Genomic DNA, 142,278 nt, shown 5'->3' with positions numbered 1-142,278 from the left:
CACCCCTAAGGCCCGGGAAAGAAAGAAACTGGGAACCCACCTCCCTTAATGAATTCACAATAAAAGAAATACTTTAGAGCACTAGAATAAGAGGGAGATGATCCTCTTGTTTCATTTTCTACTTTTGCGTTTCATTTATGTTTCATTAAGTTACTGTTTTATTTTCTACTTCCTTTTACTTTATTGATTCAGCGTTTGGTTTGGGCAGGTGAAAATGGAGAGCCTACTTTGTGCTGCTGCTGCTGCTGCTGCTGCTAAGTCGCTTCAGTTGTGTCCGACTCTGTGCGACCCCATAGACAGCAGCCCAGCAGGCTCCCCTGTCCCTGGGATTCTCCAGGCAAGAACACAGGAGTGGGTTGCCATTTCCTTCTCCAGTGCAGGAAAGTGAAAAGTGAGAGTGAAGTCGCTCAGTCGTGTCCGACTCTTTGCGACCCCATGGACTGCAGCCCACCAGGCTCCTCCGTCCATGGGATTTTCCAGGCAAGAGTACTGGAGTGGGGTGCCATTGCCTTCTCCAGCCTACTTTGTAATAGTATTGAAATGACAGAATTGGTCTTACACTATTATATGAGCCCTATTCTCATGTAAAAATTATAGGAAGAACAGACAAGGGACAAAAACAGACAAGGGACTTTAAAAACTGGATCTGTGAGTCAATTGGAAAAGAAATGAACCAGGAAATTGTGCCCATGTTACTAAGAAAGGGCAGATCTTTTACAATAACCAGGCTTAGTGGACTGAGTAGTGCTTTGAAATTGATCTTGTGTACAGTCTCATCTGGTTAGCTAATTTGGTTAAAGGATAGTCCTAAGGAGCTTGCAACCCAGGTTATTTTTAAGAATAATTTTGTTCATAGTGTCTCATGCTACCTGTTACTGGTGCAGCAGGTAGCTGATCACAGAGTAAACTCAGAAGCTCAATTATATGTCAACTTAGAGGAGGAATTCTAAACGGTGTCCCAAACAAGATTTGTGGAGCATAGATGAACTCCTTACCTATGCAGGCCTCCAACGACCTACCCTCTAGCTCTGTAGACCCTTAAACTCTATAGCAGAGCTCACCAACTTTTCCTGTCAAGAGCCAGATGGTAAATATTTTAGGTCTTACAGGCCATATGGTCTCTGTGGCAGCTATTAAGCTCAGCTATTATTAGTGCACAAGCAGCCTGTAGACAGTGTGTAAACAAATGGATGTGATTTACAAAAACAGACAAGGGACAAGATTTGACCGGCCACTGCTAGGCCTTCTACTATGTAGTCATTCGTTTATTCGGTGAGTATCGGTTGACCACCTGCTCTGTGTTAGGCACTGTTCCCAGTGCAGACAGTACAGCCCTGCCCTCCGGAAATTGGTTTGTGCTGCAGTGTATTCATCAGTATCCTCATGATTATTATTAGTGGCGCAGTATGTTCTGATCTGCCTCCTTTCCCCTCAAGGACTGAAACAGGACTGAGGATTCTGGTTCTAGACCTCATCACCTTGTTTTCCTCACCTATAAAATAAAAGTCTGGGGCTGATTAAACTGTAAGTCTCCTTTCAGTTCCATAACACTGGTGATTGTCTTAAAAAGTAAACAGAATCCTGTGCATATCTGCAGTTGACTTTTGGAGTTGCAGAAATTAATGATTGCAGCTGAACTGATACAACAGTAACTGAGCATATTAATTTTACTGGAACTTTGAAACCAGTTTGTGGTTATCTCTTGCTGTGTCCCTGAAAGTACATTGGAATTACATCAGCATTTTAAAGTTGCATTTATCTTGAAAATGCCTGAACATTGGGGGAAAAAAAACAGATGAAAAGCAGGGTAAACATTTTACACTTAAATAATACTGTGTTAGGGTGAACTTTATAGAGGAGCTAATAGCCAGGCTTCTATTTTTGAGATCACAGTGCTTGTAAAGGTGCCCATATTTGTCCAGGATCATTCAGTGCCCTGGACCTTATTATCACTAGAGATTCTGATTCAATAGGTTTCGAGCACAAGAAGCTCTATTTTTAACAAGCTCTCCAGGTGATTTTGATGAACAGCTGGGTTTAAAGACTGTTACCTTATCTCAAGACCAGTTTTTCCTTTTTTTTTTTTTTTTGATTTTGCCTTCTGATGAGAGGCTAAATATAGTGAAGGCAAAGTGGGTGAGGTGAAAGTGCCCAGATGGTTCCACTACTTTTAAATAAACCAAGCAAAGTAAAAACAACAGACTTCCCTATGGTGCTATGTGGTTTACCGCAGCAGTTTCATATTGCCTTTGGATCTATGACCCCTTAAATAATTATGATTATCAGTGCCCCATTTTAGAGTTGAGAACACTAAGGCACCAAGGAATTAAATGAACTTGTTCAGTGCCCCTCAGCTACTGCATAGTGGAACTTTAACTTCAACTCACATCTTTTAACTCTAAAACCCTGTTTCCTGCTCAAGTTAGGCAGAAACAGTATGTGTGCAAAGTGGGTGTATATGATGGGGGTCAGGTAGTTCCATGGACTTAAAAAAAAATTTTTTTTTTTAAATTTGGTTGTGCACATGGGCTCTTCGATCTTCGTTGCTGCATGTAAACTCTTAGTTGTGTGAACTCTTAGTTGCAGCATGTGAGATCTAGGTCTCTGGCCAGGGATCAAACTCCGGCCTCCTGCACTGGGGAGCGTGGCATCTTAGCCACTGAACTACCAGGAAAGTCCCTCCATGGACTTTTAAAAAGCAGTTCTGTTTTAAAATTCTTCCTAGGGACCTCCCTGGTGGTCCAGTGATTTAGAGTCTGCCTTGCAATGCCGGGGATGTGGGTTCGATCTCTGGTTGGGGCACCAAGATGCCACGTGCTGTGGAGCAGCTAAGCCCACACTTCATAATTGGAAGGTCTGTGAGCCCATGCAACCAAGACTTGACGCAGCCAAATAAGCTTTATTTTTAAAAAAATTTCTTCCTAGATCTACAGACATTAAAAAAAAAACTCAGCAACGTTGACAGTTGTTTATTTGCTACTGAGTATCTGCTTGGCTGTGTTTTCACCCACTCCCACCATGAACCCCACACTAGTCAAGGCTAGGACTTCTGATTTCTAGTGTCCACATTCCCATGTCAGATTTGCATATCAGCTGTTCTTATTGGCTTCAAATGTGTTGTCTGGATTCCCAGTTCCATGTAAAACAGATTTGCCACTTTGCATATGGTAGTTCTCGCACTGCCATTCATCCTTTCTCTGTTGTTTTCATTTATTTCCTCAGGCCTGGCGTGTGGAGATTGGTATCACTTTATTGGCTCTTATCTCTTCTAGTTGATGTAAAGCAAAAAGAGATTGGTTGGGAAAAGTCATGTTTCGCTGCAATTTAATATCCATTTTCACTTAGAAAATAGTAAAAACCAGCTGATGAGCGGCTATAGGGTTTCCTTGCTATCGACATCATCTCTCCTGCTGCTGTCGTGGAATTTAAAAATTGAAAGTGCCTGGCAAGATCTTCCATTTCAGTTCACTTTGATCAGGAAGACCCTTTATAAAGCCCAAGACAGTTCATGTATTCTGTGTGTAAACATGCCAGAGTCCTTTTTTTCCCTCTTCTTCTAGAGTTTGTTCTCGTTTTTTCCCCCTGTGTTCAACTGACATCTGTCATCTTGAAATTTGTACCCTTTGGTTCTGGGGCTCCCTTAAGGAGGGGGTGGTCTTCCCTGGTGGCTCAGTGGTAAAGAATCTGCCAGCAGTGCAGGAGATCTGGGTTCAATCCCTAGGTCAGGGAGATCCCCTGGAGGAGGGCATGGTAACCCACTCTAGTATTCTTGCCTGGGAAATCTCATGGACAGGGAAGCATGGCAGGCTATAGTCCATTGGATCACAGAGAGTTAGACACGACTAAAGCAACTGAGTACGCATGCACGCACTCCCTTAAGGAGCAGCAACAGAGAACAAGCCCACTCCTCTCCCTGTCATCTCTAGATACTTGAAGAGCCCCAGCTGCCCCATTTTAATATAGTTGTTTTTTCCTTTCTTTTCTCAAAGGATCATTATCACTAGCTCTTTTGGCTGTTCCTCTTTGCAATTTGACTTCTAAACTTTCCCAGTCATCTTGCTCATCTCCCACTGGGGGAAATCTTGACTTGGTAGGGTTTCTTTAGCAAGTGACCCAAAACCCTGAATGCCATTCTTTGTTGTGCATTTGATTTTTTTAAAAAATCTTAAAACGCTTTTTATCCTCGACAAATTTTATCGTATTCATTTCAGTTCAGTCGCTCAGTCCTGTCCGACTCTTTGCGACCCCATGAATCGCAGCACATCAGGCCTCCCTGTCCACCTCCACCTCCAGGAGTTTACCCAAACCCATGTCCATTGAGTTGGTGATGCCATCCCACCATCTCATCCTCTATCGTCCCCTTCTCCTGCCCTCAATCTTTCCCAGCATCAAGGTCTTTTCAAATGAGTCAGCTCTTTGCATCAGGTGGCCAAAGTATTGGAGTTTCAGCTTCACCATCAGTCCTTCCAATGAATACCCAGGACTGATCTCCTTTAGAATGGACTGGTTGGATCTCCTTGCAGTCCAAGGGACTCTCAAGAGTCTTCTCCAACACCACACTCTAAATGAAAAACGTTCGTATTTGCTTTATGTTTCAATATCCTAACCAGTCACTGGAGTGCAGAATTTTGTGCAGATTTCATAGCCGTAAGTTGATTTTTAAAAAAATACCAGAACAGAACACAGAGCCAAAGGCAGTCCTGTGATAGAACCTGGAAATCTTCCCCAGGATCCCCTGGGTGCCATTGTTATGCCTGCCAGGGGTCCCTCATCCGTAAAGTTTAAAATATTTGTCAATCACACGGGAGAAATGTGATGTTATTACTTTCAATATGCATTTTCCTGATTACTAGAAGAGTGTTTCTTCATATATTTTTTGTCCATTTGGATTTCCTTTTCTCTCAGTTGCCCTTTGCCCATTTTAAAAACTGTTACATTTTATTTTTCCTGTTTGTAGGAGTTCCTTATACATTCAAACATATTCCTTTGTTACCTGCTGCAGGTGGCTTCCAGTTTCTCTTTTTTTTTTTTTTCCAGATGTGCCTTTGGTGTAAAAAGGTTTTGTTTTTGTTTTTTAATGTGGTCAGATCTGTCAGTCTTTTCTTTTGTGATTTGTGGGGTTTGGGGGTAGTTTTGGGTTTTGTCTTGTTTAAGAAATCCTTATTTAACCTGCAGTCATAACGCACGCCTTGAGTTTACCTTTGTGTGTTATATGGGGTGTCACGGTTAACAAACTGAGCCGTCAGCATCTATTGCAGTCCGTTCCTTCCCCGCTTCCATTAGAAACTTGCCTCACTGCCCACATCAGGCCTTCAGGAAAGTCCTCGTTCTCTTTTCCATCAGCACTGCCGTTCAGTGCTCTCTAGCTGTTCCCATCGTTTCCTGATCCAGACACCAGTTTCTTCAAGTTGCTGTCCTTCATCTGCCTCCATATCTCCATGTGTCTCCATTCTAAAGCGTCTGGACTTACCTTCCTGAGGTAGCGACCTCATCCCTCAGACTCTAGGAGTGATTTCTGGTTGTCTGTCAGGACCTTGGGTCTGCCCAGGAACCTCTGAGGGTCTGCCCTTGCTTCTGGAGCCATGGGTCATGTTTCGAGACCACAGGGAAGCCCTAGAAAAGACTCGAGGCAAGTTCAAGCCAAATTTAGGCTCCTGGCTTGCGTTGGTAAATATGGGGTCACAGTTTGTGGTGCTCACGGTGGAGGATGGTTGCTAACATTTCTTCAAGGCCCTGTGACTCTCTGTGAAGAGACCAGAAGCCTAGGAGGCAGTTTTTGGGTAGGATGAAAACATCCCCAGGGTTTATCACAGAGGACTGCTCGGAAGGGCTCGGAGGGTGACTTTGGCCAAGCCCTGGGAAGCCGTCAGGAATTGCCCTGGGCCTGGTGTCAGGACCGGCCAGAGGGCCCAGGTACAGTGCTGCGTTTCCAAATTGCCTCCTGTTGCCAGGGAAGGAGGGTTACCAAACAGGAGATCCCTGTTTCTCTGGGCCTTCCTCTGATGGCTCCCTCCCACTAATCCGCCTCCTGCCCTTCTCCTCTCTGACCCCAACTCTCAGGCAGGCCAGCCTGCTGGTCACCCACATAACAGGCCTCGCAGGCATTTTTGCACGTTGTTTTCTCCACATTTTCCTTCACCAGATCACATTTTGAACTCCCTTTGCCCACAGAGCTGCCCCCAGCTCAGTCTTCTGTATTCTTTGCGTTTGCATAGCACTGCTGCTCAGATCTTTCTTTTTGTTTACGCTTGTGTGTGTTAGTGTTCTCTTAAATCTTCTTGGGACTTTTCGCGTCTATCTGGCCTGTCGTTCCTAATTATACTGTTTCTCAAGGACAAGAATTCTATCTCTCTTGCCCTTTGACTCTCTCTAGTACAGAGCAGCACTCAGCACATTGGGTCAAAGAACAGAGAGTGGGATTGGCCGGGTCCAGATGGAGGTTTATCACTTGGTGTGTGACCTTGAACAAGTTACATAACCTTTCTGGGCTTTGGTTGTCTTATTTACAAAAAGAGGGTGATAATAGTCCTTTCCTCATAGGGTTTTTGACCTTGCAGAACGTCTCAGATGCAGTGAGCGCTCACTAAATGCCGCTTGTCTGCCTTGTTATTAATATTTAACGTTAAAATATTAGAAACCATGCCAAAACATGTGACCTGAAGTGCCACATACAAATTTCACAGTTCAGCGACACTGTCCATTTAGATCAGTTCTATGCTGGCATTAGAAAAATTGTCTTTCCTGACCGAAGCACTGTTGATTACGCATGTCTCACTCATTTCCTCCCTCTCCCTTTGATAGGCATGTCCATGAAATCCAGTCTCACATGGGACGCCTGGAGACGGCAGACAAGCAGGCTCTGCACTGTGAGTAATTAACTACGGAGACCAGAGTCCTGTCTCTGATGACACGCTGCTAATGGGCTGGGTTTCCTGACTGTGTTTCTGCCTCAGGGGCTGAAGGAGTCAGCGTGGAATGAGTTCTGTTGTGAGGGTGGACAGAAAAACCCTATGGCAGAGTCACTGGTTTCCCTGGCCGTGCCCTCTGGAATCCCACAGGTCTTATCCCCCATTACCCCTCCACTCAACCTGACAGGGCCCGATGGGAATGGGAGTACTTGCCTCCATCTGTCTTAATCTAATTACCCTGTCCGTAGAGGAATGTGGTCCATAAAGATTCAGAGATGTTTAACTGGAACCGGGCGTTTCTTCTTGAGCTGAGAATTCTGCAGCTTTCTAGGAGGATTATTCAGAAACGAAGGGCAATATTAATTAGTTCAGTTCCCACACCATGATTTCTTTGGAGAAGAGTGCTGCTGTTTGTGTTTTAGTTTCTTTTCTGTTATGAGAAAAAGTCCTGAAACTTCCCTGGTGGTCCCTTGGTTAAGACGCCATGTTTCCCACGCAGGGGGGTACTGGTTCGATCCCTGGTCAGGGAACTAAGATCCCACATGCCGACGTGGCGTGGCCAAAAGAGAAAGAAAAAGTGCTTTTTCTGAGTCCATCACACAGACCCCGCTGGCCCCTCCCACCACTGCCGAGGTCGTCTCCTCTCGCTCCTGCGCTGGCGCTGGGCCCCTTCTCCTGCTTTCTCAAGTCTGCTTTCTGCTGCTCCCAAGCACCTCTTCTCTCGGTCCTGTGCCCTGCCTTGTTCTGAGCTGTTTGTTGGCTCTGGGCTCCTCTAAGCAGGCGACACTTCTGTCTCTACCGTCACTTCCTTATTGGACACAAGGCAGTCTGGATGCCTTTTTCTGTGCATAGTTTAGCTTCTGACCGTCGACTTTGGCTTTCCAGCAATCTCATTGATACATGATTAGAAATGGAAAAGAGGTCATTTTGACTGTTTAGTAAAGGGGCTAAGGAACATGACTGTATTTATCATATTACCTCTGTGGATTCTTTCGTGGGCCTTCCCTGTTGGTATTTTGTCTATTCTGGTGACTCTAGAATCGGCCTATTCTTAAGGGAATGCGCCTCTGTTTTTCACCTACTAATCTTTTCCCTGTGTGCTTTTTTTTTTTAACCTCATTATTTTCTGTAGAGGATTCATTTGGCAGTCTTTTTTACTAGTTATTTATAACCCATATCTGAGAATAATCTCTAAGGAAAAGAGGCCTCATTATATCAGAAAATACTGCATTTTGTTGAAAATATTTATTTGGGCAATCGTTGAATGTTTATTTTATTTTAAAGGCAGGAAATTTATTTCTATAGATTTATCTTTAGGTTGTTTTTTTTAAATAACATTGTTATGGCATTAACACCTATATATACGTGTGTATATATATATATATGTATATATATAAAAACATTTAGAAAGTCACTTAGTATAATTTGAATTTTTTTCTGTTCTCATCAGTGCATTTTTATTCTTTTGCAAGATATATTTTTGAGTTTATTGGATATAAAAAAAATGTTTATCATTCTAATTTAAGTTCACTGTCTTTTTTCTAGCAATTATTCTTTTTTTTCTTTTGTGCAGTAGTAGAAAATGAAATCCAAGCAAGCATAGACCAGATATTCAGCCAACTAGAGCGTCTGGAGATTTTGTCCAGCAAGGAGCCCCCCCACAAAAGACAGAATGCCAAACTGTGAGTGCTCTGACCCTGCCAGGCCTTGCTCCCGGAGAGGTCATCAAATATTCTGAAAATCCATTTACACGTTGAACAACTGAGACTATGCAAAGATAAAGTCCCCTAAAGACCACAATTCTATTTGCATGATTCTCCCTCAGAATGAAAAGCCTGTGTTGTACACCACAGGGAATATAGCCAATATTTTATAGTAACTGTAAATAGATTATAACCTTTAAAACTTGTGAATCACCCTATTGTATACCTGTAACTTATGTAATATTGTATATCACCTCTACTTCAGTTAAAGAATAAAAACCCGGTGAGGTTAGCAGCTCAGAAGCCTGGTGTCTCCTCTCCTTGTTGGTATCATTTTGAAATTTTGCCCCCAGCACTGTTTTTCTGACCAGACCCATGGCCACTTGAAACCTAATGCCACCAGGGAGTTTCACTCTGCTTTTTGATTCCCACTTCATTCTTGGGTTGAATTATCTTGCTCTTAATCACTCCAGCCAGTGTATTTGTAATGAAATACTGATCTAATGTTTGATACACCCCCATGAAATTAAAGTGAAACCACTCTCACCACCTCCACCCCAGCCTCTCTTTCCAAAATGTTTATGAAACTTCATTGATGCTCTACTCCACAGATGCCTTGGGCTTCTTCCAGGAGAGCAATATAATCCCTAGAAGGTCAGGAAAAGGTCATCGAACCTGCTTCCTGTCACCTGTTCCCTGTCATGCATCCAGAATCAGAGACCAGCAGATAGTTAAGGAAAGCTGCTGGAATCTCATTTGCTACCATCCTGATTTAACTACAGGCTCCCTTTTCACTTTCAACATCATTGATCAAATCAGATTATTTGGGGCCGGGGGGGTGGATAGCATGGAGGGGTACAGGGGGAAGTAAGGAATTGTCTTCCTTCCTGAAGACAAAGTCCAGCAGCCTCCAGCTGTGCTCCTCTGGGCTCCTGGAATTTAATATTTCTGTCAATTCCAGCCGTGTCGACCAGTTAAAGTACGACGTCCAACACTTGCAGACTGCTCTTCGAAATTTCCAGCACCGGCGGTATGCACGGGAGCAGCAGGAGAGACAGCGAGAGGAGCTTCTGTCTCGCACCTTCACCACAAACGTAAGCCCGGTGCCTGGGCGGGATTGGCAGGGACTGGGCGAATGGTCGGAGCTGGAGCTCAGGACTCTTGACAGGAGCCCTTGGGGGGGTTCTGAAGCAGACCGATGCGATGGGAGGAGAGCAACTGGAAGTGATGGCTGACTGCGTTGCCACGGAGACTAGACCTAAACACTGCTTGCATCTCTTTTTCTGTCACAAAAACCCTCAGAGGAAGTCGTTAAATTGAGGGAACAGGCAGAGGTGAAAATTACCTGGTTTGACTGGTTGATGCAGAGTAGCTGACTTTCCCATGGTGGAAACATTTTCCTGATCAGATCAAGGAGGATAATGAGAACTTAGACGGTTTGTAGTGAGGGCAGCATTTCAAAGCTGCCTTCAGGCAATGTCTCTGTGTGTGTATGTGTGCAAGCGCGTGTGTGCATTTCCAGTGTTGGATGTGTTAAAATGTTTTTGCATGTGTGTGCCTGTGTGCATGCATGCAGTTCCAGTGCTGGATGTGTTAAAATGTTTTTGCCCCTTGCTGGTATGTGTGTGTGGAGAAGGCGATGGCACCCTACTCTAGTACTCTTGCCTGGAAAATCCCAGGGACGGAGGAGCCTGGTGGGCTGCATCCATGGGGTTTCGAAGAGTCAGACACGACTGAGCGACTTCCCTTTCACTTTTCACTTTCATGCATTGGAGAAGGAAATGGCAACCCACTCCAGTGTTCTTGCCTGGAGAATCCCAGGGACGGGGGAGCCTGGTAGGCTGCCGTCTATGGGGTCACACAGAGGCGGACATGACTGAAGCGACTCAGCAGCAGCAGCAGCAGTGTGTGTGTGTGTATGTGTGTGTGTAGTTCCAGTGTTTAATGCGTTAAAATGCTTTTGCCCCTAGTCTGAGCGGCAGTTAGGAGGGGTTTGTTAACAGGTATTTCGTTTTAGAGGGACTACTTGACTTGAGCCCATTTGAAAGTTGCCTATTGGTTTGCATGTTTGATTTCCTAGGATACCCATGTCCCTGTCCTTTGGTCTCAATGGGATCATTTCTCACACGTGGCTATAGAACATTACTGGCTTTTCCTGTGTCCTCCATAATGTATTCCACCAAATAAGATGGGTCTCAGGGGCTTTTTCTTTGGTTGGTTTTTTGTTTTCTTACAGAGGTTCATTTTCTAGAGAGGACTTACGCTTTCTAAGCCCATCCTCAGAATTCAAATCAGTTCCCACTTTGAAGATGTTGAACCTTCTTTGCTGTGTCCACACATGCAGTAAATTTCCCCAGGTGCTTCAGAATATGCCGGCATAGTTTGGTTTCTCTGATGTAAGCAGTCAGGTAGTAATGATTAACAATTCAAAAGGTCAACAAATATGTGTTGGTCAGTAAGCAGAGCCTCTTTTCCAAAGAGTAGGGAGCTATATGACACATTTAAGGTGTTGTGTGGGCTTTTGATAGCTGTGGCATTGGTTATAGGGCTTTTTTAGGCCAGGGATGATGGCTCCAAATTACTTTACATCTTACCAGCCTAGTGTGATGCTGTGCGTACAGTGGGCCCTGAATAAAAATTATCTGGCTGAATGAACTTCTTCCTGGTCTTTTTATGATCATGAGCTATAGTACATTTTTCTGAGAAATAACAGCCTATCAGCTGTACCCAAACACTGGGGTCTTCACCCACCAAGCATCAGCTTGTGCAGGATGCTATTTAAGGTGCTGAAAGTAAAGTGTGTTTAAATTAAAAACCTTGACTCCTACTCCTGAGAAACTCCCGTGTTAGCAGCATGGGGATTGAAAATATATACCTGAAAAAAGATTGTGAACTTGAGCAGTGAAGAAAAGGTGGTTTAACTTCTTCATGATGACAGAAAGTGGTAAAAGTGGTACTGCTTGGCAGAAGGGTTTGTAAGGGTCAGGGAACTGGAAAGAGGACAGGTCAGTGACTGGCCGTGCCATGCGTCTGTGTCCTTCCCGCTTGCAGGGTGAAAGTGGAGCGCTGGCATTGGTTTTGATGTTTCTTCCTACAGGACAGTTACCCAGCATGGGGATTTGTGCCCCTCTGGACGTCTCACTGGCGGGGTCTTAAAGTCATTCCATGTCTCTGGGCTTCTGTTTCTTCATCTAAAACAAGGATAATACCATAACTACAGCATAAGCTTAGAGTGGGGCCTAACCGAGCTTAGAATGAAGAGTTTGCAAAGTGGAAAGCATTGATCAGTATTAGTTCTTTCCGCCCTTCAATTTTACAGACTTTTCTTCCCTGCTCAGGTGGATAGTCCCATTGTGAACACTGTTGGGCCTTTAATAGAAACCAGTCTCTGCTGTCTGTAGTCTGTCTGTCTAATCGGAGGGAGGAATAAGCTACAGATAAAATAGCCAAAGGGCAAAAGCAAACCTCCCACTGCACCAAGGGGAAACCAGGTAAAGGAACAGTCGGAAGAAGGCAGGTTAGTAAGGAGTTAGAGACAACCTTTAGGAGAAGCCTAGGGAGTGTAGTATTTCCAGGACTTCCCTGGGGGTCAAGTGGTTAAGACTTTGCCTTCCAGTGCAGCGGGAGTGAGTTTGATAACCAAAGCATGAAACAAGTAATATTATAACAAATTCAATAAAAGACTTTAAAAATGGTCCACATCAAAAAGTAAAATAAATTTTTTCCTGAGTTGGGGGAATGATGCAGAGGAGGCAGGGATGAACAGACTTGTGTGATGGAACCCATTTGGAGACTGAGAAGTCTGAGAATTGTACTTCCTCTGAGTGAACAGAGGCTGCCCCAGATCTCCGCTTTGCTTTTTAGTCTCCGTCAGGTTCCTTTGATTCTTGAACCATTTCCTCTGGCAGTTCTTCCAGCTTGAGCTTGACCAAGAGGCAGAGTGGTCAGTTGAGGTGGGGACACCAGGAGCTGAGCAGCAGCAACGTTAATCAAGTGCCTGCGTTTCTTTCACAGGACTCTGACACCACCATACCAATGGATGAATCACTGCAGTTTAACTCCTCCCTCCAGAAAATTCACCACGGCATGGATGACCTCATTGGAGGCGGGCACAGTATTCTGGAGGGACTGAGGGCCCAGAGAGTGACCCTGAAGGTGGGGGCCCTTTCGGGGGGACAGGGAGAAGGCCTTGTGTTTTGACTTTAGCCAGCAGTGTGGAACCTGCATTTACCTTTTGGTCACATAGCCCTGAATTGTGATGCTGTGATGGTGAGACAGAGCCTTTGAGTTTGGGATCCTTTTTGCTGGAAGTGGATTATTATGAGTCCAAAAGTAGCCGAATTCCCTTTGCCAGTAGGTATTTACTGTGTTTACAGTGAACCATAATGTGGCATCTCTCAGTATCCAGGTGTTTTTCCATTTCCTGAACTGAACAGAAAGTGACTGCCGCTGTGAGAGGAAGCAGTAATGGGCCAAGAAATTCTGTGATAGAATTCACTCTCAGAAGAAGGAAGACACGGCTTTACTTGGCGTCTCACTCACTCTTGGGTGTTTGCCGTGCAGCCCCTGTGGTGGGCCGAGACCTCTGTTGTGCAGTAGCGGAAGCCCCCCAGGGGAGGGTCTTAGGGCTGCCCGGGTTGATGGGCAGTGGCTTCTGGAGCACAGGCTAGTGACCCCCAGTGACTCTGCTTCGTTCTCTTTAGTAACAGGTATTCCTAGAAACCCTGCCCCATTGGCTGAGACTCAGACCCCTAGGGAGTGGTTTACAGAAACATTACACAGCCTCTGATGTCAGTCATGATGTTTCAGCCTCAGCCCTTTTCCTGTATCAACCCTGGTGGATAATGGGGTGTGAACTGTGCCTGTTATCAGGGTGTGGTCCCTTGTGCACAGAGCCCTCCCAGCCCCTGAGCTGTGAGAAGCAGTCACTCGGAAGTGTGAGCTTTATCTTAGTTTTTGTTGGACCATGTCGAGCCTGTCAGCTCTGCAGGACTTTAGTATGTTTCTGAGCATTGCCTACCACCTTTACCTGGGAGGAGGTCAGGCAGGCCTGGAGTGACACTTATCTTGCTGATGGCCGCAGCGCTTCAGACAGTCTGGAAGCGTGGTCTCTGACAGCTCCACAGGCGCCCCCTTGCAGGACGGCCACCTGCAGTCATCTAAGCTGATGTGTGTGTGTGTTTAGTTGCTCAGTCCTGTCTGACTCTTTGTGACCCCATGAACTGTAGCCCACCAGTTTCCTCTGTCCACAGTTTTTTTTCAGGCAAGAATACCGGAGTGGGTTGTCATTTCCTCATTTCCTCCTCCAGGGGATCTTCCCGACCCAGGGATCGAACCCGCATCTCCTCTGTCTCCTGTATTGCAGGCGGATTCTTTACCCACTGCGCCATCAGGGAACCCCAGTCTAAGCTAATACATGAGGGTTAATCCTCCCTTTCTTCAGAAAGCTGCTGGCTTCCTCCCCATATCTCAGAAAGACAGTCAAACTCTTTTTTAGGATGAAACTCATAGCCTCAACACTCAACGTCGACCTGGTTGGGCTCAGGGCTTATTGTTAAAGCAGATGTCAGCTTCCTACCGAAGTCTGGTGTCACCAAAGAGCCCAAACAACTGCCCTAACACTCCCCAGAGATAAAGCGCTGGGAAGCCTGGCGGGTGGGCAGTCAGGGGTTGGAGTGTGAGGTTTCTGATCTGTTTCCTCGGCGGATCTGCTGTACCGATTCCTTCTACCTGCCCCACTTCTGTCAGGCAAGCTTCTGCCTGGCAAGCTTCTGCCTAAACCATTTGAAAAGAACATAGGAAGCATGAAGGAGCCAGACCTTGATTTGGGGAAATTTGTGGTAGAAAATGAGTAGTGTTTTTGAGATGTATGTTAACTTTCCAGTGATTTTTGAAGTTGATATTTGAATTTCATAGAGTGATGGAATAATCTCTTCTTTCACAGCTAAGCAGAGTCTTGAGTGAGAGTCTAATGCTGATCATCACTGTTGTGGCGAAAACGTGTCTCTGACCTCCTCTGGCAGAGATGAAGTTTGACCTGAGAGACTCTTCTCTCAGTTGCCTGATACTGTGTTCACTTAAGTAGACGCGGGACCTTAGGTTAGATGCCTCCATACAAATACAATGGGTGACGTGTAAGTTGAGGTCCACCCAGCATTCATCTGTTGCTTCATATAAAATTGAATATGCTTAAAAATGAAAATTAGAAAGCAGGGAGAAAGGGCAGCCTGGGTGGTATGGACTGTTGGTTTAGGAATAAAATACCCTTTTGTTTTGGGTGGTGGGCGGTGACATGTATATGTGGGGTTTCAGGTCGTGGTACTGGGGTCTGGCAGCTGTGTTTCTCTGGCTCCGCCTTGCCTGCTTCAGACGCTCTCCTGAACGTGGACATAGGCTCTGCTCAGCAGAGTTCCTGAGTGTCCACAGCACACACAGACTGATAGCAAGCATCTTAGAGCCAGGGGGCAGAGGGAAAGTTTCTTTGATGTTGCCTTTCATTTTTCAATATGAAAAGTGAAAGTGTTAGTTGCTCAGTCGTGTCCGACTCTTCGCAACCCCGTAGACTGTGGTTCACCAGGCTTCTCTGTCCATGGACAAGAATACTAGAGTGGGTTGCCATTTCCTTTTCCAGAGCATCTTCCCGGCCCCAGGATCAAATCCTGGTCTCCCGTATTGCAGGCCAATTCTTACCATCTGAGCCACCAGGGAAGCCCATTTTTTCTTTTTAAATATAAAATATTCTAATTTAGAACTTCCTTGTGGAGGTATGATGTGCATACAGTGAGGTGTACAGATCTTAACTTGTACAGGTCATGGAGTTTTGATAAATGCCTACATACACCTTTGTAACTCTCCCTGCTGTTGAGACATAGACCATTTTTATCACCCCTGAAAAAGTTCTTGTACCCTTTCCAGGTTAGTTTGCTCCTGCCCCCCACCCCACGCCACCCCCCTAGGCAACCACTCTTGTTATATCATCATAAATTAGTTTTGACTGTTACTGAACTTAATGTTGATGTTCGCATTACTCTTGCGTGTGTGCCTCCTTCCTCTCAGGAGTGTTCCAGGCTCTTTCATGCCATTACATGGTGTCGTTGGGTCCTTTTTATTGTGCATCAGTATCCCATCGCGCACAGAACGTACATTGTTAATCCATCCTCTTGTTGATATGCACCTGGATTATTTCCGGTTTGGGGATATTCTCCTGTTCTCTTCTAGAAGCTCATAGTTTTAGCTTGTATGTTTAACTTTATGATGACATTTTTGTGTATAATAGGAAGCAATGATCATTTTTTAACACACGTTCTTATGTATTATACATTTGGACATACACATATAAAGTGAAGTGTTGGTCTCTCACTTCAAGAGTCGGGGTTGCCTGACTCTTTGCAACCCCATGGACGGCAGCCCATCAGGCTCCTCAGTCCATGGGATTTTCCAGGCAAAGATACTGGGGTGGGTTGCCATTTCCTTCTCCTGGGGATCTTCCCCACCCAGGGATTGAACCCGGGTCTTCTGCACTGCAGGCAGATTCTTTACCGACTGAGCTACAAGGGAAGCCCATGTTTATGTATATGTGTGTATATATGCTCTGTGCACAAGATGCCCATTATCCAACCATTTGTTCCAGCACGTTTGTGGAACAGACTTTCCTGTCCCCCTTGTTTTGCTCTGCGACCTTGATTGAAGGAGCCTGATCTATGTCTGGTTGCTGCTGCTTGTATACTTTGGGCGTGACCGAGAGACTGTTGGTCCATCGCAGTTCATGATGACATTCACCAGCCTTGGCACAAGGAGGTGATCACGGTTTTCCGTTCTCCTCTTGTCTGCCCCAGGGGACCCAGAAGAAGATCCTCGACATCGCCAACATGCTCGGCCTGTCCAACACGGTGATGCGGCTCATCGAGAAGAGGGCCTTCCAGGACAAGTACTTCATGATCGGTGGGATGCTGCTCACCTGTGTGGTCATGTTCCTTGTGGTGCAGTACCTGACCTGAGCCGGCCAGGCCCCGCGGCTGAATGCCGGTCCCAGGGCATGAGAGTGTGCGTGAGTGTGTGTGCGCGAAAGAGAGGGGGCCCCGGGGCTGCCCTCTGGAATGTGTGTCCCCATCTTAACTGTGAAGAGCCCTCGGAAATAATTGTGACCTGTGGCCTGGTGGGAGTTTCAGACCTCTGTTTCTTGTGACGTCTTGGAGGGAAAGCTCATGCTGCCAAGACACGCGGTGCTTAGGAAATGAAGTACCAGTTCTCTTGCTCACGCTCACTCGCTCTCACTGGGGGAAGGAAGTGAAGCCAGGGTGAGGGAGGAGGAGGAAAAGGGGAGGAAGAGAGTGGCCTTGGCGGTTCTGTCCTTGTAGCTGATAGGCGCCTGGGAAGCTACTCAAGCTTGCAGACGAGACTCCATGCTCTGTCGTCCTCCACCCTTTCTGACTCCTAGTAGGTGGTCTGGAACAGAAGCAGACAGGAGGGGGAAAGGGGCCTTCTTTCTCTACACTCACTCTAGTAGGTGGATTCATATGCTCTTGCTACTAGCCACTGTGCCCACCCCAACCCCCCACCCCCAGATGATCTGCAGATGGCTGACTGCTAATACTTGTCATCCTTACCCGGAAGCCGCCACCTAGAGGAAGCAGAGGCATGGGCGCTGTTGCTGACAGCAAGTAAGATTTTCCACATCATGGTCGGTGGGTGTTTCTCCTTTATAAAGTAAGGCCACTATTACTCCCTGGTCTGTCTTGAAACTGAAGACCCTAGTCACTGATTTCTTTTCAGCAGTTAATAGAACAGTTGACTTTTAAGACTAGAGCCTGGGCCTTTGCCCCTTAGAAAGTAGCTGTGAACAGAGGTGATTGGTCTATTTCTATCTCATCTCGAGTTTTAGCGTCTCTAATTAATAATAGACTGTTTTCCTTTTCTTGAAATACATTAGCAGCTGCCAGTTAAGCCCCCATTCTGTCCAGCCAGTGAGGGCAGATGCCACCCTAGGGATGCTCCTGGTGTGTATGTCCTTGTAAGACTCTCTTTTAAGGGACCAGCACCTTTTTTCTTCTCTGACCAACCCTGGATTAAGGCTGCACCAATACCCAACGTGTTGCGAAATTTATTGTAAAGCCAGCCTGTTCAAAGAGAGTCATCAGTGAAAATACCATAAAGACCTGGTTAGCATATTTTTTCATCTATCACAGGCCCTCCCACCCATAGGCCCAGTAGGGCAAGACAGAAATATCACTCAGAATTTCCCAGAGGAACTATGAACCTGGTCGGTATTAACCCCACCTTTGAACATCTTGCCCTAGCTACTTCCTGTCTTTGTTGCTTGTCATTTGGACTATCTTCTGTCACCTTTCCCTCCTCTTTTCTCTTTTCTGTGTGTTCTCGTCCACCTCCCTTTTTTACCCTCCACCTGTCTCTGTAGCAGTATTGTCTTTCCAGGTACATCTGTGGCATAGATCCCTTTTGGGGAAAGGTTTCTTAATTGTCACAGATTTTTAAATGAGTTTTCTGGGTACTGTTTTCACACTTTTGGTTGGATCTCCATTGCTCCTGCTCGTCTGGGCTAAACGGGCCCTGAGTTTCCGAGGAAAGGGGGCTCTGATCAGAGTCCCTTCATAAAAGGCTGAGGGCCCTACCAGCATGAAGACTGGCCTGGTGGACAGACGGGTGGGTGCATCTTCCGACCTACCTGTGACACGGGGAGGCCCAGTGTGAAATGTCCCTCACGTCAGCACCCCTGTCATCCCAGGGACCCAGCACAGGCTTCTTACCAGTCCACAAAATGGGTCTTTAAACTGCACAGACTTGGCTGTGAGCCTGGGCACTCGAGGATCCCACCAGACGGTGCACTTTGGAAGATATGCAAGGAGCAGCTGAGCCATTTGGACTTGAACTCAGGGGAGGCAGAAGCTCCCCCCACCCTCTGCCCTCTGGTGGCTGACGTGACATCTGTTTGCAGTGTACACCGGTGTATTTCCACACTTGGCCTTCATAAGTGATTGTTGGCCTCAATGAACCAGAAGTAAGGTCTGCACCTTCAGTGCCATTCTTCCTGCTTTGTAATACAAATGGAGGAGAGAGTTTGTGGGTCTTCACTGCTGGCGGGGTAAGGAACAGCAGCCACCGTATGTCGTAAGGTCCTGGGGCGCTGAGCCCTCGTGTCCTCCCATGCTTGGCTTTCAGTGATGGGAGAAGCACACTTGTGCCTAACTGGGTGCTCTGTCTCCGCAGTCCTGAGTACAGGGAAGGGTCCCAGAGCGGGGAAGGAGCGCCCTCTAGTGGAGACGGGGTGAATTCTTAACATAAGCTCCAGCAGCAGCCTCTGGGATCTTGTAAAGAATTTTGGTGTTCCTGTTGTGGTTTAAGAGAGGTGGGTTGTCCAGAAACTTGGAAATAACTTTCGTTCCACGGATGTTTACTCCAGGTGTGATCATCTTAAGAAAAGCCAAACTCCCAAGACCAAGTAAGTAGGAGAGTCTTGATTTTATAGAAGGCTTCTCTGCTGGGTTTTCTCTTAAGACCTTCACCCTGATGAGTTTAAATGGGTTTGACTTGCAAATTTGGCTTTATGTTCCTTGTTTTTGAAACACATCAACTGAATAAAGTTGCCATTTATTTTATTTAGAAAATGACATTTTGTAAAGGAGTTTGACATTCATCTTTATAACTAATGGCCCCCTTTTTCTCTCAAGCCAGAGGTTCCGAAACACTGTTCCAAGACCAAAGTTAGGGTTGGTTGCCTTAGTGGCAGCGGGGGAACTTTTAAAAAATTACAGATTACTCCGGCCTACCTTGGGCCTTCTGAAGTAGAATATTTTTATATCTCTAAAGTTATTCTGATGTGTGTCTTGGAAGCTTTTCTCCTAAAGACTAGAGCATTTGAAAACCTGCTGAACTAATTCAGCATATGTGAGTGGAAAGCAAACTTATCAGGTCCAAAATAAAGTCTTAATTGGTTTCTGTCTTATTCCAGGAAAGATTTGAGGAGAGTTAGAGAAAATAACTAAGTGAATAAAGAAGTGAAAACTAGGAACAAGTCAGCAGAATGTCAGTGCCAAGAAAAGGACCCTCACGTGCACGTTGTGAAACCCCGCAGGAAGGCTCTGAGGGGTCCCTGACTTGGCCTGGTGGCCCAGGAGGCCCAGCGAGGAGAGAAGCATGGCCTGTTTAGTCTGTTGAGGGGTAGGATGTCGTACTTGCTCAGAGGAGGACCTAGACCTTGACGACTGCTTGCTTCCCTGTGGCCCTTATTGTAAGTTGAACATGGTTGGTTTCTGGGTCACCTGTGTAATCTTCAGAAACCTTATCAGTTAGGTTGAGAGTCCTTCCATTTGTGCAGATCAAGAGGCTGAGCTTCAGTGACTTTCACAAAGCCCCACAAGGAGTCCTGGAGGAACCGGCCCCTCTGACTTCACAGCCCAAGCACATAACCATGGCGCCTGCCTGCCTGCCTCCCATGCTCGGAACATGATGCAGGAAACTGGGGCAGCCTGGGTAAAGAGCTGTAGCACATTTGGTGTACCTTACACGGCAGGTTCTCTGCTCTGAAATATTTTCCTAATTTAGAGGGCAGGGGTGGAGAATTTGAGGAGGACCTCCTGGAAAGAGAAGGCAATGGCAGCCCACTCCAGTACTCTCGTCTGGAAAATCCCATGGACGCCGGAGCCTGGTAGGCTGCCATCCATGGGGTCGCTAAGAGTCGGACGGGACTGAGCAACTTCCCTTGAACTTTCTGGTCTGGAAGTGGTGAATGGGAGCTGTACTCAATCTTTCCACTAGGGGGAGACATAAGCCTTTCCGGCTGGTCTGCCCAGCACTCTACTCTGCCTTAGGCCTGGTGCATTTGCAAGTGGAGGAATCATCTTCAGATTTAGTTTGTTTCCTTATAGAAATTACTGCTGAGCAGCGGCTTGGCGCTTGTTGCTCTCAGGGTATGGCCAGCAGTACCTTCTGAGATCTCAGTTCATATAATTTCTAGGGCTCCCCTCACTTTAAGTCTCACAGCACATGGGTGTGTTACGAACAGACGCGGCAAATGCTCCCCGGTGTGTCAGCCCCTTCCCCTCTCTCTGCGTCTGTTCATGTCATAAAGCATATTGGAGCCGAGGGAAGGGGGGCGGCAGAGGATTCTGTAGTCCTTGGCCCCCTTAGGTGCCATCGGTAGTCCCCCCACCATGGAACCTCCGTTGTGTGCACCTCCCTGCCTCATCCCCACAACCCACTGGCAGTGGGCTCTCAACTTTTGCTCCATGTTGGAATCCTCTCCAGACCTTTTAAAGACACCTGTGTGGGGGTCTTACCCCAATCCATTATGATTTAACTGGCTTGGGTTGTAGCCTGGATATGGGGAATTTGAAGGGTTGCCAGTGCAGGAGACTTGGGTTCAATCCCTGGGTTGGGAAGATCCCCTGGAGGAGGACATGGCAACTGACTCCAGTGTTCTTGCCTGGAAAATCCCATGGACAGAGGAGCCTGGCAGGCTATGTTCCATGGGATCTCAGAGATCTTGTCAATGACTAAACAACAGCAACATACATCAGCCTGTGACTGTCAAAGGCAGTGAGGGAGAGCTGCTGGGAGGGCTGCCTGTTAGGCTCACAGCTCGTGCGTCAGCTCAGGGCCCATCTGAGGAGTGGTTGCTGGTCCGAGGCTCAAGAAGCCTGCAGTGGAGTGAGTCCTGGGTGGACAGTGGCTTGGTGTGGGCTGTGCCTAAGGAAGGTGCTGCCACCCCTCTTCCCCCTTCCAACCCAAGGCCGTGGCCGCATATTCTTTCACCTAAAACAGCTTGGGCAGATCCTCTGGCTCCACTCCTCTCCTGGCACCTGCTGGCAGGGTTTTGTTTTTTTTTTGCACGCAGTTTAAACTTATGAGTTGTTTATTTCTGGAATTTTCCATTTAATGATTTTAGACTGTGGTTGAACAGAGTTAATTGAAACCATGGGAGATGGAACTGTGGATGGGGGGTGGTGGGGACACTACTGTGTCCAGAATTTTCCAAAGTTCTGTGACTCATTCCAGCCAAGCTGGATAGAAGTGCCGATATCCTGGGCACTCCATTGCAATTGGCATCTGAGGTGGGGAGCAGGCCTGTGAGACAGAACCCTTAACCTGTGGGGTCTGACGTTAAGTCTGGAAGTCAGGATTGAACTGAAATGTTGGACACCCAGTTTGTGTCAGAGAATTGGGAAATAGATATTCATTCATTCATGATCCTCAGCACTTTACTCAGGCTTTCAGTTTGGGATTCTGAGTCCTCCATCCCTTTCCAAAGTTAGCCTTTATCATGATCAGCCAAAATCTGTAGTAGTGTTAGATAAACTTAAAAAAAAAATGCCTTTGGCTGCATCAGGTCTTAGTTGCAGCACACGAGATCTTTGATCTTTAACTGTGGCGTGAGGGATCCAATTTCCTGACCAGGAATCAAACCCAGCCCCCTGCACTGGAAGCACAGAGTCTTGGCCACTGGACCACCAGGGAAGTCCCAGATATCAGACTTTTATCTGGTAAAAGCTTGACTTAGTCACTTCTCTGCTCTGCTAAGAGTTTCTCACACCGGGGCCTGTGCAAGGATGGGGCAACGGGTTGGGGAGCTGGGACCTCCATAGGAACAGAGAGTAATCATTGCTGACCCTCAGACCTCTCTCTGTGTGGTTGTGAACTTCTAAAGAGAAAGTCCTGAATGCTCCTTCATGTTGTCTGAGTTCTTGTTGCAGTATGCCTGGGTGGGCACACAGTCAGTGTCTAGGAAACTGTTTCTTCCCCTCCTTCACTGCTGTGGCAGGGAGCGGCCTCTTTCAGGGAGCTCAGCACAGAGGCCCTGGGAGACCCTTGGCAGGCAGCCCTCAGAGCAGAATTCCGGAATGGGAAACCATGGCCATCTTCTTGAACGAGAAAACACATTGAAACAAATTTTCTGAGATCATCTATTTGGAGGCAATAGCCGTTAACTAAAGATGTAGAAGGCCTGGGATATTCACTTGAGGGGAAAAAAAAAAGCTCAACCCTAGTATTGTACCCTTTTAACATCCCACTCCAGTATTCTTGACTGGAGAATCCCATGGACAGAGAAGCCTGATGGTCTACAACCCATGGGGTCGCAAAGAGTCAGACACAACTGAGCGACTAAGCGCACCACACCCATCACTTGCTTATGCTCTCTCTCAGCTTCAGTGTCCTTGTGTGTCGAATGGGGATGGTAATAATTACCTGCTTAGAACTGTGGTGAGGACAAGACGATCAATCACGTGGATCAGTGAGGATGCTCTGGGCTGTAAGCACCAGCAGCTCCAACTCCGAGTAGCTTAACGGACTGCTGGAGCTGCAGTGGGCTGCAGGGGTTATCGATTCAGGGCTCCGATGTCATCCAGGGCAGGCTTGGGACTGCGTAGGTTCCCCAGGAACAGCAGAACTCTGGGGAGAGGCGGGAGTGATGGTTGAAAGGTTAGACTGGAATTGTCACCTGCTGAAGTTCATGGATTCATTCATTCAGTAAACACTCATTGGGCACCCGCTATGTACCCAGTCATGGAGCTGGGCCTTGGAGTACAAATGTGATTCACAAGGTCCCACCTGCATTAGTTTCAAATAATGTGTCACCACAAAACATAGGGGCTTAGAGACTTCCCTGGTGGTCCAGTGGCTAAGAGTCTGTGCTCCCAATAAAGGGAACCCGGGTTTGGTCCCCGGTCAGAGAACTAGATCCCACATCCTGTTCTGAAGATCCTGCATGCCGCAACTAAGACCTGGTGCAGCCAAATAAATACATAAAGATTTAAAAATGAAGAAACAACACTGCTATGCTCAAAATGGATAGCCATCAAGGAACTTTTGTATAGCATGTGGAACTCGACTCCGTGTTACATGCCAGCCTGGATGGGAGAGGGGTTAGGGGGAGAATGGATACATGTATGTGTATGGCTGAGTCCCTTGGCTGCTCATATGAAACTAACACAACGTTGTTAATCGGCTATACTCCAATACAAAATAAAAAGCTTAAAGTTTGAAATAAACAATCATAGGGACTTAACAACGCCCAGTAGTTGTTATCTCACCGTTTCTAAAGACTAGGACGGCATGGTTGGGATGCTCCGTGATGTCTGAGGCTTCAGTTGGGAGGTTCCAGGGCTGGGGTAGGGAATCATCCAACGATTCGCTCTCGGGTCTGATGCTTGGTATCTGCTGAACTCCTTGGCTGAAGCTGTCCACTAGAACACCTTCTTGGGGCCTCTCCATGCAGCCAGGGCTTCCTCACAGCATGATGGCTGGGTTCCAAGAGTGAGCAGCCCAAGGGAAAGAGCCTGGTGGAGCAGTACTTATTTATGGCCAAGCCTCAGAAGTCCCACGCCATCGGTTCCTCCATGCTCCTTGGGCAGTGGCAGGCACAAGCCCCCACTGCCTCTCAGAGGGGGTGGTGTTGGTCACAGTGTTAAGAAGAACAGGTAGGAGGGGTCAAGCCATGCGTGTGGCCTTCTTTGGATAGTACAGTCTGCCATGTTGCTTCGTTGTTGGTTAGTTTCTTAGTCATGGCTGACTCTTGGCAACTCCATGGGCTGTAGCCTTCCAGGCTCCATGGCGGGATTCTCCAGGCAAGAATACTGGAGTGGGTTGCCATTTCCTTCTCCAGGGGATCTTCCCGACCCAGGGATCGAACCTGTGTCTCCTGCTCGGCAGGTGAATTCTTTACCACTGAGCCACCTAACTAACCCCATAGTCTGCCAAACTCCTCTGCAATAACATGCACGTCTAACTCACAACAGTAAAACACATCAACTCTGTTACCGTAGGTACTGGCTAGTGTCTACTCATCTGAGACACAGGAAGGGGCCTTTGAGCTGAATCTCAGCTGAATGACTTCACCAGATACAGCCTGGGCGGAAAGTCTCAGCAGAAGGAGTCATGTGAAAGGGTTATATCCTGAAACAAGCACGAGTATCTCTGTGACTGGGGCTCAGGCTTCGGGTTGAGGGCTTGCTGGGGCCAGACGTGGTGCCAGAGAACAGGCTTATGACTCTGCCCGCCTTCGTACCCTGCCTCTCGGCACACAGTACACACTTAATGAATATTGATTGAAACTGGAATGAACAGTACGTGTCCAAGAGGAAACCATATCCCAGAGCCATAAGACGGGGCCTCTGGAGGAGGCCTGGGCTAAACACAAGCCAGAAGTCACTGTCTTACTGTAGGAACTTGGGGTCTTTTCCCTTAATTGACAGCCTTCCAGTATTTGTCGGTGTTTCTGAGAGAGCCTGCAGGAGCTGGTAGCAGTGCCTGAACCACTTGCCTTTTGTTTTCCTTGCTGCCAGAAAGATTCTTGGGGTCTCTTCCCTGCCCATGAGACCCCCATCACACTCTGCTGCCCCTCATGGATGAAGAGGATGGGATGGGAATGGCAGAGGAGGAGTGGAAGGGCTAGGAGGGAGGAGATGGAGAGGAGGGGAAAGAAAGGAGAAGAAGGGGTAGGGGAGAGAAAATTGAATCCTTCTGTGTATGTTCAGGGCCAGAGCCAAAGTCCCGCACCGCAAATTGGTTTTTCCTTCGCACTCATCCCAGGGAAAGGTCCAATTAAAATAGCACCTATTGGAAATGGAAGCGTAATTGCAACAGGCAGCTTATGAAACCCGTCTCTGGGAGCATGCGGGGGCAACTCAGGGACAAGGTGGCCCCATGCAGCAAAGGCCTGGGGCACGGGGGCCACCGCAGCGTCTTGCCTGCCTCAGAGCCTCTGCAACAGCCTCAGAAGAGCCTGGGCTGGTCTCTGGGGGGAGGACAGCCTGTGCCATGGTGGGTGGTGCTGAGATGAGGGGCTGATGAGATCCAAACTGTCAGGTTCCAAATCCAAGAACAGAGGAAAAGTGGAGCTGAATGGGGTCTTAGGGACCTTCTGGGAGAGAGTGACTTGCCAGGGGGTCACTCAGCCAGCTGGTAATATAACATCTGAAATCAGAGTGGAGGTGCCCTGCTCCCAGGCCAGTGCTCATGCCATTTCACCCCTGCCATGGGCATTCTCGCCTTGCCAGCTTGTCCTAACCCTTGTCTGTGGCGTTTACCCCAGCTAGGTCCCATGACCCGGTGCTCTGCCATGCTCTTGCCATGCACAGCTAACCCAGGGTGGCAGAAGCCGTGCCAGGTCTTCTCTGATTGGGGGTATCTCCCCAGGCCCCTTGGAGAGTGATGTGAACTGGCACACACGTTGCCAGATGGTGATGTCCCTAAGAGGATGCAGACAGAGGTGGACAGAGCCCACAAACACAGCTGAAACGGTGGCTTCCAGAGGTGCCTGCTTGCCACCCACAGTGAAAGCCTGGTGGTGGGTGGCATTCTCCCCTCGGGTTACCCATTAGACGATGTCTCATCCTCCCAGAGTCAGTTTCCATGGAAACAGCAAGTTTCTTACCCATCATTTTCATCCTTAAAGATTTCCACCCCAGCTGTCTGTGCCTGGGCTCCTCGCCCTGCTGCCGCACCAGCCGGCCCCAGATCCCAGGTTTAACAGTGAATTGTCGAGCTGCCAGCAAAGCCTCCTGGGATGTGTCTGGTAACTGGCACAGCCCTTGAATATGACTATATAATCACTTCTCTTATTTTAGATTTTTGATGTGGACCATTTTTTAAGTCTTTATTGAATTTGTTACAATATCGCGTGTGTTTTATGTGTTCGTTTTTTGGCCATCTATGGCCTGTAGAATCTTAGCTCCCTGACGAGGGATTGAACCCACACCTGCTGCCTTGAAAGGCAAAGTCAGCCACTGGACCACCCGGGAAGTCCCATAATCACTTTTTAAGAAAAGATTATTTATTTGTGTTTGGCCGTGCTGGTCGTCTTTGCTGCACAGGCTTTTTCTCAAGCTGTGGTGCGCAGGCTTCTCATTGAGGTGGCTTCTCTTGTTGCAGAGCCTGGGCTCTAGGGCGTGCGGACTTTGATCGTCGTGGCTCCTGGGCTGTGGGGCACAGGCGCGTGGACTTGCTCTGCGGCACGTGGCATCTTCCTGGCCCGGGGGTCAAACTCATGTCGCCTGCGTTGGCAGGCAGATTCTTACCCGCTGAACCACCAGTGGTTCACCAGGGAAATCCACCACAGTCACTTAACTGTGTTAGACACTTGCTCCCGTATCAGAGCCACCTCCCTCCTCTCCCCTGGACCTTAGCACTGGGGGTCTTCCCCATTCCCCTCTGCCCACCCTCCCAGGCCAAGACAATGCTCATTAGGGCTGTGTGAAAGCCAGACACTGACTCAGGAGGAAAGGGAAGCCTTCAGGTTTCTGGGGCCCAGGTACAGGCAGGGAGGAACTCCAGCCTCCACGGCCGCAGGGTGGGCTGTCCGCCCTGCCTTCCCGCCCAGGCAGCTCTGTTCCTGGCCTCTGCGTAGCACTTAGCCTTCTGGGCTTTTAACCTCCCTTCTCCTCTCTAGCTGTCAGCTCCTTCACACCCGAACTCCAAGTTCACTTGCACCAGGATGTCTTTCTAAACCATTTTTCTCAGCATGGCTATATTTGGTTCCTGCAATATAACTTTGCATATATTATGTCAGGGGAAGGAGATTCCTGAAGCTATTTTTTCTTTCTAAAGCTATTTTTTGGTATATTTTCTTTCTATACTGGAGAATTCCTGTCATGGGCATATGTTGTTGATTTGCCCAGCATCCCCTCTTCAGACTACAAGCCACTATCCCCTTCAGCTGGGGGCATATCTCCCCTTCATATGGAAAAGTCTGTTCCACAGGATGCAGCCAGGGCTGCCTTCTCCAGCAGGGGGAAAGCACCTGAAGTAGCCCAGCCAACTGGAGAACTCTATCCATGGGCCCTAGTGGGTTGGTTCAAGAATGACCACATGACCACACAGAGCCAATTGGAATCTTCCTTGGTATTCCTGCAGACAGTGCTGGCTCACAGACCAATGTCCTCTCTCCCCTTGACTCTCACTAACAAAACCCGACTTTTAGTGGAAGCCCAGTAGAAAATACTGTAGTCTCCAGGTTTTCTTGCAGTTAGGGGTAAATCATGTCACCCCGTTCTGGTCAGTAGGAGGTGGGAAGAAATTGCTGGAAGGGACTTCTGGGAAAGACTTTCAGAAGGAACAAACTCAGACTGGCATGGCCCCTTGAGCATTAATTCTAACCGATCACTGGCTCTGTGGGAGCAAGGCATCTTAACCTGGAGCTTGAATTCCAGCCATGTGGAGAGGCTGCCTGAGAACGAAGCCCTCCAAGAGGAAAGCAAAGCTGAGAGGGTTGGGAGAGAGGTTGGGAGAGAGACATGGAGAGAGGGGAGGAAGAGGACAATGTCAGTTAAGCCCCTGGATTGAGCCCTCAAAACTTCCTAATTTCATGAGCCAGGAAATCCCTTTCCTACTTAAGCAGGTTTACATTGGGTTTCTGTCTCACTGAAGGCTCAGAAGGAAATCCTATACAAGACCAAAGCCATGCCTTTGTCTGTCTCTGTTCTTGCCTCCCAAGCTATTAATATTTACATTATAAGATGCTACCTGCAAAGCTAGCACACAATAAACATTAACTCAAGTAGGCCTTGAGTCTCCCACCCCAATTTTTTATCTCATCAAGCTTCAGCGTAGAGCTTGGAAGGACTTGATTTCTGAACCAAACTCATTAAAAGACACACACCCATCTGTCCTCTGTAGATGTCTCAGGCCACGCATGCTTGCCTTCTTCTCTTGGAATCCCTTCTCCTCGTCATCAAACCATTCCTTCAGCACTCACCTCCTCCAGGAAGCCTTCCAGACCAGATCTTAACATCATCATCCTGCCTACCTTTGCGATTCCTTGCTTTTGCTAACATTTTCTTCCAGCTGTTCTTGGTTAGATGTATCATTTGAGCATAGCTCTGTGTGTGTGTGTGTGTGTGATCCCTCCTGCCCCACCCCTTGCCAACTGACTCAGAGCTTTTCAGGACAGGGGCTGTGTCTCTACCATCAGACTAGGAATCTGGGGGCAGGGGTTAGTAGAGGGGCAGAACTCCCCTGCTAGTCTGGGAACCCAGATGCTGCTGCTCACAGCAGACGAGGCACTGCACAATTTAGAATCATCTTTCCATGCCTCATGAACCTCATCAGCAAGGCAAGAAAAATCCAGTCTGAATCATATTATAAATGGAGAGTGGGAGGAAGACAAGTAAGTGACCCTCCTCATTCACAGGAGGATCCACTTTAACCTTCAAGGGAAAACTGAAGAACAGTCCGCAAGATTCGTCCCAGAGCAGAATCTGCTGTTCACCAGCTCCTGCTCTATTCTAACTCAGATCCTGTTCCCTCCTGTGTAGCAACGTAAACAGAAGTCTCCCCACACGAGGCCAGAATTCTGCCTTACAGGCGTTCTTGCTTCCCTTGTTCCTTGACTGTTGGGTAACAATGAAGCCTTCATTGGGAAGCTTGTCAAATCTGCGTAGACACCGAGGGGGCGGCCATATGTTTTCCGTCTCTTGGCTCCTGTTGGACCGCAGCCCTGGAGTAGCCTGTGCAGCTGACAGTGCTGGTGGGACGTGATACCACCCTCCTGCTCTCTTCAACACGCCCTTCTGTCTTGGTACCCCCTGCCCCCATCCCAACACTCAAGCCTTTTTAGCAGCAGCTGTGCAATGAACCGTGGTGGAGAAAGGATGCTAAGGTAGGGTCTTGAAGAAGGTGATGGATTCCCAGTGAGAGCCAGAGAAAGTCACTGGGGGAGGACAGACCCTGAGAAAAGGCAGTGTGTGGGCGGGGAAGGGCAGGGGCGGGAAGAGGCTGCCCTCGGAGAACTGACTTGGAACTACAGAGAGCAGGGAGCCGAGGTGAGGAGGGGTGAGGCAGAGAGGACATAGAGGGCTGGTTAGTTTGGTGGGAGAGGAAGGAATTGAAGGCCCTTCAATGCAAGTCAAGTCTGTACTGAGTGGAAAAAGCGACGAGGAGACGAGGCCACATTTGAATAGGAAAGAGATGTGATAAAAATAGTGCTGGTGATCCAGTCATCTGCACGTGGGAGGCCGGGCGCTGGGGGGAGCGGAGGCGAGGTGCTAAGCCTGGGTGCCGCAGCGGGGTAGGCGTGCGTGGTGAGGATTACGGCAGTGGGTTGGAGCTGGGGTCAAGGTGAGTGATTCCTCGACTTGTAGACAGGCTTCATCTCTTGGACGAAGGTACGAGGAGCTCAGGCTTAATTCCCCAAGGGGATGATGGCTCCAGGAGCCTGGGCCGCTGCTTTGGAGATCAGTTGCTGCCAGAGCTCACCAGATCTGGACCATCCCATTCAACCCTTGGAGAGCAGGTCTCCTTGTCCTCAGCTGCCCAGAATTTTCTTTCCTTTGGCAGCAACTGGCCTTCAAGGGACCTTGAAGAAGGCAGGGATGGGGTACAGGCTACCAAGAAGTTTGGGCCCAGGTAAACCAACTTCCGTGGCAGAGAGAGGTGAAGCACCTTCAGCCTCACCGTTTACCCGCATTCCTATCACATACCAAATAAGGATAAAGATGGGATGCATTTGCCCAATAACTCAAGACAGGGTCTCCATGGCAACAATTACCCAAAAATCCACTCCTGACAGTCGCAACAGCAGGAACTAGCAAAGAAGACTCTGGGGGTGGGAGACAGGCGTGGGGACTCAGAGGATGGCTTCCTTTTATTCTTGAACTGAAGGAAATGCTGACGGCAGAAACCAAGGCGTCTCAGAGCTTGACTCAGCCAAGAACACTTGGAAGGGGGAGCTGGAAGGAGCCTTAAAGATGAGGCCTGGCTGCAGAGCACCCTCAGTGTCCTGCAGGGGATGCGTCAGCTCAGGGGTGAGGGCTGGGCCATCAGTGCATCGTCCCTCCCACCACCCACTTCCGGTGGCCCAGAGTTCTCCCTGCCTCCCGGAGGTTGTGGGATGGGAACAAGGGGTGGACCTAACTTCCTGGGAAGTGAAGGGCTCCAGGGAGTTTGAGCCTGCCTGAAAACTGAGTCCAGTCCATGAAGATTCCACACATGATTGGGATCTAGCTCACTCTACCCCCTCTTCCTTGTTTCCCCAGAAGTGAATGTACAATCTACCTTGAAGAACCAATACAAGACTGAGTGAGTCAAGTGAGATGGGAAATGCTTTACCAAAGTCAAGTCCAGTGCAGAGACAAGAGGTCTCCACGTATCCATGCAGAAGAGCTTAACAAAATCTGACCGAGACTCTCCTCCACAGGCAGAGCATCCTAGGACAAGGGAGTCAGTATCAGGAATGCAAGGGGGGCACCTAAGTGTGGTCAGAGAGCAGCATCAGGAGCTGACGGGAAGATGAGAGCAGAGGGTATCTTAGCAACAGAAGCATCATCTGCTTCCTGCCAGCAGACAGGTGGACAGATGGACTAAGGGCAGGCAGCAAAGTGCGTGACCTCTAATATTTAAATTTTGAAGAAGAGGTTTGGATCAAAAGGAAAAGTATCCTGCTTTCTTTTTGGAAAAAAACCAAATCCACTAGTAGCACCCCACACCCACCCCTACTTCTAAGATTATTTCTCTTTGTCTGGTAGTGCTCAAGAGCCATTGACTCTGATGGCCACTGACTATCAGATCCTATAGGTCAGGCTGCACTGAAAACCCTGGAGAAAGGACAGGTTCCTCATCTTTCTTCTGGGAACAAAGAAAAGAGACAAATTGGCTCTATCTCTAGAGTCAAGAAGGCCGTGCTGCATTTGGACTTGTCTCCCAGCCCCCATGGATAGCAGTTCTGTTACACTGAATTGTGGTAAGAAGGGATTAAGCCAGAGTATTTCCTGAGCCCTCGTTTGGTTCCAGCTTTCTCCTTTGGCATCCCACTTTCCACCTGCAAAATTTTTCTGTTCCCTTTTTATCTTCCTACCTGTGGAAAGTCCTTTCATCCCTGGAGGTCCCCAGAAGCCAATCTTTCCACTCTGGGGTGCGCACGCACACACACGAGCACACACACACACACACACACACACACACACACACCCCACCTTCTGCACACACGTGCGCACATCACACACACACACCCCGCCTTCTGCACACACACACGTGTGCGTGCACACACACACACACACACACACACACACACACCGCCTTCTGGACTGAGCAGGGAAGAGAATGCAAGAGTGAGGCCATCCGAGAAGTGTTGGCTGGGCCCTCAGGCAGGACTTTACAGGGTGGACTTCAGAGTGCTCACCAAGGTCCTGGCTTCAGTAGGGTCAGGACCCTAGGAAGGGTCCCTAGGTCCTAGGCCCTATTTGCCCAGGACACTCAAAAGTGGCCAGTCTCTCAGGACTGACCAAATTCAATGAGGAGCAACCAAAATGCCACTTCTAAACTCAGGATGGAAGGTATGGAGGCTGCCTTTTCAGTCACTGGACTACTACTCATGCTCTGCTGCTGCTGCTAAGTCACTTCAGTCGTGACTGACTCTGTGCAACCCCATAGACAGCAGCCCACCAGGCTCCTCCGTCCCTGGGATTCTCCAGGCAAGAATACTGGAGTGGGTTGCCATTTCCTTCTCCGGTGTATGAAAGTGAAAAGTGAAAGTGAAGTCGCTCAGTCGTGTCCAACTCTTCGCGACCCCGTGGACTGCAGCCCACCAAGCTCCTCCAGCCATGGGATTTTGCAGGCAAGAGCACTGGAGTGGGGTGCCATCGCCTTCTCCGACTCATGCTCTAGTAGCTCCCTTTCTTGGAGTCAGGAGACCAGGGAAACCAAAATAAAGGTCAGGAAGCCACTTGTAGAACAGAGAACCAGAGAGAGAAGGCAATAGGAGGGAAATCAAAAAAAGAGGGGATACATGTATACGTGTAGCGGGTTCACTTTGCTGTACAGCAGAAACTACCTTAACACTGTAAAGCAGCTATTGTTCAGTCACTCAGTTGTGTCCGACTCTTTGTGACCCCATGGACTGCAGCACGCCAGGGTTCCCTGTCCTTCACTATCTCCTGGAGCTTGCTCAGACTCATGTCCATTGAGTCAGTGATGCCATCCAACCATCTTATCCTCTGTTGCTCCCTTCTCCTCCTGCCCTCAATCTTTCCCAGCATCAGGGTCTTTTCCAATGAGTCAGCTCTTCGCATCAGGTGGCCAAAGTATTGGAGCTTCAGCTTCAGCATCATTTCTTCCAATGAATACATAAGGTTGATTTCCTTTAGGATTGACTGGTTTGATCTCCTTGCTGCCCAAGGGATTCTCAAGAGTCTTCTATACTTCAATAAAAATTAACTTTAAGGAAATTCTGTTTTTAAAAATGCAATAGACCTAAGTGATGTAAACCTGGACCAAAGTGAATCACCTTCTTAGTAACCAGAAGGCTCAGCTCCCCCATTCACTCATTGCATCATCCACTCAACAGATATTTGTGGTGTTCCTACTACACAGGCACTAACTAGGTACTGGGGACACAGTAGGGGTGAGAGTGGGCAATGGATGGGAGAGGTGTGGAACTCTGTGAGAGACTCTGTTAATGAAAAGGCAAGGCCTAGGCTGGGAGAAAATATTCACAAATCACGCATCTGCCATGAACTCTCAAAAATTAATAATGAAAACCAACGACCCAACTTTTAAAAATGAGCAAGACACACTTCTCTAAAGAAGATATTCAGATGGTAAACGACCCTATGACAAGATTTTCAACACCATCCTTCCTTAGAAAATACTAATTTAACTCACAGTGAGATATCTCAACCTACATACTAGAAAGAACACACATACAAAGAAACAAAATACAAAAACAAGCAACAAATAAAACGCTGACATTACCAAGTGCTGTGAGAATGAAGAGCAGCCAGAATGCTCACACACTCCTGATGGGAACGCAAAACGTGACAGCCAGTGTGAGAAACAGCTGGGCAGCCTCTTGCAGAGCTGAAAACATGTATGACCCCACAGTCTATAAGACCCAACACTCCTAGGTACTGAGAAGGGAAAAGGAAGCTTCACTCATCCACACATCCAAAACCTGTCCATGATTGTTTATATTGAATTTTTTCATAATCACCAAATACTGATACACCCCAAGTGTACTTCAGCGGAAGACAGATACAAATCAAGATTTGATTGAAACAGTCTTCGATAAGTCCATGGAGTAGAATACTACTCAACAGTAAAAACGAGTGAACTGCTGATGCACAGAGCAATGTGGATGCAGTAAGCTAAGTGTGAGCAGCCAGACTGAAAAGGCCACATAATCATACGATTCCACTGATGTGACATTCTGGAAAAGAAAAACCTTAGGGACAGGGAATAAATCAGTGATTGTCAGGTGTTGAGGGAGGGAGGCAGCATGAGGAGGATGTGTGTTTGGTACAACTGTTCTGTATCTTAGTTGTGTTGGTGATTACACAACTTGAATCATTTGTCAGAACTCATAGTACTATACACCAAAAAACCCATAAATTTCACTGTATGTAGTTTTAAAAATAAAAAGGCATATTTGTGGGGATTCCTTGGCAGTCCAGTGGTCAGGACTCTGTGCTTTCACTGCCAAGGGCACTGATTCAATCCCTGATACAATCCTACAAGCTATATAGTGTGGCCAAAAAAAAGAGACATATTTCTGACTACTTTGGGGAGAATTAAAAAAATAGGGTGGAAATAAAATACTAGAGAAGAAAACTTGGTAGATGGGTGAGGTAATCAAACATTTGAAGTCTTTGTTTTGTCCAGGATGAAGACAGAGATATTGATTAATTTTAGACTCTTTCATCAAAGATGCTATTAAAAATTGAAGGTAACTGCTATAAGAACAGGAATAAAATGCATAACTTCCAACCTAGTAGAAGGCATGAAAGGAAGGAGGGAAAGGAAGCAAATAAAAAGAGTAATGAAAACAGAACACTAAATAAGATGATAGAAATAAATCCAAGTAGATTGGTTATCATAAGAAATGAAACCGGAGAAAACACACCAGTAAAAAGATCATATATGTTTTAATCCACCTGTATTTTATTAACCTAAAATATATTGCCAGAGAAACCTGCAAAGAAAGGATTGAAAAAAAAGATACACAAAGAAAATATTAACCAAAATAAAGTTGATAAAGAAAATGTTAATATCCAACAAAGTGTGAAGACTTTATTTAATACCTGCTGTATGCAGAGCCCTGTCCTAGGCCTATGGGGTGATAAGTGAGAAGCAGAAATGTGATGCATGTCCTAGGGTCTAGTTAGGGCAGTAACCACATGACTCTAGATGATACAGTTAACAAATGCTTGTTCATGACTCTGCAAACCCAGTAAGAGGTGATATGTCTGAGAACGAGATAAGGTAGTGGCATACTTGGAATTTCAATAACAAAAATCATTAATTGATCAATGTAGTAGTTGGTTTCCAAAAACATCCACCAATGAGCCGTGCCTCCCAGATTTGATGCCCTTATATAGTCTCTTCTCCCACAGTGGATCTGGACTGGCCCTGGAACTCAGACTGATAAGTAGGATGTGGCATAAAATATGCCAATTCTGAGCCTAAGGCTTTATGAGGGCTTGAAATCTTCTGCTTCTACATTCTTGGGAAGAAAGCTGCTATGTGTCAATAATAAGTACAGCCACCCTGCTGTAGAGACCATGTGGAGAAACCACATGGAAAAGAAGATGCCATGAGACTATTAGGAAAGAAGAGAAGTCCCATCCCATCTCAGCCATCCCAGCTGACCCCTGACTTCCATCTGTCCCCACCAAGGCACCGACTTGGACACTCTACCCAGATGACCCCTAGATGGCTGCAGCTCCTGCTGATGTCACATGCAGTTGAGGAACTTCCCAGCTGACCCACGGATGCCCAGTCAACCCACAGAACCATGAAAGATAATACAATTATTTTATTTTTAGTATTTATTTATTGAGCTGCATTGAATCTTAGTTGTGGCATGTGGGTTCAGTAGTGTGGGTTCAGGTGCCACATGGTATGTGGGATTTTAGTTCCCTGACCAGGGGTAGAACCCCTGTTCGCCACATTGCAAGATGTATTCCTAACCACTGGACCATCAGGGAAGTCCCAAAACAGGGGTCATTTTAAACCATAAAGTTTTGGGAGTAGCTTTTTATGCTATAAATAATCAAGACAATAACTTTCAATGTGTGCTGACACTGTGCTTGCTAATCATTTTCATAAATGATGTTAGTTAATCCCTTTAACAACACTTAGAGGTTTGTGGCATTAACCCCCATTTTACCAATGAAGAAACAGAAGCTTGGAAAGCGTGTCTTATAGCTAATAAGGAGCAGAAGCAGGGCTTGTATCGAGGGCCCTTCTTGATTATGGACTCCACGCTCCCAACCATCCCTTTATGTTGACAAGTGGGGGCGTTGAAGGGTGAAAAACACAAGGTGTTTCAGACCAAACTGTGGTGTCTGTGTTCCTTAGAGAGTGAGCTCGCTTCGAGCTTTCCTTTCTTTGTCTTTTTCATCCTGTGCTACTGTAGAGTGAAGCAGACTCTGGAAAGATGATCAGATAAGTAGGCAGAGGATATAAGTTGGAGATTTTATTATAGTTTTGACACATAACAAGCACTAATCATCCTCAGTGTTCAGTTGTCACTTGAGAAAATGTAAATGCTACATCTGCTCACTGCCTGTCTTTTCTTCCAGACGAAAGAACATATGTTCATAACAAGGGAGTGTGCTTTGTTCCTCATCCTCAGCCCCACTAGAGAATCCCAAGCCTTGGGACTGATGGGGAAGGGTTGAATCTTTATGGGCCATCCTCTCCCCGGTAGCCCAGGCAAGCTTCTGGGCCCATCAGGTGTTAGGGATCATCTTAGTCCCCATCTTAGCTTCACTGATGAGAAAATAAAGGTCCACAGAGAAGGTGTGACTTCATAAAAAATCCACTGACACCAAATACCAGAATCAGGCTAGGACCCTCTCCAGATTCCTCTTCCAGTGCTCTCTGAACACCAAGATTCTCTGGAGTCTCTCTCCAGCTGCAAGCAGGTCTCCCAACTCCTGATAGAGGCCTCCTGAGTCCACCAGACCCTAGAAGTGCTGAGAATAACCGGGATCTATTGACAACAAGATGTGACCCAGGAGCTCAACGGACAGATGTTCAGCACCACAGACAGCTCCTCTGACCTATAGAGTAATTTACTTGCGAGATCAGTTGCCCGTCAAGGCAGAGTGTCATGGGAGAGAGAGAAACGAGTTGGAATGATCTTAGAGTCCAGCCACTCACTTTGCATGGGAGAAAACCCAGGAACAGATAGAATGACTTGTTCAAGGTCACATGACAGGTCAATAGAAAGGAGCGCCAGCAGCCCACTTCCTCGTACCTCTTCAGGGCCCTCAGATACCTGATTCTCATGACTTACTAATGATACAACCAGAGCTTGAATCCAAGTCTTCAAAATTTAAGACCATTGTCTTTGGGGATGGTAAGAAAAGAAAAAAGGAGAGGCAAAAAGAAACTGAAAGAGCACCCGGCCCTGATGGTAAAGTTTGTGATTTGGCCTCTAAACTTCAAGTCTTTGATGGGAGCTCACTGTTTCCCCAAGGTGATGTGGCCTTTTAGAAACAGTTTCGTTACCATGGCAACCTCATTCCAGGTTTCATTTCCATGGCATTTCATTGGATCACTTTACAGATCACTCTTCTGGGAAAGTACACATGTGACTGCCAATACATACATTGCAGAAAAATTAATGTAAAACCACACTTCTAGAAGCATCTCATATTCTGAGTATGCAGTCAGGAGTATAACAAGGCAGGTTTCAGCGTAGATGGGCCACGGCATCAAGGACCCAGAGCAGTCTTGGGGGCAGATATGCCCTCTGACTGTCATTGCAAACCTCTTCTAAACTTCACAGATCAGTATTTCTTAAGCTCACCATGGCCATAAAAAAAAAAAAAAAAGTCTCCTTTTCTGTATTGTCCCTAGTGTCCTGTGAATGACAAAGCCTCAGACTTGCCTCTGATTGCAAGAAATGCTGGGACAAGGAGAGAAGGGGCTGATTCTTCTGACTGAAACCTCTGCAGTACCCCAAGAGTGTCCTCCTGTTTGCCTTGCCCATGCCGCCCAGTTTGGGGCACCCCTAGAGGTGTTCCCCTCTTTGGTGGCAGACCTTAACTTGCGTGATCTGTGGGTTGTGGGCACCCCTTTCAACATGACCTAACCTGCCACCTATCTCCCAGGAGATCTTTGTGGTTTCTAGTCCATGAGGACACCCCTTCTGTTTCCCAGCAATGCTACGGATTTGCTTTACTATCCTGATGTTTATGATGACATCGAGCTGGCTGGAGTGAGTATCTAGGGCACCGTTAAGACCTAACCCTCTTTCTCTTTCTACTCTTAGTGTCTTGGGTAGCTTTCCTTGCCAACTTAATGTTCAATGATGGTCGTGAGTCATTCATTACTTCCTCCTTATTTTCATCATCAGTAACAATCCTAGTTCTTGACTAAGGAGTCACCATCACATTCTGCAACAAACAAAAGTAAGAAGTGCTCACGAAAATCCTCATATTCCGAACAATGAAACAGAAAAATCAAGGCATGTTTTAATTTCAGAATTTTAATCAAAATCTTGAAATATGCCAGCTCTTCACCTTCCAAATATCTTTCTTTAAAATTTTTTTATTTTGTATTGGGGTATAGCTAATTAACAATGTTGTGGTAACTTCAGATAAACAGTGAAGGGACTCAGCCATACATATATGAGTATCCATTCTCCCCCAAACTCCCCTCCCATCCAGGCAGCCACATAACACTGAGCAGATTACATGTGCCACACAGCAGGTCCTTGTTGGTTTCCATTTTAAATACAGCAGTGGGTACATGTCTATCCCAAACTCCCAAACTATCCTTTAACCTGTCAAATATCTTTTGATCTTGATAGACTTGAATTTACCACCACTTTCCTGGTGGCTCAGTCAGTAAAGAATCCACCTGCCATGCAGGAGACCCAGATTCGATCCCTGGGTCAGGAAGATCCCCTGGAGAAGGAATTGGCAACCCATTTCAGTATTATTGCTTGAGAAATCCCATGGACAGAGGAGTCTGGTGGACTACAATCTGTGGGATCACAAGAATTGGACATGACTTAGCAACTAAACCACCACCACCAGATTTGAATTTGGACTCTGGTTCTATAAATTCTTTTTTAAAAAAGATTTATTTATTTAGATGCGCTGGGTCTTAGTTGTAGCACGCAAACTCTGAGTTGTGTGGCATGTGGGATCTAGCTCCCTGATGAGAGACTGAGCTCAGGGCCTGTGCATTGAAAGCCCAGCGTCTTGGCCACTGGACCAGCAGGAAAGTCCCTGTTTCTATGGATTCTTAACTGTGGTTTCAGAGGAATGACCTAAACAATTTGAGCCTTGTTCTCTTAAGCAGAGATGACAGCAATCTCTGCCTTGCAGGAATGATTAGATCTGGGTTATGAAAAAATCAGAAAGGATTATGAGATCAAATATGAAAAGTGCTCCACACTATTCCTGGCATGTGGAAGATCTTCACTAAATGGCAATATTAGCACCTAAAAGGGGAATCATTACTGTGAAATTTTATTTGCATCTAACGGAAGTGAGCGCTCACCCGCCTTGTGTTTTGTTTATTTGATTATATGTCTTTGATCCATGTGAGCCATGACACTCTTTGAAAGCAGAGGCTGTGTCTTCAGTTCAACCCAGTTTTGTGATGTCCCTAAACAAAATAAAGCATCATGCTTGCTGCCACAGAAAATACATACACAGAGAAGACAGCTGTGACCCTCAAGGGTAGTGTAGTGATGGGGTTGTGTTACACCATGGAGCTGCAGGGGTGAGCAGGTACTGCCTCAGGAAAGCCCCCTCACTTTTCAGCTGCCCACTCAGAGTCCTGGACACTTGCCTGGTTTGGCATGGCCGGAGCTGGGGTTCAGGGTTCTGGACATCCCATGTACTTGGTTAGATCTTGATTGACAAGAGAGGACTGTGAGCTGCATTCAAGGGATGCTACTCAGAGATCCTACTAAATTCCTTTGCATTGAGTTGACCAAAAAAGTTCGTTTGGGTTTTTCATACAATCTTATGGAAAACCCAAATGAAATTTTTGGCCGACGCAATATAAACTACACACACACCCCTTTTCCCCCAACACTGGAATGCTGGCTGTGGCCTTTTTCGTCTGTGTCCACCACTTCTCATGTTTCCCTCTCCCTTCTAAACCTCCCTAACACTCCAGATTGCTCTTGGTCTGCTGCCGAGTGGGTGTCTCGGGAGAGATCAGGCAGGGCAACTCCTGGAAGCCAGCCCAGCCTGGCTCTGTGTGAATGTGATTCAGACAAACAAGTGGGAAGATAAGTGGATGCTGTGATGTAAGCCCTTCCTACTGTCTCCCACTCCAGGGGACCTCTCGTACTAGTGAGGGCGTAACTGACCCCAAATATTCCACCCTGACTCAAAGGAAGGAGGAAAGTGAATGGTCTGACCTCATCCCCGAGACCCTTAGCTTAGTACCCAAGGGCTAGCTGCCCTGAGGAGTGCAGCAAGAATCTGGGGCTTCCAGGGCTGCAGGCCAGGCTAGACTCCAGCTCTGCTACCCACTTGCTCACCCTGGTGCCCGCACAGTACCTGGCCCTGGAGATTCCCAGTAGACACGGGTACAAAGGATGAACTGGGGCAAGGTCCTTAAACAGAACCTTAGTTTCCACTCTTTAAACTGGCGCACGGGAGAGTGTTTGCTCTTACTCACCATGCTACTGTGGACAGCAAACAAGAGCATGCAAAATGGAGCAGTGATGAAACCGTCCTCTGTGGGGTGGGCGCTCAGTGCTCGCTCTGCAGGCTAGACATGTGATACATTGTTTTTATCCTGCTTAGGTGAGTGCTTTGAAAACAACAAATTACATTGTAGATATAAGTTACTGGATTTCTGTCCAGGATCCCTTTTCAGAGAACCAAATATATCTTGCTGGGGAAGCGTTCATACCCTAAATCACGGCAGTCACAGTAATTATCTTTATTTGCTATTTATTCCGTGCTAGGCACAATGTTGGCTACCTAAATTCATCATCTCATGGGAGCTGTGGGCTCTACGGCTTCCATTTTATGTTTATTTATTTATTATTTATTTTTGCCTGTACTGGGTCTTCCTTGCTGCCCGTGGGCTTTCTCTAGTTGCCCTGAGCAGAGGCTACTCTCCAGTTGTGGTGTGCGGGCTTCTCATTGCGGTGGCTTCTCTTGTTGCGAAGCACAGGCTCTAGGGTGTGTGGGCTTCAGTGGTTGGAGCACATGGGCCAAACTACCCTGAGGCATATGGAATCTTTCCAGACCAGGGATGGAACTTGTGTCCCTCTGCATTGGCAGGCAGACTCTTAACCACTGGACCCCCAGGGAAGTCCCTGGCTTCCACTTTACAAATGGAAACTAAGGCACAGAGGAAACTAAGGAAAACTAAGGCACAGAGAGGTCGAGTTACTTCCCCAGAGTCACAGGGCTAGGAAGCAGGGTGACTAGGATTTCAAAGAATAGTCCAGGACTTCTTTTCTGAACCCAGGATCCCCAGAGACCTGGCCCCTCAAACTTGGGCAGACTTTGTTGGAAGCTCTTTCTCTGCCCAGAGATGGGGAGTGGGGGGACAGCATTGGAGAGCTAGACCCCTCCTCGATCCAGCACCCCGTGCCCCAGCCTCAGGATTCTGACCTAGTCCTGCTTTTCCCCCAGAGCAGGATGCTTCCTCTTACGTAACTAAGTGTGCCCGCCCCCGAGGTTTATATAAGACAACTCTGGTAAACACACTGCAGGGCATCGGGGCTTCAGGAGAACTGAGATGGACAGAAAATGAGATCTTACCCTCCACTCCTTCCCAGGACGCCACTCACACTTGCTGTTTTTCTCTTTGGGGCTTGAGCCTGGCTTTGTGTGTCCCTACTTGTGCACAGGGGCATGCCAGTCATGGAGGGGACAAACAGGCATGTTGGTAGGGATGTCTTCGTTGTCCTTTTTCTTCTTTACAGTGAGAAAATCCTGCAAAGCTTCCCCACTAAGGCTTTCCTTTTTCAGCAAATTCAGGAAACTTAACTCTCAAATCCCCTCCTCTTGCCCTAGTCGTAGATCCATTTCATTAGAGGGAAGTTCTCATAGTTGTTTGCTCCAACTTGGTCAGCCAGAAAACTAAGTTTCAGTGTCCCTCCTGAAACTGCCGTTTTCCCATCATTTGGGTTTCCCACGAATGCCTGCAGCTCTCTGAACCACATTCTCCAGGTCATCTCATCACCCTGGGCTCCAGGCACCTGTGCTACAAAAAGCTACATACTCAGGTTGCCCCCATCACTCAAGGCTGCTCTTCCCAGATCAGGCCTGCAAATCACCCCAAGCCATCAACAACAGAACATTCTCCACATTGTGGATCAAATGGAGCCATCCAAATTTGATCCATCCAAAAGTATAGATCAAAACTATTTATAAACTATCCTTTATAAATAGTTTCTGGCCCCTAGCCTCTACTGGATTGGCCTAATTGGATGAACTTGAACTCTCCTAGGTCTGAGATTGGGGTGGTGGGGTGGGGATGGGTGAGAAGGTGACATATCCTGATGCTGATGACTGTGGTTACACAGGAGGGCTCAGGACCAGGAACATACTGGGTCCTTCATAATCAGTGAGCATCTACGGTTTTGTTGAGATACCCTGCCCTCCCCCAACCTCGTACGGAGCTAGTACTGAAGACATGAGGCCTTGTGCCCTGTGTGTGTGTGTGTGTGTGTGTGTGTGTGTGTGCTAAGTTGCTTCAGTCGTGCCCTATACATTTCTTCCCAAAGCCAAGTAAGGCTTCAGTCCCCTTCCATCTCACTCATCTTTACTTCCACACATGGTGAAAGGGAGAAGAGAGAGAGAGAAATCAACTAGAGCCCTCCCCTCAAATCTTCCAAGCACCAGGGTGCCTGAGTCGGGCTGGCACTAGGGTTCAGGGGGATACATGGGCCACAAAGCCCAGCTTTCTCTCCTGTCCCCGCGACCCCAGGCTCAGTTCTTCCCCAGACCAGACACTTGCAGACAGTAGAGCCACTCATTCCCCCTTGGCCGGTGAGTGCCAAGGTTCTAACTGCTTAACGTGGCTTTATGGAAATTCTGCACCTGGAAGAGATGCCAGGGTTCTAGGCAGCAGGGGAAATCTCATAATGGCAGGTTCCAAATTCCCCGAACCCAGCTGCATGGGAGGCCATCTGCTCCCTTTTAAACATCATGGGTGTGGACTTCACCGGCGGTCCAGTGGTTAAGACTCCACCTTCCAGTGCAGGGGGTGTGGGTTCAATCCCTGGCCGGGGGAATTATGGTCCCACCCTATGCCAAGGGCTGCAGCCAAAAAAATTTTTTAATAAATAAATAAACATCCTGGGTCCTTCAAACCACAACACCCTCTCCCAAGTTCACATCCCCCTTCCCCCACACCCCCCCTCCGCACACTGCAAAGGCAAATCTTCAGAATCTGCTCACCTGCCCTCTACAAGGGTGAGTCAAACAAGCCCTGAGCTGGGGCTTTTGGCCCTATCATGAAAATTTTACCTCCATCTAGACCTCTCCCCACACACCAATTACATTTCATTTGTCCACTCTCCTGATGCATTGTTTTTGCTATTTTCTCCCTTTTGAATTCAAGTCGTTGATTTATTTATTTTTTCCATCTCACAGAATAGATTCAAATTTCCCAGTGATTTAATTTACCTCACCAGCTGTCCAGCCGTCCTTGCAGGACCTGCCTGCCCGGGCTGGCAGCAGTAGAAAACGGGCACTTCCCTCCCACTCCCCCGTTCCCGGCTTTGGAGTGGGGTCTCAGGAGACCCCGACCATCCCCCATAGCTGCCCAGTCCGGAGGCCAGGCGTCCTGTGACCTGCTTAACGCGCTCCTAGGTTACACACCGCCCCCGCCGCCAACAAACGCCTCAACATACACACAACACCCCACAGAGGAAGCCCCCGACGGCTGTAGCTTTATTATAAGATCTCTTCTCAAATGCGAAATCAGGCCAACAAGCCCAACAAGCCCAACAAGCTCAGTGACTCAGATTCATCCACAACTGCACTCTCCCCCACCTCGCCATGCTGCTCGGAACTGGCCCCCACCCCACCCCACCTACATACACACAAAATTCCCACGCGAGTGACCTCAGCCCCAAGCTGCTTCCCACAGCCTCTCCCACCACCCTGTCCAGAACTTTAAAAAAAAAACAAAACAACAGTTTAAGAACCCGCATCCTGCCCACCAAGGCTGGACCGCACGCAGTCTGGTGTGGAAGTCCCTTCCCACGCCGCCGCCTGGAGTCCTGCAGTGTCCTGGGGGTGGGCGCCCCGTGGCGCTTTGCGGGTCGGGGGTGGGGGGAGCCCCTCGAGCTGCCCTCCCGAAGGCGGCGGCAGAGCTCGGGAAGGAGGACCTAGGGTCCTGGGCTCTCCTCGGTCTTCCAGTCGCGCTGACGAGGGCGGGCAGAGGCGGCGCTCAGTACAGCCCCAGGATGGCAGCGCCCACGTCCTTGGAAGGCCGGCGCTCCTGCATCAGAAAGTTAATCATGCTTTCGGACTTGATGAGCAGGTTGCAGCCCAGGAAGAAGACGCCGAAGATCACAGTGAGCGAGAGCACGCAGAGCACGGCGATCTGCGCCACGCGCGACACCCACAGGCTGCGCTCGTCCGGTGCCAGCCCCGCGGGGACGCCGTCGCTGGCGGACAGCGGCGCGCCCCCGGGGCAGCAGCCCAGCCACGTGCCCAGCCCGTGGCTGCGGTTCCCCAGCGCAGCCCCGCCGCCGCCGCCGCCCAAGCCACCCGCTGTCTCCAGGCCGCTGTGGTTCAGGAAGGTCGAGTTCATCGCCGCTCGGCGCCCGGGGGGTCTCGGCGCGCAGTCCGGGGCGCACTGGAAGGCTCTCCGGCGTCGGCGCTCTAGGAGAAGCCCGCTCTAGGAGAAGCGCGGGGAGAGGGAGAGGGCTGGGGGCTGCCGGCGCGCCTCACCCCCTCCGGCCGCCGGCCCCGGGGCACCTGGCGGGAAGCGGCGGCCCGGAGAGGCGAGCAACAGGCTTCGCGCGAGCTGGAGCCGCAGAGCCCAGCGCGCCTCTAGGCACCGACTGCGCTCGGCGCCCGCCCAGCCGCCCCTCCCCTAGCAACGGCCCCGCCCCCTCTCCTTCCTGCCTTCCCCCTCAGCTCCCCCAGGCCCGGCCGCATCCAAGGGGAGGTGGGAGATCCCGCAGCGACCACATCTCCGCCTGTGTCCCAGGGTTGGAAGGGGTCGGGAGATCAGGGCAGCCCCGCCCTCAGTCGGCGAAGCTCGACACCCTCAAGGCATCCTTGGTCTGCTCCAGCCGGAAAACATCGCCCCAAGGAGCCCCTTCTGGGATTTGATGCCCTCTGCAGTTAAGTTCTTCCTGAAGTCTGCCGTAAATCTCTTCTCCGCTCTTTACTGAGGTCATGGTAAGCCTTCCCAGATGTCAGAGGAGTTGCAGAGAACACCGCCCCCCATCCCCTCCCCGCGGCGCAGCCTTTCCTTTCCTCTGCGCCGTATCCCCCCTCCCCCCCTCACTGGGCCGGGGCCGTGGGTGGCCGCCAAACCCCACTGCCCCGACTCAGGTCGTCCCAGCCTCGCCTCCACCATGAATATGAGGAGTACTCTCGGCCTCCTTCCCACCTCGTCCCCACCCCTCCCCACGTGGTTTTTCTTAACTTAAAAATAGGTTATTGCGTTTTTTCTGTATTCCTTGTTACAAAGCCACATTACTGTAAACTAGTTAGAAAGTACACATTCGGAAAACGGAAAAAATCTAAAAACTCATAATCCTACTACCCAGGGAGTGTCCATATTACCGCCTTGCTTCAAAATCTTCCTGGCCTTTTTCTATGTGTTTCTAGATATGTATTCAGAATAAGGATGCACTGTTCATACATACTGTTTTGTACATGCTGTTTTGTAATCCTTTGTCATTTAACAGTTTATTCTTTCGTGGTGATACATATTCATCTACAACAGGAGCTTATTAAAACCGAGATTCCTGGGCCCAGCCCAGAGTTTCCCAATCGGTAAATCTGTGCATTTCAAACAAATGCTCTTTCTGCTCTTCCTGGACTGACTTTGAGAATTACTGGTCTGCGATATCATTTTCAGAGAAGGAGTTGTGTTTCAAAGTATAGACTGTTATACTGTTACAATTTATTGAACCAAAGTCTCTATTTTTGGATATTTGATTTGTTTCTGTTCCTTCTTTCCCTTTTTTCTCTCTCTTTCTTTTTTCTTTCTCTTTCATCAGAAACAATATTACCATAAAGAACTTGGTGAGAAATCTTTGTACAGGACCTGTAATTTTTTATTTCTATCATATTTTGAAAAATGGACCTGCAGAATCAGTAAATTACATCTGACTAAATTGCCCTCCAGAAATGTACCAGTTTCCACTCCAGTCTTCCACTGGGAAAAAGAGTGCGTTGCTCCCAGGCCTGGTCATTGTCAATATTTAAAAAATCATTGTGTGAATTCAGGGGATAGGGGATAATTTCTCACCCTTGTATTCTTTGGTTGTTGAATCAAAAGAAAAAATGGAAAGCCTTTAGGACTTGTTGCAACAGTCTAGGCAAAAGATGGCTGGCTGGAGGCTTGGATTCCAGGGACGGCAGGAGAAGGAGAGAAACATGGATGGAAAGAAAGAGCCTGGCAAATTGGAGGGAGGGAATTCAGGCTGTCTCCAGCAGGTGAGCATCTCAAAATTACCCCCTCATTATTAGCAGAACACTAATTTGTGTGTCTGTGTCCTGCGAAGCTAGTGAATTTTTCATTTTAAAGATGAAACTGACACATATGCATAGACACACATACACACACACAGAGGAGAAATTAGAGAAACACCCAGATCACCTCCACAGTCCTAGGAACACAGTCTAGCACAAGGGCACTCAGAGTTTTCTGGGCAGGGGTCTCCCCGCCCTGACTACCCCTCAGGGCCAGGACAGAACAGAATGAGAACGGTATCCGGCCTGGACACTTTCTCTTCTGCTTTTGACCAGTTGGAGAAATACTTTTATGCCCTTTGTCCTTCCTTCTTCTGAGACAAACCTCTGACCTTTGATGTACCCCGAACTTAGCCCATGACTGACTCCATCCAGCTGGTCAGTCAAGCTGCCAGATGCGCAGAAAGGTGGGGGAGGGTAAGTAAAGATGAGGCACGGGGTCCTGCCTACTTCAGGAAGAGGCTGTGAGGAGGCTGACGGCCGGCCTTTTCTGTGTGCCCGACTCTTTGCAATCCCATGGACTGTAGCCTATCAGGCTCCTCTGTCCATGGAATCTTCCAGGTGAGAAATACTGGAGTGGGTTACCATTTCCTCCTCCAGGGGATCTTCCCGACCCAGGGATCGAACCTGTGTCTCTTATGTCTCCTGTATTGGCAGGCAGATTCTTTACCACTTGTGCCATCTATGAAGTCTGCCCTTTCCTTTATTAAGCACCTGTTGTATGCTCAGTGCATCAAATATATTACCTCAGTGAATGAATGTTTTTTATTTTTGGACCACACCATTCAGCATGCATGTGGGATCTTAGTTCCCCAACCAGGGATCAAACCCATACCCCATGTGGCGGAAGTGCAGAGCCTTAACCACTGGACCTCCAGAGAGTCCCTCACTGAATTCTTACAGTGACTGTATCCTTGATGTGAGGAAATAGAGGCTCAGAGTGGTTGACTTCCTTAAGCCCACACAACTAGTTAAGCATCCCAGTCACAGTTTGAGCCTAGATCTATCCTGTTCCAAAGCTACACTTTTCTTTTTTTAATTTTATTGAAATTAGTTGATTTACAATGTTGTGTTAACTTCTTCTGTACAGCAAAGTGACTCAGTTATACATATATATATAATATATTCTTTTTCATATTCATTTACATTATGGTTTGTCACCGAATGTTGAATATAGTTCCCTGTGCTATACAGTAGGACCTTTTTGTTTATCCATCCTCTATATAGTAGTTTGTGTCTGCTAATCCCAAATTCCCATTCCCTCTCTCCTCTAACCCCCCCAAGTCTGGTCTCTACATCTGTGAGTCTGTTTCTGTTTTGTAGATATATTGGTTTGTATCATCTATTTTAGATTCCACGTGTATATTATATCATACAGTATTTTTTTTAACTTTTTATTTTGTATTGGGGTATAGCTGACTAATAATGTGATAGTTTCAGGTGAACAGCGAAGGGACTCAGCCATGCATTTACACGTGTCCTTTCTCCCCTAAACTCCTCTCCCATCCAGGCTGTCACATAACATTGAGAAGGGTTCCATGTGCTAAACAGTAGGTCCTTGTTGGTTATCCATTTTAAATATAGCAGCATGTACGCGTCCATCCCAAACTCCCTACTTTCCTTTCCCCCCATCTTTCTCCCACTCTGCAATCAAGCTCCTTCACAAAGTCTGTGAGTCTGTTTCTTTTTTGTCTGTAAGTTAATTTGTATCATTTCTTTTTAGATTCTACTTATAAGGGATGTCATAGATATATCATAATCTCTAGATCAATCCATGTTGCTGCAAATGGAATTATTTCATTCTTTTTGATGGCTGAGTAATATTCCATTGTGTGTATATACCACATCCAAAGCTACATTCAATTGTAACTGTCCCCCATCATCCCTGAGCAGCTTTCTCTGGACACCTGGTGGGAGAGAAAGACGTCTGTGACCTGGGAGAAGGAAGGGAGAGAGAGAACTTGGTCTTGTGGAAATAAGCAAAGATCACCCAAAGGAGAATGAGCATTCTATTTTTCCAGAGTTTGCTGCAGCGAGGAAGTCAGCCATATTTACTTGAGTTTGACAGACACACAGAGGCAGGCAGAGGAGTGGGAAAGCTTTATAGTGGGGGTGGCGGGGGGTGGTGATGGTAACCTTCATATATGCCCTGATTGGAGACTGCTGCCTTGGAAAAGGTGTAGGTGGGCAGACTAGATGGGGGGCGTCCCGTGTGATTGGTTAGGGGAGCATATTTAACTTTCTCCAATTTGTACTATGTTGAAAGTGGGGGCAAAATTAGAGAAGCTTGTTATTGATCAATGTCTGGCTGTTTGGGGCTGGTTGCTACAAGGGCTGTGATTTGGCTTCCTGGGCTGTTGCTATAGGTAGTGAGTCAGAGCACTGTTTTTATATACAGTCTGGCCACTGTCTGTATATTCAGTGTGTCAGACTCCTCCCCAGAGTTCAGGAGTGGGGACCTACCTAGCCTGGACCCAGCCAGGTACTCCCTCCTTCTGCCCTTTCTGGAGGCACTGGTCCCAGAAAGTCTGGTTGCCGTTTGATTGGCTTTTTTTTTTCTAAAGCCACACCATGTAGCTTGTGGGATGTTAGTGCCCTGTTCAGGGACTGAACCTGTGCCCTTGCAGCGAACGCTCAGAGCTCTAACCACTGGACCACCAGGGAACTCCTTGCATTAACTTTTTTTTTTTAAGCTCTTTAGGGCCCTCAATTCTTTTTATTATTAACTAATTAATTGTTGGCTGTGCTGGGTCTTCACTGCTGCACAGGCTTTGTTCCTCTGCTGCAGTGAGCGGGGCCTGCTCCCTAGCCGTGGGACACGGGCTGCCATTGCGGTGGCTTCTCTTGTTGCAATGCACAGGCTCTGGGCGCCTGGGCTTCAGTAGCTGTGGGGCTCGGGCCTTGCTGCTCCGTGGCATGTGGGATCGATCTCCCCAGATCAGGGATCCTGCTTTGGCAGGCGGATTCTGTACCACTGAGTCACTCACTAGGGCAGTCCTGCGTTAACTCTTAATTCATACAATAACCCTGAAAGGTAAGTACGTTACTTATTTATCTCTGCATCACAAATCACCCTCAAATTTAGCAAATATTTATTATCTTGCAATAGTTTCTGAGGGCCAGGAAACCAGAAGCTGCTTAGCTGAGTGGTTCTGGGTTGGGGTCTCTCATGAGGTTGTAGTCAAGGGGTTGGCTGGGGTCACAGTCACATAAAAGCTCCATGGTGGGGGGTAGAGGATTGACTTCTAACGTGATTCTTCAACACAGCTGTTGTCTCGAAGGCTCAGTTCCGGGCTGTGTAGACCTTCTCGAGGGGCTGCTTGAGTGTCCTCATGACATGCAGTTAGCTTGCCTCAGAGCCACTCTTGAAGAAGGTGCTGGAGGGACTTCCCTTGCGTCCTAGTGGTCAGGACTCCACGCTTCCAATGCACGGGGGTGTGGATTCCATCCCTGGTCCGGGAACTAGGATCCTACATGCCACAAGGTGGAGTCAAAAAGAAAAAAAGAAAAAGCATGTACAGGAAGGTGAGCACCTGGTGGAAGGGAGAGAGACAGAAGAATGAGGCTGCAGGGTAGTAGAAATTGTTATTTAATCTTCACAGCAAGCCTTACCGAGAGAAACCATGAGCCTCTTTGGATAGATGAGAAAATGGAAGCTCAGAAAGGAGAAAATTCTTGCCTGAGGTCACAGAGGTGGTAACTGACACAGCCAGAATTTCAGCCCTTAGCTACCTTATAACCCAGCCCAAGCTTATTACAGTTCCAGCAATTTGTTTGCTCATGGGGGCAGGGAGGGCAGGGGGACGAATGGTGAATATAGGAGTGTGCTGTGATATTGGAGAAAAACTCCCCCCTCATCCAGGCCCCAGGACTCAGGAGCCCAAGAAGGTGCCTGTCTGCGGGCTGTCTCCTGCCCTAGAACCAGGAAGCCAGTGCCTCTGGGCCCAGCTGCCTCCCACACAGCACTATTTTTACCCTCCACCTCAGTGACAAGCCTGCCTCTCCCAGATCTGGAAAGGCCATCTGGGCAGTCTGGCTGCCCCAGGAAGAACCTGCACCCAGAGGCCACTGTTGTCCCCGCAGCTGTTTCTAGATGAACCTTTAGTTCTTAGGCCTGCCTTGGCCATCCAAGATCGGTGAGACACCTCCTCCCCCGATTCAGAGATTAATCAAACCTCCCCAATTAGTATCACTTGCCAGGTGGACCTATCCGAACTAAAATGTTTAAATCCAAAGGTATTTTACATTGTCAACCTTTCCAAAAGGTTACTAAAGTGCGCCCTGCATTTTAATGAAGAGGTCAGAATGATTTTATTTGCATATTCAACTGTACAGATGAACATGTTGTTCAGTTGTTGCTCAGTCGTGTCTGACGCTTTGCAATCCCGTGGACTGCAGCACACCAGGCTTCCCAGTCCTTCACTACCTCCTGGAGTTTGCTCAAACTATGTCCATTGAGTCGGTGATGCCATCCAACCATCTCATCCTCTGTCATCTCCTTCTCCTCCGGTCTTCCATCTTTCCTAGCATCCGGGTCTTTTCTAGTGAGTTAGCTCTTTGCATCTGGTAACCAAAGTATTGGAGCTTCAGCTTCAGCATCAGTCCTTCCAATGAATATTCGGGGTTGATTTCCTTTATACTGACTGGTTTGATCTCCTTGCTGCCCAAGGGACTCTCAAGAGTCTTTTCCAGCACCACAGTTTGAAATCAGTTCTTTGGTGCTCAGCCTTCTTTATGGTCCACCTCTCACATCTATATATGACTACACACGCACGAAATATCAATAGGTGACCCTTGTACCATGGCTTGTTTCAGGGAGGCCCAAGAACCCTTGAAAGGAATTTATTTTCCGAAGTGGTTTCAAACAGCTGCCCTGGGGCTCCTGTTTATGCCAGTCATTCATTTGGCAAACTCTTCCTGGAGCGGGCAAAGGTTGCCTTATGCCCAGGTCCTGTCCAAATGATCTCACGTTTCACATTGGCAGAGGGGAAGTTAATAATGATTTCCTGCATCTGGTACAGAATTTAAATAAACATGGACTGCCCTGTTCAGCCTTTGCCCCTCCAGAGATTTCGAGGTTGGCCCCTACTCTGTTCATGCACACAGAGTGGAGGACAGAGGAGCCTGACTGTTCATGCAAAGGTGGCTTTGCCCAAAGCAATGAGAGAAATGCCTTGGGGGGTGTTCTTGCCATAGCAGAAAGCGGGAAGTATTTTTTTAAGTACTGTACAGTGGAGAACTTGTGAGCAGATGTCACAGGTATCAGGAACTTCACACGTCACTTCCTGCCACCTGTCTGATTTGTGTGTCAGAGAATACCTGGTTTTTGGAGATCTATCTCTGGTTTTAGATCTAGAATCTATTTCTGCCCTTAATTGTCTACATGACCTTTGACAGATCACTTATCCTCTCTGGGCTTTGATTGGCTCATCTGTAAATCAATGGAGCTGAATCTGATCATTTTCAATAAAACCTTATTTATAAAAACAGGAAGTGGTGCCAGATGGGTCATGGTTTGCGTTTCTCCACTCTCTCTTTCCTGGAAGGGGTGGGGTGGATGTGCAGAGAGCATGGGGCCCAAAATCTGTGCCTGGTCTGTACCTCAAGCATTACCCAGGCCTTTCTTGTTGATGTTATTCAGTCACTCAATCATGTCTGACTCTTTGTGACCCCATGGACTGCAGCACACCAGGCTTCCCTGTTCTTCACCAACTTCCGGAACTTGCTCAAATTCATGTCCATTCAGTCAGTGATGCCATCCAACCATCTCATCCTCTGTCGTCCCCTTCTTCTCCTCCTGCTTTCAATCTTTCCCAGCATCAGGACCTTTTCTAATGAGTCAGTTCTTTGCATTAGGTGGCCAAAGTATTGGAGTTTCAACTTCAGCATCAGTCGTTCCAATGAATATTCACAATTGATTTCCTTTAGGACTGATAGTTTTGATAGTTTGATTGATAGTTTTGATAGAATTGATAAAACGCAGGGAGCACTTTATTAACCTTTTTGGAAAGGTTGACAATCTAAAATACCTTTGGATTTAAACATTTTAGTTCGGACAGGTCCACCTGGCAATCGATACTAACAAAAAACTGAACAAACCTTTTTTTTTTTTTCACTCCTGTGTACCACTCAGCACAGTTTGGACTGGTTTGATCTTCTTGCTGTCTAAGGGATTCTCAAGTCTTCTCCAACACCACAGTTCAAAAGTATCACTTCTTTGACACTCAGCCTTCTCTATGGTCCAACTCTCATATCCATCCATGACTGCTGGAAAAACCATAGCTTTGACTAGACGGACCTTTGCTGGCAAAGTAATGTCTCTGCTTTTTAATATGCTGTCTAGGTTGGTCATAGCTTTTCTTCCAAGGAGCAAGTGTCTTTTAATTTCATGGCTGTAGTCACCATCTGCAGTGATTTTGGAGCCCAAGAAAGTAAAGTCTGTCACTGTTTCCATTGTTTCCCCACCTATTTGCCATGAGGTGATGGGACCGGATGGCATCATCTTAGGCCTTTCTTACCCCATTTGTAAGATGAGAAGCAAGGGGAAGATCTGCATTCCCCAAACTGTATTCTGGATCAGCAGTCCCAGCGAGGTGCCCACAGAAGTGACGCTGACCCCAAGAGGTTTCTTCACTACAGGACTTCTCAGAGCCTTTAGAATACTGATGTGCATTGTGACTTTCCTGCAGGTTGTGCTGTGTAACAAGGGGATGCTTTTTTCCTCACCAGCAACTAATATGGGTTGGCCAAATAGTTCATTTGGACTTTTCCATACCATCTTGTGGAAAAACCCGAATAAACTTTTTTTTTTTTTTTTTTGCCACTGTGTACCACTCAGCACAGTTTGGGAAATGCCCTGTAATCTCCCGAAAACCTTTTGTTTCCTTCCCTGAAGAATAGGGGTGATGATGGTTTCTGCCTCCTGGAATTGTTGGGAAGGGTAAGCGAGGTAATGCCTGGAAACAGGCCTGGCACAGGGCCTGGCACAGAGTAAGTGTTCAATAAATGCTGGCAGCGATTATTTATAATAAGGTTCTTCCTTTCCAGCTCTGACATTCTGTGCTTCTAACTGCAGGGTGTAATTAAACCCCAAAGCATCTGGCTTCTCAAGCCTAAAGAACAAGCCTGGAGGAAGGAAAAAAGGAAGAGAAAGATCCTTCTGGGTTGCCCATTTGGCACCAGCTTCAATGCCAGTCATCACAACAGGGGGCATGCAGCAAAATGCCAGCTCCTAATGACAAGGCTCGAGGGAGTCGGTGGCTCCCTGTTTAGCTCAGATGCTGTGGGGAATAGCGCAGACTGTGGAGAGGAGAAGGGGAGGGCCAGGGCTGCTTTGGGGTCAAGTGGAAGAACCCCACGGCATCCCACATGAGTCAGCCACCCCTTCCCACTGTCTGGGCACAGTGATCTTGGCCACTTACAGTTCTGTATGAGGTGCTAAGGGAAACAGTGACAGGAGAACTGAGTCACAAAAGGTACATAGGAAAATTCAGACAGAAGGGGCAGGAAGAGCAATCTGCAGGGGAAGCAGCCTCTGCTGCGGCTCTGAAACCTGAGGGAGCCCAGGGCTGTGGTCGCAGGGACCCGGGGTGAGGCTGCAGCGCTGCGGAGTGTCGAGAGAGAAGGTTGAAGAGTGGGCAAGGAGGGGACTTGCCTCGTGGTCCAGTGGATAAGAATCCACATTTCCAATGTTGGGGGCCTGCGTATGATCTCTAGTCAGAAAATAGATCCTACATGCCACAGCTAAGACCTGGCAAATATTTAAAACACACACACACACACACAATATTAAAAAAATATTTTAAAAAAACAGATAATGAAGTACTAAAGATGTAGTTACAACATTATAAATATAACTAACACTGCTGTGTGTTATATGTGAAAGTTGTTAAGAGGATAAATTCTAACAGTTCTCATCACAAGGAAAGTTGTTTTTTTTTCTTTTGTATCTATGAGATGATGGATGTTCACTAAACTTACTGTGATAATCATCTCATGATGTATGTAAGTCAGATCACTATGCTGTATACCTTAAACTTATGCAGTGCTGTATGTCAATTATATCTCAGTAAGACTAGAAGGAAAAAGAGAATAAGATGATCATTTTATTGATGTTTCCAAAAGCCATAATGAGCATGTGCAATGGGAGAACCTTGGAGAACCTTCTACAAATCATTGAAAGGAATGAGATAGGGAAGGAAGTGATTCATACCACACTAGGAACCAGTGTCTAAAACATTCACCCTGCAAAGCCAATTGAACAACAGGAAGCTGTTTACACCTGTTTGAATGTTAGAAACATGTCTTTTTTTTTGTCTTTTTCTTCAGGGTCATTTGACAGCTGAAATGACATACACAAGCTGCTTTTATTTTAAGATTTTTTTTAATGTGGACCATTTTTAAAATCTTTATTGAATTTGTTACAATATTTATTCTGTTTTATGTTTTGGTTTTTTGACTGCAAGGTATGTGGGATCTCAGCTCCCTGACCAGGGATGGAACCCGCACCTCCAGCGTTGGAAGACAAGTCTTAACCACTGAACTGCCAGGGAAGTCTCCATAAGCTGCTTTGAAATGGTTCAGGCCTTCCACCAGCTATATTTCCCAGAATTGATCACATTGCAATGGTTTTCAAACTGTATTCCTCGTGGAGCACTACGGTTTCATAGAGACATTTGGTTGGTTCTACAAAACCCTGACTTGAATGCCACAGGTGCTGATCAGAAACAAAACCAAAAATAACTGTGATCTACAACCCCGACTTTTTAAAAAGAGAATGTACATTTGAATTTATAAAATATATGTAACTAACAAGATGCCCCTCTTACCTGTTGTTTATATGACTTCTAGTTCAAGTTTTATTTGGAAAGGGTCTTACTTCTTAAAGTAAATGGTATCACCATCCCAAGAAAATAGTCATTTTATGCTAGAAGGTGTAGCTTCAAAGATACTTACTACAGCACTGCTTATAGCAGGATCCAGCAAACTATGGCTCCGAGGCTAAATTGGCCACTGCTTGTTTTTGCAAATAAAGTTTTATTGGAACACAGCCACACTCCTTCTTTTATGCATTGTCTGTAGCTGCCTTTGTGCTACAAAGGCAGGGTCAAACAGACACCTTATAGCCTATAAAGGCTAAAACATTATTCAGCCCTTTACAGAAAACGTTTGCTAACTCCTGGTTGCTAATATTGAAAAAAATGGAACCAAAGTGAAAGTCCAAGGAAGGGAGTTGGTCAAATTACAGCATATCCCTTCAGTAAAGAAAGTGCAAGGCCACCATGGGAAAGTGAGGCTGTGGCAAGGAGCGCTCCAGCTTGACTGCACATTGGAACCCCCTGGGGAGTCTTAAAAGTCCCATGAACCAACCCCATCCAGGGTCAATTAAATCTCCCTGAGAGTGGAACCCAGACATGAATATTTGTTAAGCTTTCCTTGAGGCTTCTAACAAGAGCCACTGTTGGAGAAAAATATTCGATGACATAGAAATAGGCCCACTGTTTGCAGTCGTCCCTCCATTTCCATAGGGAATTGGTTCCAGAGCCTGCTTCAGATACAAAAATCCCCCGATGCTGAAGTCCCATAACCAGCCCTCCATATCCACAGATACGGAACCTGCCTTGTTTTGAAAAAAATCTGCAATAATGAACCCGCGCAATTGAAACCTGTGCTGTTCAAGGTCAACTGTATTGTTAAGTGAAGAGAAGCAAATTATCTAACAGAGTATCCCTCATGACTCCTTTTTGGTAAATTTCTGCCTATACACACACACATGCACACAGACTCACACATGTGAACAATAGGTGTGAAACATAGATGTGCTCATCTCTGTGTAAGATATTTTAATATTTTTATCTGTATTTCCTATATGTTCTAAAGTGAATATTATATCTTGTAATAAGTACCAAAAAAGAGATAAAGTCATCAGCTTAAAAAGTCATATACTTTTCATTTCAAGAGAAAAAGAGAAATGAGCATCTAATCAAGGTATTCACAGGTCATTTGTGTGCACACCACACCCATAGGGGTGACGCAGCCCAGTGGAGAGGCAGGTCCCAGCCTCTTGGTGACAGCTGGGTTCTGTGAGTTAGGCAGTCGCTGCTGCCTCTAAGCCTCAGGGCCCTCAAGATGGGATGTGGGCTTCCCTGGTAGTCCAGTGGTTAAGAATCTGCCTGCCCATGCAGGAGACATGAGTCCCGTCCCTGGTCCTGGAGAATTCCACATGCCACGCCTGGGCACCGGGCACCTTAGTGCCCATGCTCTGCAACAAAAGAAACCACAGCAATGAGAAGCACTGCAAAAAGAGTAGTCCCCACTCACCGAGCCTGGAGAAAGCCCTCACTCAGCAATGAAGACCCAGCGCAGCCATAAACAAATAAATCTTTAAAAAAAAAGATGAATGGGATGAGTTTGTCCACCTCATGAGATGAAAGACATGAATGTGCAACGTCTGGCACAAAGCAGGTGCTCAACAACATTGCATTTTTTTCCATAAGCAGCTCTCAAAGTCAGCCTGCAGCCGGTCAGCTCCTTGCTCATCTTGCTGAAGGAGAGGGGTTAGTTTAGCCCAAGTTCGTCTACAGTTGCTGGTCCCCGGTGCTGTTGCAGTTGTGCTAACCGGGGGCCACCTCTCACTGGCTTTAGCTTGGAATCTCTGCTGCCTGTGGAATTTTCCTGGACTCCCTAGAATGACCCGGGCTTCTTACCAACCTGTTGACCCTCTTATCAACATAGCCTGTCTCCACCATCCCCAGATGGAGTCCCATCTGCATACAGAAAGAAGGGCTTTCCATTTTCCTGGGGCTGCTCACCTTTAATAAAAATGACAATTGTAGCTGCCATATTTGGACCCTACATCTGCCCATGCTTACATCCTCTGTCTCTCAGCCTCAGCTCTGTTGGGCATGGGATGATGCTATCCTCATTTCACAGGTAAGAGAGGTGGAGGGACTCAGTCAAGCTCACACAGCTGATAACTGGCAGGTCTGTCTGGCCCCCAGGTTTCCCCACTGTGCCACACTGCCTTCCAGCAGCTGTTTATGTTCCCTTTTCTATCCCAGTGGATTCTAATGAACAGCCAAGTTAGACAACTGTTTTTACAAAAGCAGTGATTCTCAACATTAACTATGGAATCTTCCAGAGAGATTTTTAAATGCTAATGATAGGGGTGAATACTGAAGGGTGTGGCGGGGGAAGGGTGGAGGTGGGAGGAGGGCAAATGCGGAGTCACTGGAAGGGACCCTTCAGGTTTTCTGTGGTTGTGGTAAGGTTCTACTTCTTGATCTGGATACTGGGTGCTTAGGTGTGTTCGTTGTGTGTGTGTGTGTGAAGACCACTTAGGATTTGTGTACTTTTCTTTGTCCATTTATTCCATAGTAAATTTTTAAAAATTATTTTTTAAGTAAAGAAAAAAAAAAGGCAGTTGTCCTCAACCACATCGCCGCCTCCTGGGAGAAGGCAGTCTGTGACCCTTGGACTCATCTTGAGAATTCCTTTCACAGCATCAAGCAGTTATTGGCCTTTGAGTCTGTGCCTGTCCTTGGCAAAGAGCAGACAATTCTTCCAGGGCTGATGCTGCACTTAGCTGGCAAAGGCCCACTGTTGCTGCAGCGGCAGGTACTCAGGGACAGTGAGGCCCTGTGGCTGGGCTCAACACCTCCTCCCTCCCGGCACCTGAATTCATGTGACCCCATTCCACCCAAGCCCTGGGACCTAGGGCAGCAGACATGGAAACAGCTACAGCCTAGCACCTGGGTCTAAGGGTGAGCCCCCTGCTCACTTCTGCCTTATATCATAATTTGAGTCCCTGAAACATGTTCTCTGATTTTCACTTATAGACAGTCTGATTTTTAGTTGGGCCCATCCGTGAATGTGTGAAACTAAGATTGTATTTCCCATTGTCATTTGGAGCTAGGTCTGGTTCTGGCCAATAGAATGTAAGTGAAGTAGTCTGCATAATTCTAGGAAATGCCCTAAAAAAGGAGACTGTATTTCTCCTTTCTTGTTACCTGGAATATGGCAAGGAAAGGCTGAGTCCTAGCAGCCATTTTGGGCCGAGGAGCAAAGTCATGACTGAAGATAGGAGAACAAGACAGGGGAAACTAGAGCCTCTCTCTTTTTCATCTCCTTTGCACTATGGGGCACCCTGTTGGTAGTAGACTGACTCCCTGGGGGTCTCTTAACATGAGAGAGAAATGAGCTTCTACTCTGTTTGAGCCAGTGATACTTGGCGTTTTCCATTCCTCTCAACCCCAATTTAAGCCTAGCTAACACTCAGTGCTTCTGATTAAACAAATATATATACTTGTTATTGATTTACTTGTCTGTGCCAGGTCTTAGTTGTGGCATGTGGGTTTTAATTCCTCGACCAGGGATCGAACCCCCGCCCCCTGCATTGGGAGTGCAGAGTCTTAGCCAGCGAACCACCAGGTAAATCCCAGGGCTTCTGAGTTTGATCCTTGTCCTGAGTTCTAGCCTTGGTCACCTGCCCACTATGAGGATGAGGGTCCTGCCTTTCTCCCCCTGGGCACTGGAGTTCTGCCCCAGTCCCACCTGAATGGTTGAACCCTGCAACCTGCTGGTGCTCCCTATCCATGCTGCTTGCATGTTGTGTTGGCCAGAGTGGCGTACAGCCTGCTGCTCCAATTGCTTTCCTAGAGTGAGCCCTGCCACTTCCCTCTTCCCTCTCATCCTCTTACCTGTGGCTCCCACCCTGTACCTGACAGGCTGGCTGCTCTCTGGACATCTACAGCAGGACCAATGCTTGCTGTACCTTCCCCAGGGGGCAGACAGCAGCCAGTTCCTGAGATGTATTGAGCATATGCAGCTAATACAAAAGAAAAAGTACAGCTAATAAATAATTTTTTGTTGTTGTTGTTCAGTTTCTCAGTCATGTGAGACTCTTTAGGACCCCATGGATTGATTAATGAATCAATCAATTAACTTGGTACCCCTGCAGCCCCACTTCCTGTACATGGGTCGTTGCTGGCCCCTAGTGGCCACTGGGTAACTTGCACAGAGAGTTGGCCTGAAAATCAGAGTGTGGGAAAAATTTTCCCCCATTTCTGAATTTTCCTGATGCTGGGGGTTTCAACCATGACAGACCCATAACTCCTCCGTCATAAAATACATTTTGTATAATGATAATAGTTTTTAAAGATTTTAAGCACTTTATTGAGGTTGTTGTTCAGTCGCTAAGTCACGTCCGATTCTTTGTGACCCCATGGACTGCAGCATGCCAGGCTTTCCTGTTGTTCACCCTCTCTCAGAGTTTGCTCAGATTCATGTCCGTTGAATCAGTGATGTGCTGTGCTGTGCTTAGTCGCTCAGTCGTGTCCGACTCTTTGTGACCCCATGGACTGTAGCCTGCCAAGTCTTTGATGCTAATAAATGACATATTTGTAGGGTGCAATTTGATAATTTTTGATTTATGTGAATTTCCATGCCCATCATCACAATCGAGATGGTAAGCATCTCCATCACTCCCCCCAAATTTCCTTGTCCCCCTTTCTACCCCGTCCCCAAGCAACTAATGATTGCTTCCTGCTTTCTATAATTTTTAAAAGTTTTTATTTATTTATCTTTTTGACCATGCCACAAGGCATGTGGGATCTTAGTTCCCTGACCAGAGATCAAACCTTTGCTCCCGGCAGTGGAAGTGTGGAGCCCTAAACACTGAACCACCAGGGAATTCCCCCCATGTTTTCTAGAATTAAAAAATATATATAGATTAGTCCACATTTTTGAGAGTTTTCTATAAATGAAATCAGTATATACTTTTTTTGGTCTGGCTTCTTTTACTCAGCATAATTATTTTGACATTTATCCATTCAACGAATTAACCAATAGTTCTCATTTCATTGACGTGTTTATCCATTCAGAGTGATGGTAAATTTAAAAAGCAGCATTATGCCCTAACTATCATATAGAAAAGAAACAGAAGGAAAGTAATAAAATAATAGATAAGTCCCAAGTAGGTGCTCATTCATGAGAACAGTAAAACATACAATGATGTGGTCCCAGGCTTTACCTATACCTGAAATTAGCTGAGCCCAGTTCTTTGCCAGAAACTTTGGCTGGTTTGGCTCCAAAGGCCACTCCATGCAGGAGGGTACATGCTGTGTGGATCACACATGGGCGCTGAGATTGAGCAGAGAAGGTGGACACAGGCAGATTTTAGTTCAGTGGACTCATTTCTCAGAGGACTGATCATTAGGGTGGCATGTTACTTTTTGAATTATGTGATTGGTGTGTTCGGTGTGGACCACTGTGGAATTTTCTCCAGTCTATTAATTACTCAGGGACCTCCCTGGTGGTCCAGTGGCTAAGACGCCACACTCCCAATGTAGGTGGCCCAGGTTCAATCCCTGGTCAGGGAACTAGATTCCACAAGCCGCAACTAAGTTTGCATGCCACAACTAAAAGAACCCACATGCTGAAAAGAAGATCAAAGATCCATCATACCACAACTAAGACCCGGTGCAGCCAAGTAAGTAAAGAAATGTTAATTACTCCAGCTTATGAGCTCACTGAGGTCCCTACTTGATTTTTTTTAAGGCATGTATTTGATTCATCTTGTGTTTTACAGTGCAATCTAGAAGCTTCCTTTGCACTTTCCTGAGCAGAAACGGAAGTCTCCTTCTGTTACCCACGCTCTCAAGGCCAGCCTCCGGCAACGGTACTTCTGTCCCACTGGAGGCCTTCTTGAGTCAGAACATGACTTTATGAGAGAAAATGTTTGGCAATGATTTTGAAGTAACAAAGCTTTAGAACCTTCAGTTATTCTACCTTCTTGGATAATCAACCTACTGAGTTTTGTGGTGACCTGTAGCTTCAGAGTGACCTGTCCTTGCAAGGAATTCACTCCAGAAACTTTGAAGAATTTAGCTTACACCACAGTAGTGCCACAGAGAAGAATCCAAAGTCCAAAGTGGGACACATGATATGCATGTTCTCTCGTTGCTGTTTCTTAACTCTATTTTTAATTTGTCACCCAACATTTCCCCTGAATCTGATTCGATATGAAAGTGTAAAAGTGTTAGTTACTCAGTCGTGTCCGACTCTTTGTGACCCCATGAACTGTAGCTCTCCAGGCTCCTCTGTCCATGGAATTCTCCAGGCAAGAACACTGGAGTGAGTAGCCATTCCCTTCTCCAGGGGATCTTCCCCACCCAGGGACCAAACCTGGGTCTACCTCATTGCAGACAGATTCTTTACCATCTGAGCCACTAGGGAATCCCTCAATTAAATATATTATGCTTTTATTCTTATGCTTTGCTTCCTTCTGTTTTCCTTGGGAAAGTTTTTCTTCTAATTTTTCTAACTTCTTAAGTCAAGAAATTTGTTTTACTTGAATAAAAGCAGTTAAGACTATGAATTTACTTCTAAATAAATTTCAGACACAATATATTAATGTCATTTTCATTTTAGAAAGCTGTTACTCTAGATTTTATTAATAATTTGCCAATGACCCAATAATTATGCAGGGGAGAAAGTGTCTGTGTATCTGTGTATATGTTTCTTTTAAAGTTATAAGAAATTGAGGTTTTTAAATTGTAGCCAGAGTATGGAGCTGATATAATTCCTCCTTTTGGGACAATTTGAGGTAGTAGTTTTAGCCTAGTTTATAATCAGTTTTGTAACTATTCCTGAAGTGTTTGAGAAGGTATACTTTTCTGTGGGGTAAAGTACAGCCTAAAAATAAAATAAAAAACTCAGTCTTGGACTTCCCTGGTGGTCCAGTGGATAAGAATCGGTCTGCCAATGCAGGGTACACAGGTTTGATCCCTAGTCTGGGAAGATTCCACATGCCACAGGGCAGCTGCTGAAGCCCGTGTACCTAAAGCCTGTGCTCCACAAGAGAAGCCACCTCCACGAGAAATCTGCACCCCGCAACCAGAGAGCAGCCCCAACTCGCTGCGACTAGAGAAAGCCCACACACACAGTGAGGACAGCGCAAACAAAAATACACAAATAAATAAATTTTAAAATTCGGTTATGAACGTCTGGTTTGACTGTCTCACTGGTGACTGCCTTTTCATGTCAGGTCTGCAAACTCACCTTTTTCAGCTTTGTTGTCTTTTCCCAGTTTGTCTCTGATCTTTGTCATCCACATCCATCCTTTCCATCCTTTTCGGTTTCATCGTTTTCCACATGCCTTTCTGCTCAGGATTTGGAGGACTTCCAACTGTGTGATGACAGCCTTTTTTAAGATATTTTTATAGGGACCATTTTTAAAGCTTTATTGAATGTTACAATATAGCTCCTGTTTTATGTTTGGGCTCTTGCGAGGCACTATTTTGAAGTTGAGAGAGGCTTTGAGCGGAAAAGTATTTAGGTAAGAGAAAAGACTAATAAATTAACTCTTCAGAGCTTCCCTCCCAGGTAGCCTGAAGGCAATAGATTTGAACACAATGAGATATCGTTTGCTAGTAGTGCTGAGTGTACAGTTTCTTATTTTTGTGTTCCTATTGTTGGTTCTGGAAGTATCCATGAATTAGTACAATATTTACCTCAGCTGTAAAAAGCTGAGGAAATGTTTGTAATATTGCAAAATTCACATTACACATTACTCTTACGTTTTCATATATGTCTAAACTTTAGACATAATATAATACTAATTCTTTACATTGACAACAAGATGGACATTAAATGCTAGACGTATGAATTTTGACATTTTAATTTGAAAAGTTACTTTAGGTTTTAAATTACATTTATAACAAATAAAATTTAAGTTAAATTTTAAAATTCAAAGTTACTTAGTAAAGTGTAGTTAAACTTTCAAAGAGTGAAATAAAATGGATCTCTGTAATTTTGTTATAAAAATTTAATATACAGTCATTCTAATTTGTATTTTGACTTATAAGAAAATAATTTTATTTATTTATTTTTACTGTGCTGGGTCTTTGTTATTGCTCGGCCTTTTCTGTAGTCTCAGCAAGCGGGGGCTACTCTCTGGTTGCGATGCACAGACTCCTCCTTGCGGTGGCTTCTCTTATTGGGGAGCACAGGCTTTAAGGTGTGGGGGGTTCACTAGTTGTGGCACACGGCTCAGTAGTTACAGCTCCCAGGCTGCGGAGCGCAGGCTCAGTAGTCATGGTGCACAGGCTTAGCTGCTCCATAGCATGTGGGATCTTCCCGGACCAGGGATCGAACCTGTGTCTCCTGCATTGGCAGGTGGCTTCTCTACCACAGAGCCACCAGGAAAGCCCTTGACTTTCAAATTACTAGATACTTTTTAATGTTTTAAAGAAACTAACTTTTTGGAAAACAGAAAAAAATTAGTACATTTTCTATATAAATTTATATTTTTGATGAAAATATATTTAAAGTCATATACTTTGAATATAATTATGCTTTTAATTCTTAAATATATTTAAAAGTTGATCATAGTAATATAACTAGTGTTTGTGCTGAAAGGAAGATAAGAAAATAAATTTCATGAAAGATTTTAATCCTTTATGAATTATGTATACACTTATTATTCATCCCAACATTATTAGTCCATTAACAGAGCATCCAGACATGTGGAATAAAAATTAAATTCATTGATCTTTGACATTTTGCTAACTTTCAGTCATATATTAATATAAGCCGTAGCTTCATATGGGCTTCCCAGGCAACGTTAGTGGTAAAGAATTCACCTTCTAATGCATGAGGTGCAAGAGACATGGTTCAAGCCCTGGGTCAGGAAGATCCTCTGGAGTAGGAAATAGCAATCCACTCCAGTATTCTTGCCTGGAAAATTCCATGGACAGAGGAGCCTGGCGGGCTACGGTCCCTGGATCCGCAGACTCAGACCCAACTGAGCACACACACACACACAGCTTTATACACATTTTAAAATTTTATTCTTTTAAAGGAATTTTGTCAGAATATGAGGATAGAAAATATTTTATTTAATAGCTTGTTGCTGCTGCTACTGCTGCTAAGTCGCTTCAGTTGTGTCCGACTCTGTGCGACCCCATAGATGGCAGCCCACCAGGCTCCCCCATCCCTGGGATTCTCCAGGCAAGAACACTGGAGTGGGTTGCCATTTCCTTCTCCAGTGCATGAAAGTGAAAAGTGAAAGTGAAGTCGCTTGATTTATAACTTGAACATGTTTATTTAGACAAGTGATACATGGAGGCCATGTCTTCTTGCCTCAGGCTACTACTTTCAGACTTTATTCATGGGTCCTAGGTTGGATGTGCCAGTTCCTTGAATGGGTAGGAATCCATCCAGGGGTCACGTGTGCTATGGTTGGGGGTGAGTGGGGCTGGAGGGTCCCTATGGTCCCCTTGTGAGTGCTGCCATCATTTCCTCTAAGACTTCATGTTGCAAGGAGACCCTTGCCTGCAGGTCCAATTCCCAGCATACAGTCCTGGAAGCCTTTCCTGTCACCCAGGGCTCTAATTCTGCACAGGTGAGGTTACTTGGATCATCTGAAGTTATCTAGGTCATCCGTTTTGGCCACAAATGGTACTGCATAAAGTGATAGCCAGAGAATGCCCTCCTCCCAGGGTACAATCCCCACCAGAGCTTCAGAATTGATGCTTTCAAGATGTGGTGCTGGAGAAGATTCTTGAGAGTCCCTTGGACTGCAAGGAGATCAAACCAGTCAATCCTAAAGAAAGTCAGTCCCGAATATTCATTGGAAGGACTGATGCTGAAGCTCCAAAACTTTGGCCACCTGATGCAAAGAGCCGACTCATTAGAAAAGACTCTGATGCTGGGAAAGATTGAAGACAGGAGGAGAAGGGGATGATAGAGGATGAGATGGTTGGATGGCATCACTGACTCAAGGGACATGAATTTGAGCAAGCTCCAGGAGATGGTGAAGGACAGGGATGCCTGGCGTGCTGCAGTCCATGGGGTTGAAAAGAGTCGGACACGACTGAGCGACTGAACAACAGAGCTTCTGCTGTCTTTACATCCTAAGACGCAATGCGCTGCTGCCCCGCTAGGGAGACGAGTCCAGAGGCGGAGGGGACAGGGCATCACTGCCCACTTAGAAAACTCCTCCTACTTCCTTTCTGGTAGACTCTGTCACCCTGTCTCAAGGGTGAAGTGAGCATCAGTAACAAAATTTCTCTTGCCTCCTTTTTGCTATGCTTCTGCTGCTAAGTTGCTTCAGTCATGCCTGACTCTTTGCAACCCCATGGACTGTAGCCTGCCAGGCTCCTCTGTCCATGGGATTCTCCAGGCAAGAATACTGGAGTGGATTGTCATGGCCTCCTCCAGGGGATCTTCCCAACCCAAGGATCGAACCTGTGTCTTATGTTTCCTACATTAGCAGGCAAGTGTTTTTTTTTTTTTTTAAGCCACTAGCTCGACCTGGGAAGCCCTTCCTTTTTGCTATAGTTGGTGGAAATGTCTCCTAGACTTCCTTGGTGACAAATGATACTAAGATGTGTGTCCTTCATGGGGAGGTGACAGGTTGTCAGGTCACCATTCCATGGATGGTTAACTCCATCCTACCTGTACTAAGCAGGTCTCTTTTGGTTGTATGGGTGACAGAAACTCAACTCAAATGTGTTTATACAAGAAAGGACATTTATTGAATCACAGGGTTGCAGTAAGGGCAAAAGTGAGTTTAGGCTGCAGAAGTGGTGGATGCTGGACAAGAGTCCAGTCTGGACTCTGCTCCCTGTTCAAGGAGGCTTATTCGCTCAGATGGGCTGTATCCATGAGATTCCAAGCAGCTTCAGGCCCCACACCTGAAGGCTTCCTGTGAGAAGCTGAGCCTCGCCACTTAGTTTCAGTTCAAGATACACGGGTTGGGGCACGAACAAATCCTCTCACCTGGAGGGCAGGGCTCTGTGACCAGCAGACTGCCTAAAACCCGTAGGGGAAGGAGTTCCCTCAAAGGTGTTACTGTGCCCAGAGGGAAGGGAGGTGGTCAGACGAAACAATGCGCCCTCTCCACCCTGTCCCACCAGTGGTCCTCATCACAGCTGTCACCAATCCCTCCAGGCCCATCTGCCGCTTCTGCCTCAAGACTGAGCCAGTTTGCAAGGTTAAGACCAGAGTATTTCCAGGAGAGTGATGACATCACAGAACTGGGGTTCCAGAAGGCGGGGGTGACTGAGGGCTCCCATCTTCTTTAGAACATGGAGAGCAGTGAGCTGGGCAGGGCTAAAGGATAGTCCATGAGGAAGAGGAGGCTCCCACCCAAAAGGCATTGTTCTATAGATTCTCACGGAAAGCCCTGGGCAGGCTGGGACCTGGGGTCAGCAAGGGATAGGTGAGAGGTAAGCTTCAGGAGGGGAGGTTGTGGTGTACCTCCCCAAACCACCATCTTCCCTGGAGAACCCCAAGAGGGGCTTTCAGAGGCAGAGATGGAGCTCCCTGCTTTCCAAGGCTCAGTGGTATCTGTCTCTGAAGGATCCTACTGAGTCAGGGCCAAGTAAGGTTGTATGAGATGCACTTATACTAAAAAAAATAACCATTGTTTGTTTGAAATTCTAATGTAACAGGACATGCTGTGATTTTATTTACTAAATCTGGCAACTCTAGGGTGGGAGACAGAAGCAAAAGAATGGTCCCAAGCTCAGGCTGCTAAGGAATGAGTCTCAGGAGATAGAATAAAACATTCGTGAGGAGACAGACTGTCAGGGTAGCCATCTTGTCCAAGAAACTGCCAGACTCATGAAGCCAGTGGATGGAGGAACCTTCAGGAACATACACCTAGTTAAGGAAACCCCCCCGACACACGCGAGGCTTCCTAGGTGGTGTAGTGGTCAAGAATCCACCTGCCAATGCAGGAGACATGGGTTCTATTCCTGAGTCAGGAAGATCCCCTGGAGGAGAAAAGGACAAGCCACTCCAGTATTCTTGCCTGGGAAATCCCATGGATGAAGGAGCCTGATGGGCTAAGTCCATGGGGTTGCAAAGAGTTGAACACGACTTAGGGTCTAAACAAGAGAGCAGCAGTATGACCACAGGGCGAGACGTTTTCCCTTCCTCCTTCTCCATTTCCAGCAAAGGGACATGTATCCATTCTCCCCCAAATTCCCCTCTTGTGTATTACATTGAGCAGAGTTCCCTGTGCTATACAGCAGGCCTTTGTTGGTTATCTGTTTTAAATAGAGCAGTGTATATGTATGTATATGTTCATCTCAACTTCCCTAACTACCCCTTTCCGCACCCCCCGCCCCCCCACCATCCTTCCCCCTTGGTAACCATAAGTTCTTTCTCTAAGTCTGTGAGCTGTATCTGTTTTGTAAATAAGTTCATTTTTATCATTTCTTTTTAGATTCTGCGTATAACGGATATCATAAGATATTTCCCCTTCTCTGACTTACTTCACTCAATATGACTGAAGTCAAAATGCTGTCTGGTTTCTCCACTGTATTGCTACTGTTTTTCTCATGCAACTAAGATGCAATCTGTGGGGAGACACGTTAGGACCATGAACATACTCAGTTCTTCACTAAGCTTCCCACTCCCTCTAAATGCACCCACTGTTGATTCTTTCTTGCTCAGATCAATTTATGATGGTTTCAGGATGGTGATTTTCAACTTCATGCTTACCTCCACATTTATCAGTCAGCATTTTCTTGTCAGAAAGAGCCCCCCACCCCCGCCTTGATCCCCATTAAGTACCTATTTGTCTATCTATTACTGTTATGAACTCATGGATTCCTGTCTCACTCAATGGGTTATCATCATTTGATAGAGTGAAGGTTATCACAGGTAATAACGATCATCATTTATTTTGATGGCCAAACTGTTCTAGATTATCATGGAAACCGTTATTCATTGGTTTCACAGATATGATACAGATATGATACCAAAACACATGCAACAAAAGAAAAAAACACATAAATCGATCTTCACCAAAATTTAAAACTTTTGTGTTTCAAAGAAATACCATCAAGAGAGTGAAAAGTGACCCATAGAATGTGGGGAAATATTTGCAAATTACATATCTGATAAGGTTCAGAATATATAAAGAACACTTACAACTCAATAATAAAAGACAAGAAACCCAGCTGAAAAAGTGGGCAAAGGATATGAAAAGACATTTTGCCAGTCATACAAATGACCAATTAGCATGTGAAAAGACAATCAACATTATTAGCCATCAGGCAAAGGCAAATCAAAACCACAGTGTGATACCACTTCACACCCATTAGGACAGCTTTGCTCAAAAAGACAGTTAATAACTATTGGTGAGGATGTGGAGAAATTGGAATCTTCATACATGGTTGACTGGAATGTAAATTGGTACAGCCACTTTGGAAGTTTAGCAATTCCTCAAAAGTTTACACTTTAAGTCACCATGTGACGCAGCAATTCCACTGTTTGGTATATATCCATAGGAATGGAAATATTTGTCCACACAAAAACTTGTACATGAATGTTCACAGGAGCACTATTCCCCAACAACCAAAAAATAGAAACAACTCAAATGTCCATAAACTGATGAATACATAAACAAATTGTGATATATCCCTACAATGTAATATTATTCAGCCATGGTTTAGTCACTCAGTCATGCCCAACTCTTGTGACTCCATGGACTGATGGTAGCCCTGCCAGGATCCTCCATCCATGGGATTCTCCAGGCAAGTATACTGGAGTGGGCCACCATTCAAGGGTATTCAGCCATGAAAAAGGAATAAATACTGGTACATTCTATGACATGGATGAACCTTGAAAACATTAAGTGAAAGATGTCAAATGCAAAAGACCAGACATTGTATGACTTCATGTCTATGAAATGCTCAGAACAGAAAAATCTATAGAAATAAAAAGCAGATTGCATGCGTGCGTGCTAAGTCACTTGAGTAGTGTCCAACTCTTTGAGACCCTCTGGACTGTAGCCCATCAGGCTCCTCTGTCCATGGGATTCTCCAGGCAAAGAGTACTGGAGTGCGTTGCCATGCCCTCCTCCAGGGGATCTTCCCCACCCAGGGATCGAACTCGCATCGTTTATGTCTCCTGCATTGGCAGGCGGGTTCTTTAAAACTAGCTCCACCTGGGAAGCCCAGAAAGTAGGTTACTGGTTGCCAGAGTCTGGAGGGAAGTGGAAGAGGGAGTCACAACTAATGGATATGAGGTTTCTTTTTGGGTTGATGAAAACAGCATAAAGTTGACTGTGGTGAGAGTCACACAGTACTGCATTCTAAAAATGATTTTCTGCTATCTGAAAATGATTGAATTACACACTTTAACTGAATTAAGTGTATAGTGTATGAATTATATATTGTCAATTATATCTCAGTAAAGTTGTTACCTCAAAAATGTTATTCCAGATTTGGCTAGTGGGTACCCCTTTAGGCCAGCTCACATGTCTATTTGACATGCCCCAGCACTGTTAATTTTAAATTGGGAATAAAAAACCAAAGAGGAGACCAAAAAACAAACAAACAAAGTATTTATAGAATAATACATGAAAGGAAAGAGAAATAGCCAGGAAGGGAGCAGTGAGTGAGTGAGGACATTTGGCTGCCCTCTCCAGATTCCCCGGGAGAAGACCAGCAGGCAGTCTGGGAGACTCCAGGACCCGCAGGGCCTGCGCCGCTCACCCTCCACCGTGCCTCCTCCCCTCCAAGGATGACAAGCCCACTGCTCATCTCCTTGGTCAGCTGCCTCGTTGCTGTGGATCAAGCCAGCCTCATCGGCCGCTGTGACTTGGCCAAGGTGCTGCACCAGGAGGACTTGGATGGGTTTGAGGGCTACTCCCTGACTGACTGTGAGTGACATTTTCTCACTCCCTCCTCCCGCTTCCCATGGTCATGCCCTTGGTGGCCATCTTTCTTTCTTCTCTTATTTGTTTTTTCAAAGTCAAGTGAACAAACCAGCCCTCTCCAAGAAGGCTTTCCCAACATTCCATATTTGTTCAACCATTATTAACTGAGCACTTACTATGTCACAGGAATGATTTTAGGTGCTGGGGGTGCAGATTTCAACATAGCTCCTTCTCTTACAGAATTCACATCCTAGGAGAAGAGGCAGCAAGAAACATACAAATATATGAAGTGCCTCCTGGTGGTGATAATGCTATGCAGAAGAATAAGTCAGGGGGAGTGATGGGTGACACTGTTGTAGAAGGGGAAGTCAAGGAAGGCCTCTCTGAGGAGGTGACTTTGAGAAGTGCTGAATAGAGAAAAGGATCCAGTCCCCCAAACGTCTGGGGGAAGAGCATTCCAGGCAGAGCGAACAGCCAGTGCAAAGGCTTTATCCCGCTCCACAATAGAGATAGCTCCTTTCGGCCCAGAATTTGTGCACATATCTGCCTTACAACACTCTCTCCTTTTATTTTGCCTTGTGGGTTTTTAGGTCCATAGTTTCATTCTTACTCTATAGGCTCCTTGAAGGCAGCATCTGCATTTGACCCAGCTAAATGTCCCTCCCTGAGCTTTGCACAGCTTCTAGCACACAGTAGGTGATCATTAAGTGCAGAAAGGCTGGATGGACCGAGGGATGCATGAGTGGTTGTACTGATGGGTGGCTGGCTGAATGGACTGAAAAATGAGAGGAGAAGCTGATGGATGCTTCTGGCCTGCCAGCCCCATCTAGCCTCTCAGTCCTTGTTCCTTTCTTCTGATTCCTCGTCCCTTTCTCCTCCGTCTTCCTTCTCCCTCAGCTTGGCCACCCCCTCTGAAAACCCTCTTCTCCCTGTTCTAAGGGCTGTGCCTGGCTTTCGTAGAGAGTGATTTCAACATAACAAAGGTAAATGAAAACACAGATGGCAGCTTTGACTATGGCATCTTCCAGATCAACAGCCACTACTGGTGCAACGATTACCAGAGTCACACGGAAAACAACTGCCAAGTGGACTGTCAAGGTCTGGCAGGGGCCCCAGGGTGGGAGAGGTGAGAGAGGTGACCAGGCTCTACTCACGGGACTTCCCTTCCCATGCACAGCCCGTGAACACCCCCAGAGGGATGGCTCAAGGAATCAGTGAATTCCTTTACTGAGCAAGGGGTGTGACTGTGTCCCTGGATGCTCACAGGAGGTTCTGCAGGGTGCTCTCAGGATCCACAAAGGCTCTGCACAGTCAGTAGAGCAGAGCAGTGCAGCAGCCAACATTTATTGAGTGTATTACATACTCAGTACTTTGCACACATGGCTCATTTTACCCAACTTGCTATGTGATAGAGACGAATATGATCCCCACTTTACAGATGAGCAAACTGAGGCTCATAGAACCAGTGCCAAATGCCACACTGATGGCCCTGAAGGCTCAGCTCTTGTCAGCAAGCAGTGCTGTCCTTGGCTAATGGTCTGACCGAAGGTCAAGTGCAAAGTCCCCACCTCAGGGCTAGTCCAGAAGATTCCACAGGTCCATGACTCTGTGATGAGGAGGAGACCTCATCTCCTCCTTTGAACTCTGATGAATGGCCCTCGGCTCTTCACCTGAAGAGCCTCACTTCCTTGGCAGGACTTCACCTTGCTCTCTGTGCAGCCTGTTTTGGCTTCTTCTTTCCCTAGAAACCTCCACACTTGGGGAGAACCACCATCCACTAGGGAGTATGGCAGTAAACAGACCCAAATCTCTGTCCTCCTGACCCTCCTTCCCCTACTCCCCAGCCACCCCCAACCTCCACCAGCCATTGTATGGATGCCCAGATGGGCCTCTGAGAAGGAGGCCATGCCTCCACTGGAAGTTCTCAGCCTCTGGGTGGGAGGTGCCTTGCAGGAACAGCCAGTCTTTGGGACTGTCCCTGGCACTCTCATGGATATTCTCTTTCTCCTCTTCTTTCAGAACTGCTGAGCCCCAATCTTCTCGCAATTATCAACTGTGCAAAAAAGATTGTGTCCGGAGCGGGAGGGATGAAGAACTGGTGAGGAGGTCACTTTGGGACGAAGTTAGTGGGCAGAGCCTTAAGAAAGATGTGGTGGCAGAGAAGGGGACAGTAGGTCAGGACTTTCTCTACAGTCTAGAAAAATGGGGGCTGTGGCAGGAACTCTGACTCAGTAGCACCTGGGATAGGCACCCCACTCCAGTACTCTTGCCTGGAAAATCCCATGGCTGGAGGAGCCTGGTCCATGGGGTCGCTAAGAGTCAGACATGACTGAGCGACTTCACTTTCTCTTTTCCCCTTCATGTATTGGAGAAGGAAATGGCAACCTATTCCAGTGTTCTTGCCTGGAGAATCCCAGGGACGGGGAGCCTGGTGGGCTGCTGTCTGTGGGGTCGCACAGAGTCGGACACGACTGAAGCAACTTAGCAGCAGTAGCAGCAGCAGGGATCTATCTAGCTCTTTCTTTGATGCTATATCCAGCAAAACTCTTTTGGTTGCAGTAACAGAATGACTTTAGCTAGCTGGGATTAGGGGTGTGTTGGGGAGGGGGGCGCGGTGGATTTAGGCTGAGAGGACAAGGTGTCTTGCTGGGCCCACACGAGGGGTGCAGTTAGGCCTCAGGAAAGGGATGGAAGCAGGGCTGGGGACTTTCCGTGGCAGGTTTTTGCTTCTCTCGGTGCCTTGGCCTCACTACTCCCTCTGCAGACCAGCTTTCTCTAATCTACAGTCCACCAGAAAGACTATGTCTGCCCTGAATCTATGGGCTAATGTCCTAAATGACCATAGAGACCCACAAGGCTTAGTCCTAATCCAGACAGAGGATCTGTTGGGTTCAACTTGGACCTGGTGACCCAGCTCCATTCAGCTGTAGCTGCTGCTGTTGCTGCTAAGTCACTTCAGTCGTGTCCGACTCTGTGTGACCCCATAGAAGGCAGCCCACCAGGCTCCCCTGTCCCTGGGATTCTCCAGGCAAGAACACTGGAGTGGGTTGCCATTTTCTTCTCCAATGCGTGAAAGTGAAGTCGCTCAGTCATGTCCGACCCTCAGCAACCCCACGGACTGCGGGATGGAAGCAATTAAGCAACATAAATATGGCTGCCATGGGACCCTCTCTCCATAACTGGCAGCAACATTTCTATAAAAAAAAAAGTATTGTTCATCAGCTGGATGAGTGTTGCAGATCCAGCTTAACTATGGTGGATGTTGAGTTGATTATTTAACATTTCTAAGCCTCAAACTGTATATATAAACAATGTAAATGGCTGCCTCTACCGGAAACTGAAAACAGGAGTTAAGTGCCTTGCATGCTCCAAAGTGAAGTGAAGTGTTAGTCATGTCCGACTCTTTGCAACCCCACGCACTGTAGCCCGCCAGGTTCCTCTGTCCATGGAATTCTCCAAGCAAGAATACTAGAGTGGTTTGCCATTCCCTTCTCCAGGGGATCCTCCCTACCCTGGGATCAAACCTGGGTCTCCTGTATTGCAGGCGGATTCCTTATCACCTGAGCCACCAGGGAAGCCTGCATGCTCCAAAAACACCATGCAAAATAAGGGGCACTGGGGCTTCCCTCGTGGTCCAGTGGCTAAGACTCCACACTCCCAAAGCAGGGGGCCCAGGTTCGATCCCTCGTCAGGGAACTGGATCCCACATGCCGCAACTAAGACCCAGCACAGCCAAATAAATAATTTTTTTTTAATGAATGCACATAGCAACTTTACCAAAAAATAGAGAGAGGGAGAGAGTAGGGGGCATTGATGACTGTTAGGGCTGACCCTTTCTGAAGGGAAAGTCAATAGTTACACCTGGGATTTCTTTTTTTTTTTTTTTTTAGTAACTCTGTAAGTTACTATTTATTTATTTATTTATTTTTTAGTAAGCCCTGTAAAAAAGTGCTCCCCCCTTCAGAAGGAGTTGAGGATTTGAAAATGTGGAAGTATACTAAGTAGGGGGAAGGAGCAAACACTATGGATGACAGAAATTAAAGGAAGAATCAGATGGGCCACAGGAGGACCCAGTAGAGAGCTGGGAATGAAGGGGTTTCTGGGCGTTGCTCTGTATGGAATACTCACGTAACGCTGGGTCATGTGTTAAGAAGCAGCTGCCAAGTAGGAAGCAAGAACCACTCTTCTTTCTCTTCACAGGGTAAAATGGAGGTTGCACTGTGCCGGCCGGCCCCTCTCCTACTGGATGACAGGCTGTCACCTGGCATGAGGCAGGGAGCAGGCCTGTGGTGGAGTCATTCCAGAACTCCTCTCCTCACTCGGGAATTCTTCAGTTCTTCTTCCTCGTGCCTCCACTTCATGTTATTTTCTTCCCTTCCCATTTACAAATAAAACTGACCAGAGCCCCAGGAATAAATGGTTTTCTAGGGCTTCCTCCTTGTTCCCATCCAGGCCCAGGTCCCTGGTTCCTGACTGTCATTTGCAAACCAAGAAGACCACGATGAAAGAAGCTTCTCTATTTTTTTGGAATTATTAAACCATTCCTTGTGCAAAGAATGTGTTAATTTATTCATGATTAATTCCACCTATATTTGAGTACCTAATAGATTATGAGTGTGTGCTAGGTACTAGAAGAAGGATGATAAATGGTAACTGTTGTTCATGTGGTGTTCCTAATCCAGCTGCAGAAGCAAAGACATCTGTGAATAATGGATACAATGAATAAATGGACACATACTATGAATGCAAAAATAATGAAATGGATAATAAAATCTGTAGTTATTGGTTTGAAACAGTATCAAGATCCAAGTTATTTCTCTAAAGTCAACTATTTTTGAAGTAAAAGAGCTCAGAAGTAGGTAATGAGTGAGGCTAAAGTTCTGATATATTGAAGTGGAGAAAGTCATGGTAGGGGTGTAGAAATATGGCAGGTGATTTGGGGGTACTTTAGGAAAATGGGCTAGAAACCAGCTTTTTAAGGATTTCAAACTAGACTGTTGATGGCTTTAGTAAGTTATACCTTGATTTGCATAATTTAAAACTCATGAAAAGAAACACTCTTAGGTCCAAGTGTTTCATCTTTGGTGGTCATTTCCCACAGAGTCGGGACATCTAAAATTTTAAAGTTCAGTAGGTATTTACTGCTAACTACCTAATACTCTGGGCTTCCCTGGTAGCTCAGACGGTAAAGCGTCTGTCTGCAATGCAGGAGACCCGGGTTCGATTCCTGGATTGGGAAGATCCCCTGGAGAAGGAAATGGCAGCCCACTCCAGTATTCTTGCCTGGAAAATCCCCTAGACGGCGGAGCCTCGTAGGCTACTGTCCATGGGGTCGCAAACAATCGGATACGACTGCGCGACTTCACTTTCACTTTCACTTAGTACTCTTAACACTAAATTCCAAGGTCTCCCCGGCGACGCAGCTGCGGAAGGGGAACTAGAGGCGGAGACGCACCGCCCTCGTCTCATTCCCCCAGAGCTGGCCCCGCCCCCTCACGCGCTCCTTTTAAAAAAGCGCGGGCGCGCCGTGCGCAGGCGCAGTGCGGCTTTCTCTCGAGCCGCGCACGCGCGGTGACGGGAGGATGGCGGAGTTGGTACCTTTTGCGGTTCCCACAGGGAGTGACAAAACCTTGCTTGTTTGGGAACTGAGCTCTGGACCCACGGCCGAGGCCTTGCAAGTGAGCCAGGCCGAGGTGGAGGGAGGGATGGAGAAAGTCGTCTCGCGCCCTAGTAATTGGGAGCCCCGGGGCCCTGCTTCAGCACCTAGCCCGCCTGTGGTCTTCGCTGAGAGGAATCTTAGTTCTAGAGCCGACCGGAGCAGTCAACTCGTCCTTACAGATTTTTGAGAGATAGTTCCCAGCAGGCCTCACACTGCCTCCTAATGCTTCTCGAAGCTTAGGAGTTCAGAGGGAAACTTGTTTGTGAAATGAGAAGTGTTTGGAGTTGGGAGGCTCACCACCGTTGCCTGTGGCGAAGGGCTGGGGAGAATATAAGCGAATGGGCAATTTGGTTTCTGGGCTTGAAATTTCCTGCTCTTACTTAGCGTGGGACCACCCTACAGCATTCTCTGTTCACAGTCTTCTCCCAGTTCGGCCTTCTGTATTCGGTCCGAGTCTTCCCAAACGCAGCAGTGGCCGGTCCTGGATTTTATGCCATCGTCAAGTTTTATTCAGCGAGGGATGCTCACAGAGCCCAAAAGGCATGCGACCAGAAGCAGCTTTTCCAGAAATCTCCAGTGAAGGTGGGTCCAAATGTGGAATTCCTCGCCCCGCTGGGATGAAGTGCTGAATTTAAAACGAATAGGCCAACGTTTGTAAAGCACTCTGCTTTACAGAATGCTTTTAGATGCATTGCTCCACTTACCGCCCACAGCTCCCCATTTCTTCCCCCCACCCCTATTTCTTTTCTCTTCTTTTTCAAAGAAACTCGAACTCAGGATGGTTAACTGACTTACTTAAGGTTCATGACAATAAATATGGAAACTAGAGGTCAAACCCAAACTTACTGATGTTAAACCCCATGTCATTTGATGCTGCCCCTTAATTTAAGAAATCTTCACAAGAGTTCTTTATCGTTTTATATGAATTTTAAATGTGTGAGCTTGACAAAGTCTTTAGTCAGTTGTAACATAAAGGATGCTTTATCATCATCATCATCATTTTCAAACTGCCTATTCAGAACTCCCTTCAGTTTCCAGAAAATGGTTAAAATATTCTTTAGTGCATGATTATTCTAATAATATGGCTCCATAGTAACATGCTAGCCAGTTTTACTTTGCCAGAGCCCCAGAATGAACATGTCACTATATGCCTCCATTCAGCCACCATTCCTTTTCCAAGGATTTTTTCAATTCCTCTGAATAAGTGAGTATGGCTTAGATTTCCCAAGCCTTTCACTTTATAACTGTATGTCTCCTCTGGTTGGCTTCTTTTTTAAAATATTTATTTATTTGGCTGGGTCGAGTCTTAGTTGTGGCGCCGGGGCATGTGGGATCTTAATTCCCTGACCAAGGATTGAACCCATGTCCCCTGCTTTGCACGGTGGAGTCTTAACCACTGGATCACCAGGGAAGTCCCTCTGGTTGGTTTTTTGATCTGGCTACTTCCCACTGACCTTGCTGCCTATTCTTACCCATATTTCTCTTCTCACTGGTTTAACCTTGGTGGAATCTGAGAACTCTCCTCAGACGTGACTCTAGGTACAGTACTTCCCACTTTTGTACCCTGTTTTACACCCTCTTCAATCTGGGCTCTCCTCCCTATGATTGAAATGATTTCCTGTCAGACATTCTTTAATTTGGAGACTATGATCTGCCGGCTACTGGCTGCGACCATTTCATATACCCACTTAGATATTACTGGAAAGATTATGAAACGATTACTTGGTATCAGTTGTGAGTAATGAGCTCTTTTTCTTATACTGAACATTAAGACCATTCCGTAAACTTAGGTTTTGAGATTTACACACCATAAAACCCATCACTGATAGAGAAATGAAGGAAATATTCTATAAGGCACTATATAGTTGAGAGGAAAGAGCATTCATATTAGATTTCTTTATGTAATGCAGAACCTTGAGTTTTTACCCCCCTCCCAATTGTTTCCTAGTTTAATTATATGTTGTTTGCCAGCGAGAACTGTGGCAAGGTTATCCCAGATGTAGACTCTCTACTGTGCTCAGAGCTCTTCTGAAGCTTTCTCATTGTCCAGGACAGCTGAATTATGACTCACCATACAGGGCCTTGGAGAAGGCAATGGCAACCCACTCCAGTTCTTTTGCTTGGAAAATGCCATGGAAGGAGGAGCCTGCTAGGCTTCAGTCCATGGGGTCACGAAGAGTCAGACACGACTGAGGGACTTCACTTTCACTTTTCACTTTCATGCATTAGATTCACTTTCATGCAAAAGGAAATGGCAGCCCACTCCAGTGTTCTTGCCTGGAGAATCCCAGGGACAGCAGAGCCTGGTGGGCTGCCTTCTATGGGGTGGCACAGAGTTGGACACGACTGAAGTGACTTAGTAGTAGCAGCATACAGGGCCTAGCCTCCCACAAGACACTCAACATTTAAAAATTAGTCTTCATTTCTCCTTCCCAGCAGGCAGCTTCAGTTGGAGAAAGTAATTTCATTTTCTTATTTACTCATTCTTTCATTCGTTCACTGAGTCAACAGACCCTCAGTCCTCTATTATATGCCAAGAATTATGCTTGTTCCTGGTAACAAGATATGGTTCCTTCCAGCACTTAAGAAGTTCATAAACAAGTGATAGAGGAAGATCCCCAAACAGAGAAATAAAGAATTAATAATGCTTTGACTTTATTTGAATTTTTATTAGTATATTTATATACTACACCCTGTTTAAAATGGAAATAGACATTTAACAAAGTGCTAGTGATGTAAAAAATCCACAGTAATGTGATACTGTGTAAGTTATTTGGAGAGTTAATGCTGGAAATATTTATACTCTCAAAGAATTTGTCAATGTAGATGAACCTCTAAGTCTTGGTTACTTATAAAATTTATAGAGGTATGTGTATTCCCTCTTCTAACAGGGGTTAGTAACTTGGGGAGGGGATGCTACAGATTAAGGTCCTACTTCAGTGGCCGGTCCACCTTATCTCCCCTTCAGGTCATATTCTCAAGCAGGATAAGATGGGGATAAGATGACTAAAAGTTTCCTTCCTTTGCTTACTCACAGCCCTAGAATAGGCTTCTGCTGGGCTTCCTTGGTTGCTTTCATCATCACTTTCACCACCAGAGGTCAGGGAAACCTGATGAATCAGCGGTTCTGGAAATGATGCAGAAAAGTACTGACTTATTAAAAATAATAAAGAACACTTATTTAGGGCTCACTGTGAACTCATTACTTAAAATGTCATATATAATCTTTACAATCACTCTGAAATTGGTTGGGGTTTCCCAGGTGGCTCAGGGATAAAGAATCTGCCTGCAATTCAGGAGACGCGGGTTAACTCCCTGGGTGGGAAGATCCCCCAGAGGAGGAAATGGCAACCCACTCCAGTATTCTTGCCTGGGAAATCCTATGGACAGAGGAACTTGGAAGGCTACAGTCTGTGGGGTCACAAGAGTCGGACACAACTTGGCCACTAAACAACACAGCAACATGAAACCGGTATTGACAAACAGGTATATCCAAAATAAGTCTCTGTCAGATTGTGATATTTTTAGGTTTCTTATGTCTTTAGATTCGTCTTGGCACCCAACATAAGGCGGTTCAGCACAACGCCCTTGCCCTAAACAGCTCCAGATGCCAAGAATTGGCAAATTACTACTTTGGTTTCAATGGATGGTCAAAAAGGATCATTAAGGTAAACTCTGTAGATTTTCTTTGACCAACCAGGCCCCTTTCAACACTGAACTCCTACACTTTAGAAAGAAAACTAGAACTAGGCTACAGGGAGGAGATGGGAAAGACTTCCTCATGGAAGTATCTGAGCATGGACGTGCCACCTAGAACTCGTTGATCATCTCAGTGACTTAAATGGTGGTGTCCATAATTTTCTCCAGTAATTGTGTGATGTATAATAAAAAGTAGTTCTCTGTACCTAGTAATTCATTTGCAAATCTCACTTGATTTTGAAGCTATAGGACACCTCAACTATTAACTGGGATTGATGGGAGTTTTTTAGTTTTCAAAACAGAATATTTTGAAGTATAATCTTTAATTCAAAATCCTAACAGCTTCAGGATCTTTCTGACCCTGAAGAAGAAAGGGAAAATGAAGATATTGTGGCACCTCTTCAGAGGCAAAGCCTGAAGTTCTTCTGTGCTTTAGAGGTGGTGTTGCCATCCTACGAGTGCAGAAGTCCAGGAGTTGGCATGGCTGAGGAACCTTTGGATAACTTGGAAGAAGGTCTGTTTTCCTTTTTTTCTGAAACTTGCCTTTTCAGATACATCATCACCTTTGCCAAGCAGCTGAAGTCCTGGGCAGAGTTTTTCTCCTTTGCCACATAGGTTTTTAACTTAGGCAATACCTGACAGGACCTTAAACTTAAGAGTTTTAGAACTGACTGACTGCCAAGGAGGAGGGAAAATTAAGGTGGTTTTTTTTTTCTTTTTCCATTTTTGGTTAATAATGTGTTTTCTGCTAAAATAGTCCTTCAAATCTCTTGTGGCCTTCAGTTATCCCAACAAAATCATTGTCTAAAGATTTCAATAAACTCTTGTGTAAAGGTTCAGTCCTTTGCCTCCTATGGAAGGGCTTGAGTGAAGAAAGTCAAATGTAGATCCCTGGAAAGGGGATTCCCACTGGTATGGATTCCCTTGGCACTAGGGCTTCAGTCAGAAGCAGGGCTGTTAGCCAAGGGAGTGGAGGAGGCCCCACCATCCACCTGAAAGTGATGCCTGGAGAGAGGCCAGAGCATCTGTCTCACTGTGAATCCAGCCCTCTCAACGCAGGAGTCTGCAGGAGCGTGGCTGTAGCTTGTCCATGTGGAATCTGTGAGTAATGAGAGATTTGTGCCACGTTCTTGGTTTGCATCTCCCATCCAGTATTTCAGGAACTTCAAGAATAGATGTGAGCAGGAAAAACGTGCCCTGCCAGAATATAACTACATCGTAGTCATTCAACCACACCCTAGTGTTGTGTTCACCCTTAATCACTAAGATAATGATCTAAGAATCACAGGTGCATTTTTAAATTTTTAAACATACAACCTAGAAATCAGTTATCCAGATAAGCATTTTAAATTCATTTGTTTTGGTTGGATTTAGGGCCATTATCACTCCTTATGAAAAGGAAAAAAACCCAGAAGCTTGCTATTCAGAAGGCTATGACAGATGCATTCCAGAAACTGCAGATTGTGGTTTTAGGTAAGACTTTTTTTGATTGTCCTTAAAGTACTTCAGTTTCAATGAGCAATTAAACTTATTTGAAAAGTTAATTAGATGAAAATAATGGTTATCTAAAACACTACTTAGGGATTTCCCTGGTGGTCTAGTGGCTAAGACTCTGTGCTCCCAATACAGGGGGCCTGGGTTTGATCCCTCATCAGCGAAGTAGCATGTGGCTCCCACATGCCACAACTAAAGATTCTGCATGTCACAGCTAAGACCTGGCACAGCCAAGTAAATAGATAAATAAAAAGTAAAAAAAAAGAATGTTTAAAAATAAAACACTACGTATTCTTTCATTTACCAAATGCTTTCACAGCAACAGTCTCAAATTTGTTCTTTGTGGCATTTATGAGAAAAATGACACAAATATTATTGTCCCCACTGTTTAGATGTAGACTGACTTGCCTCAGTTCATATAGAAAGTGTTTGATCCAGTTCTTCTTTCTCGCTGGCTGACTTATCATACAGAATAGTATAGTGACTATAAGCCTTGGACACCTGTGTTTGAGTCCTGACTTTGTCTCTTAGATTTTTTTTGTTGTTGCAATTTTAGGTTTTCTAGCCAGAGAGATTTGAAGGTATTAAATATCTCTAAGCTGCAATTTCTTGATCTATAAGTAGGGTTAGTATTTCAGCTTACCTTGTGGGGGGATATTGTAAGAGTAAATAAGATGATGAATGTAAGTCTTAGAACCATGCCTGGAACATAGTAAGCAGACAAAATGTTTTGACTGTTATTATTATTGTTGTTTTATTGAAGAGTTGATTACATTATGTTTTGAAATCAATTTCAGTTTTCATTTCTGATATATTGGGTGAATACGATTCTTATATACATTTTTGTGAGCCTTGAGTGTGATCATGCTATTGAATAGCTTGATTATGTACCCTATTGAGTTATATAGGGTGAGAATGTCACAGGCTGTGCCCAAAGGAAACTTCATGGTTGGTGGATCCCTGGAACAGAATTGCTCCCCTGTTTCACGGCCCTGCAGGCTTAGGGACTGAGAAATGCTAGCTAAGTTGTCAGAGACCTTATTTGCTTGTCAGAGTTGGCCTTGGACTGGTGTCAGCCTTCCAGCCTGGGCAGTCGTTCCAGTGAAGTTTGACTTCCCTGGTCACCAGGCAGAATCTCCATGAACTGTCAATTCCAGTAACAACCTTTGAGAACCAAACTAACTGTCTAGGTTGTTTGCCTATCCCTGATATGCAAATGCAGTTGGCTCCATAGCTCAAGGGTTAGAGTTAGAACTGGACATAGAACAACAGACTGGTTCCAAATAGGAAAAGGAGTACATCAAGGCTGTATATTGTCACCCTGCTTATTTAACTTATACGCAGAGTACATCATGAGGAACGCTGGGCTGGAAGAAGCACAAGCTGGAATCAAGATTGCCGGGAGAAATATCAAGAACCTCAGATAAGCCGATGACACCACCCTTATGGCAGAAAGTGAAGAGGAACTAAAGAGCCTCTTGATGAAAGTGAAAGAGGAGAGTGAAAAAGTTGGTTTAAAGCTCAACATTCAGAAAACGAAGATCATGGCATCTGGTCCCATCACTTCTTGGGAAATAGATGGGGAAACAGTGGAAACAGTGTCAGACTTTATTTTTGGGGGCTCCAAAATCACTGCAGATGGTGATTGCAGCCATGAAATTAAAAGATGCTTACTCCTTGGAAGGAAAGTTATGACCAGCCGAGATAGCATATTCAAAAGCAGAGACATTACTTTGCCGACTAAGGTCCATTTAGTCAAGGCTATGGTTTTTCCAGTAGTCATGTATGGATATGAGAGTAGGACTCTAAAGAAAGCTGAGTGCCAAAGAATTGATGCTTTTGAACTGTGGTGTTGGAGAAGACTCTTGAGAGTCCCTTGGACTGCAAGGAGATCCAACCAGTCCATTCTAAAGGAGATCAGTCCTGGGTGTTCTTTGGAAGGAATGATGCTGAAGCTGAAACTCCAGTACTTTGGCCACCTCATGTGAAGAGTTGACTCATTGGAAAAGACTCTGATGCTGGGAGGGATTGGGGCAAGAGGAGAAGGGGACGACAGAGGAGGATGAGATGGCTGGATAGCATCACCAACTCGATAGACGTGAGTTTGAGTGAACTCCGGGAGTTGGTGATGGACAGGGAGGCCTGGCATGCTGCGGTTCATGGAGTTGCAAAGAGTTGGACATGACTGAGCGACTGAACTGAACTGAACTGAATATGCAAATAGTGTTCCTTATATGCACTCAAAATTCCTTAAATGGAAAACCCTGGTGGCTGTAGTTTGCCTTGAGGGAAGCTGTGTAGTCCAAAAGGTACATAGGCCAGTAAAATTCTCTCTCCAAAGCTTTGTTCTTTGTATCTGGTAGAATTTTGGTCCCAAGTAGTAGACATTTGCCTCGCTTCTAATAAGACATTTCCTGTATAGTCCAGTGGTATCTATCCCCGGTTTGAACTCACTTTGACCCCTCCTTAATGACTTCCTATTTAATCATATTGTGATTGAACATTTTTGTTTCCACAGCTTTTACTGCATCATTCCTTAGTTCTTATTTTTAAGATCATAAAGGTTTTTGAACCAAAATTGATACTTCTTTTAAATATTTTTTCACAAATAGTAATGATATGTGTCACATGAGGGAACTGCTAGGAAAATGCTCTTGTTTTCTGCATTTAGAAATAAAAAGAATGTCTAATTATTGGATGCTACCATTGTGCACAGGAAGTTTTGGAACAAAATTTCTGAATTGATATTTGTTAACTCTATTTCAGAAAGTGGTAAAATAGCTGTGGCGTATAGATGCTGTGAAGAGGTCACAGATGCTAGAACCGAAGAGGAACTACAGGATTTAATTCAAGTATGTGGAGAGAAAGACTCAAGGGATTCAAAGCCAGGGTAGCCATAATTCAAAACAGCCAGAAGATTCTTGGCATGTCTGCTCAGCTCCATCATCCTTAGGGAAATGTGAAACTCTGAAACTGCTTTTGAGGCAGGAAGTTTCTAGGACTTTTCCTGATGTCCGAGCCTTCTCTCTGACCCCTTATTTGAAATTTGGAGTGCAGGGTTGAGGACCATGAGGTACTTGTACAGTTGTGGACACAGGAGAAGACACAGGCCTCTTAGAACTCCCCTCAAACAGAATTGTGGGCATTTGGGAACAAAGTAATTATGGCTTTAATTTGTTGTGATTATGCTACAGTGTGTGAAAACTGTATTAATGTATTAATGCCTTTCAAATAAGGTGTTTTACCCAGATCTCATATGTATTTTGTGTGAAATATTTTGCTGAAGGACCTTTCTGTAAACCAATTATATGAATGCCTCAAATCAGGGATTAAGTTGTCAAAGTAATTTCTAAAAGAAAACATTAATGTACTGCATATAGGATTTTTTTAAAAAAAGCAAAAAATGTGTTTCATGTCATTGAGAACTTAATTTGGGGCTAGATTTCTGATTATTTAACCCACCCCAATGTTGCAAAGTTTGTTTTGAAGAGAAAAAAGTAGAGAAAGAAGAGGTGGTTATGTCCTGAAAAACATAAAAGTTTTGAAAGTTTTTTCTTCACAAAATAATTATTTTAATTCAATTTAAATCAAATAAGTCACGGAAACTTCAAACGTATCCATGTTTGGGCTTTTAGAAGGCTGGCTTCCTATGAAATGAGAGAGGAGAGGAATCGGTATTGATGTTAAAGATTTTGGAAACCTGATTATAGAAACAAATCCGTTCCCAAATGAGGCCAATCTTCGAATCAGTTCCATTTAAAAAACATTAGGTTGGACAGTGGGAATAAGATGAAGCTCCTTTTCTCTTGGAGTTTAAACGTTAGAGGTCTTGCCAAACAAAAAGGACTAGATTATTTAAAAGGACTGTGAAGAAAGTAAACTGCGTGCTTAGTTACAGTATTTCAAGAAAATTACTAAAACGTGCTGACTTTTAACATCTTAAGTGTTTTCTCCAGGTGTGTACACAGAGCAGGACTCTGTGACACTGCAATTTTTTCTAGATTAATGGCTGTGTTGAAACGAGGTGGGATGGGGCAAGTTTTCCCATGGTAATGTAAAGGGCCATTCACTTGGTTGGACATTCTTTCCCAGAATGACTTGCTCACTTGCCCAAAGCCTCTCCTACAGAAAATTTGAAGTCATCACTGATTTGGTGGTAACCCTTAACAGCAAAGTGGTGAATTAATGACCAGACTTGGGTACTGAAAGTTTAGAGGAAAGAGCAACATTTTTGAATAACTTTAAAATTGTCAGGTGTGCTCCCCTCTCGCCAGCCTAATTAGTGCTGCTCATTTTGCAGGTCAGCTGCTTTTCCTGGAAGCCGTGTGGCCAAGGGGAGGAAGAATGCCTCTCAGACTTCAGCTTTGAGGAGGAAGAGTTTACAGTGCCATAGCTGGACTAGCGCTTCTGAATTGCCCGGAATGCTTGGCCTCTGGGGCTTCCTTGGGAAGCTCCGCATCACCTTCCACTCCTCCCCGGACCCCTGGGCTGTCAGCATTCAGGGCCATTTAGGTCTGCAGCCCAAATCCTGCCTGGTTGCGCAGAGTCCGGGAGGGGCTGGGGGAGGCTGGGGAGAGGGCCCGGCCGGAGGTCCCTGTCACCTGTGCGAGAGAAAGGATGGCTTGGTTTGCGCCCTGGTGACTCTGGGAAAAAGGCGCACTCAGATGGCGCAGATTGGTTCGAACCTAATAAAGGTGGCGTAACTAAAGGTGTCGTAAATAAAGGGCTGGACGCCGGGCGGGGGAGGGGCGCGCGGTTGCTAACGGTGCGCGCGCGTTGTGGGCTCACATAACGGTTCGGCTCCCGCTCAGGGGCGGCGCCGGCGCCCCACTGGCCTGGGTCGCTGCGCCCGGGAGCCTCCGCATGTCATGTCCCGGCTGCGCCTCTGGCTCCTCTTTACCTGGCAACCGTTGTGGATTTTGGTTCAGGCAGCTCAGTCTCTGGAGTGGGCCCAGGGCCCTGTCCAGTTGACCTCGGACCCCCCAGGGCTGACTGAGCCCTGGTCTTCACACTCCTCTGACCTCCCGCCCGAATCGCCCCATGCACTCACACCCCTGGCAGAGCCGGGGGTTTTTAATTACTTGACTTCCTTCTCTCCAGACCACATGTTGGCCCTGCCTCATGAGGATCTGAGTGAGACTCTGGTTCCATACCTGGACTCGGATTCAGCTGGAGAGCTGTTGGCAGAGCCAGATAAGTTTGCTATTCTACACGAGGATCTGGATGACAAGCTAACCCAGCATCAAAAGCTCCCAGCAGCAGTTCCAGTGCTAGACTGGGATCAGAATCAAGCCTTGGTTCTGCCTCCTCAACACAAAAGTAAGGCTAAAACTGTAGGTCTAGATCAGGCTGAAAATCAATCATTTGAAATACTTGTTCCACCTCTAGGTAGTAAGAGCTCAAAACCAACGAAGTTTATTGTTTCACCCTCAAACCTGAAGAAAGATCTTGTTAAGCATCGACCTCTTGCCAAAGTTGTTGTTGGAACTACAAGACAACTTGGAAAAAAAAATCAGGGTCTAGAAGAACTGCAGGATGATTATTTAGATTCCAATATGGATGCCTTTTATCCTGAGGAGAGCCTACCTACGGATTTTCTGGGGAGCCCAGATCAACCTCCAGAGCCCCCTGAGGCTGAAATTTCTTCATCTCAGCAGGCGTACCACACTCGCCAACCATTGCCCACCGAGCAGTTGGAATCTTTATCCCAACAAGAGTCGCCTGAGGAGGCTGAATCTTTTTCATCCCAGGAGGAGGCCCAGGCTCAGCATCTGGAGCCCATTGAAGAGGTAGAACCACCTCTACTTCAACAGGAGGCTCTGTCTCAGCCTTCAGAGGCCCCTGAGGAAGTAGAAACCTCAAGCCCTGAGGAGGCCCTAGCCCAGCCTTTGGAGACACCTAAGGAGACTGTAGCTCGACCAGTAGCACATCATAAAGTTCAGCAGTCACGCTTGCACAATGTCACTGTTAAACCTCTGGATCTGGTGCTTACCTTGACTCCAGAAGTCACTAAAGAGGTGGAACCTTCTCCAGTCCAGCAGGAGGTCCTATCTCAGCCTCCAGAGCGCTTTGAGGAGGTTGAACCTCTTCCAGCCCAACAGGAGGGCCCATCTGAGTTTCCAGAGCAACAGGAAGGGGTTGAAACTCCAGTCCAGCCGGAGGACCTATCTCAGCCTGCAAAGCACCCTGAGACAGTTGCATCTATGCTCCATCAAGAGACCCCAACTCAAGCTCCAGGGTTCCCTACTGAGTATGTACTCCAAATTCCAATTAGTGATGAGGTAATAGTTCAACATGGCATTCAACATCAGGTTCATTCAAACCTGCACAATGTTACATTTCAACCTCATAATTTGAAACTTGCCATCACTCCTACACTCATTAAGAAAACTAAATTTCCTGCAACTCAGCAGAAGCCTCCAGAGACCCTGGGGGAGGTTGAACTTTCAAGTGAGCAGGAGCAACCAGCTCAGCCTTCTGAGCTTACTGGGGAAGTTGAAGCTATTCCAAGCCAGCAGGAGACCACAGGCCAGACCCCCGAGGAAGTGGAGCCTTCTTCAAGTGAACAGGAGCAACTAACTCAGCCTTCTGAGCCTACTGGGGAAGTTGAACCCTCTCTCACCCAGCAGGAGACCCTGACTCAGCTGTCAGACTCTTTTGGAGTAGCTGGATCTTCTCCAGTCCAGGAGGAAGATGCTGCTCTGTCTCCAGAGTCCCCTAATGAGGCTGAATCTTTTCCCACCCAGCAGGAGACCCTAGCTCTGTCTCCAGTGGAGACAGAATCTGCTGCAACCCTGGTGGAGCAACCTACTCAACATTCAAGCATATCCAATGTCACTGTCAAACCTGCAGATCTAGAGCTTACCGTAACCACAGAACCCACTCCGGTGGCAGGACTTTCTCCAAGTCAGCAGATGCCTTTGGCTCAGTCCTCAGTGCCCCTTACTAATGCAGAATCTTCTGCATCCCCGCCAGAGGCCCCCACACTGCTTTCACAGTTGCCTGAGGAAGCTGAACCTTTGCCAGTTCAAGTGCCAGCTCCAGTCCCATCTCCAGAAGCTGTTAACCAAATTACACCTTCAGAACAACAGGAGACCCCAGCTCAGGATCTACAGGCTCATGAGATTGTACCTTCTCCATCCCAGCAGGAGGCCACAGCTCAGCGTCCAGAGCTCCCTAATGAAATTATAGTTCTCTCTCCAGAACATCATGTGACAACAGTTTCTTCTCTAGGTCAGCTTCTGCAGTGGCCCAGCGCCACTGTCAAACCTGTGGATCTTGCACTCACCATCACTCCAGCATTCACTAATAAGGTTAAAACGTCTCCACCCCAAAAGGAAACCTTAGCTCAGTCTACAGTGTCCCCTGGGCAGTTAAAACCTTTGTCAGTCCAGCAAGAGGTTTCAAATCAGCCACCGACTGCCTCTGAAAATGAACTTTTTGTGGTCCAGCATGAGCAACCAGCTCAGCCTCCAAAGGACACCAACGATGCTGCTACTCAACCTTTAGTAGAGAATGAGGTAACAGTCTCACCTCTGGGTCCAGTGTTACCTCATATCACTGCTAAATCCGTGGATCTGGCAGTTGCCCTAACTCCAGGCCCCACTAAAGAGCTTGAACATTCTCCAGTGCATCTGGAGAACGCTGCTCATACTCCAGATCCCCCTGGGGGGATCAAGCTTCCTTTAGCCCAGGGGGGACACCCAGCTCAGTCTCCAGTTCCCCAGGGGAGCTCAACTGTATCTCTCAAGCCCCCCAAGGAGGTGGTGTCTTCTCCCACACAGAAGTTGCTTCAGACTCAGACATCAGAACCCCCTGCAAAGATGGAACCACTTCCAGCCCCTCAGGGGACCCTTCCTCACCTTCTACGGCCCCCTCAGAATGTAGGATCTTCTCCAAACCAAGAGGAGTTCCCAGCCCCACCCCTTAAAGAGATAGAACCTTCTCCAGCCCAGCAGGGCTCCCCATCTCAGCCTCCAGTGCCACCTACAGAGGTTGTAGCACAAACTCCAATGCTTTATGAGGTGACAGTTTCAACACCAGGACAGGATCAGACTCATCATTCAAACGTAACCAGTGCCACCATCAAACCTTTGGCCCAGAAGCCTACCATAACTCCAGAACCTTCTACACCCCTGGAGGCGACAATTCCTAATCCAGAGCAGGTTCAGGTTCAACATCCAACCTTGACTGAGGTCACAGTTCAACCTTTGGACCTTGAACTGAGCATAAAGCCAGAGCCTACTAAGGAGGAAGAACCTTCTCCAACCATGCAGGAGCTACCACCTCAGCCTGTAGAGCCACCTAAGGAGGTTGTGGCTGATTCAACTCCAGGCCAGTATCAAGCTCAGAATCCAACACTGCCAAGCATCACAGTTCAGCCTCTCAACCCGGAGCCTACTGTAACTCCAGAGCCTACTGTAGAAGCTGAATCTTCTACAGCTCTTCGCCCCAAACCCCCTGAGGTGACACTTCCAAATCCAGAGCAAGTTCAGTCTCAATTGACAGAATTCAAATTTAAACCTTTGGACCTGGAACTTACCATAACTCCAGAATCTACGAATGAGGCTGAATCTTCTCCAGCCATGCAGGAGACCCCAGCTCAGCATCCAGTGCAGCAAGAGGTGACTGTTCCAATGCCAGCTCAGAGCCAACTGCTGCCCAGTGTCACAGTTCAACCATCGGGCCAGAGGCCTAACACAACTCCAGAACCTACGACAGAGCCTGAATATTCCACAGGCCTACAGCAGACTGCAGCTCTTCCACCATACCCTGAGTTAACACAGCCACATCCAAAGCCAGTTCAGTCTCAGCGCCCAGCCTTGAGTGGGGTCACCTTCCAATCTTTGGACCTGGAACTTACACTAACTCCGGAATCCACTGTGGAGGTTGAACCTTCTCCAACTGCGCAGCAGACCCAAGCTCAGCCTCCAAAACCCATTAAGGAAGTTGTAGCTCAGCCGCCATTGTATTCCGAGGTGACAGGTCCAGCACTCGAGGCGGCGTCGCCCGGCGTCACCGCTTATCATGTGGACCTGGAGCTTACCGTAACTCCAGAGCCTGCTACATCTGAACATTCTACTGCCCTGCCACAGACCACAGCTTCTCCTCCAGAACAGCCTGAGGGGACACTTGCCCAGCCAAACCTGACTGAAGTCACAATTCAGCCTATGGACGTGGAAGTTAACGTTACCGCAGTGAATAATACGGAGGCTGAACCTCCTCCAACCCTTCAGGAGACCCCAAGCAAGGATCAAAGTCAGCCTCCAACATCACCCAGCATCACAACTCATCATGCAAACCTGGAGCTTACCATAACCCCGGAACCTGCTATGGTGTCTGAATATTCTACCACCCTGCAGCAGACCACGGCTCCCCCAGAGGTGACACTTCCTCCGCCAAACCTGACTCAAGCCACAGTCCCAACTGTGGACCTGGGAGTTAGCATATCTCAGCAACCAAGGTCATCTGAGATGATATCTCGGATGGTTCTTTCTCCTTTGACTCCATTTTCGGTACCCAGAAGTCCCCCTGGTATAAAACATATCCTAGGAAAGAAGCAGCCAGTACAGAATGCCACCACAACCATCAATGTATGTAAGCTCTGTACCTGCAAAGATGAGACGCTGTCATGTGCTGGTCTGAGTGCAAAGCAGAAGCTCCACAGAGTGCCTGCGCCAGGGCCCAACTCCTACAATGGCACCTTCACCATCTTGTAAGAACGGCCTTTCTTTATTTGTTCTCTGCATTCTGCCTAACGTGGCAGCCCCTCTTCCAGGTTTTCCTGGGTCTTTCTCATCTCCCCAACCCATATTGACTAACTTGCCATTTTTAACCTTTCATTTGTCAACGACTCCTTATATTCATTCTCCTCCTTACTATTGTTGCCTCTTCTCCAGTCTTTTACTTATAATCACCCCTATTCTTTTTCCTTCTCTAATTTTTACCCCATTATTTAATTCCTCAACATCTACTCTTCTCCCATCTTTGCTCCATCCTCTTTACAGCAACATGTCCCTCTCCCCACCTCATTGGTGGTGAAACAACAAATGGTTAAGAGTAGAGACTCCAGAGCTGAACTGCCTGGGTTTAAACCCATGTCTGTAATTTGCTAGCTTTGTGACTCAATTTCCGCATCTGTAAGGTGGGAATGATGATAATTGTCATCTCATAGGATTGTTGTGAGATTTAGATGAGTTAATACATGTAAAGCTCTTACACCAGTGCCTAACATATATGGGCTTTCCTGGTGCCTCAAATGGTTAAGAATCTACCTGCAATGTGGGAGACCCAGGTTCTATCCCTGGGTCAGGAAGATCCCCTGGAGAAGGAAATTTCCATTTCCAGTATTCTTGCCTAGAGAATTCCATGGACAGAGGAGCCTGGCAGGTTCCATGGGGTCTCAAAGAGTCGGACCCAACTGAGCGACTAACACACACAATACATGTAAAATACATGTAAAACATCAGTGCCTAGCATATATGTTAGTGGTAGCTATTATTATATTTAGTTCCTCAGTTATATCTAGAACTCATCTTTGTCCCCTGATTTCTATGTATAACACCCATTTTGTGCCCAACACAGGGCTAAGTACTGTGGGCATCACAGAAGTATGACATTGTCTGCAGAACATGGCAATGATAGGTGAGAAGAAAGGGGATGTGCTTTAAAAGGGAGATAATATGCAGTTAAGCATTAAAAGAGATACAGATATCTGCTGTAGTTCACCAGAACCTGTAATCATTAGGGTGTGGAGGTCAGGGAAAGCTGTATGGATAAGTTAAAATTTCAGCTGGGACTTAAAACATTGGCTGTGATTTGTTAGAGAAAAAACAGAGAGCACGGTCTAGGCAAATGTGTGCCTGCGAGGATGATCAGGATTTCATAGATTAGTCTGGCTGTAAAAAGAAGCGGGTTGGTGGTGGTGGTTTAGTAGCTAAGTCATATCTGACTCTTTTTGACCCCATGGACTGTAGCCCACCAGGCACCTCCACCCAGGGGATTTCCCAGGCAAGAATTCTGGAATGGATTGCCGTTTCCTTGTCCAAGGGATCTTCCTGACCCAGGGATCAAACCCACATCTGCATTGGCAAGTGAATTCCTTATCGCTGAGCCACCAGGGAAGCCCAAAAGATTGGGTTAGAGAACAATGAAATCTACGATTATGGAAAACCTTGGCTACCCTAATGGAGGTTTGAAAGTGATGATGTGAGATATGCGGAGCCACTGAAAGTTTTCAAGCAAGAAAGACAAATGATTAAACGAAGAGAATTATTAAGACCAAATAGAATGGTCTAGGAAAATCTAGGGGTAAAGTGAGAAAGGGCTGAATTAGAGTGGTTGTGAGAAGAGTAGAAAGAAAATCATGAGAGCATGACAAAGGCAAAACCAACTAGATGTAGCCATTGACTAGCGTTGGTGGACTTGGGTATGTGGGAAAGAGAAAAATCGCTTATGTTGATGGGGCTTCCCAGGTGGTGCTAGTGGTAAAGAACCCACCTGCCAAAGCAGGAGACATAAGAGACATGGGTTGATTCCCTGGGTTGGGAAGATCCCCTGGAGAAGGAAATGGCAACCCACTCCAGTTTTCTTGCCTGGAGAATTCAATGGAGAGAGGAGCCTGGAGGGTTACAGTCCCTGGAGTTGCAAAGAGTTGGACACAACTGAAGTGACTTAGCATGCCTGCGCGATGGGGGGAATGATGGTGGTGTAACAAGTGGAAATACAGCAGTTGGGAAGGAGAGCTAGTTAGGGGAAGATGAGTTCCGTTTTAAACATTTAAGGTTTGATCCCTGGGTTGGGAAGATCACCCAGAAAAGGGAATGCCTACTCACTCCAGTATTCTTGCCTGGATAATCTCATGAACAGAGGAGCCTGGCAGGTTTATAGTCCAGAAGGTCACAAAGAGTTGGACTAAGCACACACACTGGGAAGCTGTGGGAATTAAAAATCTGTTTTTTTCTGCATTTGAATATTACCCATAAGGTGGCCATGGTTCTTTTACATATTCTCTTCATTCTTTTCCTGCCTGTTCAAGGATATAACCTGTGTTTCTTCACAGAAATTTCCAAGGAAACTATATTTCTTACATTGATGAAAATATATGGAAGGCATACCGTTGGGCTGAGAAACTGTGAGTATATGATGTCCAAATGTGAATACAAACTGCTAACTGTCTTGTAAGATCCTTCTTGGTCCAGAATTTTGAGGTCAATAGCTGTGAGAAAAGGTATTTCCCCTTTCATCTCCCAAAGCAACCTATTGATTGAAATTCTGTGTTTATTTTAAAGATTAAATTTGGCAGGCTCTATTTAAAGTCAGTAATTTATTTTCCATTATATGAGTATTGTATGATTATATTCTCATTATGTAAAAATAACAGGTTTAGTGAAAACCCTCCTTGCTCCCTAAACCCCATTCAAGCTGCTTTGAGTTTAGTATATATCCTTCCAGACTCTTTCCTATACATTTGAATACATATATATTTCCAGATAACCAAATAGGTTTCTTGTATGATTTTCTTATCTTTTTTACACAAATGAAACATCTTGCAACTTGATTCTTTCATTTCATGATGTCTTAGATTTCTTTCATGCCTAGTACATAGAGGGTTAGCCCATTCATTTCAACTCCTGCATAATATTCCATAGTATAAATGTATCACAGTTTAATAATGCTCCTATTGAAGGACATTTGTATGTCCAGTTTTCTTGTTGCATGCATTGCTGCAATGAATATCCTCATACGGGCACCTTTGTGAATCTGGTCAGGTATTTCTGTAGAATAGATATCTAGAAATGGGATTATTGGGGTGAAGACTATGTAGATATAAATTTTTCAGTTCAGTTCAGTCTCTCAGTCGTGTCCGACTCTGGGACCCCATAAACCGCAGCACGCCAGGCCTCCCTGTCCATCACCAGCTCCCAGAGTTTACCCAAACTCATGTCCATTGAGTCAGTGATGCCATCCAACCATCTCATCCTCTGTTATCGCCTTCTCCTCCTCCCTCAATCTTTCCCAGCATCAGGGTCTTTTCAAATGAGTCAGCTCTTCACATGAGGTGGCCAAATTATTGGAGTTTCAGCTTCAACATCCGTCCTTCCAATGAACACCCAGGACTGATCTCCTTTAGGATGGACTGGTTGGATCTCCTTGCAGACCAAGGGACTCTCAAGAGTCTTCTCCAACACCACAGTTCAAAAGCATCAATTCTTCGGCGCTCAGCTTTCTTCACAGACCAACTCTCACATCCATACATGACTACTGGAAAAACCATAGTCTTGACTAGACAGACCTTTGTTGGCAAAGTAATGCCTCCGCTTTCTAATATGCTATCTAGGTTGGTCATAACTTTCCTTCCAAGGAGTAAGCATCTTTTAATTTCATGGCTGCAATCACCATCTGCAGTGTTTTTGGAGCCCAAAAAAACAAAGTCAGCCACTGTTTCCACTGTTTCCCCATCTATTTCCCATGAAATGATGGGACTGGATGCCATGATCTTCGTTTTCTGAATGTTGAGTTTTAAGCCAACTTTTTCACTCTCCTCTTTCACTTTCATCACTCTCTTTAGCTCCTCTTCACTTTCTGCCATAAGGGTGATGTCATCTGCATATCTGAGGTTATTGATATTTCTCCTGGCAACCTTTTTTTTTTCTCCTGGCAATCTTGATTCCAGCTTGTGCTTCATCCAGCCCAGCATTTCTCATGATGTACTCTGCATAGAAGTTAAATAAGCAGCGTGACAATATACAGCCTTGACGTACTCCTTTTTCTATTTGGAACCAGTCTGTTGTTCCATGTCCAGTTCTAACCATTGCTTCCTGACCTGCATACAGGTTTCTCAAGAGGCAGGTCAGGTGGTCTGGTATGCCCATCTCTTTCAGAATTTTCTACAGTTTATTGTGATCCACACAGTCAAAGGCTTTGGCATAGTCAATAAAGCAGAAGTAGATGTTTTTCGGAAACTCTCTTGCTTTTTCGATGATCCAGAGGATGTTGGCAGTTTGATCTCTGGTTCCTCTGGCTTGTCTAAATCCAGCTTGAACATCTGGAAGTCCATGGTTCACGTACTGTTGAAGCCTGGCTTGGAGAATTTTAAGCATTACTTCACTAGTGTGTAAGATGAGTGCAATTGTGTGGTAGTTTGAGCATTCTTTGGCATTGCCTTTCCTAGGAATTGGAATGAAAACTGACCTTTTCCAGTCCTGTGGCCACTGCTGAGTTTTCCAAATTTGTTGGCATATTAAGTGCAGCACTTTCACAGCATCATCTTTTAGGATTTGAAATAGCTTACCTGGAATTCCATCACCTCCACTAGCTTTGTTTGAAGTGATGTTTCCTAAGGCCCCCTTGAATTCACTTTCCAGAATGTCTGGCTCTAGATGAGTGTGAGTGATCACACCATAGTGATTATCTGGGTCGTGAAGATCTTTTCTGTATAGTTCTTCTGTGTATTCTTGCCACCTCTTCTTAATATCTTCTGCTTCTGTTTGGTCCATACCATTTCTGTCCTTTATCGAGCCCATCTTTGCATGAAATGTTCCCTTGGTATCTCTAATTTTCTTGAAGAGATCACTAGTCTTTCCCATTCTGTTGTTTTCCTCTATTTCTTTGCGTTGATCACTGAGGAAGGCTTTCTTATCTCTTCTTGCTATTTTTTGGAACTCTGCATTCAAATGGGTATATCTTTCCTTTTCTCCTTTGCTTTTCACTTCTCTTCTTTTCACAGCTATTTGTAAGGCCTCCCCAGACAGCCATTTTGCTTTTTTGCATTTCTTTTCCATGGGGATGGTCTTGATCCCTGTCTCCTGTACAATGTCACGAACCTCCGTCCATAGTTCATCAGGCACTATCAGATCTAGTCCCTTAAATCTATTTCTCACTTCCACTGTATTATCATAAGGGATTTGATTTAGGTCATACCTGAATGGTCTAGTGGTTTTCCCCACTTTCTTCAATTTCAGTCTGAATTTGACAACAAGGAATTCATGATCCGAGCCACAGTCAGCTCCCTGTTTTGGTTTTGCTGACTGTATAGAGCTTCTCCATCTTTGGCTGCAAAGAAAATAATCAATCTGATTTCGGTGTTGACCATGTTCTACTCCAATCAACATGCCATGATGACATTCATTTCTCCCACATTCCTTCTACCATTGGATATTCTCTGCCCCGCCCCCCTGCTCATTTTTTGGCTGATCTGATGGGTAAATCAAAGAGGTCTGATCTGAATTTGAATTTTTCTGATCACTTATGAATTTAAATGTCTGTATATGTTTACTGAACATTTGTCTTTCTAAATTGTCCTTAGTCCATTTTTCTGTTACTGTTTTTTTTTTTTTTATTGATTTGTAGAAAAAGTCTGCTTAGATACATAAGTGATTTTGGAAAAAAAAAACATTCAAAGTAATTAACTAGCATTTTTCATGACTGTTTGTGGTTATATCATTCATTCAACTTGAATAAACCAGTCATAAATGAATTCTGAATTAATAATAAAAGACATAACAGTCAATCTGAAAATAGGGATTATGACCACCCTCAGAGACATGTTACCTTAGTTTGACTATCTTATTGGTAAGGAAAAAATGCTAGAACCAGGCAATTTTTTAAAATTTACAGATTTCGTAACTACAAAGTGTAGTTTATATTTCCCATGATAGTATTTAACTTGGAGATTTTATTTCCCAAACTTGTAAGAAGAATGAAAGTCATGTGGCACAAGAAATAGATTAACATTCGTTTCCTCTGAGGAGTAGAGGGCAATGGTAGACTAAGGGACAGAGGTAAGAGAAAAAGTTTGGATTGTGTACTATATATCTTTGGGATTTTGAGCCATGTGAATATATACTACATATTTTGTGGAAAATAAATTTGAATTAAAAAGTTAACTGTTAAAAAGCCCGTGTTTGGAAAGTGATACAGTATAACATGAATCTGGTAAGATTTGAAGATTTCTCAGCCAGCTTGAGGTTTATACCTTATAAGCAGAGGTTCCTAACTTGGTATCAGTGGTTCCCCAGGGCAGAATTTTTTAATCTCCCTCCTGATCCCCCATGTATGTCTCTTTGGCGTATAATCTACAGAAGCTTATATTCTTGGGGTAATGTTTTTAAGTGTATAATACGTCAAAATAGATAGAAAAACAAAGGAAACCGACTATATTGAAACACTGACTAGTTTTCAGAATAGTTTAAAAATCAGTGATATAGTAATAAACATGCTTCTCTTAGCACACTAAATAACAAGATAGTGGTAGGTCAATAAATGTTATACCTCAGGGTAGTGATGTGAATAAATGATATTTTGAGATATCTGCAATGTACGTGTGATATGAAATGATCTGTGATTTCTATTGGGGACCAAGCTAACTACTGCTGATCTACTGTGATTTGTTGCCTATATTCATAATGGAAGGAAATGCTGATTTTACTGAGAGATTGTGAAAATTGAGATGTAATTTTGTTTCCCATCCAAGTTTAGCCCTCTGAATTCAGTCTACTCTGTTCATAGACCTCTGCCCTAAAAGGATGGTCCAGAAACGGAAAATTGCACGTATACTTTTACATGTGTTCCAGACAGTGCAGTTTTCTAGGGAAAAGGACATTTTTTTTTAATGAAATTCTCAACGGATTCTTATCTCAAAAGATTTAGTCACAAATGTAGGGGAGAAGATATTTCTTTCCCTGTACTTATCCTCATGAATGATGGTAAATGGATGATTTGTTTTAAATAAAAGTATCAGATAGTTGATAACCCGTCACTTTTTGAATTCATTCAATAAATATTTTTTTGAGTGTCTCCTATGTGCCAGGAACTGTTTTACATGCTGGAAGACAGGCCTCAAAACAAAAAAGACCAAGTATTCCAGTTCTTAGGGGGGTTACAAATATATAAAAATAAGTAAGTAAGTATAATAGATAAATAGATATAATTTTAAGTATTGATGAATACTTTGGAGAGAAAGAAAGCAGACAAAGTCGAGTAAATCTAGAATGGCCTGCTATTTGGCCTGCCACTCAACTATATGTATAGTATAGTTGAGTCAAAGAAACACTGAGCCCTCTCAGTTTTCTAGAAGTTGCAGAATGGAAAGAAGGATAATTGTCTATAAATATAGAATCAAGAATGAATGTGAAACTTAGAAGATTGCCTTAGATAAGAACCCTGGTCAGAAGTAAAACATGGATGTTTCTTAAACGTTACTTCATGCCTGGTTTTAATATTTTCATGGTGTGAGAAAGTTTTCGATCTGGCTTTAACTCTTGATTCCCTATAGTTTTAGATATCTTGCCTCAGTCAGAATGAATATTTGGAGTTCTACAGATCAGTAGACTTTATTTCAGTTAGTTGCTTATTTGAAGCTCTTTTGGGGGGTACTTTTTGGTGACTGCCATTCTCAGTCTACACTTTACTTCTAGGTTGAATTTATTACTGTTATTTTTAAAAATTTTAATATCCTGTCATCCAAACAAGTCCACAAAAAGAAACCCCATTCATTTAAAATACATATTCTTAGTTACTCTCTGTCCTCCCACAATATTCAAACTCCAGCTAGTCTGATATGGGCATCAGCCAATCAAAGAAGACAGTGCAGTGAAGAGTTGATGATCAGCCCCATCTCTTCACTGTCCTGATTGAGTCCTTGTCAGTGTTCAGACTTAACAACTAGTACATACGAGTTTCACTTCTGTCTCAGCCTTTTTCATATATCATTATTTCCTGTGACTTTTGTAAATCACCTATGGTATGCACAGTTTTTTTTACATGATGCGGGGAGGTAGAGTTCTTTCCAACTTTCCGAAGTTATGAAAAAGGTTACTGTAAACGTCGTTGGGCATATTGATTTTAGCTTCCCAGGTGGAGCTAGTAGTAAAGAACCTGCCTACCAATGCAGGAGACATAAGAGCTGCAGGTTCGATCCCTAGATTGGGAAGACCCCCTGGAGGAGGAAATGACAAGTCACTCAGTATTCTTGCCTGGGAAATCCCATGGATAGAGGAATCTGGTGGCCTACAGTCTGTGGAGTCGCTTCTGTCTTGACCTTTTTCATATATCATTATTTCCTACGACTTTTGTATATCTCCTATGGTGTACTTGGTTTTGTTATGTGACTTGGGGAGGTAGAGTTCTTTCCAACTTTCAAAGTTATGGAAAGGGTTACTATAAACGTCGTTGGACATACCCATTTGTTTTTTCTTTTTGAATCATTTCCATGGAACTGTGAAACCACTACTTAACCGAGGTGAGGAGTCAGTCAGCACCGGCTGTTGACCATTCCTCCTTCACCTGTCCATCACTGCTGTTCTTTCTAAAATGGTGAATTTCAAATTGAGGTCAGGATCTTTGAAGCATTTTCAGGACTCCGAGAGTTCTTTGTGAGAATTCCGTGGGAATAAAGTCTTCTGTGTTTTTGTTTTAGTGATCCTTTAAAAATGTATATGCCTGTATTCTATATAATATGAAGCATCTTATAACTGAGTTGCAGAGTTTCCAGGTAGTAATACCTTAATTCTCATAAGCTATGAGTAAAGAATTAATTTATGAGATGGAATCAAGCTATGAGGTGGAATTAATATAAATATGTGACCAAGATAAACTGTGAGTGAAAAACAATGTTTTAAATGCAGCACTCAGTGAAAATATTCACAAGGCAACATAGCATGTGTTCAGATCCCCAAGACTCCTGAAGGATGTACCACTGTTAATATTGCAAGGAAGGGGATTCTTGCAGGCAAGAGAAACTGACCTCTGATATCTTTATAGACAATCTGATATCTTTCTTCTGTGCTAAAGTCAGAGAGAGAGCTGTGATTGGAAAGGTCTGCCCAGGGACTCCTCAGATTTGACAGGATTCTTTCCTGACATGAGCGGTATCACACAGGGATCTGTTTCATAATTATTAAACTGAACAATTGTATGTATTTTATGCATATTTTTTAAATATGCAAATAATTTTCAAAAAAGTTTTACTAGAGGAAAAAAATCAAATGACTTCATTTGCAGCCCTGATACAGTTCTGTGTGGAACTTCCCAATAAGGTTTGGGAAAAGAGAAGAGGGAAGGACACCTCTGCAATGTTGGTGCTGCCCAGAGTTGAATTCTAAGAGAAATCCTGTGATCTAGAGAGTAGGCATTAACTAAATGATCTGTATGATTTGGTGGGAAGAGTGGATGGAGAGAGAGAGAGAGAGTGTGTGTGTGTGTGTGTGTGTGTGTGTGTGTGTGTGTGAGATGGAGAGAGATGGACACAGCAAAGGATGTGAAGAGAAAGGTTTAAATGAAAACAGAGCAGAAATTGCCACCCCTAAATTAAATAAAAATTAGGGTGTTTAGATGGCACCATTACTTAACTTCCTCCACTTACAGGAGTACTATGTAGTAAATGGTTATAGTTATTTTGCATTTTGATTGAGAAATAACCTTTTCATTTTTCAGAATTCTCAGTGAAAATTCTTTGACTGAATTACACAAGGACTCATTTGAAGGCTTGCTATCCCTCCAATATTTGTAAGTTAATTAGTGAATCATATTTATTGATGAGATCTTCTCTATAAAATAACTACAGGGTTCAAATTAGATAATCTCTTCAATTTCTTCCACCCATACTATTCTACAATTTTGTAAGTCTGTGTAAGGCCCAAGCCCATCTCTACCATTAAATACCTCCTAATCATTTTTTAATTTAATTATTTAGGCAAGATATAGATAGGAAAAAACCCTTTAGTTGTAGAGGAAAAGTGGTAATGGGATCTGAGCAATTATAGACTCCCACGTCTATAACATTATATATAAATGTTCACATACTATCTGCTTATATTTTGTTCATGACTCAAATCTGAACCATGGTCCATTTTTATGCAGCCTGTAAGTTAAAAATCATTTTTAAAGGGTTGTAAATGAAAAAAAAAAAAGAGAGAGAAGGAAAGAAATATATGTGACAGAGGCTGTGTGGCCTGCAAAACCTAAGATATTTACTCCCTGGGCTTTTTGGAAAAGGTTTGAAAAACTTGTTTTACTAAAATGAGAGGAATGAAAGTTAACTTCAAATTGTCACCCTCAGGAAAGAAAATACGGAGCACTTGCATTAGTGTGAATGCCATTAACTCATGATTTTGATAATTTAATCTAAGCTAAAACTGGAGCAGTTCAGTTTAGTCGCTCAGTCATGTCCGACTCTGCGACCCCATGAATCGCAGCACGCCAGGCCTCCCTGTCCATCACCAACTCCCGGAGTTCACTCAAACTCACGTCCATCGAGTCAGTGATGCCATCCAGCCATCTCATCCTCTGTCATCCCCTTTTCTTCCTGCCCCCAATCCCTCCCAGCATCAGAGTCTTTTCCAATGAGTCAACTCTTCATATGAGGTGGCCAAAGTACTGGAGTTTCAGCTTTAGCATCATTCCTTCCAAAGAACACGCAGGACTGATCTCCTTTAGAATGGACTGGTTGGATCTCCTTGAAGTCCAAGGGACTCTCAAGAGTCTTCTCCAACACCACAGTTCAAAAGCATCAATTCTTTGGCACTCAGCTTTCACCACAGTCCAACTCTCACATCGACACATGACCATAGGAAAAACCATAGCCTTGACTAGATGGACCTTAGTCAGCAAAGTAATCTCTCTGCTCTTGAATATGCTATCTAGGTTGGTCATAACTTTCCTTCCAAGGAGTAAGCGTCTTTTAATTTCATGGCTGCAATCACCATCTGCAGTGATTTTGGAGCCCCCAAAAATAAAGTCTGACACTGTTTCCACTGTTTCCCCATCTATTTCCCAAGAAGTGATGGGACCAGATGCCATGATCTTCGTTTTCTGAATGTTGAGCTTTAAGCCAACTTTTTCACTCTCCTCTTTCACTTTCATCAAGAGGCTCTTTAGTTCCTCTTCACTTTCTGCCATAAGGGTGATGTCATCTGCATATCTGAGGTTATTGATATTTCCCCTGGAAATCTGGATTCCAGCTTGTGCTTCTTCCAGCCCAGCGTTCCTCATGATGTACTCTGCGTATAAGTTAAATAAGCAGAGTGACAATATACAGCCTTGATGTACTCCTTTTCCTATTTGGAACCAGTCTGTTGTTCCATGTCCAGTTCTAACTGTTGCTTCCTGACCTGCATGCAGGTTTCTCAAGAGGCAGGTCAGGTGGTCTGGTGTGCCCATCTCTTTCAGATTTTTCCGCAGTTTATTGTGGCCCTTCATTACTTCTATGAAATACTTTATAAGCTGATTATTTCATGTTAGCACCCATATGCTCATTCTTTTTTAAAAGTGCCAGTCAATAAAAAAGCTAAAAAGGAATATGCTAAGAACTTAGCCTAGTGTCGGAAACACAAAGGTGGTTAAGCTAGGATTCCTCCTAGCAATTCATGATCTCACAGAGAAAATAAACATAGAAACTCAAACCATAACGACAAAGTGCTGTAGAGGCACAGAAGAGGGAGCCACGCAGGAATAAAGCTACATTTCTTTTAAAACAGTCATTTTCTTCTTATTCACTCCCTACTTGTTGATTTTATAAATATTTGAGTTTGCTTTATGTCCATGTGTTGGCTGCAAGCATGATAGACCATGTGCATAAACAGGATCTAACCCATACATTCAAGGAGTTTTACGCTGAGAGAAAATGGGATGCAAAAATAGCTTTCTTTTTTTAAAAAAGGAAATGAATAAGGGTAATGAGAGCTGTAAGTTGGTGTTGGAGCATAGAAGAGGGCAGAAAGACTTCTAACTAGATCAGGGAAGATGTTGCTAAAGCAATGCCGTTCAAACGGAACCTTGAAGGGCCATTGGTATCATCAGATAGGCATCTTGGGAAGAATAAGCTCGCAAAAGAAAATTGGGAGAAAGACAAAACACAGGAAAAACACTTTGATTACCCATAAAGTTCCAGTGGGGAGAGTAGGAGATGAGAGCCAGATTATCAAGGACATTGGGGACCAAGCCCATAATATCATGCCAAGCGACTGTGTTACCACAGCAGTGCTCTAGGACAGAGAGCCTGCAGCAGAATCAGTCACCTGGAGGTCTTGTTGAAACACAAGCTCCACCTCTGTAGTTAATGATTCAATCCGTCCAGAGTAGGGCTGAGTATTTGTATCTTCAGTAAGTTCACAAATGGTGCTGGTATTTAAGGACTACTTCTGGAAATTGGCTCAGATGGTAAAGAATCTGCCTGCAATGAGGGAGACCTTGGTTCGATCCCTGGGTTGGGAAGAGCCCCTGGAGAAGGGAACGGCTCCCCGCTCCAGTATTCTGGCCTAGAGAATGCCGTGGTCCGAGGAGCCTGACAGGCTACAGCCCATGGGTTCGCAAGGAGTCGGACACGACTGAGCAACTTTCACTTTCTGAAGAGTTAAACTAATGATCGTGTAGAGGCTGGCTTAGGAATGGAGAGAGCAGAGATAGAAACACCAGTCAGAAGACAGTTATACCCATCCAGGTGAAATGAGACACAAGCTGATATCAATGGAAACAGGATAGTCAGCTATAGTCAAGAGTGGGTATTTTCAAATAAAAATCAATATGATAGAAAGTGTAATCCTGAATTAGGTAGTTACATATCAATGAGGGGAGTAACTTCCTTTCAGGTTGTATGAAAATATATCTTTTATTTCTGCTAGTACTGAATTAGCCTAGAAAAACAGAACTAAATTGGGAGGTGTGTAAATACAAGAAAATTCCTTTTAATGTTAGAAGTTGTAATTGGAGAATAAAAACTTTGAGCTCGTAATCTAGAATTTGAAGAGACTACAAAAGGTGGGAATCTAATCAATTCTGCTGTCAGGAAAGATTACCTCCAAAATCTATCAAGATCTATAGTTGTAGCTCAAAGGGTAGAGAATCTGCCTGCGAGGCAGGAGACCAAGGGTTGAGAAGTTCCTCTGGAGAAGGGAATGGCAATCCACTCCAGTATTCTTGCCTGGAGAATTCCATGGACAGAGAAGCCTGGCAGGCTACAGTCCATGGGATCGCAAAGAGTTGGACATGACTGAGTGACTAACAGTCCATAGTGATAGCTGCCTTCCAGGTGGTTATGATATAAACTTAAAAAAAGTTCTATAGTTATATATTTTATTTATAGAGATTTCTTGAGAGAGGTGAAGGCAGGGTTAGGGACTCTGGAAGGTTCAAATAACAATTCCTAAGGTTTGGAGTTTAGACCAAAGCTATGTATTTATTATTATCATTCTAACCTCTACTAGTTATTCCTATTAAATAGATATCTAATAGCTAATTGAGGCAATATTTTCCTTTTACTTTTCCTAGAGATTTATCCTGCAATAAAATACAGTCTATTGAAAGACGTTCCTTTGAACCACTTCCTTTTTTGCAGTTTATGTAAGTTACAAATATAACTTCATTATATTTTGAATTTTTAGAAAACTTAATTTTTATCAAATTAATTTGTTACTCATTTAAAAATATCATTAAAATTATATAACAAGTCTTTTTTGTCTCTGGCAAATATGAGTGTGAGAATTATTACACAGATCAGAGTGAATCGTTATAGAACAGTGGTTTCCAACCAGGGTGATTTTGCATGAAGTGACATTTGGCAATGTCTGGAGACATTTTTCGGAGAAAGCAATGGCACCCCACTCCAATACTCTTGCCTGGAAAATCCCACGGAAGGAGGAGCCTGGTTGGCTGCAGTCCATGGGGTCGCTAAGAGTCAGACACGACTGAGCGACTTCACTTTCACTTTCCACTTTCATGCATTGGAGAAGGCAATGGCAACCCATTTCAGTGTTCTTGCCTGGAGAATCCCAGGGACGGGCGAGCCTGGTGGGCTGCCGTCTATGGGGTCGCACAGAGTCGGACACGACTGAAGCGACTTAGCAGTAGCAGCAGCAGGAGACATTTTTGGTTGTTAGAACTGTATGTGCTACTGACATCTAGTGGACAGAGGCCAGAGATGCAGCTAAACATTCAACAGTGTGCAGGAGAGCCCCAGGACAAGATAGAATTATCCAGTCTCAAATGTCACTAGTGCTGCTTTTCTAGAGAAATAAAGATCACTCAACATAAGCATTTATTGAGCATTTGCTAAATGCACCACATATATAATCATTAAAGTGTAAATCATATTATCTTCCACATTGACATTTCTTTACTGTATGGAGGGAGTACTGGTGTTATTTTCATCAGATATAAATTAGATTTACTGCCAAAGAATAAGTGTTTTGAAAGAATATATATATTTTCTTCTTCTTTTGCTTGTGTCTTTTTTTGTAGAAATCTTGGTTGCAATTTACTCACAGAACTGAGCTTTGGAACATTTCAGGCCTGGCATGGAATGCAGTTTTTACACAAGTTGTAAGTGAAATAGAAGATGAATACATGTATAAAACTATGTGTAAAAACATCATACAGTTATTGGTTACCTGGGTGTAAGCCTAGTATGAATCTTGAAAAGTATGTCCTGAGATCCCTTTTTTTTTTTTTCTCAAATGAGGAAACTAAGGTACAAACAGGTCAAGAGACTTGTCTAACTCCTAAGTATGAAACAGTTTGGTTTCCATAGTACTGATCTTTGGCACAGGCAATAAAAGGCACCAAGCAAAAACATTCAAATTAGCACTGTCATGGAATCCCACTGATCCTGCTCCAATATGGGAAGGGTCCATGGAGTTCCATTTTTGAATTTAACTTTGATTCCTGCTCATGCTCAAAGTTCCTAACTGCTTAAAATCTATGCAAGGCGAAACTGCAAAGATCTAAGTTTAGCACACATTTCTTCATGGAACAAAAGGTGTGGATGCTTCCTCAACCATTACCTTCTTTTAAACGGTAAAGGAAAAGGAATTCCTGAACATCCACCACAGGGCTCTCCGCCATCACCCAGATCCTTGTTTTCCAAAGAGTATGCCTCTGAAGTGAATGATCTGTAGCCAGTAGGAACCTTTCAGTTATGGGAAAAGTTGATGTTTTTGTTCAGCTGTAGTGTGAAAACTATAAAGAAAATACATTGCTGTAGCCTAATGCTATAGCCTTTCCTGACTACTTGTCAATAACAAGTGTGGGTTTTACACCCCTTCTGCTCAAAAATTCTGTGGTTTCTCTGTGATACAAGCAAATCATAGTACATCCATGGTCGGAAGGGGGTTTTCGAGTCAAGGTAAAGAGCCTTGTCTACGCCTGGCTTTGGTGAAGACTCTCTTACTGTCGTGTGGCTCAGAAATCCAGTTTCACACAGTTCCTTTCCAGTTAATGAAGGTGTTGAGGGTGTGTCCAGAGCTACAGATCCCTGCCTTGGGTGGCCTCCCCCGTCCCCACCCCTCATGAGTTTCCTACTTTGGGCAAAGAGCACCCAGGGTCAGTTTTCCTTTGGCCAGAGAGCCAGAGAGCAGGCCCTATGGTCCCTCCACCAGGAGGCTTCAGTGGCGTCAATACACTGTCTTAAACTCACCACCTTTTCTAAACATTTTATAGTGCTAAGAGTCCCTGATAAGAATCAGAGTTTCACTGTGGTTATGCAGGCAACAGGAAAATAACTTGTGGAATCACAGTTGACAAAAATTAATGAATTCATTCAAAAACATTCACAGAGTGCCATGCCCACTGTGTGTCAGCACTGTTCTAAGTGCTGTGCTGGGGACACTAAGAAGAATAGGACAAGGACTGTGTCCCCAAGAAGCTCTCACACTGGAAAGAGGAAGATGGATGTTGATGGGAAAATATATGAGAGCCATGCTAGCATCTATGCAGCAGGGTAACAAGGTGGGCAGGTGCAACAACGTAGAAAATGGGGGGTGGGTCCAAAAAGATTCGTAAGGGAAGAGACACCAACTCGTTCCTTTTGGATTTTTGTGTTTATCATGAATGACAGGAAAAGGTAATGAAAGAATCTGAGCTATCTGGTGTTGGAAATAAATTAATACTGTACTCCTAAAACTCATTCAAAGTTTTACCATCAAAAGATTGTCACCATATAGTAAGTGTGTGCTGGGGGGTAGGGCTCTTTGTTTGGGGGTAGGGCTCTTTCTACTAGACAAAGCTAATTTGCTTGAGGCAACATTTGCCATGGTGAGATATAAACTTTACTGCATCTCTTTCCAAAGGCAAGATGCCAGGAGAAGATGCTACCCCTCGAGTTAAGTCATTTTATTACCTATAATGACTAGGGTGTTTATAAGTTGAAAAGATATTTTCCCTTGCATTAAGTAAGTTTGGTAAAGGGCCCCAGTTAAGGTGGATTTATCATGAATTAAATGAAGTTTAGGCTTCAGGGCTCCTTACTTGCATAAGTCCCTTCCAAAGTCTTGGGAGTGGTCCTAGCAATTTTTGTATTCTTATCTTTGTGTGCTTTTATTAGAATTTCCCAAAGTAGATAAGGTTCAGGCCCTACAAAAACTTGATTCTTCACTGGCTTTCAGGTAATTACAACAGTAGATTTCTTAAATGAAGCCTGTATGTTATTGACAAACACCAGATAACCAGGTTAGCAGTGTCTATTCCGAATCTGAAGTTCACCTCAAAGTTGAACCAAGGGCTTTTTAATTAAGTACAACTTTGTGAATGGCAGTAATAATCATATTTCTTTCAGATGAAATCAGGAATGAAATGAAATGTTTTCACCAGCAGTGGTTGATAACCCTAAATGCTGAGTATACTTTTTTTCTGACTTTAAAGTGCTTCTCCTTCATTCACCTACACAGGTCCAGACTGATGGCTTATTTTTTTTTAATTCTTTTAGTCACTTCATTGTTTTTAACAATACAAGCTCCATGATTTTAGAAACTGAAGGACTGTACAGTGTAGAAAGGCTATCTAATTATCCAGACAGAGCATGTTCACATGCTGGCTTGTCTGTGGTACGTCAATATTGCACCAAGAACATACGCATTATGAGAGAATTAGAGGAAAACCAAAGCCTTATCCCTATTGAATTATTTACCCCACTGTTGAGAATATTGATGAGAGGGATGCGGTCATACCATGAAGGCAAATTGAGCTGTGGTCACCAAGCCTCCCAGTTGGCTGGCCTTGGTTTCCTTTAGATAGCTGTGTACACACAAAAGTTAGCACACTGGAGGGTGTTGTCATCACTTTTTGGTATGTACTGGAATCCTGGCAGCTTCTCAGATTCAGAATGGCATCGACATTAAAAATGAAAAAGAACTCACTTGGGTCTGTCCTCTGGGATGATTTAGGGTTGCTGGTTGTGGGGTTTTTTTTGTTTTTTTTTTTGTAATAGTTCAAAAATTTGAGATTGTCGCACCTAGCAACTACTCTATTTTTCTTCTCCCAACTGCATCTTATTCTTACCACCTATATTACGTTTCTTCTCTCTGTCAAAAGCATAGTAATTCTTCCTCTGCCCTATAACATTTCTTTAATACCTATATCTCTTAGATACATATTATGTTCCAGGCACTATACTTACTATACAAGTAAGATAGTGCACCTAAAGCTTTTACCACAGTGCTTGATACATGGTAAATACGAAATACATATTACTTCACACTTTTATTCTCCCAACGACTCTTATTATCCCCATTTTGGGGATGAGGAAATTGAAACTCAGAGACATTGGATAACTTGCCTAGATTCACACTGTTAATAAGAGGCAAAACCGCTTATGAGCTTTGCAAGTAATTTTCTACGCAGCTCTTCATTTCCTTGCAGTAAGAACTAACTGATGACAACTTGGCTCTTTGTACCTTGCATCTTGAAGTTGGCTTCTAACTTGAATAGCGCCTTTAGAGCAGAGAGCTCTGGTTTCCCTGTGATAATTCCACACTTCTGGAGTTCTTAGCCAGGCCACCTCTGGGCATCCCCAGGGTTTCTGGCCAGTGCAAATATGACATCATCACTTCTGAGCACCTACTCTGTGCCCAGTCTATGCTGGGTGCTTTGCTTATGCTCTTTCACTTAATCCTCAAGCTGCCTTACAAGGTAAATGGTACTAAGTAAGACAGAGATGTTCATTATTCAAGTCACTGTACCAGAAAGTGACAATCAAAATTCAAACTCAGGTCTGCCTGATTCCCTTATTTCTTTCTCTATTCTTCCCTGCCAGGGACTCTTCTTCAAGGCTATTCTCAGAACTTGGACGGAAAGACAGATTCACCACTTCAAATTCTTTAGGCTGCCCCCACCCCATCCCAAGAAAGGGTTTACGTGGTGCAGCTGGAGGTCTTGTATTGAGGAGCCTCACGTGGGGAGTCATGTTCTCATGGCTCATGGACCTATGTAGATGAATAAAGGAAAGGGGGTCAGCCCATCCCCAAGTACTTCAAATATATTGGAACAGGGTCCAGGTCACTCTGCTCATTTCTTTGACTGCCTTCCTCCAAGGAACCAGTTTGCCCTGCCTGCCTTGGGATTCTAGCATAGATAGTTGTGGAGTTTGTCCTATTTTAAATCTGTTTTCACTGCCTGCTTTGGACATTTTTTCAGCTAAAGCTGTTAGGATTTCAGTACACTCAGGACAGTGATGACAAGCTTCAGTCCTCAATTCTTCTCTGTCTCCTCAGTTAATAGAAAGGAAACGTAGCCCATCTGTCTGGACCTGTATAGAAGAATTTGGAGAAAAAAATAACAGGTAAGAAATGTTCCCTTATTTTGTGTTCTACAGCAGAAGGCTGATGCGAAAACATTTGAACTTTATTCTTCAAATAAGATACATTTTTCAAAACCATTTAGGACAGCATTCCTTAAACTTTGACTCTGAGATGGTCTTTGAGGCTAATAAAAACTGTTGCCTAGGGGAATCTGGGTAAAAATATATACATATTCCTTGATCTGTTTGTTTTTGTAACATTTTATAAGTTTGAAATTATTCAAATGAAACTTTAAAAAAAGTTGCCAAAAAAACCCCCAAACTGTTCCCATGTTTTGTTCCATAAAGATAAGCTCATGAATCAAAAAGGTAATGGACTAGAAGTTGGCATACCTTTTAGTGTAAAATGAGGGAACCAAGCCAAAATGGAAATGATCTGTAGTACAGTGTCCACTGTGAATCTAAAACCATTTGTCCTTTGGTTTGTGGGAAAGTTGGTGCTGTAGGAGCCCCCACATTGAGTTGTTGACTCATTCGCACTCATTCTCCCCTTTGTCCAGACACAAGCTTAGTGAACAAAAGGCTGCATTAAAGGCAGGAGGAAGAAACGGTAACTTAAAAAGTGGCCGCACGCTTTTATTTCACTAGGGATGAACACAAGGATGTTCATCTCAGAGAAGGGCTTCCTGGTTAAGAAAAAACAGTGAGCTCATGGAACCAAGCCCATGGGCAAGCTATTAAGAAAAAAAGTGAAGGGTTGGAGAATTGAGATAATTCTGGAGAAGGATAACAAACTTTGCCAAACTGTTTTGGCTACCTATCGCTTTATGACATTTTATTTTTATATATAGGCGCTCGTGATGGCTAGGGGAAAGTGGACAGGAAAAGATGCAAAAGTGAAGCAATTCACTGTCACAGGAGCCCGGCAGTGATCTGATAGGTTTTAATGCCAAAAGTTTGTTTTTCAGCTCCTCAAAGTTTGAGGAACTGTGCCTCACCAAACATGTGACACTCACACTTTTCCTTTTCTGACGTGTACACGCTGCTCTATTTATTTATTGTTTCTTCATTTTTGGCTATGCTGGGTCTTCGTTGCTACACACAGACTGTCTCTAGTTGCAGTGACTGGCTGCTCTCTAGCTGCCGTGCACACGCTTCTCATGGCAGAGGCTTCTCTCGTGGAGCATAAGCTCCAGGGCGCGGAGGTTTCAGTAGGCGTGGCCCAGGGCCTCATGAGTTGTGGCTTGAGGGCCCTAGAACATGCAGCCTTCAGTAGCTGTGGCCCTAGAGCATGGGCTCAGTAGTTGTGGCATGGGGGCTTAGTTGCCCACAGGGGCATGTGGAATCTTCCTGGACCAGGGATTGAACCCGTGTCTCCTGCATTGGAAGTGTAGACTCTTAACCAGTGAATCTCCAGGGAAGTCCTATCTTTTTTCACTTTCTTGATAGTGTCTTCTGAAGCACAAACATTTTTAATTTTTATAAAGTCCAGTTCATCTATTTTTCCTCTGATTGTTTATGCTTTGGGTATCAGGTAGCTTAGTGGTAAAGAATCTGCCTACCAATGCAGGAGATGCAAGAGATGTGGGTTTGATCCCTGAATCAGGAAGATCCCCTGGAGTAGCAAGTGGCAACCCACTCTATTATTCTTGCCTGGAAAATTCCATGGGCAGAGGAGCCTGGTGGGCTACAGTCCATTGGGTCAAAAAAGAATCAGACCTGACTGAGTAACTGAACACAGCACATACACAATGCAAGGTCATAAAAATTTACTCCTTTGTTCTCTTCCAAGAGTTTTTTAGCTTTAGCTCTTACTTTTGGATATTTGATCCATTTGGAGTTAATTTTCTTATATGGTGTGACGTGTAAGAGTCCAGCTTCATTATTTCGTGTGTGGATGTACAGTTGTCCCAGCACTATTTGAAAAGACTACACTTTCCACATTGAGTTGCTTTGGCACCCTTGTTGAAAATCAATAGACCATAAATATAAGGCTTTATTTCTGTACTGTCAATTCTGTTCCATTGATTTAATGTGTCTATTCTTATGCCAGCCCCACACTGTGATTGCAGTAGCCTTAAGCTGGGTTTTGATACCACCAACATTGTTTCGGTTTTTCTTTTTCCTTGAATTGCCATGTGAATTTTAGAATTAGGTTGGCAGTTTCTGGAAAGAAGTCAACTGGGATTTTGACAGACATTGCCCTGAAACATTAGGTCAATTTGGGAAGTGGTGAAATTTTAATAAGGTTTCTTTCCTATCCATTTTATTTAGACCTTCTTTAATTTCTTTCAACAATGTTTCATACTTTGCAGTGTGAATCTTGCACTTATTTGGTTAAAATTTTTTCCCAAGTATTTTATTTGTTTCGATGCTGTTATTTATGGAATTGTTCTCTTAATTTCATGTTTGTAGTATTCATTGCTGTTGTGTAGAAATATAACTAATTTGTGTATATTTATCTTACATTCTGTAACTTTGCTGAACTCTTTCACTAAGGCTAATAGTTATTTTTAGATTCCCAAGAATGTGTCCTGTGGTCTTCTAGTTTCCCAGGAATGTGTTAGAACATTACAGAGTCTCTATGGGCATCTCATTCCTCAGCTTTTCTTTCTTTCTTTCTTTTTGGCTGTGGGTCTTCTTTGCTGTGAAGGCTTTTCCCTAGTTGCAGTAAGGAGCTACTCTCTGGTTGTGGTGCACAGGTTTCTCATTGCAGTAGGTTCTCTTGTTGCAGAGCACAAGGGTGGCTCTAGGGTGCATGGGCTCATGAGTTGCAGCTCCCAGGTTCTAGAGCACAGGCTAAGTAGTTGTGGCACAGGGCTTAGTTGCCACATGGCATGTGGGATCTTCCTGGACCAGGGATCGAACCCGTGTCTCCTGCTTTGGTAGGTGGATTCTTTACCAATGAGCCACCAGGGAAGTCCCTCAGCTTTTCTTTTTAAGCTTTTTGGTTAGGCTGTTTTTTTGCCTCAAACCGTTATCCACGGCCTCATACAACTGTCTTGTTAAAATATTTACCTGAAAATATTTTCCAAAAATACTACCCGAGAAGAGGCCTTTTACATTAGGTAGCTTCCAGTCAGGTCAAAGGCAAACCTTTCAAGTAAGGTCTTCTAGGGAACCACCAAACGTGTAAAATAATGATAGTGCTTTGGAAATGAGGCTTTCAAGGCCCTCCCAGTCCATTCTGCTTCCTCTGGTACCAGAAATGTGGGCTATTTTTCAAGGCATGGAGAGCAAAGGTCTGGAACAAGTGAACAGTTACCTCATTTGTAAAATGGGGCAACACAGATCTCATTGTTCTTACAGAAATTAATTTATTTTCCTTGAATAAATGGTTCCCTGGTTTGCTGCAAGCCTGTTGGTTAAATTTCCAGAGTTCAGGAAAAGTTGATTCTGACCATTTTTTGGTCAGTTTTGTTGTTGTTACTTTTATGGAGAGACGAATTTTCAGATGTCCTTTTTGCTGCAAGCCTGTTGGTTAAATTTTCAGAGTTCAGGAAAAGTTGATTCTGACCATTTTTTGGTCAGTTTTGTTGTTGTTACTTTTATGGAGGGACGAATTTTCAGATGTCCTTACTCCATCAGTTTTACTGATTTGCCTGTAACATTGTTTAAAATCTCAGTGACCATAGGCTAATTAAATATTTGATCATGGGAAAAAAAAAGAAAAAGAGAAAGTATAATTCCCATAGAGGCTTTTCCAGATGGATAGATGAAGTTTGAAAAGGTATTTCTATATTTAGTGCTCTCACAATTAAGGTTAACATAACAGATATTTTTAATCCCTCATTTTTTTCCCCATACAGGTTAAACACAGGCTTTAGAGTCAGAACTGGGTACAAATTCCAGTTCTGCTTACTAGTTTGATGACTTAAAACAAGTTATATAACTTCTCTGTGCCTCAGTTTCCTCATTTGTAAAATGGGGTAATAAGTTGATCATGTAAGATTACTATGAGGATTAAATGTTAAATGCCAGTCACAGATGCCTAGCAACCCAACAGATGTTAGTTGTGATAATTGGCTTTACAATATTCTGCAAAAATATGCTAGTGATTCTTGGGTGGAGTTACCCTAAAGACAGATTTTCTTTCCTTTCTTCCTGTTTCTTCTTGGTTTTCCTTTTCCTTATTTGTTTTAAAGAACTAAGAATAAAATCTATTCTAGGATTTTGGAATAAAACTTTGTTCCAAAAAATTAATTTTTTCATTTTTTTGATATATAAATAAAATGTTATTTATTTATTCAACAAACATTTATTAAATACCTAGTAAATATTAGGCGCTCTGTCAGGCACAGGGATAACAATGACAATATACTGCGGTCACTGCTTTCAAACTGTTGACAACCTATGAGACTGACAAACAGGTGATTATATACACGGTAGCAAAGGCTCTGATCCTAGGATACACATGGGACCACGTGATGGGAATATGACTTTCACCAGTTCCTCTTGTATTTATCTCTTCTTCTTTGGCTCCAAAATCAAGGAACTGTCCTATTTTTGTCTTTAATTGGGTAGTTTAAACTATGAAATATAAAAGAATTTTCTAGAAATGAAAAACACCTTGAATTATGGAGGACTCTAGAAATAGTATTTCTTATGGAGCAAGGGCCTCCTACCAGCATAGTCACTTCTAGGGTTTTTGACCTGAAAAGTTCTTTGGCGTATTTTTTCTTCACTATCCACTATTTTTCTATTTTTTCCCTCTTTTTCTCTTCTCCTTCTTATCATCTAGAGACTTGGGTAATTCCCGAAGGAATAGTGCTTTACGGATTCTAAGGGTGATTTATAGGTAAAGACAGAAAAAGATTATTTTTTTTTTACCAAGTTCCATATGCCCCAAAAATGAATGTAAACTTTCTTGGATGTCATTGAAAATGTGGACAATTTTGATTCCATTCCATTTTTCAGAATTCTCAATCGTAATCCTTTGACAGCAGTGGAAGATTCGTATCTTTTTAAATTGCCAGCATTAAAATATTTGTGAGTATTGCAGCATTTTCATGACCCTTGAGATGATTTCTGCTCTTTCTTACTTTTGTTACAGGTTGAGTATTTTGACGAAAAAGCCATAATTTAAATTTTAACTAGGTTATTGATACAAGAGTTATTGGCAAAGAAAAAAGGTAAAGAAGGTATATGAGTAAGACAGCCAGCAGAGGAAGAGAGCAGTGTTGAAGAACACACACAGATATGGGACATGGAGATGCATGTAGGAATATTATTTATCCCAGAAAGCAAAAAGGAATAAGGGGTACATTATTTTTTTTTAAAAAAGTTATCAAGAGAGGTAGATGCAATTGAAAATAAGAAGTCAGGGTAATAAAGATTTTACTATTCAGCACCAGGGTCATTAATTTGATGATGCAAATTTAAATTTCTCCAATAAGAGTTCTCCGGAATTATCTAGGGCATGTAAGAATTCAGAATTGAAGTAGTCACATGTTAAAAATTTTAAGTTTAGAATTTGTGTTTATATTATATGTTTATATCTTACATGTTTGGGCTTCTCCTTCAGAGACATGGGAACAACACAAGTGTCACTCACAACAATTGAAAGCATTCTCATGATGACCCTTGAATTGGAAACACTGTAAGTTGATTTTTGTTATATTTATTTTCACTCGATTGTGTATTTTTAGGTTTATTTTATTATTTTTTAAAGTATATTGATGTATAATTTTCATTTAATAAAATTCACTGTTTACAAATATACAGTTTGATGTGTTTTGACAGCCTTATAGTTCTGTAGCCACCATTACATTTGAGATATAGAAAACTCCAGCCCCCTAAAAGACCTCTCGTGTCCCTTTGGTAGTCAGTCTCCTCCTCCCACTACCAGCCTCTGGCAACCACCAATCTGATTTTTGTCTTTATAATTTTGCCTTTTCCATGGTATCTTATACATGAAATCATGTGGCATGCAGCCTTTCTGGTTTTGACTAACCCTTTCACTTAGCCAGGCTCCTTGGAGATTTGCTGATGCAGATGCACCTGTGGGCAGCTCATCCCTCAGCAATAGTGCCGAGTAGTATTCTAGTTGTGTGGGTATATAGTTTATTTATGCATTTATCAGTGGATGAACGTCAGCTGAGTTGTTTTGTTTTTTGGCTATTATGAACAAAACCCCTAAAAACATTCACATGCATGTGTGAGCATATGTTTTGTGCAAATGTATATTTTCATTTCTTTGGGATAAAATACCAAAGGGTGGGATTGCTCATCATATGTTAAGTGATTATTTAACTTTTTAAGAAACTGCTGAACTGTTTTCTAAAGTGGCTGTTCCATTTTTCATTCCCACTGGCAATGTCTGAGAGTTGGGATTGCTCCACATCTTCACCTGATCCTTATATTTGTTTTAAAAAACTTAAGCCTTCCTAGTAGGTGTGTGGTTAAATCTCATTTAATTTGCATTTCTCTAATAGCTGATGCTGTTGAGTGTCTATTCATGTGCAGATATCTTTTAAAATGAAGTGTCTGTTCAAATCTATTTTAATTGTATATTTATATTGAGTTTTAAGAATACTTTATAGAGCACTGAAAAATAAGTCCTTTCTCTTAGATATGTGTTTAGTAAATATCTTCTCTCAGATTGTGATTTACCCTCATTCTATTAAAGTGTCTCTGAAGACCAGAAGTTTTAAAATTTTGAAGAACTCCAGCAATTTTTCTTGTATGGTTTGTGCTTTTTTGTGTCTTACCTAAGAAGTCTTCTGAGATCCCGTTGCCTAATCCAAAAATCACAAAGATTTTCTCCTGTGTTTTCTTCCAGAAGTTGTATAGTTACATTTAGATCTATGATCCATTTAATTTTCATGTATGGTGTGAGGGAAGGGGTCAGGTTTTAATTTCTCGCAGTTTAAAAAAACTTTCTGTAGGTCTTTATTGTGACAGTTTATTACACACCTTCAGCTCAGTTCAGTCGCTCAGTCATGTCCGACTCTTTGCAACCCCATGGACTGCAGTATGCCAGGCTTCCCTGTCCATCACCAACTCCCAGAGCTTACTCAAACTTATGTCCATAGAGTCGGTGATGCCATCCAATCATCTCATCCTCTGTGGTCCCCTTTTCCTCCTGCCTTCAATCTTTCCCAGCATCAAGGTCTTTTCTAATAGGTCAGTTCTTCGCATCAGGTGGCCAAAGTACTAGTTTCATCTTCAGCATCAGTCCTTCCAATGAACATTCAGGACTGATTCCCTTTATTTGAGTGCTGTGTTCTATAAAGGTCAATTAGGTCAAGTAGATTGAAGTGTTGTTCATGTCTTCTAGTCCTTTCTGATTTTTTACCTACTTGTTCTGTTAATTATTGAGAGAGGAATGTTGAAATCCCTAACTATAATTGTAGATATTTTTTGGCTTCTCCTTGCCACTCTCATTTTTCATTCATATATTTTGAAGCTCTTACCGAATGGATAACTTTTTACGTAATGTCTTCTTCATCAGTTGACCTTTCTATCATGGTGAAGTAACATTCTCTATCCCTGATATTATTCTCTGCTTTGACATTGACTTTGTCTTAAAGTGATATATCCACTCCAGTTTTCTTTTCATTAGTGTTAGCATAGGATAATTTTTTCTATCCTTTTAACCTTTTATTTTCTACTGAAGATGGTTCTTATATATAGTTGGCTTTTGCTTTTTTGTCTAGTGTGATGATTCTTTTAATTAGGGTGATTAGAGCATTTGCATTTAATGTAATTATTGATATTACTACATTCAAATCTACTGTCTTGCCATTTGCTTCCTATTTGTCCCATCTGTACTTTCTTTTTCCTTTTTCTTCCTACTTTCAGACTGAGTACATTTTATTATTTTATTTCCTTTGTTGGCTAATTCATTATAACTCAGGTTTTGTGATTTTAATGATTGCTTTATAGTTTACAGTATGCATCTTTAACTTATCACAGTCTATCTTCAAATGACATTACACAATTTCATTAATACTATAGGAATCTTACAATAGGGTACTTCCATTTCTTCCCTCCTGACCTTTGTGGGATTGTTTTCATATATTTTACTTATGTCATAAACAGCACACTATATTATTTTTTGTTTAAACAATAGATTATCTTTTAAAGATATTTAAATAATAAGAAAAATCTTATATATTTACCTATGTTGTTACCAATTACAGTGTTTTTATTCTTTTGTGTAGATCCATGATTCCATCTGGTATCATTTTCCTTCTGTTTAAAAATATTTTTTAACATTTCTTACAATGAAAATCAACTAGTGATGAGTTCTTCAGCTTTTGTATGTCTGAGATAGCCTTTATTTTTGAAAGATCTGGGTATAGAATTCTAGCTTGATAGAATTCAATTCACTACTTGAGTTGTTGTTACGTTAATCCACTTAGTATTTGCTTACATTGTTTCCAACAAGAAATCTGCTGTCATTGTTATCTCTGTTCCTCTATAGGTAGTGTATAGTTTTTTCTTCTGATGGCTTTAAAATTTTTCTCTTTATTGCTGGTTTTGAGCAATTTGATTATTTGTGCCTTGGTGTAGTTTTGTCCACGTTTCTTATGCTTAAAGTTCACTGACCTCACCTTTGTGGGTTTATAGTGTTTAGCAATGTGGGGAAATTTTGGCTATTATTTCTTCAAATTTTTGTATCTCTCCTCTCCTTCATGGACTCTAAGTATACATATGTCAGGTCACTTGAAGTTGCACAGTTCATTGTTGTGCTGTTCATTTTTGTCCTTGTTTTGTTTTCTTACTTTTTGTGTTTCATTTTGGTTTGTTTCTGTTACTATGTCTTAATGTTTTCTGATCCTTTCTTCTGCAGTGTCTAATATGCCATCAACCTCACCCAGTATCTTTTTCATTTCTACATTGTCTTTATAATCTCTAGAAGCTCAAGTTGGATCAGTTTTACATCTTCCATGCCTCTGCTTAACATCTTCAGTCTTTGGTCTGGGTTTGTAACAAATGAAATACAGTTGTTATAACTTTTTTCATGTATGTTGTTGTTGTTCAGTCGCTAAGTTGTCTGACTCTTTGTGACCCCATGGACTGCAGAATACCAGGCTTCCCTGTCCTTCACTATCTCCCAGAGTTTGCCCAAATTCATGCCCATTGAATCAGTGATGCAATCTAACCATCTCTTCCTCTGTCACCCTCTTCTTTTGCCTTCAATTTTTCTTTTCCAATGAGTTGGCTGTTTACATTAGGTGGTCAAAGTATTAGAGCTTCAACTTCAGCATCAGTCCTTCCAATGAATATTCAGGGTTGATTTCCTTTAGGATTGACTGATTTAATCTCCTTGTTGTCCAAGGGTCTCTCAAGAGTCTTCTCCAGCACCACAATTCAAAAGCATCAGTTATTCAATGCTTAGCCTTCTTTATGGTCCAACTCTCACATCCATACATGACTAATGGAAAAATCATAGCTTTGACTATATAGACCTTTGTTGGCAAAGTGGTATGTCTGCTTTTTAATATGCTGTCTAGGTTTGTCATAGTTTTTCTTCCAAAAAGCAAGTGTCTTTTAATTTCATGGCTGCAGTCACTGTCTGCAGTGATTTTGGAGCCCAAGAAAAGAATATCTGTCACTACTACCACTTTTTCCCCTTCTATTGCCCATGAAGTAATGGGACCACATGCCATGATCTTAGTTTTTTGAATGTTAAGTTTTAAGCCAGCCAGCAGTCACCCAGTCAGCCAGCTTTTCCATATATTATAATCTGTTTAATGTCCTTTTCTACTAATTCTTATATCTGTATAGATAATGAGTTAGTTTTGATTTATTGCTTTTTTCCCCAATATAGGTCACATTTTCCTGCTTAGTTGCATGTCTGGTAATTTTTCATATGATTCTAGACATTGTGAAATTTTAGCTTATTGTGTGCTATATATTTTTATAAAACGTTTGGGCTTTGTTTTGGGTAAAGTTAAGTTACTCGAAACAATTTTATTCTTTTAGGTCTAGCTTTTAAAATTCATTAGGTAGCACTTCAAGTAACCTTTAGTCTAGAATTCATTATTTGCAACTAGTGAGACAAGTCCTTTCTGTGTACCATGAGGTTTTCTCTTCTGATTTATAGGAACATGATATCCAGTTAATCTTTTTTTTTTTTACTTTAAAAAAATTTATTCATTTTTTAAATTTTATTTTTTTATTAAAGGATAATTGCTTTCCAGAATTTTGCAGTTGTTCTTCTTATTAATCCTTTCATGTGGTTCTTTTCCTGGCATCAGTTAATTCCTCACGCAAATATTGTGTGACCAATACTTTGTTGAATACTTAAGAGCTCCCTCTGCATACCTCCAGAGTTCTTTGTGTACTTCTTTACCCTCTATTACTCTGCTTTGTGAACTCTCACCACCTTGGTTTTCCCAGATTCTCAGCTCCATTTTTTCATCGGGGGAGTCTACCAGTCTGTGCCAGCGTTTTTCTTCCCTGTACCATGACCTGGAAATTCTCTTAAAGAAGTAAGCTAGGGCAATCATAGGGGTCACTTCATTTATCTCCCATCTCTTGGGGATCACTGAATTTGATTGCCTGAGGTCCAGTTTCTTGAAAACTGTTTTTCGTATGTTTTGTTTGATTTTTTCATTGTTTCAGGTAAAAGGTTAAATTGGTCCTTACTACTTCATCTTGACCTGAAGCTGATCATATTCTTGAAGTCTGTTTTGTTTTGATATGGAGCCCAATCAGAGACTAGGCACTGCATGTCATGGCTTTGTTTCCTTTAATGTAGAATGTCTCCCTGCTTTTTTTTTTTTTTTGGTCTTTTATGACATTGGCATTTCTGAAGAGTCTAAGCCAGTTGTTTTGTAATTTTCCCCACAATCCGGATTTGTCTGTTTCCTCCTTAGACTCAAACTAAACATTTTGGAGTAGAATACTATATAAGTGATGTATCCTTCCTACTTCATCACTTCAAGTGGCCCACTGCTAAGTCTGACCACTTCATTAAGGTGATATCTTACATATGTCTCCATTGTAAAGTTATTTTCCGCCTTGGTAATTGATAAATAATATATGGGCTGAACTTTGGGATCAGTGAAGATCCTACTTCCAGACAACTCTTCAGCCATCTGTGCATCAATGATAATCCTTGTCTGAATCAACTATTACATTGATAGTTGTAAATGACACTTTCCTAATTTTATCATTCCTGTCTCATTTATTACCTGTTATTATTCTATAAAGCAAACCTCCCTCACTTTTCTTTTTGAATATCATTATAAACCCATGTACTCTTCTTTAATTATAACTTGTGGTAATGATAGTGTTATTCTTTTGACTGTTCACATTGTCCAGATTTGGTCAATGAGATCTCTGTTATTGTTTAACCACACAGTGTTTTTTTTTATTCCTAGAGTAATTTCTAATGTATTTATTACTCATAAATAGGAATTGAGAAAGAGACTCCAGAAGTTGGGGACTTATTCAGATTTTTCTTAGAAGTCTGCCTACTTCTGTGTACTGTCAACCCAAAATGAAGTTTTGGGGTTGGAAGGAGATATTTCTGAATTAAACTACAGATCAGTGTCACCCAATTCTAGTCCCTATTCCCTTTTTTCTAGGCATACCATCCTCACTGCCACCCTAATCCTTCTGTTGGGCACCTCTGGCCTCTATATTTATTTTCAACAGTCAAAAACAGCAACTGGCCAACTGACCTGTATCCAGTTCTCCAATCCATATGCCCCAAGAATCAACTCCTTTATGCACTGGCCTGTGGTGGCCTTGGCCTGCCTCCTCCACCTACTCGAGTAGCTCCTTTACCACAAATTTGATTCTCTGCATTTCCATTTATAGGATCTTACCTATCCGAATGGCCTGCTGCCTCTGCCAATTTAAAAATACTATTGAGGTTGTCTGCAAGACAGTCAAACTGCACTGTGACAGTGATTGCCTGACAAACGTCACATTTTGTGGTGAGTCTGAATTGCCTGATGGTAATTTTTAAATTTTCTTCTAATTCTCTAATTTTTATTTTTAACCAGTGATGATAAATTTTAAAATTAATAATGTAATTGCATTATTTTTATTCATTCAGAGTTCCACACCCCTAAATTTCTAAGAACTACTCTTACTAAAAATCAGATTCTTGGTTACATTATTAAGCTAATAATAGCTTAGTTACATTGTTAACTTAATAAGGTAACTGATATACATACATAAAATAACAAGAAAAAGGAAGGAAAAGGGGGAAGGGCATTAACATGAATGGCCACATAGTGTATTCTGTGCTGTCTGCAAATGAGAACTTATTCATACAGTGCATCAGTTTGTAAACTGATTATACATTAGGTCTCAAGTATCCTTTGTCTTATAGGATAGATGTAAACATATTTTTTTCATATTTTTGATATTTTGTCTATTTTTATAATATTATAAAAGAGTACAAGTGATGCTGTCTTATGGCCTACTTGGAGCCTGAGTTTCTGGTTCCACTACCAGAAGCTGCCAGCTAGCTCTTGTAAAGGGTGGGTGCACTGTGTGTGTGCTAAGTTGCTTCAGTCATGTCTGACTCTTTGAGATTCTATGGACTGTTGCCCACCAGACTGCTCTGTCCATGAGATTCTCCAGGCAAGAATACTGAAGTGTGCTACCACGCCCTCCTCCAGGGGCTCTTCCCAACCCAGGGACTGAACCTGCATCTCTTACACCTCTTGCACTGGCAAGTAGGTTCTTTACCACTAGTGCTACCGGGGAAGAGCAATTTTCTTCTTAGACTGTCCAGCTCTGAACTTGATCTGAATCTCAAACTTTCCTATCCACAAAACCCTCAGGTGCTTCTGACTATTTTTCTATATATTAGATTTGTTGGCACTAACTTGGTAACCTCCAAAATGCACTTTGATGCCCAGATAGCTTGAATACAGGTATCTATCAATGGTCTAGAACACATCATAAATAATAACACTTTGTTACTTATATAAAAATAATTTTTGTTTATTTTTCAAAAAAATTTTTATTTTGGCCACTCAGTTCCCTGACCAGGGATAGAACCTGAGCCATGGCAGTGAAAATACTGAATCCTAACCATGATCCCACCAGGGAACTCCTCAAAACAATTGTTTTTACCAATTATATTACTCCCTTCTCCCCCAGAAGTGGGCCAGGAAAGGCATTTTTAATCTCCTTTTGCAGATGAGGAAAAGCAAGATCCGAGGTATTCAGTGCAATGGCCTAGTACCCAGATCTCCTGTCTCCGATTTTAGGCTCTCCGCACACCCATGCCCCTCCTCTCTCATGACCCTTATGTCCTCCTTTGACCCTTGCCACCACTGTTAAAATTTTTAATCCTTTTGGAAGAGAAGCCCAGCTACACAACAGTACATATACAGTCAGAAGCTTTGGATGGTTTCCCAAAACACTGGAAATATTAGAAGTGAAATGAAATGAAAGCAAAGTAGGCAACTGTCAGAAGTTGCTTTTCCCTTCTGCATTATAGTACTTCAGGTATTATTCTATTGATCTGTTGAACATTCCACTCTGGCATATAGGCTGGCTATATGTTAGCTAATGGATCCCTGCCTGAATTTCAGCAAAGAGCCAAGGTGACGTAAGAGTTTTGGACGTAGAGCTCTCTGTTCTAGGGGCTGGAATGTATGGAGGCAGGGACTGAGCAAAGGATGGGTGGGTGGAGGACACGGTCGGATGATGACCTGTCGGCCATCGTGGTTGTGGTCGTGGTCGTCTGTGATAGCAGTAGGAATGCAAGTGCGCTGAAGAGGTGGAGAGGGGAGACCTTATGCTCCTCTGCGTCTGAGGCAGGGCAGGATGGGGTATGTGCCTGTGAGGAGTCACGGTAGATCTGAGTAGAGGACTCTTTGTCTCCCTGCCAGTCCCTTGGGAGCCAGTCAAGGGATCCTAAATATAATTACTATATTTCATGCCACAGAATCTTCTGAGTAGATGGTCACTTTTTCAAAAGATATCTTTTTTCACCTTTTATTGTTGTCAATCATTGACTTATGTTTGGGTTTCCTTCTCTTCCTTCCAAGCGGCAGTCAAACATTTGCTGATGCCTAATTTATTTGTCTGGGATGCATGACTGTGGACTGACAAAAAGCTCTCCCATCAGTCTTCAGTTATCAAAAGCAGTCTCTTCTCTTTCGACAGATGAGAACGCATCTATAGGGAGTGCAGAAGGGTCGTTCATGAAGGTGTTACAGGCCCGGAAGAAGAGCACCAGCACGGAGCTGACCATTGAGCCCGAGAGGGCGTCCTCAGACAAAAGTGCGGGCAGTCTGTCAGCCTTCATGAATGAGCAGCTGGACTTTAACGACGAAAGTGATGTGATCAGCGCACTGAACTACATACTGCCTTATTTCTCAGAGGGAAATCTAGAAGATGTTGAGTCAACATTATTGCCCTTCATTCAACTTCTTTTTACAAATGCCCATGAGGGAGATATGCCACTGGGCCATTTCAAAAACAATACAAAGAACCCTTCTGTTAAGCCTATATACAACAATTCGACTTATAAAAATAAATTGAGGAAACTCTACTTTCTGGAAAACTTGTTAGATGCAGAAATTCAAGAAAAAATTGATGAGGTTAAAAAGAAAGAAAAAACAGCCATGCTTATCCATGCCAACCTTTTGGGTCCCAAATTTAAACGCCAGATCTTTCCGAAGAAACTGGACACAGCCCAACCACAGGAAAACAGCCTAGCTGAGATTGAGAGCCCAGGGCAAAGGCTGCTCAGAGCGAACAGGGTCCTCAAGCGCCCGAGGGGCCTACGGAAAAGGCACTTCAAAGATGCGGGAGATGAGAGCAGCGAGAAGAAACAGAATGCCCAGCCAACTGTGGAGAACACTGCCAAAGAAAGAAGGCTCAGGAGGCCATCCCCAAGGGAGCTGGACAAGCTCGACATGGTGCAGAGGCCCAGGAAGATAGTGGGGAACTCCTTCAACACGGAGCCTTCGTTCATAAAGGAACACAAGGCAGCGGTCTCTTCTTTCCTGAAGCAGTACTCTTGGGGCAGGCCTTCCGACCCCCTCCCTCCAAAACCCCAACCTGAGGTTCAAAACAAATCCAAAGACTTATCCTACACCATTTTCATTTTAGAAGATGCCGATGCTAGAGTGAGAAACATGAAGTCTTCCAAACCAGTCTCGCATTCCAGAAAAAAATACCTCTTCCATAAAACTCGCTCTCGGGTGGCCCACAAAACACCAAAGGCCAAAACTAGCCGAAAGCTGAGAAAGAAAGGTTCACTCAGTAGAATGATGCTGGCCAGAAGGCCTCTGTTCTCTGCAGTGAGGAGTCTCATCAATTCCCCTCCACGAGAGGCATTTTCATCTTCAGGATTACTGGATCCTCAGGAAAATCGTTTTTCAGAATTATATTCTCTTTCAGACCCTCCTAAAGAAAACTCTAGTTCAGTGAACAATACTCCACATGTTTCTGAAGTAGTTATCTCTTCGGGAAACAATACTCTGCCAAAAGAAACCAGACCTAGAATCACTGCCCATAGTAATGTCTCCAGTGCACGTTCTACTGTTGCTGTGGACTTCATGCCACCTGTTCAGCACACCAACGAGACACAATGGGAGTACCACAACGTGGGCATTGGGTTCGCCTCTAAGCCCCCAAGCATCAGTTTCCCAGTGCTCTCCCCAGGCGATCAGTTTGAAAGTCAGCTTAACCAGCAGCTACGGTCCCTCATCCCCCACAACGACGTGAGAAAACTCATTGCTCACGTCATCCGGACTTTGAAAATGGACTGCTCTGAGACCCACGTGCAGCTGGCCTGCGCCAAACTCATCTCCAGAACAGGCCTCCTGATGAAGCTTCTCAGTGAGCAGCAAGAAATAAAGGTGTCCAAGGCAGAATGGGATACGGACCAGTGGAAAACTGACAACTACATCAATGAGAGCACAGAAGCCCAGAGTGAACAGAAAGAGCAGGAGTCCAGTGAGGTGAGGGTCATGCCTGAAACATGGGACCTGGACTTGCACTCAGCTCAGGACACACCATTAAAGTGCCCAAGCAGGAAGACCTGGGGCTCCTGGTCTGTATCTTGTCTCGGCCAAGCTGGCTAAGACAATAACCTCCCGTTCTGCTCATTCAGAGAAGGTGTCACTGTTCCTAGGGTAGATGAGAAGAGGACATTACACACAAGATAAATACATTGTAGAAGAAAATGCTAACGATGAGATCAATAACTGTAAATTTGGTTTCTTCTGATAAAAGCTATCCACCTGAAAAGGATGGAGTCTTCTAGTAGTTTAAGAATAGTTAGCTATTGTTTAGAATAGGTTTAAGAATGCTCAGCTTTCATCCTTTCCAGCTCCCTGTTTTTAAAAACTTGTTATTTGTTTATTTATTTTTAGCTCACAAAAGAAGTTCCAGGTTACGGCTATAACAACAAACTCATCTTGGCAATATCTGTGACTGTAGTAGTGATGTTTTTGATTATAATGTTCTGTCTCATTGAGGTAAGGACAATTATTAATTCAGATTCAGAACCCCCAACCCGAAAAATCAAAGCCACCTTTCCACCTGCTAGGACTTGATACTCCTCTTCAGTCACAAGGACTGAGATGTACTTTGTTCTTTTACTGAACGGTGTGTTCCCAGGGTTTTCATAGGAGCTCCACTCCCAGGAGATATCTGTGGAACTGAATCCAAGATAACAAGCCATTAGACTATTCTGACCAGTGAAGTTTATAAGAAGCCAGAGTTGACACGATAGTAACAGTTCTTTGACTCAGAACACCATGTGGATTTGATGTACTCACAGTCAGTCTCATGCTACCTCAATTTCTCTCCTCGTTGGCTGCAGTGATGAGAGATACATCATTCCCACCCTCACGTAGCTATAGGTCACCCTGCTACTGCTAAGTCACTTCAGTCGTGTCCGACTCTGTGTGACCCCAGAGACAGCAGCCCACCAGGGTTCCCTGTCCCTGGGATTCTCCAGGCAAGAACACTGGAGTGGGTTGCCATTGCCTTCTCCAATGCATGAAAGTGAAAGGTGAAAGTGAAGTCGCTCAGTGGTGTCCGACTCTTAGCGACCCCATGGACTGCAGCCTACCAGGCTCCTCCGTCCATGGAATTTTCCAGGCAAGAGTATTGGAGTGGGGTGCCATAAGGACTCGGGTGATAGATAGAAGTGCCTTAGATCTCCTCAGCAGCTGTCTTCTCCGGTGTGTTAGGCATTGTGTAAACAGGTTCCATTAGAGCACTACAAAGTTAGAATCCTGCATTAGGCCACCTTGAAGTAAGTCCTGTTTAGAGTAGCATCCTCCTGGAGCTAGCCTCTTTACCTTTCATTCAGTTACATAATGGTTTATTACTTTCCCCAACAGGCAGTTGCTAACATTAAGAGGAAGATTTGGGGGGTTTTTTAAACACGTTTATTTTATTTTTTATAACCTTATTGATTGATTGATTTTTGTTGCCCTGGGTCTTTGTTGCTTTGTGTGGGCTTTCTCTGGTCTAGACAAGTGGTAGGGCTACTCTTCCTTGCTGTGCACAGGCTTCTAATTGTGGTGGCTTCTCCTGTTGCAGAGCACGGGTTCTATGTGTGGGAGCTGAGTAGTTGCCGCATACAGGCTTAGTTGCACCGTGGCACGTGGGGTCTTCCTGGACCAGGAGTCAAACCCATGTCTCCTGCATTGGCAGGCGGACTCCTATCCACAGCGCCACCAGGGAAGTCCAAAAGAGCAATTTCAATGAGCTGACCATCTTGATTCTACTCTACCGAGTCAGTCTGCTTTATCGCTGCTTCTGTCCTGGCAGCCCTCTATTCCAGCCAAAGCGGCCCCCCACCATGTGCTCGTTATACCGTACCCATTGCTGCTTTTACCTGCGCATTTGCACAGACAAATTCCTTTATTTTACTTGGCCTGTGGGAGTCCTGTGACTCTCAAAAGCCAGCTCAAGTTCATCTTTCTTCAAATAGACTTCCCTGAATAACCCAGCCCTCCTGACCCTAGTCCCGTGAGGCCTGTCACCAGTTCTTACGGGCCCCAGCAAAGCAGTCCCCTCACCTCAGAACTTACAAAAGTGCTAAACAGTTCTTTAGAAGGCGGCTCCATAAGGGCCTCATGGAGGGGAGCAGAGCGGTATAAGGACCAATGGCTTCCTGGTCTGTCAGACTTGAATAAAACCTGACATGATGTGTTACCTGCTAAAGAGAAATGTGTCCATCTGCTGGAGGACTGATCAGTAGTGAAAGTACAGAAAAGGGAAGAGGGACCAGCAGTGCCCAGCCTCACCTTGTCCAAGAGTAGAGATGACACCCGAGGCAGCATAACTGAAGAGTCAGGCCATCACCAGGCAGCACCTGTTGAGAGCATCTGGCTACTGCAGGCCTTCTCATTTAATGTGGGATTCAGCTGATTCCTTTGGTTCTAATTCTATTCTCACCAAGTAGCCTTTTGAGTGTGTGGTTGTGCTTTGGTGTGCCTTGGAGGCCTGTCTCTACAGAAGTTTAATTCTCTGGTTGTGTAGACACAGGTGCCCTGTCTGTAGAACAGATGTATTTCTTGTTGTCAGGTAAGAATTTGGCATTCTGATTTTTGATCAGTCCTGTGATATTATTGATGAAGTGAAGCTGCCACAAAAGGAGAATGTGAGTTCTCTCACATTTTCTTCAAATAGACTTCCCTGAATAATCCAGCCCTCCTGACCCTAGTCCTGTGAGGCCCGTCACCAGTTCTTACGGGGAAGAGTAATTTCTGAGCCTAGATGGCTGGGGACTTAGCATGGGGGCTGGGGCCTTAGCATGGGGTCAGCTTGCTAGTAGTTGGCCATTGCCCAGACTCTACCCTCTGCATCTCCAGGTGGCATATGGCCTTTGCTTGTTCAGTAGATCTCCATGTGCGAGCTCGTCGCCAGTTGTGTCTGACTCTTTGTGACCCCATGGACTGTAGCTCTTCCAGGCTCCTCTGTCCTTGGGATTCTCTAGGCAGGAACACTGGAGTGGGTCGCCATGCCCTCCTCCAGGGGATCTTCCCAACCTAGCAATCAAGCCAGCATCTCTTATCTCTTGTGCATTGGTGGGCAGGTTCTTTACCAGTAGCGCCACCTGGGAGGTCCTGTAACATCCTCTTTTTACTGGTTTTAATTTCCAGGTAGTTTACCCTTGCATTTGTATTTATTTATACTATTTCATTGTTTCCTCTCCCCACTTACAAGGTTTTTGAGGACAGGGACTGTGCAATGTTTTTTCCATGACAGGCACTAATGGTGTTACAGAGATGAGGCATTATATCACTTCCACAGTGAGGAATAATGCAGCGGAATATTTATTTGAAGTCGTGTAGAGAGTCCAGAAATAGACCCATGTGTTCTTAAGATATTTGTCATGTTTTAATATTCTAATCAGTGGAAGAAAATGAATAAATGATAATCAAATAAGCTCCCTATTTGTGGGGAGGGGGGAGGAATAATAGCAGATCACCTTACATAAACATGTTTCCATAAATGTGAAAAAATGCTGCATAAAAGTATTAGAAGAAAAGCAGTATTTTAATAATCTTGTGGCAGGAAAGCAGCTTCAGGGCCCGGTACCACGAGCAGAGTCTTTGATGGATCTGACCACTTGGTCTGTGACACCAACTTAGCACTGATTCATGCCAAGTGGAAGATGAAGAATTTTCTGTGTATTGTCTGACTCAGTCGCCACAATCCTGTGAGGATGGTATTACTGTCGTGCTCTCATAGAGGAAGGAAATCAGCATGAGGCCCCAGTGGTCAAACCAAAAGCAGGAGCCAGGAACCAAAACTTTTAAACAGTTTTTAAAAGCAGGAGCCGACTGCAAAGCCTGTGCTCCCTACTCTGCTCTCTTGTCTTGTCTCCTCAGAGATAGAAACAGTGGGAGGTTTTGAAACGCTGAAATTCAATGAAAGCCAGACTCTGTTTATTATAAAGAGGTTCGTGGCGGGGGGTTGTTTTTGTTTGTTTGGCCGTGCTGTGCTTGCAGGATCTTCGTTCCGACCAGGGATCAAATCCAGGCCACCACAGTGAAGTCGCCAAGTCCTAACCACTGGAGCACTAGGCAACTCCAGGGGGTTTTATAAATCAACAGGGAGAAGATAGACAGTCCAGGAGAGAAGCGGGTGAGGGCTGAGAAGAGCAGGAGAGACACTGACAGTCTGCCACCACACTGGGCCGTCCTCTCCTCATGGCTCATGTGCAGCGGGTTTTGCTAGCCAAGACTTTGTCACCTCATGACATAAAAATCATCTCTGGTCATCATTTTCAAGTACTTTTATAATCTGCCCAGAACTTGCTGTATTTGATTTTTAGTGTGGTTGAGGTAGGGGACCTAACTTTTCCCCAGTACGTGAAGATCCACTTGTTTTCAAATCTTTCACTGAATGGTTCATTCTTTCTCCCCTGTCTAAAATACTATCTTTACTTGGATTCTATTCTGTTGATCCAGTTATCTTTTCCTGTTATCTTTTCAAATCAGACTGCTTAACTCCAGTTTCTCTGTAACATGTAATTTTATATCTGTTAGGGTAAGGCCCTGCTCTTTGATCTTCTTTTTCATGCATTTCATAAGTGTTCTTGCATATATTCGCTACCAAATGTCAGCTCACCAGGTTTTGTTTAAAAATTTCCTTGGATATAAATAAGGTTGCATTGAATTTGTAGGTTAATTTGAGGAGAATTGACCTCCTTACAGTATTCTCGGAAGATAGAATCCCATGCCATGTATGTATTTCTTCTCCAGGTCCTTCAGGAAGGTTTTAATATTCTCATTACATAAGTCTTACACATTTTTGGTTGAGTTTATTCCTAGTTACTTTATGCATTCTTATTATAAATGGGATCTTTTTTCTATTTTTTAGCTAGTTATTTGAGCTATATAGGAAAGCTATTAAAGCTTATATGTTGATCTCTTGATTTTGTACATAAGCCATATTATTGAGTTCTCGTATTACTTACAGTACTTAAAATGTTGGTTGATTCCTTTGGTCTTCTAAAGTCCATCATTCATATGCCAATATGTTTATCTATTCCTTTCCAATTCTCCTGTTTTCTTACTGTACTGATTAGGACCCCCCTTCTCCATAGTGATCAATAGTAACAGTAATGATAGGCATCTCCCACCTGCTCTTGATTTTTAAACAGTGCTTAGGTTTCTGGTCAATACTTTTATTTTCTTTCCCTACTTCTGAAAGTTTTTTGTTAGGAATTATCTGTTGACCATGATCTAAAACGGTCCATAAAATGTATCACCAGCTGCATGCAACACCCAAGGTTAGGTACTGTGGGAGAGTGAAAGGATTCTTAAACAGGATAGAATTCCTGTCCTTAAAAATGTTGTCAACTCACTGGGTAGATAAGACTGAAAATAAAAAGTAATGAATAAAGATTTGGAAGTGGCTGTCATGATCGTGATCATGTTTTCTTTTAAAACAGATTTATTCTCATAGAACAACATCAGAGGAAGAAGGAAGCAGAAGGTAAACACTGGTCTTTTAAAGTAGAATTTCAGAACTAGAGGAGAGCTGAGAACTCATCTGTTTTAGTCTCCTCACCAAAGGCAGGAAGAAGCTTTATTTACCCGAATGCTTTACGCTAATTTATTTATCAGCAGAACTAGCTCCCCAACCAAATCTGGCCTAGCACAGGACTGGGACGGATTCATCTGGTTTTACTTGTTCTTTGGAAAGAGGGTGGATGGGGAGAGGTTTCGGTTGTCCTGCCGGTAGTAGGCATCAGGCCAGGTCAGAGGTGTTCTTGGAGGCTCTGGGGTAGGGAAGTTAGAGATTTGGGGGCTAGCCTTACTCAAAGCTGATGAAAAGTAGAACAAATCATGTGTTCTTCCTGTAAAGGGGCAGGAAAGCTTCCCTTCTCATCATCCTGGTTTTCAGCCCCCAACTCCGTATTCCCTTTATCCAAACCTCATACAGTTTTAACTGGAAGAAACTTTAGACAGTAGTTTTCCTTTTATAATTAAAAAAAATGGAGAAAAAGAAAACATTTGGCCCCATGGTCACACTGCTAGCGATTATCAAAAAGAAGGTGGTACCTTTCCAACGGGGGCCCCTCATGATCACACTATACTTGGGCTACGAGCTGCATTTTATGTCACAGCTCAGTACACACATACTTTATGGAGAGAAGTGGTTTCTGATATAAACTCATTGTGCTCTCCATTTTGTTTTGTTTTTTCAATTCTGTTTGTTTTCAAAAAGAATACTTTTGCGTTTTCCTGCTGGTCATAACCTTTAAACTGATTTCACGAATCACTCACACCTTGCATATGGCAGTGACAACCTGCCATATGCAAGTCAGAGTGCTAGATAATTTTGCTAGTTGGGCTTAGGGGTTTACCTGCTGAGATGCAGTTTATCAGATAGAGCAGCTAAGAAAACAGAAGCACCTCCTCCCCTCCCCCACCCCCACCCCAGCAAATGCTGCACAGGAGACTCAGTCCAAAGGGGGCTAGCATGGAATGCTTCTGAAAGGAGAGTGCATCTGCCCAGCATGGCTGTGCAGTGTTTTCTCTGCTCAAGGGCAGTTGGCTGAGGGCCGAGAAATGTGAGTGGGGCTGCAGTCATGCCTGCAGGCCATGCTAAGCCACATGCACGGGTCTCCCCAGAGATACAGGCAGGGGGCCATTTTGGACAGACCCGGAGAGCTTCTGGGAGGCCAGCATGCATGGAGTGATTCTCAAGAGCCCAGGACTGTGGTGACTTTGCTCATTGTGATTGCTGGCTGAAGTCCCATTTAGCCCTGGTAAGACCAGAGCAAATACACCGTGAGAGATGGAAAGCGGCACGTGACACTAACTGTGTGTGCTTTCCTCCAAGGGGCTTTTTTGGATTCCTGCTGTGTAAGAGGAGCTCAGGAACAAGTGAGAGTCAGGTAGGTTTGGGAAGGATAAAGTGCTGTGGCCAGAGGGAGCAGGGGAGGAGCAGAACTAACATGTCGCTCTCTGTGTCCCAGGAGGGCTTTTTCTGGAGGCGGCGGCCACTTTGGCTTCGGGACATGTACAGGCCTCTCAATGCCACACGCAAGAAAAACATGGCGCAGAAGCTGCACGACAAGGAGTCTTCAGAAGAGGATGAGATTTTCAATAAGGATGCAGGGTAAATTACAGGGGACGGTTTATACTTCTTGACTCAGATGAGGAAATAATGAAAAGTGTGATTGCCCCTTTCGAGACTAAACGCTTGGCACTCTGCTTCTTATCCCAGGGGGGCCCCTGCAGCACTGACAGAGGAGGCTCCTCCGGGTACAGACTCAGCTGCTGAAGAGCCAACGGGTGAGGAGAGCGAGGCAGCCGCCGACACAGCCACAGAGTGAGCCCCGTCCTGCCACTAGCCACCTGCAGATTTTATTTTCTAATACTGGCTTCTCAGCGTCACTTGTAAAATACTTATTTTTCTCATATTAAAATGTATAAATCCATAACCAATTCTAACCATGTGGTAAGGAATTAAAATGTCAATAGTTGAGTATTTATGTAAAGTATCAAGGGCCCGCAAGAAAAAAGCAGAGCTTTTTTTTGAAACTAGACTCCCTCAGGGCGGCCAGAACTTCCACCAGAGGAAACGCGGGCAGAAGAGGATAAATACAAGGATGGTAGGGGGCTTCCATCCCTGGTTTCCCCCGTATAACCAGCCCCGGGGAACTGGAAAACAGGTCATCCTCAGGGGGCATAGATCATTAAATCAAATAACAGTTTTCTCTGGTGCTCTCTCTTCTGGTTCATCAAGTACAAGTTATTTGCAGCACACTTGACCTCCTGCTCATGGAGGATCGTCCACTTCCGGCCCCTCTTGTAAGTCACTGGGGCTGACAGAATATTTGGATCACTGGGTCTCCCTCCACCACAGGACCAAGGCCTGACTTTCTCCCAAGCTCTCAAACTCATGTACAGATGTGTTCCCTGTCTTGGCAGGGGGTTCTCCACCCCTTCAAGCTGGTGGAAAACGCACATTGGGCTATGTTTTTTCTTTAAACATAAAAAATCTCAGCCTTTGAATAGCTAGCAGGGAGGGGCCAGAAGGGCAGGATAAAGAAAACCACGTGAGAGTACCCAAGATGGTCCTCCTCAGGCCCCAGCCTCTCTTGACCGCTCTGAGAGTCAGTCAGGTGCTGCTCGGCGCCTTCCAGCACCAAACCCAACCCACTCCTGCCTCACCCAACACGTGCCCAGGGCTGCCTTGACCCCAAGTGATGATGTAAGGGAGTGCCATGTGGGGAAGGTGCAAAGGCTCTTCCAGTCCTCCTGCAAAGAAAATCGCTAATCAGTCGCATTTAGTAAGTCAGAAAGAAATGTATTAATAGGCAAAAGAAATTCTGAATGAACAAGATTTGATAATCTACCCAAATGACCACAGATAGCGCCGGAGCTTTAATTATACGAGGTGAAGAATGGTGCAAACCATGGGATGAGAGCGCACAGTCCCCCAGAGGAGCAGTGGGCCTGAGAGACAGCCCAGCAGGTTCTGCTAGTTGGGTGGGGTTTCAAGCAAAGTGATCAGCCCACCCGCTTCTTCTAGTTTATGAGTTCCCTGATGCTGCATGAAGACATCTGTTCTCTCAGTGCCTGCCCAGGTCATCTCCCAAAGTTTCTCACCAAGAATGAAAAACAAATGTTTTCTCCAGGCGGTGACTTCAGCCAACGAGTATTTACTTTGTTTAAAGTGCACGACCAATAATACTAATAATAGGAAGCAGCAGCAGCTAGCATGTTCTATTTGCTTGTGTGGTGCCCAGCCCTGGGTTAGGCAGTTTATGGTCTTATCTAGCCCAACAATCCATAGAAACATATCTTGTTATCCTCGTTTGACAGATAGGAAACAGGGTTTAAAGAATGTAGGTAACGTGGACTGCCCCTGAGGGTCCAATCCACCCCTCAGTGCAGGGGGCACAGGTTTAATCCCTGATTCGGAAAGATTCCACATGCTGGGGGGCAACTAAGCCTGTGCGCCACTCAATTACTGAAGCCCACGTGCTAGAGCCCGTGCTCTGCAACGAGAGAAGCCATGCACCTCAACTAGACAAAGCTCATGTGCAGCAGCGAAAACCCAGTGCAGCCAAAAACAAATAAAATTCAACAAAGAAGAACGTAGGTTACCTGCTCAAGTGCCCCAGGCCACACATCCAGAAGCGTGTTGGGGTTGCAGTGCAGAACTGCTAGATTCCAATAGGAGTGAGAGAGGTATGGAAACTTTGGTTGCCACCGAAGAGTCAATAACAGTGATGACAATAATAATTAGGGGGAAGAGGCAGCTGCTGTTTATTGAGCACCTGCTATGTGCCAGGTACTATACTTAGGGGCTTTGGTTACACTATTAGTTCACAAGAGCAGAAAGTCCCCATGTCCGCTCAAAACTCTGTAATGAAAGGGAGGTTGATTTCAGTAAGAGAGGTAGACACAAAGACAGGGAGTTGACAGGACCAGGGGTAGAGATCCTTGCGCTGCTGGGCTTCCCAAAGCATGGACCAGGATTCCCGGTAGCTCCAGGTTCCTATCTGGGAACATTGTCGCTATTTCAAAGTTGGTACATAAAGTGAGGTTTAGATATCATTTTTTTGTATCACACTACCTCAAATCTGCACAATTTTATATTGGTCTCACATGCTACCCTACCAGTTTTCTAAATTAAAATTCCCAAGAGTTAAGGTCTGTTTTGCCCAAATTGACCTAAAGGTTGCTGTTGTTGTTCAGATGCTCAGTCGCGTCTGACTCTTTGTGACCCCATGGACTGCAGCATGCCAGGCTTCCCTGATCTTCACCCTCTCCCAGAGCTTGCTCAAACTCATGTCCATTGAGTCGATGATGCCATCCAACCATCTCGTCCTCTGACCTAGACTGGGCAGTGTTTTTCCCAGAGCCCAGGGCATCACCTGGCCAGCCTATGAGTGAGATGTCTCTCCTTGGATCAAGGACACATCCCTGGAGAGAGCTTGAAAGTGGGAAGAGTGCCCAGGGTCAGGTGGTACAAAGCTTGTCTGCCCAGGGCTGCCTCTGCCACCATCGCATGATGGACAAGTCAGCGCAGAGCCCAGCTCCTTATTGAGAGCTGAGTGACAGAAGGAGAGAGGGAGACACAAGGCCAATAGCTACCGAATGAATGAAAAATCTCACCAATTCTGATGAAATCTGTCAGAGAAATTAGCCATTTTTTAAAAGATAATGAAATGAGACAGTGTATGATTAGGGCAAAAAAGATACAGAAAAATTGTAAGACTCAGAGGAGGGAAGATTAGGAAGCTAGGGAGAATCCATGAAAAAGGGAGAACTTGAGCTGGGCCTGGACTATAAGCCAGACACTGCTCCTGGTGCTGGGGAGAGAGTTGATTAGGACAAAGTCACTGCCGTGAGGGACCCTAAGCCTAACAGGAGGCCCAGACACCTGAAGATACACGCAGAAGACAGTGTGTTGGCAAGACAATGTGATGGACCAAGAAGTGGTGCAGTTCCTGGTTGACTGGAAAGGAGTCGATGTGAAGGGTGGCTTGGAGGAGAGGAAGAAGACGAAAGCCACATAGAAGCTTCTTAGGAGGACAAGAAGAGGGAAGGGCATTCTCGATGGAGGACAGTACAGAGGTCAGAAGCATGAGCTCTAGGGTGGGCCTGAAGCATGTGCAATCTGGTGTTCCCAAGCATGGAGCTCAACGGGGAAAGGGCAGCAGATGAGGCTGTGCAGGTGAGCAGGGAACTAGTCCTGAAGGGCCTGGTAAAGGCACATGGGCCTGACCAAACAGCACAGACTATAATGTTTTAAGCAGAGAAAAGAGACACAACCAAGCTTGAGTTCTATTAAGAGTATTTTGATGGTGGCCTAAAAGTAGTCAGGCCAAGAGATCAACATGGGGATGTGTAGACCAAGTAGGAACCGGAAGAAAATGGGGCACCAGACCAGAGGTTTTGATGCAACTGAAGGGCTTGTGCAGTGGGTGCAGATGAGTAAGAACTGAAAGGACAAGAGCTTATGTTTTAAGGATGAAAGATTGGTCTTGTATGTGACACCCACATGTGCTGGCTAACTGACGCTTTTCAGAGGTGGGCTCCAACTCTGTCCCAGCAGCTGGGAGACAAGCCCTAGCTTCAGGTGTTGGCTGGAACAAACAGCAAATTCTTTAGGCAGCCTGGAGTTTTTCCAGGCAGGCACTTTAAGGGGGGCTAGTGTCAACCTAGAGCTGCGGCCTTGAACTAGTAGAAACTATGTTGGTGTTTGTTCAAGTCTCTATGGGCCAAGGTTAAATCTAGAGGGAGGTTCAGAGGAGCCTGGCTAGAATTTAGTCCAGGAGAGAGTCTGTCACTGTCCAAACCCACAGGCCCACCCCTCCAGCCTCTGTCAGCCTCTGAAGCAGGGGGACCCCTGCTTCTTGTGTTCACTGAGGTGCTGAGATATGGAAGCAAGGGAACCAGGGAGGTGTGGGATACAGAGGTTCTCTGGCTTCTTCAGGGGCAGAGGTCAGCAGGAATTTGAGGGTGGGAGAGGTCGGCTGCATGGGTGACTGGGAGGCAGAATGGACATCTTCTGCCCACCCCTCCCACTCCCCAGGGAGGTCAGGACGTCTCACTCCTGGGGAGCACCAGGCCTGGCTTCTGGTGAGAGTGAGATGCTGTTGAGACCCCCTGGGGGAGGGCAGTGGAGCAGCAGCTTGCAGACATGGTGGGAGCACACCCATCCAAGAAAAAGACAGACCCCGAGGCTTGGAGCAGAAGTGGAAGCATGGTTCAGGGTGAGGCTTCAGGTGTTGGAGGGTGATGTAGGAAAGAGGGTTTGGCGCCGCACTGCGGCGTGTTTGGACTTGCAGGGAAATTGCGACCGATCTGTAAACAATACGAAGGCTGTAGGTGGGAGAGGGCCACAGCGAGAATGGTGGAGCCTGGCTCCCCAGCGCATGAGCCGCCAAACTAACCCTGGCTGCTTGCCGAGATTCTTACACAAAAGATCAATCAATGTCTTTCTTATTTAACTCACTATTGTGTAGGGTCTTTACTGCAGTGGCTTAACTTATAATCTAATAGAAGAATGTGCACATGTATTTGTTAGTTATTGCCACAATAATGCTGTGTAATAAACCCATCCCACCCTCAGTGGGTTAAGATAGCAGTTCTCATGAGTCTGCAGTTTGGCTGGTGCAGCTGTGGTTTAATGCTCTGCTGGCTGGGTCCACTCTGCTCCTCACTGCTGGTCTGCAAACCAGATGAGGTAGCTCTGTTCCAAGCGTGTTTATCCTGGGGCCCGGGCTGAAGAGGCAGCAGCTGCCCGAGTGACGTATATGAGAGGAAGCATCACCAGGCCTTCTCCAACCTGGCATGGAACTGCCACACTCTCATGTATGCCCATTCCATGGGCCAAAGCAAGTCACATGACCAAGCCCAAACCCCGGGACTGGACAGTCCACTCCGCCCACAGTGAGATGAGTATAGATGTAGTGAGGGATAAGGGATCAGGGCTAATGATTCTATCCATCCCGGGATGCGGTGAGTCTCGGTTTGGGATGTGGGCAGATGATTGCAATTTTGTTCTGCATCAATAAACAGCTGCCATAGGACCTGTTGGTAAGGGTAGTCCTGGTTCTGTAGCAGAAGGAAGAGTTTTGCAGAATGCACACCTTCCACTCTCGAAGGTATCACCTATAAATGGAGCATTGTGAAAGTCACTGTCCAGACCCAAACACTTTCTCTATTATGTCAGGAACCCTGACAAGGCAAGAATCACATCCTCTTCCCATCCCCAATGTATAAGAGCAGGCCCTGCCCCCAGCGATGATTCAGGGATTTTCTTGAGTGACTTTTAGATCATTTCTTCATTCTCCCCATATGCTTCCTTGTGAAATACAGACTGCGCTCCTAAAGGTCAGCACGTATTTGTTCCACAAGCTGCAAAGGGACTATGCCATTTGGAAGTGGGTTTTGTACCCAGATCTGGCTGAGACTGAATTCTGTATCCACTGCTGCCCAAAGAGACCTCACAGAAGAAAGCGTTTGTACAGAGTAAACATCAAAACAGGGTAGTGAGATGTCTTTCTCTAGATGCCAATTGAAAGTGGGTAGATGCTCATTGCCTGAAATATCCTAAGAGGGAGACTGTCTAAAAGCACAATCCTGGGGATTTCCCTGGTGGTCCACTGCAGGAGGTAATGTAGGAAATCACCTTCCAATGCAGGAGGTGCAGGTTCAATCCCTGGTCGGGGAGCTAAGATCTCACATGTCTCGGGGCCAAAACATAAAACAGAAGCAATACTGTAACAAATTCAATAAAGACTTGAAAGAAAATGGTCCATATCAAAAAATCTTTAAAAAGAAATAAAACAGTACATTTCTAGTTATGCCTGAGCCTTGGTTAAATTATGACACAGATTGAAAAAAAAAATAGCACAACCCTAGGGAATTCCCTGGCTGTGCTTTCGCTGGCATGGGCCCAGAGTTCAATCCCTGAGTGGGGAGCTAAGATCTTGCAAGCCACGAGACATGGCCAAATAAATAAATACTAAAGCGCAATAATACAAAAGGGATCCACATGGACTTAAGGACAATTTTAAGAACAATGAGATCGTTCATCAGAGCCCACGGCTCCAATGTCACATGTGGCTAACGGCTACCATATTGGACATCGCAGGTAGACTGTTTTCATCATCATGGTTCTATTGGCTGATGCTGGGACAGAATAGGTCCAACACACAGAAGAAACTGGAGATGGTAGTTGCTTTCAGAGAAGGAAACTTGGAGGCTGCAGCAGCATATTCCCTCTTGTACCTCTTGAATTTTTTGTCATGTATTTCTATGAAGTACTTATATTAAAAGCTACAACAACCACTGGGGATTAGCAACAACCATAGGGTCACCATACCAGGACAGTGATTGTCAGGATATTACTTTGCAATCAGTGTTAAACAAAGTAAGCTAATAGATGTTATGATTTCACATTTAATTTTTTTTTCACAGTGTAAATATTTAGCTCCTGCCACCATCTCTCTGCTTTTGTGAACTCATAGACAACAACGTGAAGTAGCCAGGGGATGTTAAAGGAAAAACAGCCTACTGTCAAGCACTGGTTGGCAGTATTATTTTTCCTGAGAAATAAATTCGAATGATCATGATTTTATTCTGCATCAATAAACAGCAGCCACAGCGCCTGTTGATAAAGTCATTCCTAGTTCTATAACAGAAAGAATTGTTCTGCACAATGCACGCCTTCCAAGTGAGACAGGAAGGAAGAGGGCAGGGCACAATCTCTAAAAGAACAACATAGTCCCTGAATATATGACACAAACTGGCTAGAACCAGTGAGGTCCAAGATGGCAGAAGATTTGACTGCTGGTAGACCTCGAGCCTCTTGCCTTCTGAGATGGCCCACACTCTGTGTGGGGTTTTTCTCCCATGGCTGCTCTCAGTTTCTGAGATGGCCCCATGCCCTGGGGCTGCTCTTGCCAGCTGAAACTACACAACTCAGATGGGACTTGAACCCAGCCAGAAGCTACACTGGGACTTGAACCCACTGTCTTTGAGTTGAGTTCACAGAACTGGCCTTAGGATTTAACGAAGCTCAGGTTCTTGATGTTTATCACAGAAAGAATTCAGTGAAAGGCAAAGTGATAGGTAAAAAGTAGATTTATTTAGAGAGATACACATTCCGTAGACAGAATGTTTCAAAAGGCATGAACTCCCCTCCAGGACACGTGGTCATTTCGGAAAACAAGCCCTCAAAGAGCGATGTTATTCTTTGAAAGGTTGTGCCTTGCCCCGTCCCTCCTGTTTTACAAACACCCTGCCTCCCGAATGAATCTGAGAGCTGGTGTCACAGGGAACAGGGATCCTGCTTGTAACCTGCATCCAGGTCAGTTAAGGAGGGAATGGGGGTAAGCCAGGAAGAGGGCAGGGAACAATCTTTAAAAGAATGACATAGTGGGAGGACAGGACATAAACTGGTTAGGACCAACTAAGCCCAAGATGGCAGGCAAATTGACTTCCACTAGAACTTGACCCTCAGTGTATGCTCATTGCAACACATTAGCATGCTAAATGAAACACCCACAGGCACCATGACAGTTCCAAGGCTGACCATAAAAGTCAAAAAGTGGACAGCGGCCTCGATCCTGGAAATCTCCACCCCTTCCTCAAGATAGCTGGAATACTCCTCCCACTCATTACCCTGTGAAAGTACCCAGCCCTCCAGAACTGACAACCCCATACTCTGCTGCCACTCTCCCCTTCTGAGATGGCCCTGTCTGTGGAGTGGGTTTCTCTCTAAATAAACTCACTTCTTACCTATCAGTTTGTCTCTCACTGAATTCTTTCTGTGGTGACATCAAGAAACTGAGCTTCATGAAGTCCTGAGATGAGGCGTATGATATCAGTTAAAAGACTGTGAGTTCAAATTGCAATCTGAGTCGCATGGTTTCATGATCAGGGATTGAACCAAACCTGGGCAGTGAAAGATCTGAGTCTTAACCACAGGGCCACCATGGAATTCCCTGTAAACACTATTAATTATCTGGAGACGGTGACATAACTAAGTCTCAAGAATAGTTTGGGGGTGGCAACTCCTTGCCAGTGCCAACTAGGAATTCAATAGACAGGGTCTAAAATGGATAAATCAAGAACTAGATGTGCAAAGAGGAATGGAGAAAAGCAGCAGAAGATTCATCTAAAACCTGCTCCGTGGAGGTGCCTAGGCCCCTTGAGGTGGCTCAGGAAGGCGGGCAAGGACCTGGTCTGGGGCAAGGAACTGCTGGAGTCCTCGTGTTTCATCACCAGTTCATTTCACTTGGTACTATCTGAATAGAAACTGCATGTGATACAATTTTTTGTTGGTTTTTGGTTTTTTTTGCAGTTCATTACTTGGTGACTTTTTTTTTTTCCAATAAGGGGTATAATTGACAAATAATTTAAAAATTTAACTCAATTTTTAAAAAGAATGGGAAGTGGAATTCCCTAGTGGTCTAGTGGTTAGGGCTCCATTAGAGGGGGCGCAAGTTTGATCCCTGGTCCTGGAACTAGGATCCAGCAAGCCATGCCATGTGGCCGAAACGAAGAGAAAGAGAGAGAGTGGGAAGAATCAGTTCCCTACTAAAGAACCTGGGAAAACACCAGCTATTCCATTGTGGAAAGAGATGGTCGCAGTAATTGTCTGTTTCATGATTTTAACCTGATGCCGAGTAAGAATATATCTGGGATCCAAAGAAGCAAAGATCTCACTCCAGTGCTCAGAAGAGCAGTGAAAGGCAGGGGCCTGACTGAATCGGGAAGGTAAGAATTGCCTTGGGTTTCCCTGGCAGCTCAGCTGGTAAAGAATTCCCCTGCAATGCAGGAGATCCTGGTTCTATTCCTTTCCAGGAAGTTCCCCTGGAGAGGGACAGTCTACCTGCTCCAGTATTCTGGGGCTTCCCTGGTGGCTCAGAAGAATTACCAGAATTGTAATAATAATAGCTAGTCAGCTTCCAGCGCTTCCTACAGACCAGAAACTGTCTTAACGATATTATCTTATTTAATCTGATGTTTTCCCCAATTTACAGATGAGGAACTGAGGCTCATCGAGTTTTAGGAACTTCCCTGAAGTCACACATTCCGGACCACTCTGCCTGAGGGTAAGGGGCCAGAGGATGTTGTGACTTACTTCTCTTTTCTAAACATCAATAAAACTCAATTTAGAAGTTTCATTTTCAGTGATACCTCAGGGGACCTATGAAAATTAACAACACTGTGGCTGTTGTCCTAGCTTCACACTCACTGGATGGCCCTGAAGCCTGGACTGTTTTAGGGAAAGCTTAGCAAACACCTGGGCTTCCCAGACGGTTCAGTGGTAAAGTATCCGGCACCAGTGCAGGAGACATGAGAGATGAGGGTTCGGTCCCTGGGTCAGGAAGATCTCCTGGGGAAGGAAACAGCAATTCACTCCAATATTCTTGCCTAGACAATTCCACGGACAGAGGAGCCTAGCAGGCTCCAGTCCATGGGGTCGCAAAAAGTCAGAGACGACTCAGCACACACGTCCATCCATTTACTATCAGCAAACAGTTTGGGATTCAAAACTAAGCATTCCTGTCTCCAAAGCTCACTTGCTCTGCCACTGAACTATGCTTCCTCACCAACCAGAATCAGAAAGAGCTGG

At 44.7% G+C, this 142,278-nt stretch overlaps 5 protein-coding genes and 1 non-coding gene across 12 annotated transcripts in view; 5 read left to right on the top strand and 1 right to left on the bottom strand.

Moving 5' to 3' along the window:
- The window catches only part of GOSR2 (golgi SNAP receptor complex member 2), a 20,798-nt gene extending 1,617 nt beyond the window's left edge, over positions 1 to 19,181 (top strand). The window contains exons 2-7 of one of the 5 annotated variants that reach the window (XR_011145168.1): positions 6,802 to 6,866; positions 8,482 to 8,590; positions 9,573 to 9,705; positions 12,626 to 12,766; positions 16,447 to 17,271; positions 18,354 to 19,181. Coding sequence is in view for 4 of the 5 variants with exons in the window: in XM_068976971.1 (XP_068833072.1) it covers positions 6,802 to 6,866; positions 8,482 to 8,590; positions 9,573 to 9,705; positions 12,626 to 12,766; positions 16,447 to 16,608 (610 nt within the window). In the remaining variant the exon portion in view is untranslated. Of the gene's footprint in view, positions 1 to 6,801; positions 6,867 to 8,481; positions 8,591 to 9,572; positions 9,706 to 12,625; positions 12,767 to 16,446 lie in introns of all 5 variants that reach the window. The other 4 variants (XM_068976972.1, XM_068976971.1, XM_068976974.1 and 1 more) reach the window with 4 other exon arrangements.
- A 24,770-nt stretch (positions 19,182 to 43,951) lies between these two features.
- On the bottom strand, positions 43,952 to 44,317 carry RPRML (reprimo like). The gene has a single exon (XM_068975837.1). The coding sequence runs from the start codon at positions 44,315 to 44,317 to the stop codon at positions 43,952 to 43,954; it is 366 nt and encodes a 121-aa protein (XP_068831938.1).
- Positions 44,318 to 60,523: 16,206 nt separating this feature from the next.
- Positions 60,524 to 60,596, top strand: TRNAG-CCC (transfer RNA glycine (anticodon CCC)). Its single transcript has one exon. It is a non-coding gene; the product is annotated as a tRNA-Gly (tRNA).
- Positions 60,597 to 69,759: 9,163 nt separating this feature from the next.
- On the top strand, positions 69,760 to 74,165 carry LYZL6 (lysozyme like 6). The gene is made up of 4 exons (XM_068975845.1): positions 69,760 to 69,898; positions 70,835 to 70,993; positions 71,915 to 71,993; positions 74,096 to 74,165. The coding sequence occupies exons 1-4, from the start codon at positions 69,760 to 69,762 to the stop codon at positions 74,163 to 74,165; spliced, it is 447 nt and encodes a 148-aa protein (XP_068831946.1).
- A 1,312-nt stretch (positions 74,166 to 75,477) lies between these two features.
- Positions 75,478 to 85,140, top strand: RDM1 (RAD52 motif containing 1). Of its 3 annotated transcripts, XM_068978392.1 has the most exons (7): positions 75,478 to 75,573; positions 75,957 to 76,136; positions 79,100 to 79,222; positions 79,596 to 79,767; positions 80,628 to 80,726; positions 83,514 to 83,599; positions 85,048 to 85,140. In XM_068978392.1, the coding sequence occupies exons 1-7, from the start codon at positions 75,478 to 75,480 to the stop codon at positions 85,138 to 85,140; spliced, it is 849 nt and encodes a 282-aa protein (XP_068834493.1). The 3 variants fall into 3 exon arrangements, with proteins under 3 accessions (XP_068834493.1, XP_068834494.1, XP_068834495.1); XM_068978393.1 differs by lacking the exon at positions 80,628 to 80,726; XM_068978394.1 differs by lacking the exons at positions 79,596 to 79,767; positions 80,628 to 80,726; positions 83,514 to 83,599.
- A 511-nt stretch (positions 85,141 to 85,651) lies between these two features.
- On the top strand, positions 85,652 to 132,502 carry LOC138083662 (leucine-rich repeat-containing protein 37A3-like). The gene is made up of 17 exons (XM_068977488.1): positions 85,652 to 87,409; positions 88,199 to 88,267; positions 88,628 to 89,679; positions 89,779 to 90,005; positions 90,300 to 90,462; positions 92,809 to 92,880; positions 100,182 to 100,253; positions 104,013 to 104,084; positions 104,982 to 105,062; positions 114,169 to 114,240; positions 114,776 to 114,850; positions 121,030 to 121,148; positions 123,343 to 123,620; positions 123,885 to 125,147; positions 125,562 to 125,666; positions 132,143 to 132,285; positions 132,394 to 132,502. The coding sequence occupies exons 1-17, from the start codon at positions 85,853 to 85,855 to the stop codon at positions 132,500 to 132,502; spliced, it is 5,529 nt and encodes a 1,842-aa protein (XP_068833589.1). The 5' UTR covers positions 85,652 to 85,852.
- Positions 132,503 to 142,278: the final 9,776 nt, after the last annotated feature.

This window comes from Capricornis sumatraensis, chromosome 8, assembly GCF_032405125.1.
Source record: "Capricornis sumatraensis isolate serow.1 chromosome 8, serow.2, whole genome shotgun sequence".
Taxonomy (NCBI): Eukaryota; Metazoa; Chordata; class Mammalia; order Artiodactyla; family Bovidae; genus Capricornis; species Capricornis sumatraensis.
Note: the sequence above shows the minus strand (reverse complement) of the source record. Positions and strands in the feature narration are given on the sequence as shown.

Coding starts and splice junctions, on each gene's coding strand:
- RPRML (XM_068975837.1), bottom strand. CDS start 44,317: ATGAACTCGACCTTCCTGAACCACAGCGGCCTGGAGACAGCGGGTGGC.
- RDM1 (XM_068978392.1), top strand. CDS start 75,478: ATGGCGGAGTTGGTACCTTTTGCGGTTCCCACAGGGAGTGACAAAACC. Junction 79,223..79,595: donor GGTCAAAAAGGATCATTAAG/GTAAACTCTGTA, acceptor AAATCCTAACAG/CTTCAGGATCTTTCTGACCC. Junction 80,727..83,513: donor ACTGCAGATTGTGGTTTTAG/GTAAGACTTTTT, acceptor ACTCTATTTCAG/AAAGTGGTAAAATAGCTGTG.
- LOC138083662 (XM_068977488.1), top strand. CDS start 85,853: ATGTTGGCCCTGCCTCATGAGGATCTGAGTGAGACTCTGGTTCCATAC. Junction 92,881..100,181: donor TACCGTTGGGCTGAGAAACT/GTGAGTATATGA, acceptor TTCATTTTTCAG/AATTCTCAGTGAAAATTCTT. Junction 125,148..125,561: donor AAGAGCAGGAGTCCAGTGAG/GTGAGGGTCATG, acceptor ATTTATTTTTAG/CTCACAAAAGAAGTTCCAGG.
- LYZL6 (XM_068975845.1), top strand. CDS start 69,760: ATGACAAGCCCACTGCTCATCTCCTTGGTCAGCTGCCTCGTTGCTGTG. Junction 70,994..71,914: donor CTGCCAAGTGGACTGTCAAG/GTCTGGCAGGGG, acceptor CTCTTCTTTCAG/AACTGCTGAGCCCCAATCTT. Junction 71,994..74,095: donor GCGGGAGGGATGAAGAACTG/GTGAGGAGGTCA, acceptor TTCTCTTCACAG/GGTAAAATGGAGGTTGCACT.